The sequence below is a fragment of the Oryctolagus cuniculus genome, chromosome 1 (assembly GCF_964237555.1).
Source record: "Oryctolagus cuniculus chromosome 1, mOryCun1.1, whole genome shotgun sequence".
NCBI classification, from domain to species: Eukaryota; Metazoa; Chordata; class Mammalia; order Lagomorpha; family Leporidae; genus Oryctolagus; species Oryctolagus cuniculus.
The window spans coordinates 133,522,377-133,666,555 of NC_091432.1; the positions used below are offsets into that span (position 1 = coordinate 133,522,377).

The 144,179-nt window shown below is 38.5% G+C and overlaps 1 protein-coding gene, 1 long non-coding RNA gene and 1 pseudogene across 2 annotated transcripts; 1 reads left to right on the top strand and 2 right to left on the bottom strand.

Annotated features, from left to right (window-relative positions):
- Positions 1-17,518: 17,518 nt before the first annotated feature.
- LOC100354994 (small ubiquitin-related modifier 3 pseudogene) lies at positions 17,519-19,955 on the bottom strand (annotated as a pseudogene).
- A 28,655-nt stretch (positions 19,956-48,610) lies between these two features.
- Positions 48,611-55,961, top strand: LOC127488070 (endogenous retrovirus group K member 24 Env polyprotein-like). Its single transcript, XM_051835633.2, has 2 exons — positions 48,611-48,868; positions 54,060-55,961. Exon 2 carries the CDS (start codon positions 54,759-54,761, stop codon positions 55,500-55,502), a length of 744 nt encoding a protein of 247 aa, XP_051691593.2. The 5' UTR covers positions 48,611-48,868; positions 54,060-54,758; the 3' UTR covers positions 55,503-55,961.
- Positions 55,962-55,984: 23 nt separating this feature from the next.
- On the bottom strand, positions 55,985-103,892 carry LOC138843771 (uncharacterized). Its single transcript, XR_011378752.1, has 3 exons — positions 103,268-103,892; positions 83,953-83,991; positions 55,985-60,385 (listed from the first exon to the last, which is right to left on the bottom strand). It is a non-coding gene; the product is annotated as an uncharacterized lncRNA (long non-coding RNA).
- Positions 103,893-144,179: the final 40,287 nt, after the last annotated feature.

Genomic DNA, 144,179 nt, shown 5'->3' on the forward strand with positions numbered 1-144,179 from the left:
CCCAAATTATACATCTCTTCCCTCTCTTATTCCCACTCTTATGTTTAACAGGGATCACATTTCAGTTAATTTTCAACACTTAAGAATAACTGTGTGATAATTACAGAATTAAACCTCAACACCAAAAAGGAAACCTCCTGAAGTGAAATGGACACTATGAGAAATGGTGACTTGATCAGCATAGCTCTGACTGTTAATGGACAACTTAATACATTATCCCTCATAGTATTTTTTTTTTTGTCTGTTCTACTTAATATGACTGGTTTGTTGTTGATAGTCCTTGGGGTGCACTGATAGCTCATTTATTTGGTAGCTTTCTAGTTTATTCATGTAGGCACTCCTGTTATATATGTCCCTCTTAACACCATTTTGCTGTATCTCATACATTGCGATATGATGTACTGTCATTTCATTTGTTTCTAGGAATTTTTTGATTTCTCTTTCAATTTCTTTTTTGACTCATTGTTCATTCTGGAGCATGTTGTTCAATCTCCCGTTTGTCTCCAGGCATACAGAATGTGGTTCTAAAATTTCTGTAGACAGTCTGATGCCTACATCAGTCTGTAGTCAGTCTAAATGACCATGCGGTGAAGCTGGGTGTTTGAGCCATTTAAGCTGAAAAGTGTACAGGGTGCATGTGGGTTGCACTTCTGTCCCTACCAATCTGTAAGATGAGTATATTAGCAATAATAGTGAAATATCCTCATATTCCCTGAAAAATCATTGTGAGATGTGTGCAGGCTTACACAATATTGCATTTGTGGGGTTTCATTGTATATCCTCTTTGAATTAAATTTCTGGTTTCCTGCACTGTGCAGCCTGTCCAGCACTACTCATTTGAGGATACAGAAGTTTATACAAAACCTAGTTTCCAGGAACATGGAAGTTTTGGCACTGGGTCACAGTTCCATTTCCTTTGGAATTGAGTAGTTTTTATGATATTTGAAGAAGTGAGTTCCATGAGTAGGAATCATTTCTGACAGAATACCGCTTAACGCTCTCTGAAACAATGCCTTAAGGCTTCAGAACAGAGACGAAGAGTCACTGAAATATGAAGACCCTAGTTTTGCTTAGTCCAGTTATTGATCATACTGAGCAGAGTGAACAAGCTTTAGTTGATATTACCTTACTTCATCCTTGTTATCAAAACTAGGTAATATTGGAAGTTCTGGACTAGCATTCAAAAGAAAGTTGGGAATGGACTAGAAATGCTAGGGCCTACAAATGTTACTTTTTTAAGTGGTCTTGAGGGTGTGGTCTGGGGAGGTGCAAAACCTCTCATGTCTTGAGAGTCACTATTTATATTGCTTCCTACCACATGCCCATTACTTCATTCCACTATTGTGATTTTTGGAAATGGAAGTCTGTGAGACCTAATCTGTCAATCTGGGCTATGCTGCTGCTCCTTGTATCCTAATAGTTCTTTCTGTTAGTTCAAGGAATATTTACCAGGGTTTCTTCAGGTAAAAAAGATGAAACAAATTGTATTTCAGGAGATAAGTGGTTTGAGTAGTGTCACGTGATTTGCAGATTCTTGGCACCGTAACTTTTGGCTAGAGTTTTCTATTTTGCCACACTTAATTAAATAATACATTTATTTTATAGATGAATTTCAGAAAATGTCACAAGTTTCAAATAAGTATTGCTTTAGAAGACTGCCCTGGCCATGTTTTTCCTTTTGATCTTTATGAATCCTGTGACTTCAAAAAGCATATTGTAAACATTTTCCCACTTGCTGTCAGTCACTTCTTGAAAATCTTGAAAAATGCAGCTATAGAAAATTATTGTGAGATTTTTAGCTATTTTCTGAATAGTAAATTTACACTAAATCAGACTTCATGTTTTAAGTTTCTTAAAATATAAACAAAAAATAATATGACCACACATAACTAGAAATGTGAAACATGACCTGATTATCTCCAGAGAATTTATTTGTGTGATTCCCAAGGTTTTTGGTTTTTTTTTTTTTTTTTTTTTTTTTTTTTTTTTTTTTTTTTTTTTAGTGTAAGCAGCTTTGCTAAGATCCAATTGCTAGGCACATATCATGCTTGTAGGAGCTTTTTTCTTTTCTTTTTTTAAATTTGAATGTGTTATATATAGGAAGGTGAGACAGAAGTATTTCATCTGCTGATTCACTCTCCAGAAGGCTGCAATGGGCAAGCCTAGGACAGACTGAGGCCAGGATATAGGAGGTGCATCTAGGTCTCTCACATTGGTAGCATTTATGCAAATATTTGGGCCATCTTCCACTGCTTTTCTCATGCCATTCACAGAGAGCTGGATCAAAAGCAGAGCACCCAGAATACAAACAAATGTCTAAATGGGGTTGCTTGCAGGTGGCAACTTTACTTGCTATGTGACAGTGTCAGCCCTATGTTTCTGGAAACTTCTACATGAGATTGTGAAGTTGTATTATTTGTATTTTTCAACTTTTTCACTTATTCACCAGTATGTACCAGCATTTGATGTAGGAAAAAAATCAGAAAACAGAATGGCTTAACTAAAAGCCATTTGATTTCTAAATCTGATTCGGTGTTTTGGGATGAGCTCAACTGGGCAGTTCCTGTGATCAGCCTGGGATCAGAAATGAGGGTTTCGTCATCTGAAGAACTGATTGAGGCTGCTTCCTTAGATATAGCTTCACTTAGATGTCTGGTGGTTTGTGGCAAATCTTGGTTAGATCCTATCCTTTCAACAAGCAGGCCACACAGTTTTCTACAAGGTAACAGTATCAAATAAAGAAAACCTGAGAAGGCAGATACTTTACAAACTATCTGTTTCTATTGCATTTGGTGATATGGTATAAAGCAAACGAAATGGTGAAAACCAGGGTCATGTGAAGGGATGAATACAGGGAATCATGTTATTTGAAAACATTTCTGGAAAAGTGTACTACATCAAATATTATGTATGTTTATTCCAATTCAATTTTGGCCAAAAAATGTGAAACTGTAATTTACATGTTTTCTATAGAATTTCTGATCTATGAAAATAAGAAGTGTTCTAATGTACACAAAAATATGGAATCCAAATAGTACTTTAACATTAATAGAGTGGCCTGTGCTGTGACGTATTGGGTAAGGCCACTGCCTACAGTGCTGGCATCCCATATGGGAGCCAGTTGGAGATTCGGCTGCTCCATTTCCAATCCAACTCTCTGCTGTGGCCTGGGAAAGCACTAGAGGGTGGCCCAAGTCCTTGGGACCCTTCACTCACATGGGGGACCTGGAAGAAGCTCCTGGCTTTGAATCAGTGCAGCTCCAGCCCTTGCAGCCAATTGCAGAGTGAACCAGCAGATGGAGGACCTCTCTCTCTCTTTCTGCCTCTCTGTCTCTCTCTGTGTATCTCTTTCAAGTAAGTAACTAAATCTTTAAAAAACATTTAAAAATGTAAACTCCAAATTTTTTTAATGTAAAATTTAGTGACAACACAACTTTTATCTCTTTGATAATCTCATTTATTTGAATGATCACTTTTAAATTTTATTATTACATTATTATTTTACAAAATCTGTAGACAATTCTTTCATTAAACCAATAATAACTTCTGTTTAATTGCTACCACTTAATAGAGGTGTGTACATTTTCATATATATACATATTCATATATATATTCCTATATATTTTCATGTTTAAAGATTTATTCCTCCACAATGAAACCTATGTTTTCTCAGTTAATGTAGTTATTATTTGTGGGGAGCAACTGGGAGCAACTCGGACTAGACTAAATTACTGGAATTAAGACTTATTCTATGCATCTGCTCTCCCACAATATGGCGCTGGGAGAGGAGGAAACAGCTTCTACTCAGCTGCCTCCAGTTCAACCAATAAACAGCAGGACCTGCTCCTGATTGGAGGAGAGCAGCGTACTCGGCTTGTGGGTAGCAGAGTTGGGATTGGTGGAAGAGGACTATAAAGGAGGAGAGAGACAACATGCACCAGGAACATCTAAGGGGAACATCTATCTGAAGGAACACCTGTGCAGCCCCCGAGAGAGCCCGCCAGCGGTGTGCCACTCCCCCGCAGAAGTGGGGAAAGTGGCAGGGGGAACCGCCCTTCCACGGAGGTGGAAGGGACGGTAGCCAACCCGGGAAGGACCAGCAGCAAACCCGGGGAGGACCGAGCAGACAAAAGAACAGTGCAGGGTCCTGTGTCGTTCCTCCACGAAGACGGGGAGCGACATAATGGTGCCGTGACTCAGATAGGAAACCTAGGCAGGGTCTAGTGTTGTTCCTCCATGAAGAGGGGGAGCGACAATTATTCTTTATTCATTCTACATTTTTCCACAGTTCAATGTCAAATGATACCAGGTAAGTTTTATGTTAACTCCTTCCAGCTATGATTCTGGGCACTTCCACATATTTCCATGAGCAGAGAAAATTAATACATCACCTGTAAATTGTTTTCTGAATTATTCCTTGACTTGTTTTTAGTTGTCATTTTAGATTTTGAATGGTTCATAAATTAAAATAGAGCAATAAACATAAAGTTTATTTTCAGGAAATATACACAAGCAAGATTAATGATGAATTTGGTGTGATTATGAAACAGTCAACTAAGATCAGGCAATTTGGTTTCTGGTCTTCCTGCTGCCATAGAAAAATATGTATTTCCTACATGCTTTGAGTTGAAACTTAGAGCACAATATGCTAAATTTTGTGGGTCATAATGTGTAAAAAATTCCTTATTGTCATATAAATGTTGTAGTGGGCAGTGTTTTATTGCCACCCAGGAAATAAACATTCTCCAAGTGAAAGAATTAACTAATGCTAAAACACAAATCAGTTAACTTTATTTTTGAATTGTTGAATTAATGCAGTACTTAAGAGTTTTGAGGAGCTGAACTTGATTTATGGATAGGATCAGGAAAATGTGGAAAAAAGAATCTACATCAGGATCTTTTTATTTTTAAAGATTTATTTTTTGAAAGGCAGAACTACAGAGATTAAAAGCGATGGGGAGAGAGAGTTACCTTCCATCTACTGGTTCATTCTCCAAATGTCTGCAATGGCTATGACTAGGACAGGTCAAATCAGGAGCCTGGAACTCCATCCAGGTCTCCCACTTTGATGGAAGTGACCCCAAAACACAGGCCATCTTTCATTGCTCTTTCAGGCACATTAGCAAGGAGCTGGATGTGAAGTGGAGCTTCCAGGACTAAAATAGTCTGTTTACATGGGATGCCAGCATTGCAGGCAGAGGCTTACCTGACTGCACCACAATGATGGTGCCTACTGCAAGTTCTTAAATAAATCTTTATGCATTTCTCTCAGTCACAAATGCAGATTCTATTGCAGACTGTCCCAAGTTCTGTTTTTGGGCAAATAATTCCATTGTTTTCACTTTAATTTGGTGTAATGATATTCCAGTTCTTCAAATCTTTATCAGAATAATAGAGAAAGTCAAAAGTTATTTTCTATTGTTTGTCTTACTTGAATCTTATCTTACTTAAAAAGTATTTATGAGCTTGATAGACAAAGACCTGGAGTGAGACAGAGAGCTCCCATGCACTTATTCACTCCCTAAATAGCCGTACCAAGCAGAGGTGGAGTGGGATGGAAGCCAGGGGTGAGGAATGGAGTCTAGGTCTCTCTTGTTGGCATCACTACTGCTTCTCTATCAATTCATTTGGAGCTGGAATCTGAAGCTGGCACTGGAAATCCAACCTAGCTATGCTGAGGTAGATGTAGTGTATCTTACTGGCATCATAAACACTAAACTAAATGCCTGCCCTCTTTTTTTTTTTATAGGTCTTCCTTCCGCTGGTTCACACCCCAAATGGCTGCCACTGCCAGTGTGCTGAGCCCATCTGAAGGTGGGAGCGAGGTGCTTCTCCTGGTCTCCCATGGGGTGCAGGGCCCAAGCACTTGGGCCATCCTCCACTGCCTTCCTGGGCCACAGCAGAGAGCTGGCCTGGAAGAGGAGCAACCAGGACAGAACCGGCACCCCAACCAGACTAGAACCCAGAGTACCAGTGCCACAGGCAGAGGATTAGCCCAGTGAGCTGCTGCGCCACCTGCTCTCTTTTTTAAATTTTTTTCTCTGTCATATTTGAACTGACCATGCATGGTGCTTTCCTGGAAATTCTTCTCTGGTCATTCCCATCATAGCATCACTGATGGATCTGAAACTCCTATTTCCCTCCAGCATGGGCATTTTTCACAGCCTTTAGAGAATACATTTGAGTCCTTATTGAATGCTTCTGTGTGCTCTCCAAATGTTCAACAAGTCTAAAATGATACCATATCCTTCCTTCTTCCTTCATACCCATAGACAAGATATACAACTGTTAGTGTTTGTTTTGTGACAGAGTTGATATGTTGACCAGAAGTGTAATTCTCTCTTGTCCCTTCTCTCCTGCTCTCTCTCGGTTCCTCTCTCCAGCCTCCTCCTCTGGTCTCTTGGCTCTTGGTTCTTCCCTTCTGCTCTCTGCTGTATCTTCTCTCCTTGCTAGCTCCTCTTCTCTGTTTCACTCTTATATTCTCTTTCTCTTTTCCTTCGCCGCCCCTTCACTCCGGTCTGTAGGGTGTTCCCCAATAAACCCTTCCCCTTACTCCGGTGTGCTTTGCGACGGCTAACATTAAGATAAAACATTGGTGCCGTGACTCGGATAGCCTCATATTGGTAATGCAGCGTCCCCCAGTGCTCTGGGATCCTGGATTTTTGCCTGTCGCGAAGCACATCTCCGGAACTCTTTCCAAGCCACCGAACGCTCCGTGACCTCCATCCACACATTGGCACATCCACACATCTTCCAAATTTTGAGGTAAGATGCGGGATGAAAATTCCTCACGGCGACTGCTATTTGAGTGGTGGTCTACTGTCGGATACTCGCCTGACTACTCTCGTAAAGGTCATAGCACTGAACTCCAGCCACCACTCCTACTTCTACTTAAAGCCTTTAGCCTCTACGGACACTGTGTCCACGCAACAGTGGGTGTGAGTTACGACTCCATCTCTGTTCGCCTCTCTACAGGCTAGGCCCTGGGCTCCAGTGGGCGCTTGGGTGACGACCCCGCCTTCTGCTCCCATTCCTCTCCTAGTCAGACGGCCAGGACTTCAAGGGCGCTTGCTGTCCACCAATCTGACCTACTGAGTCGCCATGGGAAATTCCTCCTCCCGCGTTCCATCTGATTCTCCTCTTGGTTGCCTTTTAAGTAATATGGGCCCTCTCAAATTGGCCCCAGCCCTCTATGGTGGTGCATTTGACCCTGAGGGATCGGAAGTCGGAGTAGTTTGACCCTGATAATATCTTTATCACTTCCGTGAGCTTTCGGGAAAATGGAAGGGGATTCCATATGTTCAAGCCTTTTTCTATCTTCAAACTAAACCTCCCCTGTGTACTTCTGGTCTCCAAGATTCGCACTAGGGGGCGGAGGCCTGAGCAAAAAAATCCTTTCTTCTGCCCGATCCTGTTATCCTGCAGATGAACTTCCTTATTGCTCCAATCTACAGGCACCTGCTCAGCCTCCTCCTGAGGCCTCAGCAGCTGAAGTTTTGGTGCCATTATCTCCCACGCAGCAGAATCCACCATTGGCTCTGGCCCTGGCTGTGTTCTCACCTTCCCCCTCCTGCCGAATTCCAGGGGGTGGGGTCAACCTCTGCTCCCACACCACTGCAATCTCTTCCATCTTCTCTCAAGCCCCTTGTTTATCTATTCCTCAAAGCCAAAGTCTACTATCTCTGTCTAAACAGTTTGGGAATGGCCGTCTCCATTGTCTCCAACTGGTCTTTTGTCCCTCTCTTGTCCCAGTCTTACCATAAGAATAGCAAGGGAATGGCAGTCCCATCCTTTTGGGCTCCCTGCTTATTGAGAAACAAATTAGGTATCCCACTCTTCTGCTGGCTCTTTGTTTTATCATGCAGATAGGAAAATCGGGTTTCCTGCATGGATCTGGCTCACTGTAACTAATTTTTCTTTAAATTTAGAAATACCACTACTTTTGAAACTATTGCTTTATAAAATGCTGAACTTATTTTGCAATTTATTTTAACAGGTTTCCAGGTAATCAGTACTCAATGGAACAGCAATGGGTAATTAGTACTGTTTTAGATGAATGCAATTTTAATTTCAATTCAGATAAAAATATATCAGCATCCTAAGTCATTTAGGTGTAACTGCTAATTTAAATTGGGTAAAACTTTTGTATACTCAACATGTTATATTCTATAAAATACTATTTGGGTTAGTTTATAAACTGTCTATGAAAATAGTTCAACACTGTTTAAAGTAACTCAGGCTAAAATTTGATGTGTTACCTTAATCTTAATTTGTATATTTTTAACAGTTTATCTCAAAATGTAAATCAAGGAAAACATCACAAGCATACTAATCTATTTCTCTTGGATATAGAATTTAAATCTGATTCTCTGTTAAAGCAATGTGTTAAAGTAATCTGTTACATTCTCTTGATGTCTGTTAGATTCTAATTGTTTAAAAACAGCTGAATTTTTATTAAGAGCTATGGGTTATTTAAATATGTGCTTCTTTTAAAACATTTAAATAATTACCTTGTAACAATGATCAAATTATGTCATGATGTTAAAGAATCTTCAACCAGATATTTTGGATTTTGAGCCTTCTTTGACATTCTTGACAGGCATTCAAAAAATCAAAAATCAAAGTTTCAAAGAACTTGGACTCTGAAATTTCCAGTAAATTTTGGACTTTGTTTTTCCAGTTTGGACCCAACTGAAAAAATCAAAGAACTTATGTCTCATCTTGTAGAGACACCAACTAATCAGGCTATTTGGACTATATTAGAAGTACTGTCAAGATGTGAAGTGGTACTAAATTTTAAGTTTCTATAATATAAAATGCTATTAATACAAATGTCTGAGAATTAAAAAGTCTAATCATCTTGTGTTACTAGACACAATAGTTATCTTAGTAAAAAAGCCCCAGAGGCCTAAAAAGGTTAAATGCTTTGTAAAATCCTACAGATGCTTTCAAAAATACTGTGAAGTAAGCAAATGCCTCTTGTTGGTTAATGCATTTATAATTTTAAATGTGGCAACTTAAAGTCTTTCGTCACCCACAGTTTTGCATATCAGATTTGCTGCTCATAAACTAAAGCATTGTTGGTTCTGTCCTTAGCTGTCCTATAGGTTCTGATGGAATTTTTCCAGCCACATCTATTGTATTCAGTACTTTGGGATGGCTCTGTAAACAGATGAAGCCAACAATGTATTAAAGGTACCAACTGAGGTTACTAAAAACAAAAGGTAATTCAAATCAATTGGTAATTTACAAACAGAAGTTAGATTAAAAAAAACTATTAAAACTGCTATATTGGTCTATTATGTTATGCTACATGTGTATATATATTGTATGTCTACATGGGAAAATTTATTAAGGATTTTAATTGGCTTATAGATAAAAATTGCTCAATTTAAATAGCTAAAATTATTCAAAGATATATTTCAATTCATGTGACCTGAATCTCTGTATCATATGTTTTAAACTTGTTAATAGAAAGAAACTAAAAACATTTTATATGCTTGTGCTGAAATTTGCTGGTTAAACAAGCTATATCATGTTAGATATTTAAGAGATGTTTCCAAATATCTGTATTAATATTTATGGAAGGCATTGGGCCTTGTGGTAAATGTTTTCTTAAGTTGTTATCTAATGGTTAAAACTGCTTTCTAAGTTTTCATGTGATATTGCTATTGTCAGTAAGTGATCTGGGACTGGCTCCCCCACTTCTCTATTCTAAGCCTAACTTGTTCTTCCATTTCTCTGTTCTCTTCGAGGTAGGAAACTAACTCTATTATAAAGGAATCTCCAAGATGCAAAATTTGATTTTAAATCTTATAAAAGAGATGGCTAACATTTTTCTGTAATAGCATAGCCAAAATAAGAACTTAGATTTACTACACCATCAGCGAGGTAAACAGTAAACAAAAAGGACCTCCCTTTCAAAACAAAGGGAAAAAAAGTTTTAAAGTGAGAATGTAGTTTTCCTCATGGGCATTGTCTGCCTCAACATAAACTACTACAGAACATGCCTGTGACTACAGACTTCTAGTTTAGGCCACTGAAGATTAGAGATGGGACTTGAGCACCCCCTTGACTTGCATCCTCTGGTCTGCTTTAACAAAAACCAGGAGGAAAAGAAAGCTAGGCATCAGAAGCAATGGGTGGCAGGCCTGTTAATCACTGCTCTGTACAGTGATCTGCCCTCAAGGAGACCCAACAGGCCAGTCTACTGCAGCGGCTTTCAATGTGGTAAGCCTGGGCTTCAGCCAAAGGTCAGCTTGTGAAGAGCCCTGGCAGCTCTGCCAAGAGTTGGATCACTGAAAATGGACCTGCCCTGGAGTCGAAGGATGCCCAGGTCAGAGCCACAGATCTTATTGGCTCTAAGCTGAAAAGACCTTCACTCAGCCCAGCTTCCAAAGTGACCACTACAACTGAGGAAATGGCCAAGTAGGGTCAGTAACATTGCAGGCAGAGCTGTATATTTCCTGTTGGAGTTGCCACTTGCCTTTACCTTAGCCAGCTCTCCTCCCAGGCCAGTTTGGTAATGGAAGTCAACAGGGTGCCTTCCCCAAGGAGGTTCACACCTCTCGTAGGAAGTACCCTATGAAGAGATAGATAAGTCTGGGCCTCATAATTTACAAGGCTTTAAAGCCCACCTGATTATTTTCAAGTCCCTTCTGTCAGTTTCTTTTGGCCTCTCAATCAGAAAACTTAATTGTAGCTCAGATAGCACCTTTCTTAGGTTCTCTAACAACAACTCTGTCCTCTGTATCTAGCCCACTTGAGCCTCATTCCTTTGTAATCATAACCTCTATCACCAATGGTTCTACTCCAAACCTGTGTGTACTGATGGTCCTCTTCCCCACTTAATGTATGATTGTTCAGAATTTCTCTACAGACAAACCCTGCTACCTGTAAAAGCTGAGTGACCTTTCTCCCAGTCTTGGCTGGAATCAGCTTTAAGCTATATCCATCAAACTGTCCCCACAAGGGTCCAGAGACCCCCTCCATTTCCTCTCTATAAAATCCTCCTATTACCTGGTTAATGCTACTCTTAGGATCATTGGTTACTATTCTCACCCTGTCTTCTATACTACAGTGTCTAAGTGTTTACAGCAGGTGATAATGGAACAAAGGAAGGCCTTCAGCAACCAGGCAGTCAACCAAATGCTGCTACAGGGATGTACTTGGCTCCCCACCCAGGAGACAGTGGCTAGAGACATCGCCCCATGCCAGCGAAGAGTACATCATTGCCCCATGTCAGCAGGAAGTAGCTCTAAAGACAGATCATCATCCCTCTACCCCTCTTGGACTTTTAGGACTAATGTAATCCCATACAAACCTTGCTTTATAAAAAACAAAAGGGGGGAATGTTAGGAAACTGGCACAGTTGGCTGCATGGCCCAGCTACCTGAGCCAGGCTCCACCCCCATCCTAATGGGATTGGCTGCTCCTGCTTCCCTGCCCGCCCTCAGGCAAAGTTTTAAAAGGGCCTGTTCCTGCACACGTGCTCTCTCTTGGTTCCACTCTCCAGCCTCCTCCTCTGGTTTGTTGGCTCTTGGTTCTTCCCTTCTGCTCTCTGCTCTATCTACTCTCCTTGCTAGCTCCTCTCCTCTCTGTTTCACTCTTATATTCTCTTTTCTCTTTCCTTCGCCGCCCCCTCACTCTGGTCTGTAGGGTGTTCCCCAATAAACCCTTCCCCTTACTCTGGTGTCCGCTGTGCTTTGCGACGGCTAACATTAAGATATAACAAGCACTAATCCAATAATATTTTATTTACAAGGATATATAACTGGCCTATGGGCTATAGCTTGCCATCCTTTCTCTAGGTTATGAGAAGTTAAAGGAAATTGGGGAACATGGGGGTAAAATTGTTATGAGGTGATAAAGGCGATCTTGATTCTTACTTCACACCAAAGAATAATTTCCAGGTGAATAGGCACAATGAGCAAAGCAACATTTATTGAGGGGCCAGTGCTGCAGTGCATTAAACTGCTGCCTGCTGCACTGGCACCCAGTGTGGGCACTGGTCTGAGTCCCAGCTGCTCCACTTCAGATCAAGCTCCCTGCTAATGCACCTGGGAAAGCAGCAGAAGATTCCCCAAGTGCTTGGGCCTCTGCACTCACATGGGAGACCCGGAAGAAGCTCCTGGCTCCTGGCTCAGCCCCTGGTGATGTGGCCACTTGGGGAGTGAACTGGTGGGTGGATGATCTCTCTCTTTCAATAACTCTGCTTTTTAAATAAAATAAATGGATCTTTTTTAAAACGTTCACCCTTAAAAAAAAATCCAATGCTTTTCTGATGTTACTAAGGCTTTTTCCTAGGTTAGATTCCCCAAATTCTAATTCATCCGTCTCTACACTTTTATACCTTTTCCTTCATGAGTTTATTAATTCCTTCAGTACTTATTAATTGGGAAATTTACAGAAACTTCTTTCTTACTTGTTGCTCATACTGAGTTCCTACTCATGGTGATTTCTATATGTGAACTATTCTAACTGAGGTGAGGCGAAACCTCATTGTGGTTTTGATTTGCATTTCCCTGATGGATAGTGATCTGGAGCATTTTTTCAAATGTCATTTGGACATTTGAATTTTCTCTCTTGAGAAATGCGAGAGATAGCTTCAGAATTTTGAAGGGAAGGGAATTTAGGTGAAAAAAGAGGCTTTCCATAGGGAATTTCAAATAAGCAAACTATGAACTGTTTCCAGGGAAGAGATCTAATTCTTAGCAGGGCTAAAGACAGGAGTTTACCCAGTTTAAGTGGACCTGTGTGGAGAATTAGAGCCTGTTTTAAAAGTCCATTCACTGATTCTACTTTTCCTGAAGAGGAGGAATGATAGGGACTGAAAAATGCCATGAGATATGAAGAGTGGCAGATAATATTTGGTTAATTTGAGAGGTAAATTCTGCCACCAAATATAAGGAAAAGAGGACAAAAACAGATATGAATATGGTATGAATTCAGTCAGCCCAAATTTATTCAAAGATAATAAACTCTCAGAAATCAATCAACTACCACCATGCACACAGTCCAAACACATGGCAGGGGGCCCAGACCCTGGGGCTGGGATTTTTTTATATCTTAGGTGGGCTAGAGTGTGGGTTAGGGCAGTAGACAGAGGTAAAATCTATCATATATGTTCTTCAAATTTGGCTCTCCAGCTTCCAAACCTAGGGAAGAATGCAGGGGGTGGTGTGGAAAACTGTAATGTGTTAGACTGAAAAGAAAATTCTGAAAGTGAGAAAAGAATGAACTCTAAAAATTGTGATCATAATAGTATGAATAATAGGGAGAAAAAGCTGATAGAGATCAAAGTCTAGTCTCAAAATGAAACAAAGCACCCAGACCAAGTGGGATTTAAACCTGGTATGCAGGGATGGTTTAATGTGCACAATACAATCAATGTGATACACCACATTAACAGACTGCAGAAGAAAAACCATATGATTATCTCAATAGATGACGAGAAAGCATTTGATAAAATACAACACCCATTCATGATGAAAACTCTAAGCAAACTGGGTTTGGAAGGAACATTCCTCAATACAATCAAAGCAATCTATGAAAAACCCACAGCCAACATCCTATTGAATGGGGAAAAGTTGGAAGCATTTCCACTGAGATCTGGCACCAGACAGGGATGTCCACTCTCACCACTGCTATTCAATATAGTTCTGGACGTTCTAGCCAGAGCTATTAGGAAAGAAAAAGAAATTAAAGGGATACAAATTGGGAAGGAAGAACTCAAACTATCCCTCTTTGCAGATGATATGATTCTTTATTTAGGGGACCCAAAGAACTCTACTAAGAGACAATTGGAACTCATAGAAGAGTTTGGCAAAGTAGCAGGGTATAAAATCAATGCACAAAAATCAACAGCCTTTGTATACACAGACAATGCCATGGCTGATGAATGACTTCTAAGATCAATTCCATTCACAATAGCTACAAAAACAATCAAATACCTTGGAATAAACTTAACCAAGGACGTTCAAGATCTCTACAATGAAAATTACAAAACCTTAAAGAAAGAAATAGAAGAGGATACCAAGAAATGGAAAAATCTTCCATGCTCATGGAATGGAAGAATCAACATCATCAAAATGTCCATTCTCCCAAAAGCAATTTATAGATTCAGTGCAATACCAATCAAGATACCAAAGACCTTCTTCTCAGATCTGGAAAAAATGATGCTGAAATTCATATGGAGACACAGGAGACCTCGAATAGCTAAAGCAATCTTGTACAACAAAAACAAAGCTGGAGGCATCACAATACCAGATTTCAGGACATACTACAGGGCAGTTGTAATCAAAACAGCATGGTACTGGTACAGAAACAGATGGATAGACCAATGGAACAGAATTGAAACACCAGAAATCAATCCAAACAGCTACAGCCAACTCATATTTGATCAAGGATCCAAAACCAGTCCCTGGAGTAAGGACAGTCTATTCAATAAATGGTGTTGGGAAAACTGGATTTCCATGTGCAGAATCATGAAGCAAGACCCCTACCTTTCACCTTACACAAATATTCACTCAACATGGATTAAAGACTTAAATCTACGACCTGACACCATCAAATTATTAGAGAGCATTGGAAAAACCCTGCAAGATATAGGTACCGGCAATGACTTCTTGGAAAACACCCCAGAAGCACAGGCAGTCAAAGCCAAAAATAACATTTGGGATTGCATCAAATTGAGAAGTTTCTGTACTGCAAAAGAAACAGTCAGGAAAGTGAAGAGACAACCGACAGAATGGGAAAATATATGTGCAAAGTATGCAACTGATAAAGGGTTGATAACCAGAATCTACAAAGAGATAAAGAAACTCCACAAGATCAAAACAAACAACCCACTTAAGAGATGGGCCAAGGACCTCAATAGACTTTTTTCAAAGAGGAAATCCAAATGGCCAACAGACACAAGAAAAAATGTTCAAGATCACTAGCAATCAGGGAAATGCAAATCAAAACCACAATGAGGTTTCACCTCACCCCAGTTAGAATGGCTCACATTCAGAAATCTACCAACAATAGATGCTGGCAAGGATGTGGGGGAAAAGGGACACTAACCCACTGTTGGTGGGAATGCAAACTGGTTAAGCCACTATGGAAGTCAGTCTGGGGATGCCTCAGAAACCTGAATATAACCCTACCATTCAACCCAGCCATCCCACTCCTTGGAATTTACCCAAAGGAAATTAAATTGGCAAACAAACAAGCTGTCTGCACATTAATGTTTATTGCAGCTCAATTCACAATAGCTAAGACCTGGAACCAACCCAAATGCCCATCAACAGTAGACTGGATAAAGAAATTATGGGACATGCACTCGATTGAATACTATACAGCAGTCAAACACAACGAAACCCAGTCATTTGCAACAGGATGGAGGAATTTGGAAAACATCATGCTGAGTGAATTAAGCCAGTCCCAAAGGAACAAATATCATATGTTCCCCCTGATCGGCAACTACTAACTGAGCACGGAAGGGGAAACTTGTTGAAGTGATATGGACACTATGAGAAACAGTGACTTGATCAGCTCTTGTCCTGATGGTTGATGTACAATGTAATACTTTGTCCATTTTAGTATTTTTTTTTTTGTTCTAGCACCATTGGTTGAACTCTGTAATTAACACACAATTGTTCTTAGGTGTTTAAATTTTAACTGAAAAGTAATCCCAGTTAGGAATTTGGAAAACATTATGTTGAGTGAAATAAGCCAATCCCAAAGGGACAAATACCACTTGTTCTTGATAGGTGACAACTGAGCACCAAAAAGGAAACCTGTTAAAGTGAAATGAACACTATGAGAAACGATGACTTGATCATCCCTCGCCCTGACTGTTGATGAGCACCGTAATATGTTATCCCTTTTGGTATTTTTTGTTTGTTTGTTCTACTTAATACTTTTGGTTGAATACTGTAATCAATACACAATTTTTCTTAAGTGCTGAAACTTAACTGAAAAGTGATCGCTGTTAAATATAAGAGTGGGAATAAGAGAGGGAAGGATGTGCAATTCGGGACATGCTCAAGCTGACTTACCTCAAACGGTAGAGTTAGAAACATACCAGGGGATTCCAATTCAATCCCATCGAGGTGGCATGTACCAATGCCATCTCACTAGTCCCAGGGATCAATTTCTGTTCACAATTGATCGTAATGATAGGACTAAGAACCAAAGGGATCACAGAAACAAGAATAGTGTCTGCAAATACTAGCTGAGAGAATCAAAAAGGGAGAGAATGATCCAACATGGGAAGTGAGATACACAGCAGACCCATAGAATGGCAGATGTCCTAAACAGCACTCTGGCCTCAGAATCAGCCCTTAAGGCATGCGGATCCAGCTGAAATGTCCATGAGAGTATTTCAGGTATGGAAAGCCAAGACACTCTGGGGGAAAAAAAAACCTAAATGAAAGATCTGCATGAGTGAGATCCCAGTGGAAAGAATGGGTCATCAAAGAAGGAGGTACCTTTCTCTGAAGGGAGGAGAGAACTTCCACTTTGACCATGGCCTTGTCTAAATATGATCAGAGTCAGTGAACTCAGCGGGCTTCCATAGCCTTGGCAGCTCATGACAAGTGCCTAGGGTGATTACTGAGGCCATACACAAGAGTGTCAATTTGTTAAGTCAACAACAGGAGTCACTGTGCACTTACTCCTCATGTAGGATCTTTGTCCTTAGTGTGCTGTACATTGAGATTTAATGCTATAACTAGTACTCAAACAATATTTTTCACTTTATTTTTCTGTGTGGGAGCAAACTGTTGAAATCTTTACTTAATGTTTGCTAAACTGATCTCCTGTATATAAAGAGAATAGAAAATGAATCTTGATGTGAATGGAAGGGGAGAGGGAGTGTGAAAGGGGAGGGTTGCGGGTGGGAGGGACATTATGGGGGGGAAGCCATTGTAATCCATATTCTGTACCTTGGAAATTTATATTCATTAAATAAAAGTTAAAAAAAAAATCAACCAAAGCTGTCAGGACAATGACCTAAAGTCTTCCTCACTGAAAAATGAGGAGGATGAGAAGACCAGATCTTCAGTTGAAAAAGAATACCAAAAATCAAAGGGTCAAGAAAATTATCATGATAAAAATTAAATTGATTATGACTCAAGCCCTGGAACAGATGAAGGCAAAAGTAGATGAGTGACTCCTGTATAGTTACTTCATTTCTGTCTTAGACTTTAAGTTTTCATTGTTTTGGGTTGTTTTATCTTTGTCCTTTTTTGTTTTTTAATGTGGACTTCATTGAGTTGATATTTTGATAATCTTCACCTGGATCATTTGTACTGCTAAAGTTTTAATGAACTTGAAATGAGAAAAACACTTTAGTGTAATACTGTGTGTTGTGTTAAGAAATTTAATGTATGCAATTTTTTGTTGCAGCAGTCAGCCATTAGCATCAGATTTCTTTAATCAAGATATTTAATGATCATTGGATGACATGTAGAACTAAACATATTAAAAATAACAGGAAAATATGCTCTTTTTTGTAGGAACTTGCCATTCTGTACTTCATATTTCATTTGGAAATTTTTTATCTCTCATTGGTTCTTATTATAAGGATAAAAGGTGCAATTCCTGTACAATACAATCTTCATATCAAAAATATGTAGCTTAGAGAACAACCAGTCCAGACACAGAGTAAAAGAGCATGGGAACTCCAGAATAGTGGAAACTACTAGAGGCTTTGTGGCTAAGAAATTCAGTTACATGCAAGAGGGAATATATAGGATAGTCCTACAGAGTATGATATCACATAATCCAATGCTGAAGCTCTAGGCTATTTTTTTTTACCAAACTATATTTACTGTGTACAGTAGGAAAGGACAACAGTTATGTACAAATTGGTGAGTAAACACAACAGAGCCAACAAACACCCCCACTGAACCCGAACAGTGAAACAGGAAATGAGAACATCTTCAGCAAGATTTCAAGCAAGCCAGAGATGCGGACTCCTTCAGCTGACTATAAAAAAGGCAGAGAAGGCCACCGGCAGCAGTGGTCCTTCTAGGAGGACAACAGGCAGAACTATGAACATTTTAATTGGTACACATCCAAAAATACATTCACAGAACTGAAACCCCCTACTAATGCGTAAAGTCAGTTTGTGTTTGAAAAGCAGCATAGCACAGATCCATAGAGGTCCTCTCCCACGGGTTACAGAGGTCACCACCCTCGGAAGTGGCTCTCTACACAATAACAAACCAGAAAGTCATTGATACTTAACCTTACTTTTTCATATAGAGACCATAATTGTTCATCAGAGCAAATACTAGAAGAAATCTGAGACCACAATACTATTACCAAAGCAGAAAGGTGGTAATGACTTTCCTCTATGTTAATAAAAGGGAAAAAGCCAATTTTTGGTGTGCCAGGCTCTGCCCATGTACGAACCACTAGATGCTGAGTTAGCTGGGGCTGCTGGGCCTTGGACCCAAGGGGCCACACTCAGCAGGGCAGAGACCGCTTGGGCCATTTTACTAAAGGACTTGTTTGTTTTTACTTTTTAAGAAGCGTTCCAGATTTTCCCTTCCACATTACCAAACTTGACCAGGCTTCAATGTCCAGTATCGAGCATTTCAACAACCCATGCCTACAAGTGTAAGTGAGGCCTTGTCTTCCACCCCCCCAGCCGCGAGTTACAGACAGAATCAGGCGAGCCTGGCATGGGGAGCCAAGGCCCATCCTCGGGAACCCACACTCGGGCCACAGGTTTGGGAAGCAGAGGAGGGGACAAATAAAAATGAAAAACCCCCAAAACTCATTTTACCTAAACAAAGATAACAATTCTGATTGGCCCCATTTCAGTCGTGGATTCGTCCTTGCAGAGAGAGTTTGAGCCAGAGAGGAAGTCACTTCGCTGCATGTCCTTGAGTTTCTGCAGACTCCTTTGTGACTGCACAGTCTCAGGTTCACTATTCAACAGCAAACACAAGGATGGAAAACAGGCCACGCCCCGGCAAGCGGCTGGTCACGCCGCCCGTCTGCTGCTGGAACACGTCGATGGTGTCCTCGTCGTCCAGCTGCGCAGGTGTGTCCGCTTCGTTAATTGGTTGCCCATCGAACCTGAATCTAATCTGCCTCATTGACAAGCCCTGCCGCTCGCAGTGGGCCTTCATCAGCTTGCTCAGTGGGGTGTGCCTCTTGATCTTGAACTGCACCATGGAGCCGTCCTGCCTGGCCACCTTCAGGTTAATGTGGTCATTCTCGGTCTTCACGCCCTCCTTGGACTTCTCCTCCGACATGGCCGCACGTGGTCACGGCAGTAGCAGCAGCAGCGCGATTGGGGCAGTGGCTCTACGGGCCGCCGCTCTCCCAGCCCTAGACTGTTTGACACAACAGTATGAGAAGCTTGAGTGCATTGTGATTGTGATCCTGCCAAAGATTCAGAAGATAGAGTGAATATTACTGCTCAACTCTTCTTTGTATCATGTCTGCCGTGATATGAGTTGTGGATCTGGCCATCTGAGCAGGATTCTAACTTTTCCACAACAGATTGATTCTTCATGGGGGAGGGGGGCATTTCATGTGGGGATACCCAAAGCCACACAAAAGATGTGGTGTGGTGATGCCTGAGTTGAATCTGAGTGGCGGTCTTGCCAAGATTGAAAGACTTTGGGACAATATTTGTTAGCATGGAGTCCTACCTCACAAATGTCTGAGGCATTAGAATGAAGGCTGAGCTAGCACCTTCCAACTATAAAACAGACTCATTGGAGATTTCTTGATCTAAGGGCATTGGGAAGTCTGCATATAACAAGAGAACATTTGGTTTTCTCAATGATTTTACAGCTAAGAATGCTTAATCAGTTATCAGTATTTAACTGCTAGAGTTGCACATTTTAGAATCTCTCGTGCACATTTTAGAATCTTTTCTTTATGTTTCACTGTGGTGAGTTGGATTACGATGTGTCGTGTTGAGGATCTCTTTTGGTCATGTTTATTGGGGGCTCTATGTGCTTCCTGTACTTGGATATCTCTGTCCTTCTCCAAACCCGGGAAGTTTTTTGCTGGTATCTCACGAAAAAGGTCTTCTAATCCTTTCTCTTTCCATGCCTTCAGGAACTCCTAGAAATCAAATGTTGGGTTTTTTTAATAGTATCCTGTAGATTAAATTTCTGATTTCCTCTTCTTTTCTTTGATTTGACTGTATACTTTCCTGTGCTTTGTCTTCTAAGTCCAATATTCTCTCTTCTGCTTCACTTATTCTGTTTTTAAGGCTCTCAAATGTGTTTTTATTTGTTCTATTGAATTCTTTATTTCATTTTGATTTCTCTTCAATATCTCAATTTCGTGTTCTACTAAATTCCTCATTTCATTTTGATTCCTCCTTAAGATTTCATTTTCATGAGATTTTCTGTGCTGTACTATATGGATTTCTGTAGTTCATGCATTTGTTTTTGATAACTTCTAAATGTTCTTACACATTTTTGAAATCCGTATCTTGCATTTCTTCTATCTCATCATCTTCATAATCTTGTATTGGAGTGTCATGTTCATTTGGGAGCATCATGATGTCTTTCTTGTTCTTGTCCTTGGTTTTTGCATTTGTTGTTTGGAATTGTGGAGATAATTGATCTCTTCTTTTCTTTTTCTGTGGCTTTTCTCGTGATGCTATGACTCTAGATTAAACAGACTGTCTGCTTTCAGTGAATCTCTAGAGGATTGTGGTGGATGTGGCCAGAGAGCTCTGTTCAGTTCTCCAGGGTTAAGGGTGTGCCTAAGGTGACATACCCAGGTTTGGCATGGTAAATCAATCTCTCTCTCTTTCTTTTAAATCTGAAGAGAAATAATTCCATCAGCTGAGCTCTTTGCCTTGATGGCAATTAGTGCCTGAGTGCTAGCCCCAATGGGTATAATATTCATCTGCTCTGTCCCAAAGACCACATAAAGGATCTGTGTAGTCCTCAGTGTATTCTCAGATTCCCCTGCAGCGTCTTACACCAGGTAGCCAGGGCTGCCTGAGCTTTTAGTGTTCCCACTGAGACTACTCAGATCTCAGCCACACCATGAGTTCTCCCACACACCCTCAGTTTTTTTTTTCACAGTCCCAGTTCATCAGCTCCACACATTCACTAGGTCTTAGTCTCCTGTTATTACTCCCCAGCAGAGTGAGGTTTTTCTGTTTGGTTGACTGCCAGGTGCAGCCTGGAGCTGGCATAGCTGTTATGTATGTCTAAAACAGTGTCTGCTCTATTGGTTCATGGCCTTTTGTAAGGTGATAGTGAGAGAGAATCATGTCCATACCATCCCTTTTATTTTTTCTCTCCTCTAGTTAGGCTGGTGTACTTTTCCTCATGTGGCTTCAAGCCTCATTCCCTCTAGGCTCTTCCTGCTGCTTTTTTGCCAGTGCATTGGGCTACTGTGGTCTCATCTCACCTCTCTTTCCATCCCTGGTGCAGAGGCTTTCACCAGCTAGAGTCCTGAGCTGTGGGTGCCTGTGCCCTCCACATCAGTCCACCATGTCCCTCTAATTATGGAAGAGTTTTATCTGGCATTTTTTCCCTGATTCTTCGCTGAGACTACACTATCTCCACTTTTATTAATCTGTCTTCTTCTGGACTATCAGTAAGCTCCATCCCTATTCCACCATCTCGGAACCTCCTAAGTGCTTGCATATTTTCTAGAGATTCCTGATTTGCTGATTTCCAGCTTCATTGGTGTGTGGTCCAAAAAGATGCATGGTATGATTTTTATTTTTTTGAGTCTGCTGAGACTTGCTTTATGATCAACCCTAGAGAAAGTTCCATGCATTGCTGAGAATAATTTATATTCTGCACCTGTAGGATGAAAAGTTTTGTAGATATCTATTAAGTTCATTTGGTCTATTAACGTCAATTATATCTGTTGTTTCCTTGTTGATTTTCAGTCTGGTTGATCTGTTTATTGCTGAAAATGAGGTACTGAATTCCCCTGTTACTCTTGTATTAGAGTCTATGCCTCTCTTTAGATCCTTTAACATGCCTTTTAAACAGCCAGGAGCTCTGTAATTAGGTACATATGCATTTATTATAGTTTCATCTTGCTGCTGAAATGATCCCTTAATAACTACAATTTCTCTTCTTTCTCTCTTTTAACAGATTTTGTTTTAAAGTCCATTTTGTTTGATATTAGGATGGCTACCCAAGCTCTTTATTCATCTGTTGGCATGGGATATCTTTTCTCATCCTTTCCCTTTCATTTTGCATACATCTTTGTTGTTGAGATGTGTTTCTTTAGGCAGCAAATAAATGGGCTTTGTTTTTTAATTCATTCGTCTAGTCTGTGTCTTTTAACTGGAGAGTTGAAGCAATTTACATTTAAGATGTAACAATTTTGTAACAATCTAAGTAACAATTTTGCCCTGCCGTTTTTCCAAAGATATTCCTATTTTTTGCTTTGAATTTCCTTTGAACTCTAACTGGGAGAGTTTCTTCCTTTACCTTTCATAGTGATGACCATGTTTCATGTCTATTAGGAGTTCTATGCACTTCCTTTACTTGGGTGTCCCTTTCCTTCTGCAGTTATGGAATCTTAGAATCTTCTAAGTCAGATATTTTTTCTTCTGCTTCACTGATTCTGTTGTTAAGGCTATCCACTGTATTTTTAAATTGTTATACTGTATTCTTCATTTTAATACTGTATTCTTCATTTTAATTTATCTTTAAGATATTAATTTCTTGAGAGAAATTTTCTTTCATGTCATGTACAGATTCTGTAGTTCTTGCATTTGCATCTGATTACTTCTATGTAATCTTATGATCAATTTTTTGAATTCCATTTCTGGCATTTATCCAATCTCATCATCTTCTCAATATAGTATTGAAGTGTTATGTTCTTTTGGTGGCATCATATTGCCTTTCTTATTCCTGTTTGTTGAATTGGTGCATTTGTTATTTGGCATTTGTGGAGATACTTGCTTGTTTTTCTCTTTGGAGGCTTTTACCTTGTACTATGCCTCTCTATGTAAGTGGAGTGTCTGCTTTCAGGGACTATCTTCAGATGTAGCATGGGTGCGGCCAGGGAGCTCATTTCAGTTCTCCAGGGTGAAGGTTGTGTCTAAAGTGACACACACAAGATTGATGCGGTAAATCTCTTTAAAAAAAAAAAACAGAATGGAGTTTTATTCTCTTCAGCTGATCTCTTCTCCTCAAAAGAGACCAGTGCCTGTGTGCTAGCCCCTGTAGGTATAATATGCATCTACTGTGTCCCAAGGATCACACAGCAGTCCTCAGTGTAAGCTCAGATTCCCCAGAAATGCCCCTCATCAGGTAACCAGGAAACCCTGATTGAGTGGAGACACCCACAGTGACTGCCCAAAGTCCTAGCCACACCATGAATCCTCCCACACAGTTTTTTTTTTTTTTTTGTCATGGTCTCAGCACACAAGTCTCCCTGTCATGAGAGCCTAGGCCCCCTGTCTTTACTAAAGAGTCAAGTGTCTCCACTTGGCTGCTTGCTGAGCATGGACATGAGCTGGCACAGCTGTTACATATTTCCAAAATGGCACTCATTCTATTGGATTGTTACATTATGGCATTGTAAAGTGATCGAGGAGAGAAATATGTCCCTCCTTTTTTTTCCCCCTTCTGCTTTGGCACATATACTGTCCCTCATGTGGCACCATGCCATGTTCCCTCTAGGCTCTTCCTTCAGCTTTGTTGCCATTTGCTTGGGCTGCTATGGTCTGTTCTCTCCTTACTTTACAACACTGGTGCATAGGCTCTCAGCTACTAGAAAAATCAGGTGCTTCTTCCTGGTCTCCCATGCAGGCGCAGGGGCCCAAACACCTGGTCCATCCTCCACTGCACTCCCGGGCCACAGCAGAGAGCTGGACTGGAAGAGGAGCAACCGGGACTAGAACCTGGTGCCCAATCCCAAAGGTTTTGAAAATTATTTTTGATTTTCCTAGTTTTTTCCCATATTTTGTCTTCTAGATCAACTGTTCTATATTCAGCCTCACTGAGTCTTTGTTGAGATTTTCCACTATATTTTTGACGTATCAAATTCATCTAATATTTCTTTTAAAATATTTTTATTATTTATTTGAATTGCAGTGTTACAGAAAAGCAGAGACAAAGAGAAAGAGAGGTCTTCCATCTGCTGTTTCAGTCCCCAAACAGCTGCAACTGCTGCAGCTGGGCCAATTAGAAGCTAGGAGCCAGGAGCTTCTTCTGGATCACCCTCATGGGTGCAGGGGCCCAAGGACTTCAGTCATTCTCATTACTTTCCCAGGCATATTAGCTGGGAGTTGGGTTGGAAGTTGAGCAGATGGGACTCAAACCAGTGCCCATACGGGATTACAGCATTGCAGGCAGTAGCTATACATGCTATACCACTGTTCTGGCCCCTCTAATATTTCAATTTGCTTTCTTTTCACTATCTCCAACTCCCAGCAGGTTTTCTCATCCACGTCATGTATAGATTTATTCACTTCTTGTATTTGCTCCTCCGTATTTTTGAGTAAACATTTGATTATTGTTTTGCATTCCTTTTTAGGCATTTGATCAATCTCTTCATCTTCATATTCTTATATTGAAGTGGTGTCCTTTTGCAGTGTCATATTGTCTTCATTGTTCATGTTTTTTGTATACTTACATTTCTTCTTAGATATTTGTGGAAACATATTTTGGTTTTCTTCTATGAGGGTTTTTGTCTTTGAAATATGTCTCCAACTTATTCGAGTGTCAGATCCTTCAGTGGATACTCAGAAGCCTGTACTGAGTTGGGCCAGGGAACCCAAGCAAGTGCTCAAGGGTGAGTCAAGGGGCAGGTGTAAACCCGAGTTGAACATGATAGATTTTATTATCAGCAGGTGAGAGGCTATAATCCTGGTGATTGGCCTCAACCTCTCTGCCAAGGTGAAGCAACAACTATCCAGGAAGAGCCCACAGTGCCCATGTACCCCACCCACAGTCACATGTATCACAAAGAGTATGCAATGCTCAGTGTGAGCAGGTAACCCTGTGTGTTGATCCATCCAAGAACTTCAGCCTCTGAAGTCATATGCAGTGATTGCCTAAAAACCCAGCCACACTACATACCCTATTATAAAGTCAGAGAATTCCCATAGTCACAGTGAGCACTTATTCACTCTCAGCCCTGTAAGCCTCCCTGTCTACCATGACAGCTGTGGCTTTCCAACAGCTAGCTGTCTGCATAACACAGGTTTATCTGTGCTCTGACTTGGCAAGTTGAGTCCAGGTATCCTGAAAGAGTGAGGGGAGGGGAATGCTCCACATGCATAAGTGGACACCCTGCACCCCATTCCCTCCAGGAGAAACCCAAAGTAAATGGGGACCATGGATTTATCGCTATGATCAAATCCCCCAGTAGCCCCTGGGACACAGCAACCTCTACTCACTTTATTAAGATGGTGTTTCCTCCCTACTCACCACCAGGAGAGAGGGAAGGAACACAGTGTATTCTCCTTTCACAGGGTTATGTGGACACCTTGCTCCCCACTAGTGCTTCAGGCCAGACTCATGTTGAGAGGGACTCTGAGGTTCTCAGGCAGTAACACCAGTGGCATGGTCTGACAAACATTCTTCTCACCTCATTACAAGTTATTTTCTATTTTTCATGTAGATGTGATGAGCTATTTTTCACAAAAATCCATATGTACCAGCTACATTTTTATTGTTACTGTCAAATAACTGACAGTCAAGACAAGGGCTGATCAAGTCATTGCTTCTCATAGTGTCAATTTTACTTCTACATGTTTCCTTTTAGGTGCTCAGTTAGTTGTCACAGATCAGGGAGAATATATGATATTTGTCCCTTTGGGACTGGTTTATTTCACTCAGTATGTTTTCCAGATTCCTCCACTTTGTAACAAATGACCAGATTTAATTTTGTTTTTTTACTGCTGTGTAGTTATCCATAGAGTACATATCCCATAAATTCTTTATCCTGTCTTCTGTTTATGGGCATGTAGGCTGATTCCATATGATAGCTATTGTGAATTGAGTTGCAATAAACATGGAGGTGCAGTTAGCTCTTTTACTTGCTGATTTAATTTCCCTTGGGTAAATTCCAAGGAGTGGGATGTCCAAACTATCTTCCACAGTGGCTTTAAAATGGTGTATTTCTTAACATTATTCTGTTAAGTGAGTGATATTTTATGACTCAAATTCTTGCAACTTTCTTTAAATGCTTTGAACCGTACATTTATTGAATTATTTATCAGCATATACTTAGATCCACTTACCAATCTTATTGCTCATAGAGAAATTCCATTTAGTAATTTCTATATAATTTCATCTTGTCTTTTCATGCCATTTTCCTGTATCAATTTTCTCTTTAATTTTATTCTATTCACCTGCACAAATTTTTTATATCCTAATAAAAATCAATACCAAATATGTAAACAAAGAAATTTTGATTAGATATTTCATTTTAGTTTCATCCATTTACTGAAAATTCTGAAGGACTTTCTCATAGGTTTCATGTTTACAAATCTCAGAGAAATATTGTCACAAGGAACTCTGTCATTTAGAAGTAATATTGTTTTGGGGTCAACACTGTGGCATAATAGTAGGCTAAACTTCCACCTGTGGTTCAGGCATCCCAGTGCTGATTCATGTCTGAGATGTTCCTGTTCTGACCAGCTCTCTTCTATGGCCTGAGAATAAAGTAGAAGATGGCCCAAGTCTGTGAGCCCTACATTGACAAGGGAGACCTGGAAGAAGCTCCTGACTCCGGGGTTCAGATTGGCCTAGCTCCAGCCATTGCAGCCATTTGTGGAATGAACCAGAAGATGGAAGGCCTTTTGTTCTCTTCCTATTTCTGTCTGTACCTCTACATCTCAAATAAATAAATAAAATCTTTTTTAAAAAGCAGAAATATTGTTTTATCTTTCATAGATTTAGTAGACTTTAAAATAATTTTTTTAAAGGATTTATTGATCTGAAACTATATAGAGAGTGAAACAGATACAGAAAGGGAGATGTTTCAATAAAACTTAAGTAGATTCATGGAACAAAAATTAAATGTTAACATTAATTTTTTTTCTTATTTTAGATTCAGACTTTAGTATCATAGGATGAAATTATCTTTTCTAGGCAAACATATCTAGATTTAAATTTCTCCATTTTTAAATATAATTCTAAATGCAATTTAGGCTATTTTCCAATAATAACCTATGTATCAACTTGGAGTTCTGGGGCTTCTCTGAAAAAATTTCCTGATATCAATCAGAATATGATATACAAAGTATGATTTATATTTTTGTTTTAAAATCAAATTTATTATCATAAACTCTTTGGATTATGAGAAACATGCTTTATGCCTTTTTCACATGTGGAACATTATCATGAGGGCATGCTTTTTGATTAGGATGCAATCAACTCCCTGCCCATTGTAGATGTTGTTCTAGAAACTTCTGTTAGTGATTTTCAGATTTCAGTAGGTACAAGTGTCATAAAATTCATTTTTAAGAAATATATATTTATATATTTTTTTATTTTTTTTTTTTTGACAGTGAGAGAGAGAGAAAGGTCTTCCTTCTGTTGGTTCACCCCCCAAATGGCTGCTACAGGTGGCATGCTGTGCCAATCTGAAGCCAGGAGGCAGGTATTTCCTCCTGGTCTCCCATACGGGTGCAGGGCCCAAGCACTTGGGCCATCCTTCACTGCCTTCCCGGGCCACAGCAGAGAGCTGGACTGGAAGAGGAGCAACTGGGACAGAATCCGGTGCCCTAACTGGGACTATAACCCAGAGTACTGGTATGACAGGCAGAGGATTAGCCTAGTGAGCTGTGGCTCAGGCCTCTAGATTTTTTTAAAACTGTTTAGTGATGTCAAACAATGAAGGTGTTCTTGTAGTATTGAAATTCTCCAACAATCAGTGTTTTAAACTGCCCTTTCCTGTATATCTATCTGCTATGACACTTGGGGATTTTTGAAATGGCAGTTTTGACAATTTTTATTCTCTTAAATGTCAAATTATTTTGTTTTATTTGTGATATCTTCAAGTCCTGGCCCATTCTGGAAGTTTTATAGCAAATTTCATATCATAATATTCCTTTTTTTTTTGACAGGCAGAGTGGACAGTGAGAGAGAGAGACAGAGAGAAAGGTCTCCCTTTGCCGTTGGTTCACCCTCCAATGGCCACCGCAGCCAGCGTGCTGCAGCCGCGCACCACGCTGATCCGATGGCAGGAGCCACGTACTTCTGGTCTCCCATGGGGTGCAGGGCCCAAGCACTTGGGCCATCCTCCATTGCACTCCCTGGCCACAGCAGAGAGCTGGCCTGGAAGAGGGGCAACCGGGACAGAATCCTGCACCCCGACTGGGACTAGAACCCGGTGTGCCGGCGCCGCAAGGCAGAGGATTAGCCTATTGAGCCACAGCACCGGCCCATATCATAATATTCTTAAGCAACTAGGCCCTACTTTTTATTGATTTTGGTTCCAGCTGATACTTTTTTTCAATTCTCATTCTCCTTTAGTTACAAAAAGTTGAGTTTTTCATATTCTCTGACCTGTAGTTCTTCCCTATACAGCCTTATTCCCTTCACATGTATTTTCCTAGGAGACATGGTGTGTTCTACATTGAGATTTTGGACATTTTCTGAATGTTTTCATGATAACCATGGTGGAACAATAGACTTTCATCTTCCAAGTTCACATATGCTTTGAAAAATTTTGTGCTATTGGAGGCTGCATAATTGACTGTTTATATGGAAACTTTAAATACTCACATTCAAATACACATTTTTGCTTTAGAATTATTATGCTAAGGAGCATGAATTGCTACAGACTAATAGCCTGTCCATTTTCTGTATACTTTTATAAATGAAACTTTTTGACAATTTTTTGTTATTATCTTATTACCTGAAATGGATTCTATGATTTTTCTGACCAAATTACTCATATCTACTCATAAAAATCACAATTTTATATATCATATCTTTTGATAGTTATTATTTGTTTTATTGGGGTTGGAGCTGTGGCATAGTGGGTAATGCTTCTGCCTGCAATGCTGGCATCCCGTATGGGCAATGGTTCAAGACCTGACTGCTCCACTTCCAAATCAGCTCTCTGCTATGGCCTGGGAAAGCAGTCCAAAATGGCCCAAGTCCTTGGGCCCCTGCACCCATGCTGGAGACCCGGAAGAGGATCCTGACTCCTGGCCTCAGATTGGCACAGTTCCAGCTGTTGGGGCCAACTGGGGAATGAAGCAGTGGATGGAAGACTTACCTCTCCCTCTCTCGACCTCTCCTCTGGCTGTGTAACTCTGACTTTCAAATAAATAATGAATAAATATTAAAGCTATGTACAATATGCAAATCCAGTTTATGCCATTGGTTGCAAAAACTGGATTCATCTTATTTTGCTTTATTTTTTGTAGAATTCTCAACTTCCTGTCCTTTCTGGAGTGCATGCTAGCAATTGGAATGTTCGAATTACTCAGGAATCATTAACTCCTAGTGTTATCATTTTCATAATAAATCATGTCTGTTACTTTCTCTTTTGGTCTGTCTTTCATATTCTACCTATCTCTGTGACATTCTTTTATTTATTTGTTTTTTATTTTATTTGAAAGTCAGAGTTACAGAGAGAGGTAGAGCCAGAGAGAGAGAGAGAGAGAGATCTTCTATCCACTGGTTCACTCCCCAAATGACCACAATGGCCAGAGCTGAGCAGATCTGAAGCCAGGAGCCAGGAGCTTCTTCAAGGTCTCCCACATGGGCACAAGGGCCCAAGGACTTGGGGTATCTTGGGCTATTGCAGTCTCTTCTCACTTCTCTCCAAAGCTGGTGTGAAGACTCCCAGCTGCTTATTCATGCATGCCCACACCTTCCATGTAAATCCACCGTGTCCCTCTAATTTATCTGGAGTCCATATGGGATGCCAGCACTTCAGGCCATGGCTTTAATCATAGCACCGGCCCCTTGTTTTGAAGACTCATTATTAGCAGCATCAACACCTAAGACTGTTAGGAACTTTTAATTAGCTGTCTCCTGTACAACTGACAAATATACTCAATTAATATTAAGTATATACTTTGCTATGAAACTGCTATTGTTCAGTACAGATACAGGACCTGTTTTCACTAGTATTTGCAGAGGGTCCTTTACTTTTCCCACATTTACATTTTACATTTAACATATTTATTCTGAGTAACATGCATTTTTGTCTTTTATAATTGTTCTGTTAAGCTCTGACATTTAATTTGCTTTCACACCATAAACACTTAATCATATTACTAAATGCTTACATTCAGTCTTAGATTTCATTACTTCCTTTGTATTTTATCGTGTGTATTTTTGGTAAAATTTTGTATTATGTTGATATCTGTGATTCCATTTTCTACTTTTGTGGATGTTTGGAATAGCTCCCTTTTAATTTTGGTGGTTTTCACTTATAGTTATGGTAAGCATCTTTAATATATCATAGTCCATCTTTAAATTGTTTCTTAAAATTCACACTCATTTCTAATTTAGTACACCAAAGGAACATATGTGATGAATCAGTAGCCCCTGACTCATTGGAAATGTATTCTCTTTATTGCTAGTCACATACATACAAAGAGAAAATTGCTTTATTGTAGTATAAATTGAGCAAACACACACACACAAATATACATATGCACACATACATATATAATCCGCAAGATTTCAATCTATTTACCAAACATTAATGTACCAGTTTAAGATTGCTGCCATAGAATTCTCTTTCTTTAAATACTAAATTTAACCTAACAATTACTTTTCAGCAAAACGGCATAGTTCAGTTTACTCTTGCGCAAAAAAAAAAAAAAAAAAAAAAAATGCAACTACCATTACAAAGAGCAGATGAATTACTAAGTTACAGTACACAAGAAATTAGTAGGAGATGGTTTATTAATCAAATGAAACTGGAGTTGAACCTAGCTTGTGTTGAGAAATATAGAGTTTCAAACTATAAATATAAAATTGAATTTATACTTTATTTTTTTTTAACTTTTATTTAATGAATATACGTTTCCAAAGTACGAATAATGGATTACTATGGCTTCCCCCCCATACCGTCCCTCCCACCCACAACCCTCCCCTTTCCCACTCCCTCTCCCCTTCCATTCACATCAAGATTCATTTTCGATTATCTTAATATACAGAAGATCAGCTTAGTATACATTAAGTAAGGATTTCAACAGTTTGCTCCCACACAGAAACATAAAGTGAAAAATAATAGATGATTTTTTTTAATGATGATGAAATCAGATCAGACCTATTGTCATGTTTAATCCCAGTGAGAGTCAAGTTGGGAGTTGATAGTTTCTTTTCTTTTCTTTTTTTTTTTTTTTTTTTTTTTTTACAGAGGATCAGTTTAGTATGCATTAAGTAAAGATTTCAACAGTTTGCACCCCCATAAAAACACAAAGTGAAATATATTATTTGAGTACTCGTTATAGCATTAAATCTCAATAAACAGCACATTAAGGACAGAGATCCTACATGAGGAGTAAGTGCACAGTGACTCCTGTTGTTGACTTTACCAATTGACACTCCTGTCTATGGCATCAGTAATCTCCCTATGCTCCAGTCATGAGTTTCCAAGGCTATGGAAGCCCCTTGAGTTCTCCGACTCTTATCTTGTTTAGACAAGGTCATAGTCAAAGTGGAGGTTCTCTCTTCCCTTCAGAGAAAGGTATCTCCTTCTTTGAAGACCTGTTCTTTCCACTGAGATCTCACTCACAGAGATCTTTTGCCAGAGTGTCTTGGCTTTCCATGCCTGAAATACTCTCATGGGCTTTTCAGCCAGATCGGAATGCCTTAAGGGCTGATTCTGAGGCCAGAGTGCTATTTAGGGCATCTGCCATTCTATGAGTCTGCTGAGTATCTCACTTCCCATGTTGGATCACTCTCCCCTTTATTTATTCTATCGGTTAGTGTTAGCAGGTACTAGACTTGCTTATGTGCTCCCTTTGACTCTTAGTCCTTTCATTATGATCAATTGCGAACTGAAATTGATCACTTGGACTAGTGAGATGGCATTGGTACATGCCACCTTGATGGGATTAAATTGGAGTCCCCTGGTATGTTTCTAACTCTACCATTTGGGGCAAGTCAGCTTGAGCATGTCCCAAATTATATATCCCTTCCCTCTCTTATTCCTACTCTTATGTTTAACAGGGATCACATTTCAGTTAAATTTCAACACTTAAGAATAACTGTGTATTAATTACAGAATTAAATCAGTCATATTAAGTAGAACAGACAAAAAAACTACTAAGAGGGATAATGTATTAAGTTGTTCATTAACAGTCAGGGCTATGCTGATCAAGTCACCGTTTCCCATAGTGTCCCTTTCACTTCAACAAGTTTCCTTTTTGGTGTTCAGTCAGTTGTCACCGATCAGGGAGAACATATGGTATTTGTCCCTTTGGGACTGGCTTATTTCACTCAGCATGATGTGTTCCAGATTCCTCCATTTTGTTGCAAATGACTGGATTTCGTTGTTTCTTACTGCAGTATAGTATTCTAAAGAGTACATATCCCATAATTTCTTTATCCAGTCTACTGTTGATGGGCATTTAGGTTGGTTCCAGGTTTTAGCTATTGTGAATTGTGCTGCAATAAACATTAGGCTGCAGACCGCTTTTTTGTTTGCCAATTTAAATTCCTTTGGGTAAAATCCAAGGAGTGGGATGGCTGGGTCGAACGGTAGGGTTATCTTCAGGCTTCTGAGGAATCTCCAGACTGATTTCCATAGTGGCTTGACCAGTTTGCATTCCCACCAACAGTGGGTTAGTGTCCCTTTTTCCCCACATCCTCGCCAGCATCTGTTGTTGGTAGATTTCTGAATGTGAGCCATTCTAACCGGGGTGAGGTGGAACCTCATTGTGGTTTTGATTTGCATTTCTCTGATTGCTAATGACCTTGAACATTTTTTCATGTGCCTGTTGGCCATTTGGATTTCCTCTTTTGAAAAATGTCTATTGAGGTCCTTGGCCCATCTCTTAATTGGGTTGTTGGTTTTGTTTTTGTGGAGTTTCTTGATCTCTTTGTAGATTCTGGTTATTAACCCTTTATCTGTTGCATAGTTTGCAAATATTTTTTCCCATTCTGACGGTTGTCTCTTCACTCTCCTGACTGTTTATTTTGCAGTACAGAAACTTCTCAATTTGATGCAATCCCAATAGTTAATTTTGGCTTTGACTGCCTGTGCCTCCCGGGTCTTTTCCAGAAAGTCTTTGCCTGTGCCAATATCTTGAAGGGTTTCTCCAATGTTCTCTAGTAACTTGATGGTGTCAGGTCGTAGATTTAGGTCTTTAATCCATGTTGAGTGGATTTTTGTGTAAGGTGTAAGGTAGGGGTCTTGCTTCATGATTCTGCACGTGGAAATCCAATTTTCCCAGCACCATTTATTGAATAGACTGTCCTTGCTCCAGGAATTAGTTTTAGATCCTTGATCAAATATAAGTTGGCTGTAGATGTTTGGGTTGATTTCTGGTATTTCAATTCTGTTCCATTGGTCTATCCTTCTGTTTCTGTACCAGTACCATGCTGTTTTGATTACAACTGCCCTGTAGTATGTCCTGAAATCTGGTATTGTGATGCCTCCGGCTTTGTTTTTGTTGTACAAGATTGCTTTAGCTATTCGAGGTCTCTTGTGCCTCCCTATAAATTTCAGCACCAATTTTTCCAGATCTGAGAAGAAGGTCTTTGGTATCTTGATTGGTATTGCATTGAATGTATAAATTGCTTTTGGGAGAATGGACATTTTGATGATATTGATTCTTCCAATCCATGAGCATGGAAGATTTTTCCATTTCTTGGTATCCTCTTCTATTTCTTTCTTTAAGGATTTGTAATTTTCATCGTAGAGATCTTTAACGTCCTTGGTTAAGTTTATTCCAAGGTATTTGATTGTTTTTGTAGCTATTGTGAATGGGATTGATCTTAGAAGTTCTTCCTCAGCCATGGCATTGTCTGTGTATACAAAGGCTGTTGATTTTTGTGCATTGATTTTATACCCTGCTACTTTGCCAAACTCTTCTATGAGTTCCAATAGTCTCTTGGTAGAGTTCTTTGGGTCCCCTAAATAAAGAATCATATCATCTGCAAAGAGGGATAGTTTGAGTTCTTCCTTCCCAATTTGTATCCCTTTAATTTCTTTTTCTTTCCTAATAGCTCTGGCTAGAACCTCCAGAACTATATTGAATAGCAGTGGAGAGAGTGGGCATCCCTGTCTGGTGCCAGATCTCAGTGGAAATGCTTCCAACTTTTCCCCATTCAATAGGATGTTGGCTGTGGGTTTTTCATAGATTGCTTTGATTGTATTGAGGAATGTTCCTTCCAAACCCAGTTTGCTTAGAGTTTTCATCATGAACGGGTGTTGTATTTTATCAAATGCTTTCTCGGCATCTATTGAGAGAATCATATGGTTTTTCTTCTGCAGTCTGTTAATGTGGTGTATCACATTGATTGTCTTGCGCACATTAAACCATCCCTGCATACCAGGGATAAATCCCACTTGGTCTGGGTGGATGATCTTTCTGATGTGTTGTTGCATTCTATTGGCCAGAATTTTATTGAGGATTTTTGCATCTATGTTCATCAGGGATATTGGTCTGTAATTCTATTTCAGTGCTGCATCTTTTCCCGGCTTAGGAATTAAGGTGATGCTGGCTTCATAGAAAGAATTTGGGAGGATTCCCTCTTCTTCAATTGTTCTGAATAGTTTGAGAAGAATTGGAGTTAGTTCTTCTTTAAATGTCTGGTAGAATTCAGCAGTGAATCCATCTGGTCCTGGGCTTTTCTTTGTTGGGAGGGCCTTTATTACTGTTTCAATTTCTGTCTCAGTTATGGGTCTGTTTAGGTTTTCGATGTCTTCCTGGTTCAATTTAGGTAGGTTGCATGTGTCCAGGAATCTATCCATTTCTGATAGGTTTCCCTGTTTGCTGGCATACAAGTCCTTGTAGTAATTTCTGATGATTCTTTTTATTTCTGTGGTGTCTGTTGTTACATTTCCTTTTTCATCTCTGATTTTATTGATTTGGGTCTTTTCTCTTCTTTTTTTAGTTAGTTGGGCCAATGGAGTGTCAATTTTGTTTATTTTTTCAAAAAACCAGCTCCTCGTTTGGCTGATTTTTTGTAATGTTTTCTTGATTCAATCCTGTTGATTTCTTCTCTGATTTTAATTATTTCTCTTCTCCTACTAGATTTGGGTCTGGTTTGCTGCAGATTTTCTAGATCCTTGAGGTGAATTGAAAGCTCATCTATATGGTGCCTTTCCAATTTCTTGATGTAGGCACCTATTGATATAAACTTTCCTCTTAACACTGCTTTTGCTGTTTCCCATAAGTTTTGGTATGTTGTGCTGTTATCCTCATTTACTTCCAGAAAGTTTTTGATTTCTCTTTTGATTTCTTCTATGACCCATTGTTCATTCAGGAGCATGTTGTTCAATCTCCATGTGTTTGCGTATGCTCTAGGGATTCCTGAGTTGTTCATTTCCAACTTCATTCCTTTATGGTCTGAGAAGCTGCATGGTATGATTCTAATTCTTTTGAATTTGCTGAGACTTGCTTTATGGCCTAGTATGTGGTCAATCCTAGAGAAGGTTCCATGTACTGCTGAGAAGAATGTATAATCTTTAGCTGTAGGATTGAAAGTTCTGTATATATCTGTTAGATCCATTTGGGCTATAGTGTCGTTTAAATCTACTGTATCCTTGTTGATCTTCTGTCCTATTGATCTGTCTATTTCTGAGAGTGGAGTATTGAAGTCCCCCAGTACTATTGTATTGGGGTCTAAGTCTCCCTTTAAGTCCGTTAACAAATCTTTTAGATAAACCGGTGCCCTGTAGTTAGGTGCATATACATTGATAATTGTTATATCTTTCTGTTGAATTGATCCCTTAATCATTATGTAGTGTCCCTCTTTGTCTCTCTTAATGGTTTTTGTGGTAAAGTTTATGGTGTCTGATATTAAGATGGCTACGCCTGCTCTTTTTTCATTTCTGTTGGCATGGTATATCTTTTTCCAGCCTTTCACTTTCAGTCTGTATGGATCTTTGTTGGAAAGATGTGTTTCTTGTAAGCAGCAAATAGATGGGTTTTGTTTTTTAACCCAGTCAGCCAAACGGTGTCTTTTAACTGGACAGTTCAGGCCATTCACGTTCAATGTGACTAATGATAAGTGGTAACTTTGCCCTGCCATTTGCCAAAGATAAGTTCTAATATATGCTTTGAATTCCCTGTGATCTTTTGCTGTGAGCTTTCCTTCCTTGGTTTCCTTCCTTTACCTTCTTTCATATTGATGACCGTGTTTCTTTGTTTCTGTGTGTAACACATCTTTAAGCATCTTTTGCAGGGCTGGACGAGTGGCAACAAATTCTTTCAATTTCTGTTTGTTATGAAAAGTCTTTATTTCACCTTCATTCACAAATGATAGCTTTGCAGGATATAATATTCTGGGCTGGCAGTTGTTCTCTCTTAGTACCTGGGCTATATCTTGCCATTCCCTCCTAGCTTGTAGAGTTTCTGATGAGAAGTCAGCTGTGAGTCTGATTGGAGATCCTCTGAGAGTAATCTGACGTTTCTCTCTTGCACATTTTAGGATCTTTTCTTTATGTTTCACTGTGGAGAGTTTAATTACAACGTGCCGTGGTGAGGATCTCTTTTGGTCGTGTTTATTAGGGGTTCTGTGAGCTTCCTGTACTAGGATTTCTCTGTCCTTCTCCAAACCTGGGAAATTTTCTGCTAATATCTCACTAAAAAGGCCTTCTAATCCATTCTCCCCCTCCATGCCTTCAGGAACTCCTAGAACCCGAATGTTGGGTTTTTTAATAGTATCCTGAAGATTCCCGACAATATGTTTTAGATTCCTAATTTCCTCTTCTTTTCTTTGGTCTGACTGTATCCTTTCCTGTTCTCTGTCTTCTAAGTCCGATATTCTCTCTTCTGCTTCTCCCATTCTGTTTGTAAGGCTCTCTATTGTGTTTTTCATTTGATCTATTGCATTCTTCACTTCAGTCACTATCCCAGTTTCCTGTTGTACTAGTTGTTTCGTTTCATTTTGATTCCTCCTTAATATTTCATTTTCACGAGAGAGATTTTCTATCTTGTCCATTAAGGATTTCTGTAGTTCAAGAATTTGTTTTTGAGAACTTCTTAATGTTCTTATCAATTTTTTGAGATCTGCTTCTTGCATTTCTTCTATGTCATCATCCTCATAATCTTGAATTGGGGTGTCTTTTTCATTTGAGGGCTTCATGGTGACTTCCTTGTTTTTATTACCTTGGTTTTTGCATTTGTTATTTGTCATATTGGAGATATTTGGTTTCTTCACTGTGGTGCTTTTTCTTGTTATACTATGACTCTAGATTAAGTGGACTATCTGTTTTTGATGGAGCCTTAGGGCTTGAGATGGGTGTGGCCTGAGAGCTCTGTTTGGTGTGCCAAAGGTGACACTCCCAGGTTAGGCGTGGTAAACCTCTCTCTCTCTCTCTCTCTCTTTTTTTTTTTTTGATTCAACAGGGAAGTTATTCTGCACAGCTGAACAAAGTTGGAGGTAGTTAGCAGGCAAATGATATACCCACAGGAGCCAGAGATCAGAAGCTCTTTCCCAAGGACCACACAGGGAATCTGTTCGGCCCTTAGAGTGGGCTCAAATTCTCCTTCAGTCTCCCACTGGGTTGCCAAAGTTACGGAATTGTAGCGTCTCTGGAGAGTGCTCACGTGAATTCCGTGAGTTCTCTCCCCCACCGTCTCTTTTTTCACAGTCTCAGTTCAGTAGCACCATAAATTTACTAAGTCCTAATCTCCTGTTAATTCGCCCCACCCAGAGTCAGGTTTTACTGCTAGGCTCAGGGCCGGTGCAGACCTGAGGTCGCTCTGCTTATGACGTATGTCCAAGATGGCGCCTGCTCTTTGTCTTGCTCGCCCTTGAGAGGTGAGCGGAGAGAGAGAAACCCGTGTCCGTACCAGTCACCTTTTTTTTTTTCCCTCTCTCTCTCTTCCAGTTAGCTTGGTGAAGTCCCCCCCGCCCCGGGGGTCGTTCCCTCTAGTCTCCTCTCTCCGCTTGCCTGCCGGTGTCTCGGGTTATTGAGGTTCGGCTCACCTCGCGTTCCAGCGCTGGTGTGTTGAGTCTGCCGCTGATGTCCCGAACTGTGGGCTCCCACGCTCTCCACGCAGGTCTGCTCCCCTTCCAGCGCCGATGTGTGGACTCGGAGCCCTGGACTTCCCAAGTCTCCCCGCTGTTGCACTCCCCTTCGAGCACTTGCGCGCAGACCCTGCAGCTTGCGCAGCTCAGTCCCGCGGCTCGGTCCTGCGGTTCGGCTTTCGCGCGCGGTGGGCGACCTTGTTCTCCCAGTAGGTCCTCCGATTCACGCCCACTGGATCCAGAAGAGTTTTGTCTGCAATATTTTCCTGGTTCTTTTTTCTGAGGCTACCGTAACTCCCCTTTTATTAAACTAAATTTTCCCGGACTATCGGTGCGCGCCCTCACTATTCCGCCATCTTGGCTCCGCCCCCCGAATTTATACTTTATTTAAAGTATGAGGTTATACCTGTTTGTGTGCCTTAATATTGTATAGAAAATGACAAACACATAAATATCTTTAGTTAGGAAAAATGTGAATATATAATAATAGTTAATATTTATCCTATGCCAGGCAATGTTTCCAGCATTTTATGTTTTCAGAAAACAACGAGATAACTGCTATTATCTTAACTGCAAATAAAATGGAACTGTGGCATGAAGAGGTAAGTAAATCATTTGCTCATGGATGTATACTCATGAAATGGCAAAGCCTTAGGCATAGCATCATGTGAATAAAAGCTATTTTATCTTAGAATACAATGATCATTCTATGACATATACCTATTAAAATAATCCTAGCATCAAAGTATTCTTTCTGGTAAAATCTTTGAAAACTGGCAGGTGAGTATTGCTCCAAAACAGATCCTCGATTTGCATCTAGAATAACTTGTTGAATGAATAATACAATAATAATATAATAATAAATAATATATAATATAATACATACAATATTAATAATATAATATATAATATTATAAGCATATCATAGTATACTATATTATATAACATATAATATATTATAAATATTATATATAATATATTTATATTATAATCTATTATATTATTGATATAATATACACTATATTATATTATAATATATAATTATAATATACTATATTATATATTGTAACACAATATATTTTATTATATATTCTATAATAATATATTATTATATTTTATTATATATTACATTATATAATATATAATAATATAATATGATAATAATAGCAAGTTGATTTAAGTTTACTAAAAATAACTGTACTTGGGATTTATGTTAATGACTATCTTATCCTATAACTGTAATGGAGATCTATAGTCCTGACAGTTGATGTACAATGTAATATTTATCCATTTTAGTATTTTTTTTTGTTCTAGTACCATTGGTTGAACTCTGTAATTAACACACAATTATTCTTAGGTGTTTCAATTTTAACTGAAAAGTGATCCCTGTTAGGAATTTGGAAAACATTATGTTGAGTGAAATAAGCCAATCCCAAAGGGACAAATACCACTTGTTCTTGATAGGTGACAACTGAGCACCAAAAAGGAAACCTGTTAAAGTGAAATGAACACTATGAGAAACGGTGACTTGATCAACCCTCACCCTGACTGTTGATGAGCAGCTTAATATGTTATCCCTCTTAGTATTTTTTTTGTTTGTTCTACTTAATACTTTTGGTTGAATACTGTAATCAATACACAATTTTTCTTAAGTGCTGAAACTTAACTGAAAAGTGATCGCTGTTAAATATAAGAGTGGGAATAAGAGAGGGAAGAGATGTGCAATTTGGGACATGCTCAAGCTGATTTACCTCAAACGGTAGAGTTAGAAACATACCAGGGGATTCCAATTCAATCCCATCGAGGTGGCATGTACCAATGCCATCTCACTAGTCCCAGGGATCAATTTCTGTTCACAATTGATCGTAATGATAGGACTAAGAACCAAAGGGATCACATAAACAAGACTAGTGTCTGCAAATACTAGCTGAGAGAATCAAAAAGGGAGAGAATGATCCAACATGGGAAGTGAGATACACAGCAGACCCATAGAATGGCAAATGTCCTAAACAGCACTCTGGCCTCAGAATCAGCCCTTAAGCATGCAGATCCGGCTGAAATGTCCATGAGAGTATTTCAGGCATGGAAAGCCAAGACACTCTGGGGGAAAAAAAAAAAACCTAAATGAAAGATCTCTGCGAGTGAGATCCCAGTGGAAAGAATGGGTCATCAAAGAAGGAGGTACCTTTCTCTGAAGGAAGGAGAGAACTTCCACTTTGACCATGGCCTTGTCTAAATATGATCAGAGTCAGTGAACTCAGGGGGCTTCCATGGCCTTGGCAGCTCATGACAAGAGCCTAGGGTGATTACCGAGGCCATACACAATTTGTTAACTCAACAAGAGTAGTCACTGTGCACTTACTCCTCATGTAGGATCTTTGTCCTTAGTGTGCTGTACATTGAGATTTAATGCTATAACAAGTACTCAAACAGTATATTTCACTTAGTGTTTCTATGGGGGTGCAAACTGTTGAAATCTTTACTTAATGTATACTAAACTGATCTTCTGTAAAAAAAAAAAAAGATTGAAATTATCAATTCCCAACTTGACTCTCACTGGGATTAAACATGACAATAGGTCTGAACTGATTTCATCATCATTTAAAAAATCATCTATTATTTTTCACTTTATGTTTCTGTGTGGGAGCAAACTGTTGAAATCTTTACTTAATGTATGCTAAACTGATCTTCTGTATATTAAGAGAATCAAAAATGAATCTTGATGTGAATGGAAGGGGAGAGGCAGTGGGAAAGGGGAGGGTTGTGGGTGGGAGGGACGGTATGGGGGGGAAGTCATTGTAATCCATAAGCTGTACTTTGGAAATTTATATTCATTAAATAGAAGTTTTTAAAAAAAAGAAATTGCCAGTTAACAATAAGTAATTGAATGTTGAGAAAATGTCAATAACGCATAAGACTAAAATTCTTTTTGTCTAAATTTCATTCCAAGAAAGGGATGGGAGGAAAGGTAAAGGACTGTTAATCACTAGAAACATTTTCCATTTTTGAGATAAAAATCATAATTCAGATTACTTTTCAATTCTTTCACTTTAGATTTACTGGGCCATCAAATTTTATTATATCATATAAATATTGATGGCTATTGAAAAAAGATGGCACAAATATGAACTTTTGAATAAAATGTACTTTTTAAAGTATGCCTGGTGTTGATAAATCACAAAGATATAAATATACCACTGAGAACCAAAAATAAATAGAACTGTCTTATTTTGTGATTTGATGTCTGGGGGAGAGATCATTTACTTTTCCCATGGAGAATATAAACTGTGTTGTGATCTCTAATTCATTCTGTGTTTAGAAATCCCACGAGCAGGTTGTTTGCTGTAATGATTGCAAAATGAATACAAAATCCTTGGGATCATTTATCCAAAATATTCTGCTATCTTTAAAATAATATTTCTGTCATAAGACATTCCTCAGAATAACATATTTACACCTAAAAGTGCAAGTTCAAGTACTACAAATTGTTCAGGAAAACGTTGATAATTAATCAACTGTATGTTTTATATTCCAAGCTGAAACATTTTTCTCAGCTTTTGTATAATAATGTGATGCATTTTAATGTCTTGAGAATAAGACATGGGTGTATAAAGTAAAATACATTTTAATGACAGAAATACAATTCTAATTTTTGAAGCAAGAAAATCAAATTTTATATTTCTTGTTTTGCAATTTAAGCTCATAATATTGCTTATATTTAACTATTTGCATCCACACTTGTTGATTATTGAAAATTGCTACCTACCAGAATTATTTGCTACTCAATTATGTCTGATATTTTTCTTCATTTCAAAGAAAAATTCTTGATTATATTTCATGAAGAAACAAGTAAATGAAATAATTTGGTATCATTCTAAAAATTGAAGTCCAGAAGAACTTTAAAACAATTGTAGAAATATTCTATAAATATATAACCATAAATATTGTTGTTCTTATAATAGATTCACACCCACATCATATGGGAGAAACTCTTGGCTTAATATTCAAAATTTTCACATTCTTCTCCCAGTATTCCCTTTTAGTATAGTGTCTGTGGCTGAACACAAGAGATTCTTTAAAATTATAAAGAAGTGGGACTGGCACTGTGGCGCAGTAGGTTAATCCTCCATCTGTGGTGCCAGCATCCCATATGGGCACTGGTTCTAGTCCTGGCTGCTCCTCTTCCAATCCAGCTCTCTGCTATGGCCTGGAAAAGCAGTAGAAGATGGCCCATGTGCTTGGGCCCATACACTGATGTCAGAGACCAGAAAGAAGTTCCTGGCTCCTGGGTTGGATTGGTACAGCTCAGGCCGTTAGGGCCATTTGGGGAGTGAACCAACAGAAGGAAGACCTTTCTCTCTGTCTCTTCCTTTCACTGCCTGTAACTCTACCTCTCAATCTGGTGGCTCTCTTCAGATGAAGGTGCCTGTTGTCTCAGCTCATCATTTGAAACTCCACACTTAGTAAATAAAGAGGTTTTTGGAGTCACTCTGATATTTGAAAATAATGACTATCAAAAATTATTTTTGATATTCGAAATTTGTTCAAATATTTAGAAAAAGGTACTGATTTATTTCACAAATAAATGAGTATATTGAGTAAAAACAAATGAAATGTTTTAAAGAAGACAGTTACAATCCTAAGCACATGGCACGAGAAGCAGAGTTGGGGGAAAATATACCTCATTCTAAGTCAAATGCAGAAGCATAAGACATTGTCCTTTGTTCTGCATGTACAGAGAAGGGAATTATCATTTCCATACATCTGCACTCACATTGCCATTTTACTGATTTAGAGGGAGCAGTACTAGTGGGAGCAGTACAAACACCATGTTGAATACTTATGACCAAGGAATGACCTACACCTGCCCACGCAGTTAAGAAAAAATTGTATGCTGCAGGTACCCTGTGAAATGTTCTGTTTCCTAACCACATCCTAGTTAGAGAACAGCCAGTACCTCTGTAACTCTGCCAATTCTGAGAAATGTATTACATGTCTTTAGCTCATGCAGACACATTGGAAAAATGCTGCTTATTACACCAGAAAATTGAAACCCACATTGTGGTTTTGCCCCATGTAAGCCTTGCTGGACTGGGAACCAGCATCACAGTGCAGCTCCAGAACCTTTACCGTGTCCCTGGCTGGTCAGTCTGTAACTCCTCAATAAAATCTTTTTTTTTAACCTGTTTCAGTCTCTGAGTGGTGGACTCCCTGCTCTCCAATACAACTGGCAACATGCCTTGCAAAATTAATGTTCTCAAATTATCTATAACAGATAAGTGCCAAATACTTGAGTTCTCTGCCTTTCATCATAACTTACTAAACCTATTAAATGTAGTTAAGAGATAAAGTATATTTTTCAAGGTTTGGAAAGAAAAAATTTTCTTTAGACATTTTGTACACTCTTTAGTGAAAAACAGTTTAATGGAATTTGTGATATATCATCAAACTATAAGCTTACATCAATACAGTCAATGCATGAAGCTATTCTGATAGCCCATAAGGCAAAAAAATCCACAAAATCATAATTTGCAAGATGGATAGCATAAAGTTTCAGAATTATTACTTCTTGGTGAGATGTTGATTTTTAATCCCAGAACTTTGACATTTAAATAGGAAGGGCACTTAAAGTTAAGCTCATATATATTGATTTACTAAAAGATTTTTAAAGTATGTTATGTGCTATTGATATCACTTATAAGAACTATACTTTGGCAAATTTTCAATGTATTATGCCTACAATTTCCAGAGTTTGATGAGCATTTTAAGGGTAACCAATGAAAGCATTTCCAGAAGGTTAACCTTACTACTTATATAAGGATAAACAAAGAGAACAAATATTTCCATGCCTTACAATTATCTTTCAGTTATTCAGATTTGTCAGTTTCCATGAATTTTTGTTCTGCACATATTACTTGCAATTCTGATTGTTGTAATATTACCATTACCCTATCTAAATAATGGCATGTTAGACTGTCTAGCTCAGGCCAGCACTGTGGTTCAGTGGGCTAACACCCAGGACTGAAGTGTCAGCATCCCATATGAGCACCAATTCAAGTCCCAGCTGCTCCACTTTCGATCCAGCTTTCTGCTATGGCCTGGGAAGGCAGTGGGAGATGGCTCAAGTCCTTGGGCCCTTGCACCCACAAGGGAGACCTAGAAGAAGCTCCCGGCTCCTGGCTTCATATCGGTGCAGCTCCCGGAGGAGCTATCTGGGGAGTGAACCAGCAGATGGAACACTTCTTGCTCTCATTCTCTCTGCCTCTCCTCTCTCTCTGTAACTGACTTTCAAATAAATAAATAACTTTTTAAAAAATAGAATGTCTAGCTCAAATATTTTTAATTAAGAATAGATTAGCTTGTGTTAAATTCAGCAACATGAATGGTTACCATCTGTTATAAACATAAATGCTTGTATGCCATTTCCATGTATCTATTCCTTAACATAATGTTCATAAGCAAGTACATAGTACTTTTCCTTAAGCCTTGACTTTATTCTGATAATTTAAGGTAAATCCACATTTTACCAAAATAACGTTGTTGCATATTTATATCAACATTTTCATTTGAATGGTACACTTAGAACTCTGACTGAACTAGAAATGTTCCTGGATTTTTCTTATTAAAACTGGATTAGGAGGAGAAATAAAAGAATTGTAAGGAAACTGGAAGTCAAGTGTACATACTCAGAAAAACATAAAAAAAATTGTGATCATTGGAAGTTATTCAATCTTGAGCTTTCCTGTGGAAATTTGCATGTCTCTCAATGAAACTAAATATGAATCACAATAGCTATGAATTACAGATTGATAAAGCCTTGTAATTTAGCATGTTCTCTGAATATTATATACATGTAGGCATATAGAGATGGTTGCATAACTTGGAAATAATGTAATTTTTCAAGCAAATCATAAAATTAGGTACAAATTATATCATAAAATAAAGATGTATCTAATCATAAATATTCCAAGATACTTTAACTAGAGTATTTTTACTACAATTAATAATGCATTAACATAATTTCAAACTATTCTAATTATAAATTTAATCCTATAATTAAGATATTATGTGACATTTATAGCTTTTAACACAATTTCTTGACAGACACTGTGCCAAAAGTTAAAGTGTTTCACTTAAAAAAGTCCCAGTTATATAAAAAGTCTGACTATGTATGGAAAACATCTACAAAGGATGTTGCTATTGGATTAACAATGGATTCTCATCATGATGTATTATACTTTAAAATATTTTTTTAAGATTCACAATTTACCTGTATTTAAATTATATTTTTTAAAGTACAAAGTAGTAATTTCTTCATTCTCAACATATCTATATTTCAACCATTTATAAACCTTGTTAATAACTTACTAATATACTTCTTCAAATAGTATTACCTTACCATGTAGTAACCTTAATAATAAATGTGAAAAATATGATTTGTTTGGTCTTATAGCCAAATGCAAACTTCAAAGCAATATACTTGAGAGTTAGAATTTCTGTCAGCTGTGTATTGGGAATGCACTAACGCTTAGCAGTCATGCAATATTTTAAATGGTTCAGCTGGACAGATGGAGGTAATTCAGCACAGGTGGTTACAACATAACACTTACATTTTATGTTTCTAAACAACTAGACATTCTGTTATCACTTATTAACATTCAAAAATCAATACTTTAACTCATTAATTTTTTGTTTTAAATTCATTGTCATTTCAAAGCCCTTATATGAGAATGAAATTATATAGACCACTTATTTTCTTGCTTCCCTTCAGAAATACTTAAAATATAAAGGAGATCAAGTATCCTTAAAATGAAAATGTCTCCATCAAATGTCTCAAGAAAATTTTATATCATTATGTGAATATTGAATGGTCTCTGCACTTGTGAAGATGTCTTTCAATAAACAGATTGAACCTCACCTCCTCTGGGCTGGAAACACAGCTAGGATTTGGAGGTTGCAGAGCTGGAGACAGGGATGGCCTGTGGGGTCCCTGTGATGTGTTTGGACCACATCGCTCATCTCTTCCTCTCTCCTGCCACCTCTTACCTCAAAAGGGAGTGGGAAAGTAGCTCCCAGCCCCTCAGTCCCTCACAGTCCTCTGAACTGTGAAGGGAACCCAGGGTGTCTGGCACTGAGTTGAGCCACATCACCAAGTCCCAGCCTCTCCCAGCATCCCCCATGATGGGCAAGATGGTCGCCACAGTCAATCATCTTCAAATTCCTCCACATTAAGGGGTTCACGAGCTGGGGACAGCATCAGACCTTTATCCAGAGCCTGCAGGAACTGCTAGCACACTCAGCTGGCTCCCAGAAAAGTCATGGAAGGGATCGGATTACCATCATATTTGCATGAACCACAAACTGGATCCTTTAGTGCTGATACACTCAACAGTCCAGAGCTGTGCAAGCTTCTCCTTGCTCAAAGAATTCCTACTCTGAGTTGACCCCTACCAAGTGTGCAACAGAATCCAAGACGAAGACTACATTGCGTGCTATACCAAGCCTCACCAGCAGGAGGCAGCACTCAAAACAGCATCAACGTGTAAATTGTAGACATGCAAGTGGTTGAAAAGCACAACCAACTTTAGAGAGGAATTCTCCTGGGGAAAACATGACCTTTCAAAAACTACAACAAGAAAACCATCAGGTTAGGAAATATTCTATGTGTGGATCATCTTGTAATGGGTGGACAAATTTGATTTTTGCTTTGGGCAGACTCCCATAGAGAATGCATTATGGAATTTAAACCATGTCACAGCTGTGAAGAATTACACAGAATAGAGTGGTTAAATAATTTTCAAGTGACAGTTCCATAGTTTGGACAGTACATTTTAATGATTTAATAGCCTTTAATTACAAGTAAATGATCACTTTATTTGCTAGGGAGTGAGATCCTATGATGGTTTAATTTCTCCTAGATATTGTAACTAAAACTTTACATCGGCTCCTTCCATTGAGGGTATTTCAAAGAACATTTCTCTGCAGTAAAACTTGCAGAGAAATTCTCAGTAACACTTAAAAATTTTTGTCAAAAATCATAGTACTGTAAATTTTATGAAAATACTTTTATCTATCACTTAAATATGTACAAATGTACAGAAGAACAAACTGGCAAGCATGACCTGAGGAAGTGGACAGGTCCTGTCAGATGATTTTTGGCCCTGAAAGTAGCAAGTGATTAGAATACGCCATGGCAGCAGGCTTAAATAAAGACCCTTGAAAATACACCAGGCACCAGCCATCTCTCGGTACATTTGCTAGCTTGTGGTTTTCCAAGACTGAGTACACAACCTGTTCTTAGAAAATGGAGCAATTGTGCTGGTGCTGTGGTATAGCAGGTAAAGCCACTGCCTGCAGGAAAAGCAGTAGAAGATAGCCTGAGTCCTTGGGCCCCTGCATCCACATGGGAAACCAGGAAGAAGCTCCTGGCTCCTGGCTTTGGATCTGCCAGCTCCAGCCATTGTAGTCACCTGGGGAGTGAACAAGTGGGTGGATGACCTTTCCCTCTCTCTCTCTCTCTCTTTGTCTGCCTCTCCTCTCATTGTTTAACTTTGACTTTCAACTAAAATAAATAAATCTCTTTTTTTATTTGACAGAGTGGACAGTGAGAGAGAGAGACAGAGAGAAAGGTCTTCCTTTGTCATTGGTTCACCCTCCAATGGCCGCCGCAGCTGGCATGCTGTGGCCGGCACACCGCGCTGATCTGATGGCAGGAGCCAGGTGCTTCTCCTGGTCTCCCATGAGGTGCAGAGCCCAAGCACTTGGGCCATCCTCCACTGCCCTCCCTGGCCACAGCAGAGAGCTGGCCTGGAAGAGGGGCAACTGGGACAGAATCCAGTGCCCCGAGTGGGACTGGAACCCAGTGTGCTGGTGTCACAGGCGGAGGATTAGCCTATTGAGCCACGGCGCTGGCCTAAATAAATAAATCTTTTTTTTTTTTGACAGGCAGAGTGGAGAGTGAGAGAGAGAGACAGAGAGAAAGGTCTTCCTTTTGCCGTTGGTTCACCCTCCAATGGCCGCCGCGGCCGGCACCACACTGATCTGAAGCCAGGAGCCAGATGCTTCTCCTGGTCTCCCATGGGGTGCAGGGCCCAAGGACCTGGGCCATCCTCCACTGCACTCCCGGGCCATAGCAGAGAGCTGGCCTGGAAGAGGGGCAACCGGGATAGAATCCAGCACCCCGACCAGGACTAGAACCCGGTGTGCTGGTGCTGCAAGGCAGAGGATTAGCCTATTGAGCCATGGCACTGGCCAGTAAATAAATCTTTAAAAGAAAATGGAGCAATGGTGCACATTCCTTGTCCTTAATTAGGTAAAAATCTTTTCTGCAAACTGTCATCTACTCTCTGTACTTTGTTAGTCATCTTTTATTTGGTAAATTATGAATTGATATAAATTTATAGTTTGTGTATATTGATTATAGTATGTGGGGAGCCATTGCACCGCGCCCTAAAGATGGCGCCGGCTCCTTTCTCCCGGAAGGACTGGCAAGAAACAAACAACTCCTAATAAGGAGATGGCTGAGCTCCCTTCTGGCTTCTGCATTGCTGTACCAATCAATCCTTGCCACTTGGCTGCTTTTGATTGGTGTGCTGATGGCTATAAGAGGGCTGGGAGAGGGAAGGAGGTGGAAGAAGAAGCTTGTTCAAGGTTCCTGAATAAACTGCTTGAAGAAGAGTTCGGGTTGTGTCTTCCTTGCTGGTCGAGGGACGCGACAACTGGTGGCCCGTACGGGGACCATCTCGAACGCGAACTCAGAACTTCCTGCAGTCAGGGCAGCGCTGGTAAGTCCCCCAGGAAAATAAGGTGGGGATCCACGATAAAAGCGGGCAGTCCTGCGACAATAGCGGGAGGGTAGTTCTGCAATTAAAGCAGAGGAAGTTCTGCGACAAAAGCAGAAGGAGCTCTGACCCGTGGCCAGGGAAAGAGCGCAATTTTTGACGATGGGTAATTCACAGTCCCATCAAATTTTTCTGGCGCTGAATGCGCTGCTTCGAGAAAATGGTTTGAAACTTAAGCCTAGTATGTTGCATAGGTTTTTACGTAACTGTGATACCATTGCACTCTGGTATGGGGTTTCGGGAAGCCTTACTATCCCTTCATGGGACAAACTAGGCAGGGATTTGGATTTTGCATTTGAACAGGGTAATCTTGAAGGGGGAGTGAGACCAATATGGAAGTTAGTGCAATCATGCCTCGAGGAAGAGCAGTGTAGTGAAGCTATTCTGAGCGGTCAAGCTGCCTTGGAGGAGCTTCAGGAAGAGCACTCCAAGAGAGCTGCCAGTGAAAAGGGGAAAACTTTGAAGAAGAGTCAGAAAAGAACTAGGAAAAAACTGTATCCCGATCTTTCCGAGTTGTGCAGCCCCTCCTTAGTAAGTAGTACTAGTGCAGAAAGTAGCTCAGAAAGCAGCAGTGAGTCTGAAGAGTGTGGCGATAACAAAGAGTCTGATATAAAGCAAGTACGGGAATTGAATCGGCAAATGAGGAAGTTGCAACTAAAAGGAAAAAAGGAACTTAAGCATGGTACTTTCCAGGGGAACTTAGGGGAGGAGCCTGAAGCCTCTCCTCCTCAGTATGAGCCTCTATCCGTGCAAGGAAGAGGGCGGACTTTCTGTCAGGGAGTCTGGAAACAGGTTGGTGCAGAGTTGTTAAGTGCCTATCCTGTCTTCCAAGATCCACAAGGGCAGAGGTACAAGGAACCCCTCTACATAAAGATAATCAAATCAGTGGCGGAGTCAGTAAGGGCCTATGGCATCAGCGGCTCTTTCACACTGGCTCAAGTAGAAAATCTTCAAAGATACTACATGACTCCAAATGACTGGAGCGGGTTGGCTCATGCTGCATTGTCACCAGGACAATACTTAGACTTCAGAGCTTTCCTGATTGACTTTGCCAATGAACAAGCGGCAGAAAATGCAGTGGCAGGGAATCCGCATTGGGACAGAGATATGCTGCTAGGCATAGGGAGATTCGCTAACCAGCAGACAGGTTACCCACGTGCAGTGTATGAACAAGTTAACAAGATAGCCATCAAGGCTTGGAAGTCTATACCCAACAGAGGAGAGGTAGGTGGGAATTTGACAAAGATTACACAGGGACCCACCGAGCCATTTTCAGACTTTTTAGCGTGCATGGCGGAAGCTGCGGGTAGGATTTTTGGAGATCCAGATCGCGCCATGCCGCTGATAGAACAGTTGGTTTTCGAGCAGTGCGCTAAGGAATGCAGAACCGCTATAACACCATGGAAGAGCAAAGGGCTTCAGGTATGGATAAAACAATGCAGGGAAATAGGAGGGCCGCTATCCAACACTGGCCTCGTTGCAGCAGTCCTTCAAATCACGAAGGGCAATAGGGGATCAGGGAATGCTGGAGCATGTTTCAGTTGTGGAAAAATGGGACATATGAAGCGACAATGTCTACAAAGGGGAAGAGGCAAAGAACAAAGACAGGAAGGACCAGGAATTTGTCCAAAATGCAGGAAGGGAAAGCACTGGGCCAACGAATGCCGCTCGGTGAAGGACATTGATGGCAACGTCCTTGCTTCTGGCAATGGTGGGGCGCGTCCAAAAAACGGGCAGTGGGGCCCTCGTCCCCAGGGACCGCAAATATATGGGGCATTCGAGAGTCAGCATCAGGGCCCCCATCAGGACCAGCAGCAGGGGAGGCAAAGTCAGTGGCCCAGCTTCAGACATCCCAGAGACCGCAGAGAGCCACTGCAGGCTCCGCAGGCCTGGACCTCTGTGCCACCGCCAGACTCATACTGACACCAAAAATGGGAGTGCAAGCTATTGAGTCAGACTTTCAGGGACCCCTAGAGGAAGGGACAGTGGAATTGTTGTTGGGACGTTCATCCTCTACCTTGAAAGGTCTCATAATTCATCCAGGAGTCATAGATTCGGATTATACTGGCATGGTGAAAATCATGGTTGAGTCCCCTAGAGGTATAACAGCTATTAATCCAGGAGACAGGATTGCACAACTTGTAATCCTTCCTAGCAAGCATTTGCAGTTCAGTGCATCAAAGAAACAACGAGGAAGTGAAGGCTTTGGGTCCACAGGCGTAGATTGTACCTTCTTGTCTTTAGAACTAGACCAGAGACCAACCTTAAAGATAAAAATAAATGGAAAGGACATTCTTGGCCTACTAGACACAGGTGCAGACCGTAGTATCATCGCCTCCAAGGATTGGCCTCCAAAGTGGCCTAAGCAGGCATCCTCACAATCCCTTTGGGGACTGGGATATTCAGAAACTCCTGAGATGAGCACAGTAATGCTGCACTGGGAGGATGCAGAGGGGCATTCAGGCACGGTGCAACCTTATGTTTTGGATTTACCTATCTCTTTGTGGGGCCGAGACCTTTTGAAAGACATGAACTATAAATTAAGTAATGAATACTCCTGTGTTTCTCAAAAATTGATGAAGGATATGGGACACCATCCGAATTATGGGATAGGAAAATTCGTACAAGGAAGAAATGAGCCCATTGAAGTAGTAAAGAGGCCTCCTCGCCAAGGGCTGGGTTTTTCATAGGAGCCACTGAGGAAGGTATTCCCATTACTTGGAAGCATGAGGACCCAGTATGGGTTCCTCAGTGGCCTCTGTCCTCAGACAAATTGGTCGCTGCACAGCAATTGGTTCAAGAACAATTGAATTTAGGACACATTAGACCCTCTGTATCGCCTTGGAATACTCCTATTTTTGTAATAAAAAAGAAATCAGGGAAGTGGTGGTTGCTACATGACTTGAGAGCTATTAATATGCAGATGCAGGTCATGGGGCCTGTGCAACGTGGGCTGCCTCTTCTATCTACACTTCCATAGGGATGGCCCATAATAATAATAGATATTAAAGACTGCTTCTTCTCCATACCCCTACATACAAAGGATTGTGAAAGGTTTGCCTTTACCTTGCCGGCATGCAATCATGAGCAGCCTGACCAGAGGTATGAATGGGTTGTGCTTCCGCAGGGCATGGCTAACAGCCCCACGATGTGTCAGCTATTCGTGAGTCAAGCGATTGAGCCTTTACGTAAGAGATTTTCTTCCTTAAAATGCATCCATTACATGGATGACATCCTCTTAGCAGCAAAAGACGAATTCGTATTAGATGATGGCTTTGCATATTTGATTCAGTTGTTAGAAAGTAAGAAGTTATTTATTGCCCCTGAAAAGGTTCAAAAAGGAAGCATTGCAGCTTATTAGGGATCCCGCATAACTAGTACTCAAATTGTTCCTCAAAAGGTGGAATTGCGCAAAGATAGTTTAAAGACTTTAAATGATTTTCAGAGATTATTAGGAGATATAAATTGGGTTAGGGGTTATTTGAATCTTCCCAATTATGAACTTAAGCCACTTTATGTCATTTTGCGCGGTGATTCGGCGTTGGACTCACCGTGGTGCTTAACTCCGGAGGCCAGGGAGGCCCTAGAGAAGGTAGAAAAGAAATTACAGGAGGCATTCTTATGCAGAATGAATGAAAATCTGCCATTGTCATTATGCATTCTCCCAACCCTTAACCAACCTACAGGGCTAGTATGGCAGGAAGGTCCGCTTTTGTGGATACATCCAAGGAGCTCTCCAGCCAAGTCTACTGAGTATTATCCGGCAGCGGTGGCAAAGCTAGCACTGGAAGGTTTGCAACAATGTTTACAATATTTTGGAAAATTGCCGTGTGAAGTGATTGTTCCTTATGATGCCAAACAAGTCAACGTCCTATGTGCTCTTTTAGATGATTGGGCAGTGCTTTGCTGCGGGTTCCCAAGCTCTATAGACAATCATTTACCAAAAAGTCCATTGTTACAATTTTTTAAAGAACATCCGGTAGTATTTCCAAAAATTATAGCCGCTGAGCCATTACTAGGTGCTCTAAAGATATTTACGGATGAGTCAAAAACAGGCTGTGGGGTTTATATGCTAGAGGGTAATGACCCGGTATTTCATCAGTTTCAGCCAGGCTCACCTCAAGTTGTGGAATTAAAAATAGTTATTGAGGTCCTTAAGCAGTGCTCTTTTGCCTTTAATTTGTTGTCAGATTCCTTATATGTGGTGAACGCATTAAAGATATTGGAAACCACAGGACCGATTAAACCTTCTAGCCCAATTGCATCCCTATTGCAAATAGCCCAGCAGTTGCTTTGGTCACCGAAAAATCCCTTTTTCACTCAGCACATTAGAGCCCACAGGCATGCCTGGTCCCTTATGTGAAGGCAATGCACGAGTAGACCTGTGTACTAGACAGGAATTCATCTTTTTTACTACTTCTGCAGAGGCTGCTAAAGCTTTCCATCAATCTTTTCATGTCAACGCACGTGCTTTGCAGCAGAAATTTCATCTTTCCCACGCAGATGCCAGACATATTGTACTTGATTGCGCTGACTGTGCTGTTACTCATGCTCAACCTAGTGTTGGCGTAAACCCTAGAGGTTTACTGCCTGGGAGAGTATGGCAGATGGATGTGACCCATGTATCGGAATTTGGGAAATTGAAATATGTTCATGTCTCAGTGGACATGTGCTCAGGCATTCTGTATGCCTCCCCTTTCAGTGGAGAATCTACACGCCAAGGTGATTGCTCATTGTCTGGATGCATGGGCTGCCTGGGGGAAACCCCAGGTGCTAAAAACTGATAATGGCCCGGCCTATACATCTCAAACCTTTACCACCTTTTGCCAAAAAATGGAGGTTCAACTTGTCCATGGATTGCCATACAATCCTCAGGGCCAGGGCATAATATCTTTTAAAACAAAAAGGGGGAGTTGGCTATAGCCGCACCCTGAGAGAGAGAATTGCCTTAGTCTTATTTACAATTAATTTTTTAAATTTGGATGTGTATGCGCACTCAGCCACGGACAGGCATCAGCAACAAGGAAACCCAAGTAGAGGGTTGGTAAAATGGAAAGATCTCTTGACGGGCCAGTGGTGTGGCCCTGATACCGTGCTGGCATGGGCACGAGGTGCTGTTTGTGTTTTTCCACAGGATCAACATGACCCGGTGTGGGTTCCGGAGCGAGCGGTCAGGCGGGTCTGCCATGAGGAGAATCCTGCCGTTGCTTCTGATACTTCTGCCTCAAATGCAACGGACACTGGCGGAGCAGAGATGGGGGATTCTATCAGTATTCCCAAAGCCGATGCCCGTGATGTATAACGCTCAAGTGTTCCCTCGCTTTTTTGTCACCAATCTTACCTTGGGAGTCCCTTACTTGCCCATGGATACAGATTCTCAATATGCACCTGCAGGAAATTACACCTTAGAAGGCAGTTTATGTTTTTTGATTAGTAATAATATTGCTTATGAAAATAGCTCTTGCATAAAATTGTATAATCAATCTGCAGCCTGGGTAGATTTTCCAACAACCCTTGGATTGGCCAATGCTTCCTGGATATCAGGATGGTGGCCTGCCATGGAGAAGAAGGACAATGGGTCTACCATTCCTTCTCAGGCACGATGGGCCCCTCATTGCTATGGCAATCGTGGGGATGGTATCTTGCTGTGGACGGGATGTCAAGGGCCCAATAACATTTGGGCAAAGAAAGGATACTTTACATTTTCTCCCCGGATAAGTACATTTTTTAATGAAATGTTTGCAGGATACAATTGGACATATTAGAGTGTACAAATAATTCATGCAATTATACCTTTTGCTGGAATGCAACCACTTCTTCTTTGGCTGTGCTTATGAGACTTCCCAGGTACATTCCAATTCCTGTTGAAGCACCCAATAGCATGGCTTTATTTAGGACCAGGAGAGATTTTGGAGTTACTGCAGCCATTATAACCGCCATTTCCATTGCAGCTGTGGGCGCTACAACAGATGCTATAGCGCTCACAGGGACAGTTCAAGCTGCTAATACCCTGAATAATTTAACAGCCTCTGTGGCTGCTGCTTTGGATACTCAGACATCTTTAAATGCACATATAAAGGGAGGCTTGATGATTGTTAATCAATGTGTGGATTTGGTACAGGAGCAGGTGGATACTCTCTGGCAGCTTGCTCAGCTAGGATGTGAGTGGAAATTTTCAGGGTTGTGTGTGACCTCTGTTCAGTATGATAACATGACTCAGGCAGCAAACTACTCTAAACAGTTGTCTCAGATGCTCTTGCAGAATTGGTCCGCGGAATTTGACTACACCTTGAAGCAACTGCGCCTTGCCGTGGTCACCATCAACTCCATGCGTGTGGATGTCTCCTTCGCATCTGGATTGTCATCCTGGATCCGCACAGCCATCTCCAGCCTGAAGGAGTGGGCGGGACTTGGAGCTTTGACGGGGTTGCTGTTACTTGTTGTGTTATTTTGCCTGTGGTGTTTGTGCAGGATGAGGACAGCTCATCGGTGGGAATTGGCCATGATAGCTCAAGCCTTTTATGCCCTTGAGGCTGGACAATCACCACAAGTATGGCTGGCCTTCCTTGAATGCTAGGCATGGGTGCAGGGTGCGAGGCAAAGCACTGCAGAGGGAACGAGCCATTACGTTCTCTGGAAGGCAAGTCTGTCTGCATGTGGGTTGGCATCCCAGATCCCACCCCTGCAAAAAGGATGCTGTTCCAGGTGGATGCCTGGCAGTGGGGGACAGACCCCTACCTACTCCTGTAATCCTTAGATGCCTGGTTCTAAAACAAAAAGGGGGAACTGTGGAGAGCCATTGCACCGCACCCTAAAGATGGCGCTGGCTCCTTTCTCCCGGAAGGACTGGCAAGAAACAAACAACTCCTAATAAGGAGATGGCTGAGCTCCCTTCTGGCTTCCGCATTGCTGTACCAATCAATCCTTGCCACTTGGCTGCTTTTGATTGGTGTGCTGATAGCTATAAGAGGGATGGGAGAGGGAAGGAGGCGGAAGAAGCTTGTTCAAGGTTCCTGAATAAACTGCTTGAAGAAGAGTTCGGGTTGTGTCTTCCTTGCTGGCCGAGGGACGCGACAATAGTAAAGTTGTATAGACATCTATGTTTTGAATGAGATTTTTTTCTTTTCTCTACAATAAATTATTTATCTTGGCACTCAAAAATAAATATTTCAGAAAAAGTCAACAATATACATCTCTGTGTTTGGGTATTTCTTTGATTTTGTAAAATGAATTGGTACCTGATAAATATGATTGGATGAATATGATTGGAAGAAGCTCCTGGTTCCTGGCTTTGGATGGGTGTAGCTCTGGTCATTGCAACCAGTTAGGGAGTGAACCAGTGGATGGAAAACCTTTCTCTCTCTGTTTTTCTGCCTCTCCTTCTCTATCGGTGTAACTCTGACTTTCAAATAAGTAAATAGAAATCTTCAAAAAATATAGCAATACATATATTTCATTCAATACCTACAAGCCCACTTTTCTGGAGTATGCTATGCTTTTTTTGCTCGTATCTTTTTTTCATTTATTTAATGCTATTTTATTTTATATTATAATTTTTAAAAGAACACTTTTCTTTAATAAATATATATTTCAAAAGTACAACTGTTGGATTATAGCAGTTCTTCCCCCAATAACCACCTACAAACCACCCCATTTCCTACTGCCTCTCCCACCCCATTCTTCTTTAAGATTCACTTTTAGGCCGTCACCATGACTCAATAGGCTAATCCTTGGCCTGTGGAGCCGGCACCCCAGGTTCTAGTCCCGGTTGGGGTGCTGGATTCTGTCCCTGTCGCTCCTCTTCCAGTCTAGCTCTCTGCTGTGGCCCAGGAGTGCAGTGGAGGATGGCCCAAGTCCTTGGACCCTGCACTCCTGTGGAGACCAGGATAAGCACCTGGCTCCTGGCTTTGGATCAGCAAGGTGCGCTGGCCACAGTGCACTGGCTGCAGTGGCCACTGGGGGGTGAACCAATGGAAAAGGAAGACCTTTCACTCTGTCTCTCTCTCTCTCTCTCACTGTCTAACTCTGCCTGTCAAAAAAAAAAAAGAAAAGAAAAAAAGATTCATTTTTAATTATCTTTATATACAGAAGATCAACTCTATACTGAGTAAAGATTTCAACAGTTTACACCCACACAGACACACAAAGTATAAACTACTGTTTGAAGATTAGTTTTACTGTTAATTCTCATAGTACAACACATTAAGGACAGAGGTCCTACATGGGGAGCAAGTGCACAATGATTGTTGATTGTTGACTTAACAATTGACACTCTTATTTATGACATCAGTAATCACCTGAGGCTCTTGTCATGAGCTGCCAAGGCTATGGAAGCTTCTTGAATTCACAAACTCCAAACTCATTTAGACAAGGCCATAATCAAAGTGGAATTTCTCTCCTCCCTTCAAAGAAAGGTACCTCCTTCTTTGATGGCCCCTTCTTTCCACCAAGATCTCACTCACAGAGATCTTTCATTTAGGTTATTTTTTGCCAGAGTTTCTTGGCTTTCCATGCCTGAGATACTTTCATGGGCTTTTTTTTTTTTTTTCCCCATGGGCTTATTTCACTCAGCATGATGTTTTCCAGATTCCTCCATTTTGTTGCAAATGACCAGATTTCAGATCTGAATGCCTTAAGGGCTGATTCTGAGGCTAGAGTGCTGTTTAGGGGAAATGTCATTCTTTGAGTCTGCTGTGTATTTAGCTTCCCATGATGGATCATTCCCTCTGTTTTTGTTCTGTAAATTATTATTAGCAAACACTGGTTTTATTTATGTGAACCCTTTGACACTTAACCTTATCTTTATGATCAGTTATGAACTTAAACTGATCACTTTAACTAGTAAGGTAACTGCCAATTTAATTGGATTTGGAGTCCCATTGCACGTTTCTAGCTCTAATTAGGTGTAAGTCTGAGGAGCATGTGCTGAACTGCACATCTCCTCCCTCTCTTATCCCCACTCTTATTTTTAACAGGGATCAATTTTCAGTTGGGTTTTTACACCTAAGAATAATTCTGTGTTAATTAAAGAATTCAACCAATGGTATTAAGTAGAACAAAAACACTAAAAGGAATAAAATAGTTGTGGGGCTCCATGGGATGCACAGCCATGGAGCCCCCACGTCAAGGTCGGTCTGATAGCTGTTCCTTTGTCTTTATCACAAGGCGGATGTTGCTAGTTTCGGTTAGGGCAATGCTTTCCCACGGTTGGGACTTTCCAGGGGAGTTGAGAATGTTGTAAACAACAAGATGGCGCTGAGGACCGCGCGGTGAGCCTGCCTGCTGTGTGACACCTATGATCTGGATTTTGTCTGGGACCTGAACTGCTACAATAGATTCAGGTGACTGGAAATTAAAACATAGTATTTGAGAGGATGGTCAGTAAAGCCAACTAAATTAGAGATTGTTACTACATTTTTATTTCATGTCAACCCAAGGACATATAAGCACATACATATTGTAAGCATTTGGAGAGTAAAACAGGGAATGGGTTCTCTTTGAAGAGTATTAAATTATATATTTGTTCATCCATTTCTTTATTTGTGACATTTTTCATCTTTCATCCAATGAAGGACACTTAGTGTGTTTTCATTCCTTGACTATTGTCAAAATGCTACAGTAAACATGGGACACAGATATCACTATCAGGTGATGACCGATTTCATTTGCAAATGTATAATTGCTGAGTCACATGGCTGTTTTTTTTTTACTTTTTGAGGAACATTCATATTGTTTTTCATAGTGACTGTAGTAATGTACATTTTCACAAATAGTGTACATGGGTTCCTACTCCTCCATATCCCTGACTACACCTGTTGTCTCCTATACCTTTGACAATAGCCACTGTAACAGGAACAAGGAGTAATCTAACTGTGTATTTGATTTGCATTTACCTGATGTATTAGTGATATTGAGCATCTTCTGGTATACCTGTCATATTGCAAGAAAATGTTTCTGTACTTATATTTGTAGTTTGTTGAAATTTTAGCTTCCATAACAAAAGATTACAGAAGATAATTAAAATACATCATATATAAAAACCCTTGAGTATTCATTTTTGCAGAAACTGTTTTTTTTGCAGCTCAGAGAGAAATAAAATATTTTTAAACAAAGCTTATTTCTTGCTTTCTACATATTTACAGACATTTCAGTACTTGTATTGTTATTTGTCTCTAACTATATTCTGTAGTGACCAGGGAAATACTTTAGACAATTTATCCCTTTGAAATTTATTGAAGATTTTTCTTTTAAAAATTTATGACCTAGGTCAATTCCAGAGAGCAGTCTATGTATACCTATGAAACTGTGTTCTGTTGCAATGTTGAATTATATAACAATAATTTGTTTTCAGACTTTTTATAATAGTGATCAAATATATTTTCTTCCTTTGTGGTTGTTTTATCCATTACTTAAAGGAGGTATAGAAATCATTATAATAATTATTCATTAATTATATATTTCTCAGATTGTCAACTTTCACTTTGTGTATTTTGGAGCTTTGTCAATGCTTGTTAACAATTATGTTTTATTTATAATTGCCAATTATTTATCAATTTTATGTTTGCTATATTTTCCTGATGTGCTATCCTACTTCTCATCATCCAATATCATTCTCTTATTTATTTGTTTACTTTTGTTAGAGGGAGAGACAGAGAAGAGAGAGAGATCCCATTTTTTGGTTTATGCCCCAAATACCTGCACAAACAGATGTCAGGGACTTAATCTAGGTCAACTAAATTTGTGGCATAAACCAAATTATTTAAGTCATGTCTGCTGTCACCCAGCATCAGTATTTGCAGGAAAATGGAGTTGGAGCCAGACATAGATTTGAAACCTGTGCATTCCTATATGAAATGCAGTCTTTTTAACCACCTTCTTTAACTGCCAGGCTAAATGTGCACTCTGCATTTTTTGTGTTAATGTTACTTTGTCTGAGGGTAACATTGCCACCTTACTTATGACTGCTGTGTGCATAGAATATCTTTATTTGTTCCTTTTTCTTTATTTCTACTCACATTTTTGAATATCAAGCATGTCTTGAGACAGAATGGAATTGTACATTATATCCATTTTTATTGCCTATTTCTGTCCTTTGGTTTAATTTTTTCATATATATACTAATTTAGTAATGTACTTAATGAAAGATAATTTAAATACCATAAAATTTATAATTATGAAATTTATGAAACTGTAGAATTTCATGTTTTAGGATATGCCAATAATCATAATCAACCTTAGAACTGCTCATCACATCACACTGAAACTCCACACATTTCAGCTATCACCTCTAAGACTCCAATCTCCCTAGTAACCATGAATCTATTTTGTGACTATGAATTTGCTGACTCTGAATACTTCACATAAATGAGATTATACTACATATATATATATATATTACCTTTGCAACTCATTTCTTTCAGTTACTTCATGTATTGCTTATTTTCTGTATTTATCTCCCTCCTGAGCAAAGAAATAAAAAGGGTGTGTTAGGTGGCATTTTCCACCATCATTAACATTTGCTAAACAAAGAAGATACTATCAGAAACCACTGCTCCAGGAATATCTGTGCAAGCCATTAAGAGACAATGGCTCTAACATGTTTAGTAAAGAGATATCCCCAATTGCTTTCATCTGTGTTTGTATTCACTATGGTCTTTAAATTTGTTCTCACACTTTGAAATGCAGTCTTGTTAACCACCTTCTTAATATCTTTGGATGTTTTTGGAAATCTTCAGGCAAATGAAGGAATTTGGACTTATATGGAGAATTAATTAAAATATTCATCTCAATTTTGAATGATCAAAATAAACATCAGCATCATTATTAAATATTGTAGAGTTAAGGAGCATCCCTGGCATTTAACTCCCCCTGCAGAGTCCAGGGTTCTCCAAAGCCACACTCTGATGTAAATATTCTAGGTGACTCATGTAACAATTTTTGATTTCTCTTTTTATTTCTTCTATGACCCATTTGTTTATTCAGGAGAATGTTTTTCAAACTCCATGCATTTGTATATGTTTTAGAGTTTCTTGAGTTGTTGATTTCCAGCTTCATTACATTTTGGCCAGAAAAGATGAATGGTATGATTTCAATTTCTTCAAATTTCTGAGGTTTGGTTTATAATCTAGTCTACAGTTTATTTTGGAGAAAGTTACATGCCCTGATGAAAGAATGCATATTCTGCAACTATGGGATAAAAGGTTCTGTAAATATCAGTTAGGTCCATTTAGTCCATAATGTCCGTTAGCTCTATTGTTTCTTTTTTGATTTCCCATCTAGTCGATCTATCCACTGATGAAAGTGAAATGTTGAAGTCTGCCATTAGGATTGTATTGCAGTGTATGCCTCACTTTAGATCCATTAACATTACTTTTAAATAGCAAGGCACTATGACATTAGGTGCACATAGATTTACTATAGTCACATCTTCCTGTTGACTCTTTTAAAAGTTTTTTTATGTTAAAGTCTACATTCCCTAATATTCGGATGGTTACACCTGATCATTTCTGCTTTCCATGAGCAAGGAATATATTTTTCCTTCCTACATTTTAAATCTATGTGTATTTTTGTTGGTAAGGTGTTATTTCTTTTAGACAGAAAATGGATTAGTCTTGTATTTTTTAATCCATTCAGCCAGTCTGTATCTTTTAATTGGAAGATTTAGGGCATTTACATTCAAGGATACAATTGATAAAGAATGAGTTGGGATGTTATTTTCCCTGAATATTCCTATGATTTACTATGGATTTCTTTTCTATTTCTGCTGGGATATTTTCTGCTTTCACATTATTCTGAAATGATTATCATCTTTCTTTCTGTGCTTCTGTGTGTAGCATACCCTTAAGCATCTTTTGTAAGGCTGGATGACTGGTGAAAAAAATTTTTTTTTGCTAAAAGAAGTCTTTATCTCATGTTCATCAATGAATGAGAGCTTTACAGTTTACAGTATTCTGTGTTGAGAGATTTATTTTTTCTTTTAGACAGATTATTTCTCTCCATTCTTTCCTAGATTGTATAGTTTCTGATGAGGAACCAGCTGTGAGTCTAATTGGAGATTATCTGAGGGTATTCTGGTGTTTCTCTAGTGCACATTTTAGAAACCTTTCATTATGTTTTATTGTTGAATGCTTCACTACAATGTGTCAAGGTGAAAATACATTCTGGTAATGTTTAAAAGGAGTTCAATATGCTTCTTGTATTTGGATGTCTGTTTGTTTCCCTAAATTAGGGATGTTTTCTGTCATTATTTCACTGGCTAAGTCTTCTAATCCATTCTCTATTTCTACCCACTTGCAAACTTTTAAGACACATTTTTGGGTTATTTGAGAATTTCCCATAAATCTCCAACACTCTTTTTAATTTTACTAATTTCTTCTTTTTTGGTTCTGACTGAAAAATTATCAGAATATTTTGTCTTCTAGTTAAGATGTTGCTTCTTCTGCCATGCCAATTCTGTTATTAAGACTTTCCATTGTATTTTTATTTGACTTATTGAATTATTTCTTCCCAATATTTCATTTTGATTTCTCTTCAAAATATCAAATTCATGGGAAATTTTTTCATTAATGCCATGTATGGATTTATTTAACTCTTCTCAATGCTTCTGAGTAATCCTATGATTAATCTTTTGAGTTATGTTTCTGGCATTTCATCCATCTTTTCACATTCTAATCTGAAGTGTTGTTGCTTTCCATTGGGGGACCTTTTTTCTTCATTTTCCTTGTTTGAATTTCTTCATTTATTGTAGGTATTTGTTGAAATATTGTTGATTTTTTCCCTCTGATATAATTTATTCTTTAAATATGCTTCTGTGCCGTAGTAGAATGTCCACTCTATCAGTGAATACCCAGATGTGTGTGATGAGGGTGGCCAGGGAGCTCTAGTCAGTGCTCCAAGGTTATCATTGCCTGGGTGTTTGCCTATAGTGGTTACAATATTCATCCTCGTTGCCATATGAACCACACAAAGGACCTGTGTAGTCCTCAGTGTGAGTACAGATTCCATTGCAATGACCTGTCCCAGGCATTCAGGGAGCTCTACATGCATGGATTCTCTCACAGTGATTGCCCAGAAATCCAGCTATACCCTGTGTTGTCTCTTGCAGTCACATAATTCCCACAGTCTCAGCAAATAAGGCTCCTTCAGTTACAGGGTGCAAAGGATCTTTTCCATCTGCTAGCCTGTGCTGTCCACAGAGGCAGAGACATTCTCAGAGCCAACTACATATGGGTGTTCCACCTAGGCAGTTTGAGCCCCAGAGACTTCGATATGTTTAGAGGTTGGTGGTATCTCACAGTCCTACATGGATGCCCAGCCTCCTGTCAGTCCTCCCAGCCAGAGTCAAAGTCAGTGGGGAATGCATATTTTTCCCTCTGGTAAAATCCCTTGCTCACATAGGTACATAATAGCAACCATGTGCAGCCCCTACTTGTTTCACAATGATGCTTTGTGCCTGGGAATTGACAGGTATGGTCATCCAAACTATTGCCACTGCTACTGCTAACAAAATGGAACCGTGTCCAAGCCAGTTGCTGGGCTGCACACAAGATATCCTGCAGCTGCTATTTCTGTCTAGTATGGGGCCAACCCTCTCTCAGCCAGTTGCTGGATGCCCTGGTTTGGGGAAAGAGAAACATGCCCCATTTTTCTGTAGGGTTAGCTGGTACACTAACGTGCTTTGTGCTCTAGGCCAGGCAGACTTTGGAGCAAGGAAAGCCTGGTGAGTAACACTGAATGAGGACATAAAATAAAACACTGAAGCGAGCATTGTGGTGAAGAAGTTTAATATGACAAAGTGGCCCACATTCCATATCAAAGTTCAAGTTTGAGTATCAGCTACTGCAATTTCAGCCCAGCTTCCTTACAAAGCCTGGCCATTATAGTTATTTTTCTGTCAGTTTCATTAAAGTTATAACCTGACTAAAAGGCGATAAGAAAACTCATAAGAGAATGCCACTTTGGGATTTTGATGATCTGTTGAATGGATTCATTTCCATTAAGTGTTTCTCTCCAGATTTTATAGTTCCCAAAATGTTGGGATGCACACATTTACACCCAATGTATCTTTGTCAAAGTAGCTAACAACAATCCCTGGAACAAGAACATTCTCTTCAACTAATGGAGCTGGGAAAACTGGATCTACCTATACAGAAATATTAAACAAGACCCCTACCTTACCCCTAACACTGAAATCCACTCAAAACTTATGAAATACATAAGTCTATGTCTAGATATCATTTAATTATTAAATAACATTGGTAAAACACTGCAAGATCTGGGACTAGGCAATGACTTTTAGGAAAAGACCCAAAAACACAAGAAATCAATGCCAATATTGACAAGTGCAGAAATTTCTGCACTGTAGAAGAAAAACTCATCAAAGTAAAGAGGCAATTGACAGAATGGGAGAATTTGTTCACAATCTATGCAACTGATAAAAGATTAATATCCACAATATATAAAGAGTTCAAAAAACTCAACTACAACAGAACTAACAGTCCAGTTAAGAAATGGGCAAGCAGGCGCCACGGCTCACTAGGCTAATCCTACACTTGCGGCACTGGCACCCCAGGTTCTAGTCCCAGTCGGGGCACCGGATTCTGTCCTGGTTGCTCCTCTTCCAGTCCAGCCCTCTGCTGTGGCCCAAGAGTGCAGTGAAGGATGGCCCAAGTCCTTGGGCCCTGCACCCACATGGGAGACCAGGTGGAAGCACCTGGCTCCTGGCTTCGGATCAGCACAGAATGCTGGCCGTAGCAGCCAGTTGAGGGGTGAACCAATGGAAAAAGGAAGGCCTTTCTCTGTGTCTCTCTCTCTCTCACTGTCTAACTGCTTTTCAAAAAAAAAAAAAAAGAAAAAAAAGAAAGAAATGGGAAAAGGACATGGACAGGCATTTTTCAAGACAGGAAATTCAAATGGCCAACATACACATGAATAAATGCTCAGGATGATTAGCTATCAGGGAGATGCAAATTGAAACCACAATGAGGTTTCACCTCACCCATTAGAATTTCTGTCATACAGAAATCAACTAATAATAAATGCTGAAGAGGGTGTGGTGAAAAAGGTATATTAACCCACTATTGGTGGGAATTTAAATGTGTGCAGCCACTATGTAAGACAGTATTGAGATACCTCAGAAACCTGCATATAGACCTAAAATGACCCAGGAATCACACTCCTGGGATTTTACTCAAAAAATGAAATTAAACTATGAAAGTGTTATCTGTAGGCCCATGTTCATTACAGCTCAATGCACAATAGCTAAGATGTAGGATGAACCCAGATGTCCATTAACTGATGATTGTAAAAAGAAATTATTGTATATGTACACTGTGGAATTGTACTCAGCAAAGGAAAATGGAATCTTGTCCTTTGCAACAAAATGGATGCAACTGGAAACCATTATACTTAGTGAAATAAGCCAAAGACATATACCATATGTTTTCCCCAATCTGTAGTAACTAATAGAATACTTAAAATATAATGTTTTGGAGTAAATATGGCATTTTGAGATTCAATGATGGTTTGCATCCTTTATCTCTTCCGGTGAGGACAGTGCTTTTTTTCAAACACCTGGCACAGCTTTGAAAAATTTAAATTTTCTTGGGGAAAAATTAATGTATCTGAAAGGCTGGCCTGGACTATGAAGATGTTTTTTCCTGGTGGTGTTTTTCTTAGTGTCAGACCTGAATAATAGTTATCCTCATGATTGGGAAAGCCCTGGTGGGGATGGATGTGTTCTCAAGACTGCCTTAGTGGATATCATGTGGGCTTTTCCTCCTGAGAATCAGTTCTGTCATTCATTGAGTCTTACTATATGACAGATGTTGTCAGCCTGGACAATCTCACCCTGTGAAGCAGGTAATTTAATTCCCAGGTTGCAGAGGAAGAGAAGGAAGTCAGTGAGGTACAGTCATTTGCAGAGCTTGGATTATCACTGGTTTGTGTGTTCCTAAAGCCAGTGAGTTTTGATCCCTGTCCCCTTCCCTGATGGGAGCCACAGCTGATTTTCCCATTTTAAATGTACCATTTGATTAAAGTTTCTGGTCAGTTAGAAGATGTGCTGTGTGAAAGAACAGAAAAACATCAGTGTGACATCCCCTGGGCAGCACGAAAACATCCATTAAGGGGGCCCCATGGGGAAGGGAAAGCATGGGATGCAGTGCCTATGACAGGGTCTCCAGGCAGCTTTCCTATGCTTAAGTCCTCCTGTTCCCATGTTGGAATCAGTAGGAGCACTGGCTCACATTTCTCATCTGTTTATTTTGCTAAATCCAATTTTATCCAGCTTGAGCTGTGTTTCCAGGGAATTCGGCCTAGCCTAGGGTTCCATTTTCTTTTGTGACTGGGAACACGTGGAAGACTGAATTTACTTTCTGACAAAGGTCACATTTCCAGCCTCAGCTCTAGCTCCTGCAGCACCAGGACCCAGGTCTAGCCCAGGTTGGTGGGCACATCTTCTCTCTAAACTGTCATTGTGCCCCTCTGCCTATCAGTAACATTCTCAGAAGCATCTGCCTGCCATCTCCTCTTTGTTGTGAATCTTCCCTGGAGATAATAACCCATTTACTACTCTTCTGTCAGAATGAGGCGGCACAGCTCAGGAATGCAGGTGCCAGAAGTGTCAGGGACCCCAACCAGGCTCTTCAACCCTTTCTGGCTTTGCTCAGATGTAGTGCTGCCTGACTCTCTGGACTGCTATGGGAGGATGTACTGCCCAATGAACTTTCACTTTTCCATTCTCCCATAGCTTGCAGTTTTCTTCCTCCTAAATAGAAATCAGGATGTGAAGTTTTTTGACAAAATGGAGTTCACTGTCATATTCTTCCTTTCCTCCTGAACAGCAAGGCTGGGGATGCCCACATTGGTGGACAGCTATTCCCACTGATGTCTCAAGAGAGTGCTCTCTAAAGGCCCTCTTTCTGGACCAAGAGTTTTTACATGATGTTTGCAAAGTACCTGGAGATGCACATGCTCCTGGACACCAGGACATCTGTACATGCTGGCCAGCAGCCATTTCAAGCATTTGATTTTTAAAAAATTTTTTGACAAGGCCGGCGCCGTGGCTCAATAGGCTAATCCTCCACCTTGCGGCGCCGGCACACCGGGTTCTAGTCCCGGTCAGGGCGCCGGATTCTGTCCCGGTTGCCCCTCTTCCAGGCCAGCTCTCTGCTATGGCCAGGGAGTGCAGTGGAGGATGGCCCAGGTGCTTGGGCCCTGCACCCCATGGGAGACCAGGAAAAGCACCTGGATCCTGGCTCCTGCCATCGGATCAGCGCGGTGCGCCGGCTGCAGCGGCGGCCATTGGAGGGTGAACCAATGGCAAAGGAAGACCTTTCTCTCTGTCTCTCTCTCTCACTGTCCACTCTGCCTGTCAAAAATAAAAAAATAAATAAAAATAAAAAAAAATTAAAAAAAAATTTTTTGACAGGCAGTTAGACAGTGAGAGAGAGAGAGAGAGAGAGAGAGAGAGAGAGAGAAAGGTCTCCTTTTCTCTGTTGGTTCACCCCCCAAGTGGCCATTAGGGCTGGTGCATTGTGGCCGGCACGCTGTGCTGATCTGAAGCCAGGAGCCAGGTGTTTCCTCCTGGTCTCCCATGTGGGTGCAGGGCCCAAGGATTTGGGCCATCCTCCACTGCACTCACAGGCCACAGCGGAGAGCTGGACTGGAAGAGGAGCAACCAGGACAGAATCCGGTACCCCAACCAGGACTAGAACCTGGGGTGCCAGTGCCGCAGGTGGAGGACTAGCCTAGTGAGCCACAGTGCCAGCCCTCAAGCATTTGATTATTTCCCTGGTGATCTCCTAGGCTTGGCATTTTGGGTTCTCTACCATTTTTTTTCTCACTTAAATGAGCTGAGACTATATTTGCAGAATCAACTTATGGGAAAGGAGGGAGATTTGTTGTAACCCTTGGAATAAAAGGGAGGTGAGGAGCTGCACTCAGGGAAACCTCCCTCCCTCTTGCAAGCGAGTGCTCCTGAGCCCAGAGAAGGTACCATATGCATACTGCACAGATGCCAGTTCTACCATGGGCTTCCTTGGGTCTCCTCCCCATCATAGAGGGACTTTCTTATTGGTTGTTGTTTCTCTTCCATTCAGGAATTCCAACAGTTTTCTACATTGGGAGTCCTCAGCTCTTAGGGCCCCATCTCCTGTGGCTACAGTGATCTAATTCATACAGTTTAAAGGACAATGTTTCAGCTGACATTTTGGGTTGTGTGTCCCTTCTTTTATTCCACAGAACTGCTTTCTCTTTACTCATAGTCACACAGAGTGTATCCTGGGTAGTACACATTTCACACAAGGAGGAGAACTAAGTCTTCTTTCTCTACCCCTTGCCTCTTTCCTCATGTAAACACCATATGGTTTCATGTGCCACCTTCCAGTGTTTTCTTGCTTATATATATACAAAACAGGAAGTTTTGAATATTTTCTTATTCTTTATAGTTTAGTCTGTTTTGTAGATGTATTTTTGTGGTCAGTGTTAATTTTAACCAGAGAGAAAAGATATCTACAAATGCAAAGAAAGAAAGAAAGAAAGAATAAATACAGAAGACAATAGCAGCTTGAAAGGAACGCTATGACATTTCTGTATTAGAATGTGAAGATGAAGAATTTGAGGAAATGCTAGAAATTGAATTAAAATAATGATTCATCTGATTACTCAGAAGGAATCAGAAGCAAATTCAGGAACTAAAGCAAACCAAACGTGAAATGAATGAAAAATTTTCACATGAAAATGAGATTTTAAAGCAAAATCAAAATGAAATACTAGAAATGAAGAATTCAACAAATGAAATAAAAGATGCAGAGGATAGTCCTTATAACAGTGTAGGAGAGTCAGAAGAAATAATATCTGAGCTAGAAGACAAATCGCTGGAAATTCTTTAATCAGACCAAAAACAGGAAGAGGAAATCAGAAAACTAAAAAACACTGTTGGAGATCAACAGGATATCATCAAATGACCCAACATAAAGGTCTTAATAGTTCTTGAAGCCATGGTAAGAGAGAATGGATTAGAAAGCTTTCTTAGTTAAATAATACCATAAAACTTTTCCAATTTGGAGAATGAAAGGGACATCCAAATACAGGAAGCACATAGAACTCCCAATAGACATGAGCAGAAAAGATCTTCGCCAAGACACATGGTAGTCAACTCTCTACAATAAAACACAAAGAAAAAGGTTATAAAATGTGATTGAGAGAAATGCCAGATTACCTTCAGAGGATCTGCAATTAGACTCAAAGTGGACTTTTCACCAGAAAAGGAGAGAATGGTGAGAAATATTCCAATTCTTACGAGAAAAACCCTGTCAACCCAGAATACTCTACCTTGCAAAATTCTCATTTAAGAATGAAGGTGAAATAAAGACCTTCCATAACAAACAGAAATTGGAGAATTTGTCACCATCTATCCAGCCTTACAAAAGATGCTTAAGGATGTGCTACACACAGAAACACAAAAGGGGCTGGGGCTATGGTGCAGCATGTTAAAGCCCTGGCTGGAAGTGCTGGCATCCCATATGGACACCAGTTCTCATCCTGGCTGCTCTTCTTCTGATCCAGCTCTCTGTGATGGCCTGGGAAAACAGTAGAAGATGGCCGAAGTCCTTGGGCCTCTGTACCCATGTGGGAGACCCAGAAGAAGCTCCTGGCTCCTGGCTCCTGGTTTTGGATCAGCACAGCTCCAGCTGTTGCAGCCATCTGGGGAGTGAACCAGTGGATTGAAGACTCTCTCTCTCTTTCTGCCTCTCCTCTCTCTGTGTAACTCTGATTTTCAAATAAAATAAATAAATATTTAAAAACGGTGTGATGTAAGGACACTTTGATGTCATAATTTATTGGGATGGAACAAGCAACTATTGTGATATCATAAGCTAACATTGCAATGTCATAATCAATTGTGATGACAGAAACACCATTGTGAAGCCTCAAGATGATGAAAGAAAACTGTGATCACAACTCAAATCAGGTCTCCATGACACTCTTCACAGGGTGGTAGAAGACCTTAGTGGAGGTGGCAAGGGTGATGTCAGAGCCCATTTAGTGAGGGTTGCTTTCCGGGTCTTAGGTGGGTGCTCTTCCATGCAGTGCTTTGTGTCTTTCTCCATTGCTGCTGGATTCAGGGATATTTGGGGATGCTCCTCCATAAACCAGGCTTTGCAGATACTTCTTTTGAAGCACAGAGAACTAAATTAGTCTCTGCACATTTCCGCTGCTTCTAAAATGTGATGTAATAAATGATGCGATTAAATATACTTGATGCAATGAATAGAATAATCACTCATGCAATTGTATTTTAAACATACATAATATTAAGCCAAATAACCTTGTTAGGGTAAAGTCTATTGTTTTAATATGTCAACAGGTATATTATTTTTAAATTTATAGCTTGGGAGACAAATACATATGAACACAGAGAGCACCATTTGCTGGTTCTCTCATCAATTGCTCATACTGGTCAGAGGTGGACCAGGACTAAACTGAGAGCTTAGAATTCAATGCAGGTCTCCTCCATGGTTGCAAGTACCCAGTTTCTAACCATCATCTGCCACTTCCCAAGATAGAATGTTATTTTAAATGTGATTCACACTCAAATTTTCTAGAACATTACTGTTATGTTCCTTAAAATGCACTCATTTATAAATTGCCCAAAAATGTAACATCACTCCCCTGGTAACTTATTAAAAATATATGACATCACAATGGTGGTTTATCACATTCCAATTGATTATTATATCACCAGGGTTTTATGTCATCACAATTGTTTACGACACAACAATAGTAGCTTAGGGCATCACAATATTTTAGAGCATCACAATAGATTTTGATTTCACAATAGATTTTATGACATCATAGCTGGTTTATAACATCACAATTTATGCAACATCACAATGGTTTATACAGAATAACAATTGCTTATGATATCACAAACTGATTATGGCTTCATATTGGTAGATGTATGACATCACAATGGTTTTATGAGTTAACTGATTAGGAAAGCAAATTGTAAGTGTATGATATAACAGTGTGGTTGATTAGGAAATTACAAGAATTTTTCTGAAAACAATTTGTTAAGACATAACAATGATAGCTTTATGTCATTTACAACATGTTGTGATTATTACCTCACAATGGTCGTTTTATGACATCACAATGATTTTTATTGCTTCAATATTTCATCATGACTATACAATGACCTATGACATCACTATTACATATTTATTGCAGCTCAACATCAGTATCTGACATCAAAATAGTTTTGACAATATCAGAATCGATTATAGCATCAATATTGTAGCTTCTGACATCACAATTGTTCATGTCTTCACAATACTTGCTTATGACATAGTAATTGACTGAGATCATGTTAACCAATATTGCAATGGCATAACGTACCATTGTGTTGTCATAAATGTTCCATTGTTATGTCATAATCAATTGTGATGTCATAAAATGCCAAAAATTCAACTAGGATATGATAAACTACCATTGTGATGTAATTATTTATATTGAAGTCTTAAAAGCCACTGTGATGTTATCAGCCTATCATTCTGACATTATAATCAATTCTATTGTCAATAAAACATTATGATGTTATAAAGCTACCATTGTGATGCCAGTCAGTTCTGTACTCATAGAAACCATTGTGAAGTCAGAAATCTACTTTTTAAAAGTTATAATCAAGTATGATGTGGTAAACTGTCATTGTGATATGATAATCAATTGTAATATTACAAAAACCACTGTTTTGCTATAAATCAATATTATGATGCAATAAACTGGCAATTGTTTTGTCACTAACCAACCATTGTGATGTCATAATCAACTATGAAGTTAAAAATATCATTGAAATCATAAACCTAGCATTGTGATGTCATAACCATGATTCCATAGACCACCATTGTGATGTCATATTAAATTGTGATGTCATGAAAGCCACTGTCATGACAATATTGTGATTTATACCATGATACATATATAATTGTGATTTCATAAAGATGCAAATGTTGTTAATTGAACTTTGAAGCCATAAATGCCATTGTGACATCATGAATATGCCATTGTGATGTAATAATTGTGACATCATAAACTATCATTGTGATGTTATAAACTTCCACTGTGATGCCATAAAACTATTATGGTGTTATAACCAGTTATGTTATAAAAATGTGAAATCAAAATCTATTGTGAATCTCTAAACTTTGTGATGCCCTATGCTACCATTGTTTTCTCATAAACAATTGTGATGACCTAGAAACCCTGTTGATATAATAATCAAATGAAATGTGAGAAACTACCATTGTGATATCTTAAATTTTTGAAAAGTTACCAGGGGTGTGATGTTACATTTTTGGGGAATTTGCATATGAGCATAAATTCTAAGGAACATAACAACAGCAATGTTCCAGAAAAAAAAAGATTTTGATTTCACAATGACTTCTATGATATCATAATTTAATATAACACCATATTAACAGCTTATGGTTTCACAATGGAAGTTAATAACATCACAATGGTGTATTATGATATCACAATTGATTATTACATCAGAAAGGTACATCTGTAATGTCACAATGGCTTTATGGCTTCAAAATTTAATTAACAACAACAGAGTAACTGCTTTATGAAATTTCAATTTTATAATTATCACAGTATAAATCTCAATATTGGTATATGGTGGTTTTCATAACATCACAATTGAATATGTCATCACAGTGGTGGTGTATGGAATCATGATTGTGACATCACAATGCTAGGTTTATGATGTCACAAGGGTATTTATGACTTGACAGTTGCGTGACATAACAATTGTTGGTATATTGCATCATCATATTGTTTTATAGTAAAACAATGGTTTTCATATATTGTCATATCACAATGTCAATTAACCAAATCACATTTGACTGTGAGTTCCAAAAGGTAGATTTGTGATGTCACAATGGTTTGTATGAGTTCACAACTATAACATCACATGGTTGCTTTATAACATCACAATGTTTTATTGACATCAGAATTGATTGTAACATCACAATGATAGGCTCATAACCTCACAGTGTCTTTTAAGACTTCAATATTGATCACAGCATCAAATGGTTGGGTTATGACATCACAATGATTATTTATAATATAGTAGTGGAGTTTCATGACATTTTATGACAGCACAATTGATTATGACATAACAATGGTAGCTTTATGACAACACAATGATATGTTATGTCATTGCAATATTTGTTTATGACATCACAATAGAATTATATTACAATTGATTACAACATGATAATGGTGGTTTATGACATCATGATTGATATAACATCATAATGGCTTATATGGTTTAAACTGCTTATGATATCACAATGGTGGTTTATGGCATCACAAACTGATTATGAATTCATATTGGTGTAAGTATAACATTATGTTTTTCATGAATTAATTGATATGACATTACATTGGTATGTGCATGATATAACTGATTATCACATCCTAGTTTGATTAGGAAATTACAAGGATTTTAATAAATTACAATTGATTATGACATAACAATATTTGCTTTCTGTCATTTTTAACATGGTTGATCATGTCATATTAACGACTTCAAAATAATTTTCATTATATCACAGTTGATTATAGCATCATATTGGTTGTTATATATCACAATAGAGGCTTATGATAGCAAAATATTGCTTCATGGGGCTGGTGCTGTGGTGTAGCAGGTGAAGCTTCCTGCTGAAGTGATGGTCTCCTATATAGGCACCGGTTCGAATCCCAGCTGCTCCACTTCTGATCCAGCTCTCTACTGTGGCCTGGGAAAGCAGTAGAAGATGGACCAAATCCTTGGACCCCCTACACTCATGTGGGAGACCCAGAAGACTCCTGGCTCCTGGCTTTAGATTGGCACAATTCTGGCCATTGTGGCTATCTGTGGAGTGAAACAGCAGATGGAAGATCTCTGTCCCTCTGCTTCTCTTTCCATGTGTAACTCTCAATTTCAAATAAATAAAATTCTAAAAAAAATTGGTTCATGACTTTACTATTCATGACATCACAATGGCAATTCATGTCCACATAGTGGTCATTTATGACCTGCCAATTGATTGTTACCTCACAATGATAGTTTTGTGCCATCAGAATGATTTTCATGGCTTTCATATCTCATCATGACTATACAATGTTTGGCTTATGACATCACAATTGCATATTTGTTGCAGCACAACATTAGCATATGATATCAAAATGGTTTTCATATTATCAGAATTATTGATTATAACAATATTGTGGTTTTTGACCTCATAATGCTGATTCATGATATAGTAATTGATTAAAACATCATAATTATAGGTTTATGACATCACAATGATTTTTATGGATTCAAAACTGAATAAAACATCATAATGGTTAGCGTATAGGATCACAATTATGATGTCCCAATTATTACAATGACTTCAAAATTGGTTATGACATCTCAATAGTAGTTTTATGAGAAACAATGGTTCATTATGATATCACTAGTGTTGTTAATGACATTGCAATTGATCATGTCACAATGGTAGTTTTATGACACCAGCATTTTTGGCTTATATCATTATAAGTATTTTATGACATCGCAATTGATTATGATATAACAAAGGTATATTATTGCAGTACAATATTTTATGCAATCATGATACTGATCTATGACATAATTGTTTTATGACTCACTATTCATTATGGTATCACAAAGTTGGCTTATGACATCTTAATTGGCTAAGGTGGCAGAACATTGGATTCATGATGTCACAATGGCTTTTATGAATTGACAGTTGATTATTACATCATAGTGGTTGATTTATGATATAACACTGATAGTTTTTCAAATACTGATTAATTATAGTATCACTAGTATAGTATCACTAGTATGATGACATCACAATTGATTGTAACATTTGTAATTTTATAAAATCACAGATTTTACAATGTAACAATAGAGTAAAACATGATAATTACTATGACATCAAAGTGGAAAATAACATACTAATGGTTAGTAACATGAAAATTTATGACATCAGAGTGTTCATGGCATCACAATATTGGTTTATAACAGAATAGATTTTTGGTCTCATAATTGATTGATTCTTATATTGCATGGAAGTTCATAATATCATAATTGATTATGATGTCACAATGGTAAGTTTATTGTGACCAATTTCTTCAATGACTTCACAATTGATTATGAGACATCATTTGTATTTTATTAAGATCACAATGATATTTATAATACCACAATAGTTGTTCATGACATCACAATTCATTATTATATCACAGTGGTAGGTTTATGACACCCCAAAGGTTTTTACAATTCCTTATTGATTATGACATCACAATAGTAGACTTATAGTTATGTTTTTTCATCACAATTGATTATGATTCTATAATGACATATTTATAATGTCAGTGTTTTTTATGATTTCACAGTTGTTTTTGACATCACAATGAGTTTTATCTCAGTTGGTTATGACATAACAAGGATTTTCAAATTCACAATTGATTAATAAATAAGAATGGTAGCTTTATTTTATGTCATCATAATATTGGTTTATGAAATCACAATAGGTTTTATGACATCACAATGGAATATAATAGTGGCTTATAACATCAAAATTGATTGACATTCAAATCTACTATAAAAGGTAAGATTTTGATAAACCAATAGTTTTTGACTTCACAATTGATTTTGAAGTCAGCATGATTTTATGTCACCACAATAGTTTTGGACTTCACAATGGTGTTTATGACATCACAATTGATTATGACATTGCAATGTTAGCTTATGATATCACAATAGTTGCTTGTTCCATCCCAATAATGACATCAAAGGGTCCTTACATCACACTGTTTTTTTTTAAGATTTATTTATTTTATTTGAAAATCCGAGTTACACAGAGAGGAGAGGTAGGGAGAGAGTCTTCCATCCACTAGTTCACTCCTCAGTGAACTATGCCAATCCAAAGCAAGGAGCTAGGAGATTCTTCCCAGTCTTCCGCATGGGTGCAGGGGCCCAAGGACTTGGACCATCTTCTACTGCTATCCCAGGCCATAGCAGAGAGCTGGATCAGAAGAGGAGCAGCCAGGACTAGAACAGGTGCCTATATGGGATGTGGTGCTTCAGGCCAGGGCTTTAACCTGCTGTGCCACAGCGCCAGCCCCCATCACACATTATTGTGATGGAACAATGGTAGTTTTATGATATCAAAATGGATTTTTGTGACATCACAAAGATTTTGAGATAACAATTATTTTTAAGATGATATCACAATTGAATTAAAAATCATAATAGTGATTTATGAGGTGAAAACTGATAATGCATAATAAGGGTTGCTTTATGACAGCAATATGGTTCTCTGACATCACAACTATAAAATCATAATGGTGATTTATGACATAATAATAGATTATGTTGTAGCAATTTTAATGAGTACACAATTGTGACATCACAATTCACATACATGACATCACAATGGATAATTATTGTTTTATGTAATCACAATGTTGTGACATCAAAATTTTGAATGACATGATATTGTTTTTATGTTATAATGTTGGTGTTTGAAATTGAAATGGCTTTTACGACAACATAACTGCTTATAACTTCCTATTGGTAGTTTATAACATCATAATTCATTATGACATCACAATTATAGGTTCATGGTGCAACATTTGACTTATAACTTCACAATTGATTATGAAAGGACAATTGTAGCTTTATGACAACATGTGATGGTTTATCACATCTGAATTGATTATGACATCACAAAATATTTTTTTCACTATATCACAATTGATGATGGCAGTAATGGCAGCTTATAATGTCACCATGGTTTTTTATATTATCAGAATTGATTTTGACTTCTGAATTGTTTTCATGACATCACAGTCCATAACATCATAATGGCAGCTTTATGACATCACAATGGAAGTCTATGACATCCTAATTGAGTATGCCATCACAACTTCTTGTGATTTCAGAACTGTTGTTTGATGTTTTCATAATAATTTTATAACTTTGTAATTATGACAGCATAATGGTTGGTACACCATTATAGTACTTTTTGTCATCAGAACATTTGCATAACATCACACTGGTTTCCTGACATCATATTGATTATTAATCATAATGCTGGTTTATGAATTCACCATTGATTATGCCATACAATGTTGGTTTATGACATAGCAATGTTAGTATATGTTATTATAATTGATTATGATATCTAATAATAAATTTATGACCTCACAGTTGTTTTATGGATTCACAATTATGATAGCACAGTAACAGGTTTTTGATATAACAATGGTTAATGACATCACAGATGACTATGACACCACAAGGAAATGTATGACATCACAATTGATTATTACTTGAAAGTGTAGCTTTATAACAGCACAGTGGCTTTCATATTATCACAATATGGTTTGTGACATCACAAAGTTGATATGATACCATGATTTACTATGACATCATAATTATAATTTTTGACATAAAGATTGATTATAATGACTCAATATTATGTTTATGATGTCACAATACTTTGGGAGACTTCACAGGGATTATGATTTATATCATAATCATGGTTTATTACATCCCAATTGAATATGATACAAGAAGGTTTTTTGCATCACAATTGATTGAGAAATAACAATGACATCTTATGATATCACAATGTTTTATGATATAATATATATTAAAATCACAGTGGTTTTTGAAATAAAAATTACATCATAATAAGTTTTATGATAACATGATTATTGGTTTACCACATCACAACTGTACACAATACATAATAATACCACAATGCTGTTATTTGATATCTCAACAGCTTTCATGTAATCATGAATGACTATAAATTCATACTGGTAGTTTTATGACAATACAACTGATTATGGCATCACAATGGTGGTTTATACATCACAATTGATTATAATGTCACAATTGTGGGTTTATTATGTCACAGTAGACTTACGAATTTGCAGTTGATTGCGACATAATTGCAGTAGGTTTATGACATCAAAATGGTTGGTGAATGGTGTCAAAATATCAATTTGTGAAATCACAATGGATTTTATGACATAACAATCGCAATGGTGGCTTATATCACAATTATGACTTTATAATGACAGATATATGATATCACATGACTGTTCATGTGTTTTCATTTGATTATAACATCATAATGGTGGGTTTTCAGTGTAACAATGGTTGGTTTATCATATCCCTGTTGATTATGACCTCACAATTGATTATGGCATGATTATGTCATAATTGATTGGATACAGTAGCTTTATACCAACACAAAATATTGTTTATGACATTACAATAGATTTATGATATCACAATTATTCTCATCATAATGTATGACATGCCGTATGCCTTTGTTTTTCCTTCCTTGTACCCACTTCCAGTAGTGGCTAAGCCTGTCTCATCTGGGTTCTCAGTAGTAGAATTAGAGTCACTGTTTACAAATCTATTCTTAGAGATCACATTGGCAGCTTGAAATTAGCTTTGGGTGAGAATATTTACAATAAGGAAATGGCCCAGTGCTATATCCCAAGGATTTCCCTCCTCCTATGGAACAGCTTTATAAGCATTACACTGCTCTGGTCCTTGCTCCTATTTCACTCAAAGGCAATATTGTTTCTTCCCACAAAGAATATATACCATCTTATCTCTGATATTTAGTCAAAAGCTGGTTTAAAGTTCAATTTCTAAACTAGGAATTGAGAAGTCATTTCTGTCTGTCTCCCAGGTTCAGAGCCTCTGAAGATTAAACATTCCTGATGAAATTTTCAACTCCTTTCTTTGCTCTCATGCTAGTACCCTTTAGCATGATCTTTAGGAAAGAAACTCAGTTGAAGACAGTGAGTTCTCCAAGCACAATGCCCAGGAGATGGAGGAAACACTGGTTTTATTGGAAGAAATGTTTCTCCTTCTGATTTCAGAAAAAAGAGGTTTCCTTTCAGGTGTGTCTTTCTCTTTCAGGCTAAACTTTTAGTTCAGAGTCAATCCAACCAGTGCAGAGGCCACAGAGGCATGGAACACAAGTTCCTGGTAATGGCTTTGTCACCCTAACAGAAATAAAGCAATGGGAGTAAGAGACATGGCTGTGCCAATTCACAGATGCCTTGAAAGAAAAATAGGAAAAAAGGGGGATGAATTTACAATGTTTAGGCCATTTTATCTTTTTCAAAATTTTCTTTCTTCTTTATTGCTATTTCTTTTCATTTTATACCATTTTTTGAACTATACAAATTTCATGTATTTCATTTATGCAGATTAAGGAATGTAGTCATACTTCCCTTCTTCCCACCTATGCTCCAACCATTCTTCCTCCTCCCTCTCACATTCCCACTCCTAATTTTTACCAAAATCTACGTTAAGTTTACTTAATTATAGTAAGGTAATTATAATTACTTAATTATAGTAAGGTAATTATAGTAAGTAAAAAAGTTCATCAAATATTATGAAGATTAAACATTGTTCCTCAACAGAAGAAACAAGGGTTGTAAACAATCATTCAATCTCAAAATGTCAATTTCACTCCTATACATTACCCTTTAGATACTCAGGTAATTTGATCTTGGAAAATATGTGATATTTGTCTTTTGGGAAATAGCTTATTTCACCAAGTATAATGGTTTCCAGGTGCATCCATTTTTTTTTGCAAACCACATTTCAATGTTTTTTTTTTTAATTTTTTACAGCTGAGTAGTACTCCATAGTGCATATAGACCATAATTTCTTTAATCATTAGTTGATGGACATCTGGGTTGGCCCCATATGCTAGCTATTGTAAATTGATCTGCAATGAACATGTGGGTAAAGATAATTCTTTCATATACTGATTTCTTTTGAGTTGGGTAAATTCCCAGGAGTGGGATTCCTGGATAGTACAATGTATGTCTATATTCAGATTTCTGAAATATCTCCATACTGTCTTCCTCAGGGGTTATCCCAGTTTACATTCCCACTAACAGTTTTTCAAGGTACATTTTTCCCCACATCCTTGCCAGCATTTATCTTGGTGATTTCTATATGTGGGCCTTTCTAACAGGAGTGAGATGAAACCTCATTGTGGTTTGGAGTTGCATTTTCTTGATGGCTCAGGATCCTGAGCATTTTTGCATTTGTCTGTTGGCCATTTGAATTTCCCCTCTTGAAAAATGCTTGTTCAATCATTTGCCAACTTCATAACTGGATTGTTTGTTTTGTATTTTTATAGATTTTCTTGAGTTCTTTATAGATTCTGGATATCAATCCTTTATCAGATGTGTAGCTTGCAAATATTTTATCCCATTCTGACAGTTGCCTCTTCACTTTGTTGTTTCTTTTGCAGTGTGGAATCTTCTCAGCTTCACTGAATCTCATTTCTAAATTTTGACTTTGATTGCCTATGATTCTGGGGTCTTTACCAAGAAGTCTTTGCCTATGCCAATGTCCAACAGTTTCCCCAATATATACTAGTGATTTGATGGTATCTGGTCGTATATTTAAGTCTTCGATTCATTTTCAGGCTGTTTTGTGTGTGTGTGTGTGTGTGTGTGTGTAAGGTTTGATTTAGGGTATGCATTTCATACTTCTACAAGCAGAGATCCTGTTTTCCCAGCCACATTTTACTGATGAGATTGTGCTTGCTCCAGGGATTAATTTTAACTCCTTTATAAGAAATAAGTTCCTTGTAGATGTGTGGACTGACTTCTGGAGCTTCTATTCTCTTCCATTGTTCTACATGTCTATGTTTGTGCCAGTACCAGGTTGTTCTGATTATAACTTTCCTGTAGTATATCTTGAAATCTGGTATTGTAATTGATGCCTCTCACTTTGTTTCTTTTGTATAAGATTGGTTTAATTTGTCAGGGTCTTTAGCACCATTTTTCTAGGTCTGCAAAGAATTTTGTTGATAATCTATAAACTGAATCTGTAAATTGCATTGAATCTATAAATTGCTTTTGCAGGTTTGGACATTTTGATGATATTGATTCTATTAATTCTTCCAATCCATGAACATAGAAGTATTTTTCTCCATTTTTAACATCTTCTCCTATTCCTTTCTTCAATGTTTTGTAACTCTCATCATAGAGATATTTGAAATTTTTGGTGAAATTTATTCCAAGGTATTTAATTCTGTAGCTATTTTGAGTGCGGCTGATCTTTTTTTTTTTTTTCACAGGCAGAGTGGACAGTGAGAGAGAGAGAGAGAGAGAAAGGTCTTCCTTTGCCGTTGGTTCACCCTCCAATGGCCGCCGTGGTCTGAGTGCTGCGGCCGGCGCACCGCGCTGATCCAAAGCCAGGAGCCAGGTGCTTCTCCTGGTCTCCCATGCGGCTGCAGGGCCCAAGCACTTGGGCCATCCTCCACTGCACTCCCTGGCCACAGCAGAGAGCTGGCCTGGAAGAGGGACAACCGGGACAGAATCTGGCGCCCCGACTGGGACTAGAACCTGGTGTGCCAGCGCCGCTAGGCGGAGGATTAGACTATTGAGTCGCGGCGCCATTGAGTGGGACTGATCTTAAAAGTTCTTTATCAGCCATGGCATTGTCTATGAATACAAAGGCTATCAATTTTGGGGCATTAATTTTATATCCTACCAGTTTACCTTACCCCTTTATGAGTTCCAATAGTCTCAGAGGAGCCTTTTAGTTCCCCTATATATTATTACATGCCATCCACAAGTACAGATAATTTGACTTGCTCCTTTCTGATTTTTATCCGTTTGATTTATTTTTCTTGCCCGTGGCTCTGGCTCAGGCATCCAGGCTCTGCATACAATCCTGTCATCTGCAAATAGGAATAGTTTGAATTCCTCCTTTCCAATCTGTATACTTTTGACTCTTTTTATTACCTAATGGTTTTGGCTAAATCTTCCAGGAATATATTGAATAGCAATGTTGCGAGTGGGCATCCTTGTTTGGCTCTGGATCTTAGGGGGAATGCTTCCAATTTTTGGTTTTATTCTCTGATGGCTTTTTAAAAATATCCCACTGTGGCTTAGTGGAATGTCCACAGTTTCAGTGAATATCAAGAGGTGTGTGCTGCATGTGGCCAAGGAGCTCTGGTCAGTGTTCCAGTGAGGGTTGAGTGTCCAGGTTAATATACACATTTAGCATGGTAGATCTGCTTTTGTTAACAGAAAGGGGGGACTGTAACCCCTGTAAGTGTGATCACACCTTCACCTCCTCTGTTCAAGGAGATCGGTGCCTGGGTTTTAGCTTCCAGCAGGTGTAACAGTCATTGGTGCCACCATACAAACTGCAAAAATGATTTGTGCAGCCCTCAATGAGCATAGATTCCACTGCAATGATCCATCCCAGGCAACAGGGAGCTCTGAATGTGTGGATCCACACACAGCAATTGCCCAGAAATCCAGTTACACCCTGTATCCTCTGATGCAGCCAGAGTCCTCACCATCCCAGAACACAACGCTTCCACAGTCAATGTGTGCAGAGGTTCTGCACTGCTATGCCAGCCTATTTATCATAGACACATAACACATGTAGTCCAATGTCACCTTGAAAATATGTTTTGGAGCCAATCCCTCTTCCTCAGCCCAGCTCCTGAAAGGGCATCCTAGAGAGCTGTTAGTCAAGAAATTGTTAATCAGATTCACTGTCCTATCAAACTATATTAAAATATAGTTCTGTTCAATGGCTGGTTTTTTAACCCATCTCAAAACTCAATGAAATGTAATGGCAAACATTAACTCAACCAATTTGGAGGTCAAAGCTAAAGAAAGGAAGTTTAACAATGTTGTCATTGTTATGGGGAAATTTAAGGTCTGGGCATTCAATAAACCCATAGTATAATAAGGCTCTTTCAATGGGTATGGAAAACTACTAGGGGCACTGGGTGGATGAGAGTTAGAAGTGGCCAATGCTAACACTTATGGCCAGGTGAACAGGAAGATGGCCTCACTCAACTATGATGCCTGTTGAACCACACAAATCTGGCCTACCTGGGGGAAGATGGGAGGTAAATTTGTTAATCTCTGAAAAAAACCACTTCAACTTGGAGTATCAGAGCACATGAGAATTTAGAGGGAAAGGCCGGGCATTCATTGCGCAGGCCCTTGTGGTATCACTTCCATCTTACTGTGATTCCTTTTTTTTTTTTTTTTTGACAGGCAGAGTGGACAGTGAGAAAGAGAGACAGAGAGAAAGGTCTTCCTTTGCCGTTGGTTCACCCTCCAATGGCCGCCGCGGCCGGCGCGCTGCGGCCGGCGCACCGTGCTGATCCGATGGCAGGAGCCAGGAGCCAGGTGCTTTTCCTGGTCTCCCATGGGGTGCAGGGCCCAAGCACTTGGGCCATCCTCCACTGCACTCCCTGGCCACAGCAGAGAGCTGGCCTGGAAGAGGGGCAACTGGGACAGAATCCGGCGCTCCCACTGGGACTAGAACCCGGTGTGCCGGCACCGCAAGGCGGAGGATTAGCCTAGTGAGCTGCGGTGCCGGCCTTACTGTGATTCCTTTTTATGAACTCCCTTCAAGCTCCAAATCCTGACTCAAGAAAACCAAGTTCATCATGTTCATCTTGATTGGTACCCAGATGAATCAGTTTCCCTCAAGGAGACCAGAAAAGTGAGTTCAAGAGGGATTGAGTTTGAGTTCCCGGACTCCTTTGCTTGTATGTGTCCTAACAATCCACAAGGCATGCCTTTGCTCCCGATGTGCAGATGGCCTCAGTGGCAATGGACTGTGCATCTGTGAGAATGGCATCCAAGTCTCCCAACCTCAGTTCTGCGCTGATCCCAGTAAACATGATGGGCCTTGCTGCGACCAAAATTAGCGGTGCTTCAGAACTTCCTTTCCCTGGATCCTTCTCCTGCTTCAGTGAGCTAAGAGTGTATACGCACACACACACACACACACACACACACACATATACATATACACATATATATATTTACTAAAATTAGGGCTTTATGATAGAGTAAAATGAACAGATTGCAACGTGCCATGGAGTCAGGAAAACCTAAATCTAAATCCCCATTCTACAACTTACTGGCTGTGTGACCTTAGAAGAAGTCTCCCATTTCTCCATCTAGAAAATGAAGGTAGCATCAGTACAATTGTTCCTTGGTTTGGGGAATTGGTTCAGGGTCCCCCTGATGACAGCAGACCTATTGATACTCAATTCCCTTGTTTGGAAGGGTCTAGCAATCGCACACATCCAATACACATACTCCCATATACTTTAAAACAGCTCTAGATTATTTATAATACTTCACACAGAGTAAATGCTCTATAAACAGTTGTTATGCTCTAAAATGCATGAAACATTGGCAAAAGAGATATTTTTTTTCTGTTCTTGGATGGGATTCAGTTAGATTATGATCTAGAGCATGCACCTGGCAAGTAGTCCATAAGAAAACCACTCAACTCTATCTCTACTGACTCCACACACCTGTCACTGACATGTCACTGTTCCCCTCACTTGCCTTGTTTCATCCTTACAGCTGTCTCAAAATGGAATGGAAGGCATGGCACAGCAAGGCAGGGCTGATGAACACTATTCTGCTGTTCATTTGCTCAGGACAAGATTTCTCAGAGAGGAGTGTTTGGACTAACAGTTAAGATGCCCACATTAGAGAGCTTTGGCTCAATTTCCATCTTTGTGCTAATAAAATCCCTGGGGGCAACAGGTGATGGTTTGAACACTTGAGTCCTTCCCACCTACATGGGAGACTTGGACTGAGTTCCTGGACCTTGATTCCAGCCAGACACAAGCCCAGCTTCAGCCATGTGGACACTTGAGGATTGAACCAACTGATGAAAAACTCTCCCAGGGTCTCTGTCTCCATGTACCACCACCCCAGATAAATTAATTTTGAAAAAAATTCTGAGAAAATTTAGTCATTTTTTCTAAGCCTGATGATGTTGACATTTTATGCCCAGGCTGTGGGTAGGGCTGTTATTGAACTTCTAGCTCTACCCCTAGTTATCCCAGGCCTATGGCTGATCATGATCTCATCAGGGGTCTTTTCCCTAGCAAACTGGGCCCTGACCTACCTAAAAATTATGAAGATTCTCTGCTTTAAATCCAGCAGTGATCTTCCAGCACCTTCATTGTGTGTATCTTCTCCATCCTGGACATTTCCCAAACATCCATGCAAATTCTTTTCCCATCAAATCCTTTCTGGAGATTATCCCCAGAGTCCTTCCTGTCTGATGCTGCAAAAATCCAAATCTGTGCCCCCTCCCCTTGACAAATTATGTTTCTTCCTTTCCACTCCTATAGGCATAGGACTTAGTCTGACGAGCTGGTTAGCAGCTAAAGGTTGTGATGGTATTAGGAGTACGGGCATACAGTTAATATAATTATCTTCTGTGTCTTCACACAGTAGCTCACAGATAAAGACTTGGAAGGCCCAGGTTCAAGTCCCCACTGGGGAACTCAACAGCAAATTAAGCAGTTTTCTTCACCTCCCTGGGACTCAGTTTCTTCATCTGGAAGACAGGTGTTATGCAAGTCCTTACCTTCTGGGACTAGTGACTGTCAATTAAATGGTGCATGTGAATGGCTGACCCAGTGCCTTCAATTAAGTTGGGTCCCAAATATTACCACTGATTATCAATATGACCAAAAACAGAGTGAACACGTGAGATACTCATTAGGGTCCTGCTAGTATGAAAAGGAACTTCTGTTCATTTCATAATGTCCTCATGAACAGCTGAACACTCTCACCACAAAGTAGTAGAGAATTGAGTTCATTGATCCTTTTGACCACATCACAGCCTACCCCCATTCCTTTGTTCTACATATTTACATACATAAAGTAACCCTGAGACCAAGTTCTTCTCCTGGTTAGGACAGTCCAATCTTGTCATAGGCTGTCCCAGACCCTCAGAGAAAAACTTGAACCATAGTAGCGTAAAAGCAAACAAATAAAAACTAAATCATAGTGGGCCTACAGAATTTAGCAGGGCTAGAGAAGGCTGCTGCCTGAGAAGTGATCAGATCCAGAGGAAGGGATACCAGCATCATTAGCACTGTGGCCATGGGAAAGAATAGATGGCTGATAAGGATCCCATTCCTCATCCATTCCACCTGTTCCCATCTCACCTCAGGATATGAGCAACAGGTGTGTTTTATGAGACTAAGAGATTAGAGACAAGCAAAATGGAAAAAAAATTGAAATTATTACTGATTCTTTGAATCTTAATGCAATTTCTCACCATTAATGATTTAATGTTGACTTTTTTTAAAAGATCCAAATTATTTTCTACTCTTTGAAAAATTTATTTCTCCCCATGATGATGAGTACTGCCCATGTGTGTTCTAATCTTGTTCACAATGAACCTCTTGTGCATCCCTTCCAGGACTTTTGGTTGTTGGCCCTCTGATTTCTGTGCACATGCGGATTATCAGAAAGACAGAGCTTGCATGGAAGGTGATGGACACTAGCATGCATCTGAGACCTTCTATTTGTCACTACGGGTACTACACCCAGAGGGAGCTCAGGCCTGCTCAAGGGTGTCAGAGTATGAGGTGTCCAGACCCTCCCCCTACAGGTGCAGACAACAGTGCTACCCCTTCTCCCTCTGATCCTTCAGAAATAAGGGACTGCACTTCTGACGGTGTCAATGGATGCCAAGTCTTGAATGGTCAGCAGTGTTGGGGCTTTTCAAGGATTTACATTGACCAAAGCAGATGATCTGTTTGGAATTCTTTTCAAGGAGATCCTCATGAGAGGTTACAGGCTAGTTACCAGGAATATCAGAAAGATTAAAAGGAACTAGGACTGCTGATAAAGGACAAGATGTGGTACTACCACAGCCACCTATCATTGCTAAAAACTTAGGAGAGATTGAAGCATCACCCCTCCAGGAAAAGTCTTAATATCAATGTGTGTTTATAAACAGTTGGGGGTGACATGTTTTAATAGACCATAGTGGATGTTTCTCAGGGAGTAACATCAGGTGATGATTCAGGGATGGGGGTTCTGTATCAAGGAAAACTATTTTAGTTGTAACAGAGAATCCAATTATTGTGCACAACAGGTGGGAATTTAAAAACAATATAGCAGTTCACCAAAGAAATTAAAAATAAAATTACCATATTATTCAACATACTGGATACATGGATATTTCCAAAAGTTCACTGAATATCAAATTAAAATTTAAGTTCATTTTCATGGAAAATTTTGAAATCCATGAGAATCAGAGATCATCCAAGTTCATAAAATTGTGTATTAAAAAAGTTTGTATGGATTTCAAGATGTTTCACCAAAATAAATATATTTTAATTCAGCTACTCAATAAGTAACTTGAAGTATCCTCATATAGTAAAATGAATGGATAGCAAGGACTCAGAACAAAGATGTATACATGAAATAGGATGGTCACAGAATGACAGATATGGTGTGACTCCTCTTCTATGAGATCCCTAAAGCAGTCAAATTCATAAAGACAGAAAGCATGGGGCAGAAGTCACCAGAGACAGGGGTGCAAAGAGCAATAGAGAGTTAATGTTCATTGAGTACCAAATTTTAATTAGGTATGAGGAAAAATGTTCTAGAGATGGATAAAGGTGATGGCTGTATAATAGTATGAGTGTAGTTAATGCCACTGAAGTGCATATTTCATTTCTGTGGTGTCTGTTGTTACGTTTCCTTTTTCATCTCTGATTTTATTGATTTGGGTCTTTTCTCTTCTTTTTTTAGTTAGTTGGGCCAATGGGGTGTCAATTTTGTTTATTTTTTCAAAAAACCAGCTTCTCGCTTGGCTGATTTTTTGTAATGTTTTTTTGGATTCAATCCTGTTAATTTCTTCTCTGGTTTTAATTATTTCTCTTCTCCTACTAGATTTGGGTTTGGTTTGCTGCAGTTTTTCTAGGTTCTTGAGGTGCGCTGAAAGCTCATTTATTTGGTACCTTTCCAATTTCTTGATATAGGCACCTATTGCTATAAATTTGCCTCTCAATACTGCTTTTGCTGTATCCCATAAGTTTTGATATGTTGTGTTGTTGTCTTCATTTACTTCCAGAAAGTTTTTGATTTCTCTTTTGATTTCTTGAATGACCCAGTGTTCATTCAGGAGCATGTTGTTCAGTCTCCATGTGTTTGCATACTTTCTGGGGTTTCCTGAGTTGCTAATTTCCAGCTTCATCCCGCTGTGGTCTGAGAAGCTGCATGGTATGATTCTAATTCTTTTAAATTTGCTGAGACTTGCTTTATGGCCTAGTATGTGGTCAATCCTAGAGAAGGTTCCATGCGCTGCTGAGAAGAATGTGAAGTCTGTAGATGTAGGGTTGAAAGTTCTGTAGATATCTGTTAGATCCATTTGGGCAATAGTGTCAATTAAATCTGCTGTTTCCTTGTTGATCTTCTGTCCGGATGATCTGTCTATTTCTGAGAGTGGAGTATTGAAGTCCCCCAGTACTATTGTATTGGAATCTAAATCTCCCTTTAAGTCCCTTAACATATCTTTTAAATAGACCGGTGCCCTGTAATTAGGTGCATATACATTTATAATAGTTACATCTTCCTGTTGAATTGAACCCTTAATCATTATATAGTGACCCTCTTTGTCTCTCTTAACAGTTTTTGTATTAAAGTTTATTTTGTCTGATATTAATATGGCTACACCTGCTTTTTTTTGGTTTCTGTTGGCATGGAATATCTTTTTCCAACCTTTCACTTTCAGTCTGCATGCCTCTTTGTTAGAGAGATGTGTTTCTTGTAGGCAACAAATAGTTGGGTTGTGTTCTGTGAGCCAGTCAGCTAAACGGTGTCTTTTAACTGAAGAATTCAGACCATTAATGTTCAATGTGACTATTGATACGTAGTGACTTTGCCCTGCCATTTTCCAGGAAATATTTTCTAGTATATGCTTTGAGCTTCCCATGCTCTTTTACTGGTAGGTGTTCTTCCTTTCCCTTCTTTCATATTGATGGCCGTGTTTCTGTGTTTCTGAGTGTAGCACATCTTTAAGTATCTTTTGCAGGGCCGGACGAGTGGCCACAAAGTCTTTCAATTTCTGTTTGCTATGAAAGGTCTTTATTTCACCTTCATTCACAAATGAGAGCTTGGCAGCATATAATATTCTGGGCTGGCAATTTTTCTCTCTTAGCACCTGTGCTATGTCTCGCCATTCCCTCCTAGCTTGTAGGGTTTCTGATGAGAAGTCAGCTGTGAGTCTGATTGGAGATCCTCTGAGAGTAATCTGACGTTTCTCTCTTGCACATTTTAGGATCTTTTCTTTATGTTTCACTGTGGTAAGTTTAATTACCACGTGTCGTGGTGAGGATCTCTTTTGGTCATGTTTATTGGGGGTTCTATGAGCTTCCTGTACTAGGATATCTCTGTCCTTCTCCAAACTTGGAAAGTTCTCTGCTAGTATCTCACTGAAAAGGCCTTCCAATCCTTTCTCTCTCTCCATGCCTTCAGGAACTCCTAGAACTCGAATGTTGGTTTTTTTAATAGTATCCTGTAGATTCCCAACAATATTTTTTAGGTTTCTAATTTCCTCTTCTTTTCTTTGGTTTGACTGTATGTTTTCCTGTGCTCTATCTTCTAAGTCCGATATTCTCTCTTCTGCTTCACCCATTCTGTTTTTAAGGCTCTCTAATGTGTTTGTCATTTGATCTATTGAGCTCTTCATTTCATTTTGATTTCTCTTCACTATAACACTTTCCTGTTCTACTAGTTTCTGAGTTTCATTTTGACTCTTCCTTAAAATTTCGTTTTCACGAGAGAGATTTTCAATCTTGTCCATTAAGGATTTCTGTAGTTCAAGGATTTGCTTTTGAAAACTTCTAAATGTTCTTATCATAAATTTTTTGAAATCCGTATCTTGCATTTCTTCTATCTCATCATCTTCATACTCTTGGCTTGGGGTGTTTTGCTTATTTGGAGGCATCATAGTGTCATCGTTGATCTTGCTCCCTCTATTTCTGTGTTTGTTACTTGGCATAGTTAATTCTTCTTGCGTCACTGTGCGTTTTCTTTTTTTTCTTTTTTTTTTTTTTATACTGTGTCCGTGTTAAGTGGACTGCCTGCTGTTGGAGGAGCCTTGGAGGCTTGAGATGGGTGCGGCCTGAGAGCTCTGCCTGGTTCTTCCAGGTTAAGGGTGTGCAAAGGTGACACCCTCAGGTTATGTGTGGTAAATCTCTCTCTTTTTATTTATTTATTTATTTTATTTATTCAGGGGGTAAGTAACACCGCAGGGCAGGGCTGTGCAGAATTGATGGTATTTAGCTTCCAGTCTTTGGCTCCTCTGGACTCCCACTGGGTTGCCTAGGCTACTGAATTGTAGTGACTCAGTTCCTTAGCTCTCCCCCATTGATATGTAAATCCAGAGAGCAGGCCTGCTCTTTGTCTCTTGTGAATTCTTCTAGCCTTGCAGCCTTGTAACCTTTGCAAGGTTAGGGGGAAGAGAAACCCGAAGCTTTTTTTTTTTCCTTCTTTCCGGTAGTGAGTTTGCTGCACTTTCTGGCCCCCTCTAGATTCTGACCCCCGTTTCCCCACCAATGTCTCGGGTTATTGAGCTCACCTCCCCTTCCAGCGCCGATGTGTGGACTCGGAGCCCTGAGCGTCCCAAGTCTCCCCGCTGTTGTCTGTGTGGCATGCACTCCCCTTGGAGCACTGGGGCTTCTGCGGCTCGGTCCCGCGACTTGGCTTCCGCGCGGTGGGCGACCTTGTTCTCCCAGTAGGTCCTCCGATTCACGATTCCCGTGCAATTTTTTCCTGGTTCTTTTTTCTGCGGCTACCGTAACTCCCCTTTTATTAAACTAAATTTTCCCGGACTATCGGTGCGCGCCCTCACTATTCCGCCATCTTCTGAAGTGCATATTTCAAATGATAAATTTCATCATCTGTATTTTAGAATTGTTTCAAAGAGGGAAAAAAGGAAAGCTTAAGACAAATTTGTCAAAAAGGAAAAGGAAACTTTTGGCTCACAACTCTGAAGTCCATGTGTGGACCTAACTGTAGAAGCAGCATGATCCAGCTTTCAAAATCAAATATGGGATCTATGTCTTGACCTTACATTGCCTAAGGAACCTTGGGAGAAGGGCAACCCCCAACACTGTCAGACCTGCACCACTGCCACACTCAGTTAAGCAGAAAAGACTCATTCTCCTTGTTAGCTCAAACAGGATGCTATCATATCCCTCCCCATTACTTGAAGTGCCAATAGCCCTCATTACACAATTACAGAAATCAGCCACTCTGGCAAGAGTGTAGAATGCAGTGATAGGCTCAGACTCAGGCCCTGTGCCCAAACCTTGGCTGGGGGAACCAGCCACATTTTACTATAGAGACTATGAGGGTGGGAGATGATGTCCCTTAGGGCAAATGGAGATGCAGTTTCCAGAAGGAGAGAGAACAGAGGCATAGTTATCCATTCATTCACTCCATCATCTATTCAACATTTCTTAGTGTTTTGTGGCTCAGTCATTGGGCTTAATGTGGAGATGAAAGATGAGTATAGCCAGGGCCTCAGCTATCCCTGGAGAAACATAATCTTCTACAGGATGACAAAAATATGGGGGTCCTTCAAAAACTTCAGAGGGCTGGCATTTGGTATAGTGGTTAAGACACTGATTGAGATGCCCACATGCCATGCCAGAGTGTCTAAGTTCAAGTACTGACTCTCCACAAGCAGCAGCAGAGGTTATGGTATAATTGGTTGGGAGACCTGAGTTGAGTTTCTTGTTCTGCTTTTAGCCTGGCCCAGTTCCAGATGCTGTGGGCATTTGAGCAGTGAACCAATATTTAAAGATCAGTTCAGTAGCAATCTCTCTCTCTTTCAAAAAAAATAAATTATTTTAAAGTCATGGTAAAATGGTACTATATGATTTGCTCCTCTGAGTTGCCAGATTGCATTTGAGAAAATGGCAAGAATGCCTTTATGCCTGTTGGTTTTCCAGGGCTGCCATCACAAAGCACCATACTCTGGATGGCTTCTTACAAGACACGTGAATTGTCCTCCAGATCTGGAGTCTGCAGGTCTGAGATCATGCTCAGCCAGGCTGGCTGTTTCTGAGAACTCTGGAGGGCAATATGCTCCAGGCCTCTCTCCTAGTGCCAGGTGGGATACTGGCAATCCATGGTGTCCTTGGTTTGTAGACACATCCCTCTGATCTCTGCCTTCACTTGCACTTCAATTGCATTCTGACTGCCTGTGTCTGCCTACAAATCCATTTCATATGGATGTCATCCATATCAGATTGTGACTCACCCTGGTCTAGTATAACCTCACCCTGATAACATAATGACCTTCCTACAAAATAGCAGAGTACTACAGGTCATAATTTCAACACAGAGCTTGAGGGTGAGGGGGGCACAATTCAGCCCTGACAGTGACTTTCTCTTGACTGATTTATCATCCTTGTTTCACACAAGTTTGAAAAAAGGAAATCGAGGAAGAGAAGCATCTCCTTATGTTGCTAGACATGAAACAGAATCTACCATGTCTAGAATTGCCCTAAGCTGACTTGAAAACTTCTAAACATTCTAAATAGGCATGAAGTCTAATTACCATGACTATTACCTAAAAAAGCAGGGATAGGCATTAAGATGTCTATCAAGACAGCTGCATCCTATATCAGAGTGCCTTAATCCCATTCCCAGCTTGATCTCCTCACTACAGCTTTCTTTGGATGCAAATCCTGGGACACGGCAGTTGATGGCACAAATACTTGGGTCATGGCCACCTACACTGGAGAAACAGATGGAATCCCTGGCTCCTAGCTTTGGATCAGCCCATTCCTGGCTGTTCCACCTATTTTGAAAATGAACCAGGGCATAGGGGAGCTCTGTCTTTTGTCTCCTTTCTCTCCTCTCTCTCTCCCTCTCCCTTCCTGCCTTCTCTTCTTCCTCTCTCTCTCCCTCTCAGGTAAATAAATAACAAACAACTTTAAAAATTAAAAAAGGCAAACCATGTTAGGGCTAAATAGACAAAGAAATTGTCAGGGAGAGTTGAAGGTACTTCCCCAATACCAGGGCAACAGTAGTCTTCATCACATAAGCATCGCAGGGTGCCAGCAAATCTGTAAACCTTAGGATATCAGTGATTTACCAATGTTTGTTAAGGTTGGGTCTTTCATGTTCACTTTTTTGTTTATTTTTTTGAAATGCAGGGTTACAGAGAGGCAGAGGCAGGGAGAGAGAGGAGAGAGAGGGGAGAGAGGGGAGAGAGGGGAGAGAGGGGAGGGGGGAGAGGAGATTTTAGACAACAAATCATAAGAAAAACTTAAACACATAGTGCTCCCACAATCACCATTTGTACGTTGACAGGTATTTTCCAACTTGTCTTTCATTTCCTTTTCTTCATATTGTTATAATTACCCACACTTTTATTGCCTCCTAGATGGCACTCAGCACAAACATTTGACTATTTTGTCACATCATTATCATAATTAATAGCTGCATAAGCAGGGCTACTCCACCTTCTTATTTAGTTTGTGTGAAACACAAAATGTCCTATATATGCAGAGAAGGGTTTTTGAAAGGTTGCTTTCATCATGCTCATCAAAGCACACATCCTGCCTGGTGAGGATGAACCTTCACAGTGGGAGTGGCACTTTTTGTTGCATGAAGATGCTGCCCACCTGTAGAAATATTTGCTTTTGAGCTGTCCAGGTGCAGGTGATTCCTTTGTGAAATTCCTCTACTAAGAGATGGGGCTTTCTCAGGTGAACAAAATGTGTTCAGCTGGCAACAGACTTGTGTATGGATTTCCCTCAAATAGATACCCATATGTGTTTATCAGTTCTTTCTTAGGAAGAGAGATCAGCATTTCCAATGTAATGCTTCCTGGATTGTAAGTTATCTTGTAAACTGTCTTCATAGGTCTCTCTGGAGTAAAGAATTTATTTTTTATTTTTTTTTTGACAGGCAGAGTGGACAGTAAGAGAGAGAGAAAGAGAGAAAGGTCTTCCATTTGCCGTTGGTTCACCCTTCAATGGCCTCCGCGGTTGGCGCACCGCGCTGATCCAATGGCAGGAGCCAGGTGCTTCTCCTGGTCTCCCATGGGGTGCAGGGCCCAAGTACTTGGGCCATCCTCCACTGCACTCCCTGGCTACAGCAGAGAGCTGGCCTGGAAGAGGGGCAACTGGGTGGAGTAAAGAATTTTAAAAAAGAAAGTACCAAGGAACTATAAGATTGGATGATGTATTGTGGAATATGAAGACTAACAGCAATGAATTCTGAATTATAAAAATCAAAAGATATTAATGTTCTCTAGGAGGACTGAACAGCTATGATTTCCTCACTCACTTTTCAGGGCCTTTTGGGGAAAAGGGGTGCAAGGTGCTTGTATTCAGTAATCCCGTCTAACTTTGTTCTTGGTATCCCAGAAGGAGTGAGTACAAGAAAGGGTTTTAAGGAAATGAGATTGAACAAGGACCTGTAATTCCTTAGTTGCAAAACTTGGAAATTTCATCCATAAATGAGTTATATAACCTTTTCATCACCTATTTAAATAAAACTTGAGAGAAAAAGAAAGCTGGGTTTATCCTAGTGAAAGTAGTGGATAAAATTCCCCTACCCCCATGGGAACTCCCTAAGCAGAATGGGAGTAGTTCATCCAACGTTTGTTCCATGGTTTGCAGGAACCAACAAATGGTCGCTGATAAATTTCAGAATTCTCAGTTGAATTAGGATTTCAAACAAATAACAATGTTTTGGCACAATTAATTCCCAAATATTGCAATGAAGAACACAATAAAAGGTATTCATTGTTTATCTGAAACTAAAATTTATCAGTGTGTCCTGTATTTTTAATTGATAAATCATGTGAGAATAAAAAATAATTTCCTTATAGTTAAGTAAGGGGGCACAAAACAAGCAGATAAGAACCGGTCATTGGGGGGTGCTGCTATTGTGGCACAGCAGCTAAAGCTCCATCTGAAAGGCTGGCACCAGTTCACATCCTGGTTGCTCTGTTTTTTTTTTTTTTCCCCAAAACCTGGCATTCTTCTCTCTTCTTCTCTCTTCTTCTCTCTTCTTCTCTCTTCTTTCCTCCTCCTCCTCCCCCTCCCCCTCCCCCTCTTCTTCTTCTTCTTCCTCTTCCTCTTCCTCTTCTTCTTCTTCTTCTTCTTCTTGACAGGCAGAGTGAACAGTGAGAGAGACAGAGAGAAAGGTCTTCCTTTGCCGTTGGTTCACCCCTCAATGGTCGCTGCGGCTGGTGCACGACGACCAGTGCACCGCGCTGATCTGAAGCCAAGACCCAGGTGCTTCTCCTGGTCTCCCATGCGGGTGCAGGGCCCAAGCACTTGGGCCATCCTGCACTGCCTTCCCGGGCCACAGCAGAGAACTGGACAGGAAGAGGAGAAACTGGGACAGAATCTGGCGCCCCAACCAGGACTAGAACCTGGTGTGCGGGTGCCCCAGGCAGAGGATTAGCCTATTGAGCTGCGGCGCTGGCCCTGGTTGCTCTTACTCTGGTCCAGTTCCCAGCTAATGGCCTGGGAAAAGCAGTGGAGAATTACTCAAGTGTTTGCAGACTTGCTACTCATGTGGGAGACCCAGAAGACGATCCTGGCTCATGGCTTCTGCATGGCTCAGCACCAGACATTACAGTCATTTGTGGTGCAAACCAGTGGAGGAAGGTCTCTCTCCACCCCGCCTCTGTGTGTGTGTGTGTGTGTGTGTGTGTGTGGTGCGTCTCCCTCTCTGTGTGTAACTCTGCATTCCAAAGAAATGAATAAATCTTCATAAAAAGATATCTGTCTTGGCAGCACTCAGGATCTGAGAGTTACTCCTACTATCCTTCAGCCATAATATTGCAGTTATTACCTGAGACTGAGCTTATTTTTTCAGGATGTCCAGATAGGAAGCAAACCACATCTTCTGTCTTGGTTTTATCAGGTGACCCTTAAATTCCCTGTGTCCTGTGTCTGGATCTGTGTCTGCCATGAGAGGTGTAAAGGTGATGGGCTCCTGTGCTAAGAAAATGCAGCAGCAGGAAGTCCTCTGCAAAAGTACAGGTGATAAAGGCGAAATCCAGAGGGAAAATGATCCTCTTAGCCGAGAGGCCTGAAAAGTGCTCCTCTGCAGGTCATTTGCTCCAGAAAATGTTTTCTGAAACAAATGTGGCTTGTTTACCTTGTAGGTCGCACACTTTCTTCAGGCTGAATGGGGACATCTTTTATTAATACCTGCAGTGTGCCAAATCATTCTGACATCTTTTTTGATAGTCTACCTACATAACCTCTGCCTGGGGCCTATCTGGACACCCTGTCTGAGTTGGGTACCTGGGTACCCAACATAACCTGTGTCTACTTCCATCTTTGGGGCCCTATGTGTACACATGAATATGAACTCCTTCCGTGTACCAGACACATAGCCATGCAAACACATGTGCTTCTGTGAACATCTTTGTGTAACAGGTGCATATCTAAGTGTACTTATTCAGGTGTGGGAATGTTTGTATGCCAGACACACATTCATGCAGGCCCATGTGCAGGTATGAGCACCTCCAGTGTGCCTGGTGTAATTTTTGCATGCAGCTGTGTCTCTGTGTGAGCACCTTACAGGTATCTGGCACACATCCAGGAATGCACATGTGCTTGTTTGGATGTCTTTGTGTACAACGCACACATTTGTCTCTGCATGTTCAGGTGTGAGCACTTTTATGTACTAGGCACACATCTGTTTACCCAACACTTTTACTCACAGCAGACTCCCAACATCATTCTCAGTGTAATGCCACTACTCTGCCTATTTTCTAGATAAGAAAAAAACAGAGTGTTAGCCTAAGATCCCTCAACTGTAGAGGGAGGAATATGATCCCTAACTGTTCAACCACTTAAGCCTTAACAGTTGAGCCCCAGTGTAGACTATCTCACTGTAGACTACCCCACACACAATCACATAACTAATGAAATCCAACAACACTTCAGAAAGATCATTCACCTAGACCAAGTGGGAAATGTCCATGCTATGCAGGGATGGTTCAACATTCGCAAATGATAAATGTGATAACATCACATTCACAAAATGATAAACAAAAATATAGATTATCTCAAAAGATACAGATAAAGCATTTGATAAAATACAATACTCTTTCATGATAAAAACTTTTATAAAACTGGATATGCAAGGAACATTCCTCAACACAATCAAGGCAATTTATGAGAAACTCATAGCCAACATCTTATTGAATGGGGAAAAGTTGTAAGCATTCCCACTAAGTCCAAAACCAGACAAGCATCACCATTCCTGTTCAATATAGTCCTGTATGCATTAGCCAAGGCCATTATACAAGAAAAAGAAATCAAAGGAACAAAAATTGGAAAAGAGAAAATAAAGTATTCCTATTTGCAGATGACACGAGTGTATATACCAGAGATCCAAAAGACTGCACTAAGAGACTACTGAAACTCATAAAAAGATTTTCATAAAGTGGCAGGATATAAAACTAACACAGAAAAGCAATAGCCTTTGTATACACAAACAATGCATTGGCTGAGAAGGAGTTTTTAAGATCAATTCCATTCACAATAGCTATAAGGAATTAAATATGTTGGAATAAGTTTATCCAAGGATGTCAAAGATCTCTACAGTGAAAATTGCAAATCACTAAATAAGGAAATAGGAGATATAAAAGTTGAAAAATGTTCAATTTTCACAGATTGGAAGAATTAATATCATCAAAATGTTCATGCTACCGAAAGCAATTTACAGATTTGATGCAATCCCAATCAAAATACCAATGGCATTCTTCTCAGACCTAGAGAAAAAGATGATGAAATTCATATGGAAACACAAGAGATCCCAAGTAGCTAAATTAATATTATATAATAAAATCAAAGCTGGAAGCATTACAATATCAGATTTCAAGGCATATTACAGTGCAACTATAAGAACAAAAACCTGGTACTGGCACAAAATCAGACGTGTAGAGCAATGGAGCAGAATAGAAACTCCAGTTATCAATCCACACATTTACAACCAACTTATCCTTGACACAGGAGCTAAAATGAATTCCTGGAACAGGGACAGTCTCTTCAAAAATGGTGCTGGGAGAACTGGGTTTCTACATGCAGAGATATAAAACAAGACCTCCACCTTATACCTTACACAATAATCCACTCAAAATGTATCAAAAGCCTAAATCTATGATCCAGTGCCATCCAATTACTAAAGAACATTGGGGAAACTCTGTAACACATTGGCATAGGTAAAGTAGTTTTGAAAAAAAAAAAAACACCATGGAAGCACAGGAAATCAAATACAAAATTGTCAAATGGGATTACATTCAGCTGAGAAGTTTCTGCACAGCAAAAGACACACTCACCAAAGTGAAGAGACAATTGACATGATGGGAGAAAATGTTCGCAAACTATGCAGATGATAAATGGTTGATAAACAAAATCTATAAAGAGCTACAGAAATTTAACAACAACAAAACAAACATTCCAATTAAGAAATGGGTGAAGGACTTGAACTGGCATTTTTCGAGAGGTAATTCAAATGGCCATCAGATACTGGAAAAAAAGGCTCAAAGGGAGTGCACTGTGGCAAACAGGTAAAGCCACTGTCTACAGTGCTGGCATCCCCCATAGTGCCAGTTTGAGTCCTGACTGCTCCACTTCCAATCCAGCTCTCTGCTATGGCCTGGGAAAGTTGTAGAAGATGACCCAAATTCTTGGGCCCCTACACCTGTGTGAGAAGAAGCTCCTGGCTCCTGGCTTCAGATTGGCCCAGCTCTGAGTGTTGCAGCCATTTGGGGAGTGAACTAATGGATGGAAGCTCGCTCTCTCTCTCCCTCTCTCTCTCTTCCTCTCTATATCTCTCTTTTTCTCTTCCTCTCTGTAACTCTGCCTTTCAAATAAATTGATGCATTTTTTAAAAAAAGAAAAAAAGAAAGCAATTAGCAATTAGGGACATGCAAATAAAACCACAATGCAATTTCACTTCACTCTAGTTAAAATGGCTCTCACACAGAAATCTATAAACAACAAATGCTGGTGAGGATGCAGCATTAAAAAATGTAAACTAACCCAGTGTTCATGGGAAGGTAAAGTGGTCCAGCCACTGTGGAAGGCAGTATGTATATACTTCAGAAATCTGAATATAAATCTACCATATGATGAGGCCATCCCTGTCCTGGGAATTTACCCAAAACAAAATTAATCAGCATATGAAAGTGTTATCTGTACCTACATGTTAATTGCAGCTCAATTCATAATAGCTAAGACATGGAATCAACCTAAATGTCCATCAGCTGTTGATTGAATAAAGAAATTATGGTATAAAGTACAATGCAGATGTAAAAAAAAAAGAAATCCTGTCTTTAGCAACAAAGCAGATACAACTGGAAGTCATTATACTTCATGAAATAAGCCAGTGCCAAAAAGACAGATACAATGTGTTTTCTCTGACCTGTGGTAACTAATACAGTACCTATAATGTAATCCACTAGAGTAAAATGGTTATTTTGAGATTTGCTGATTGTTTACAGCCTTCATCTCTTCTGTTGAGGAACAAAGCCCTCGTCTCTTCTGTTGAGGAACAATTTTTTTTCTTTACACCAATTGTTGAACTCGTTATTTAATGTAGGATTAAACTTATGAGTATAAAGTAAACTTAAAATGGATCCTGTAAAAATTATGAGTGGGAACAGCAGAGGTAGGAAGGATAAGGGTTGGGATATTGGTGTGACAGAGGATAATGTGGGGTGTATCACTATCTTTCTAAACCTGCATATGAAATGCATGAAACCTTGGTAACATAAATAAGATTTTTTTTAAATACAAAAAATCTGCAGGCTTTTTTGGTGAAGGTCCTTGTGGAGCAGATGAACAACAAGACTCCACAAGGGACTCCACCAAGGTCAGCAAGAGACTGATCACAGGCTCTGCATAGCAGAAGCTTTCAGAGACCTGCTGACCACAAAGGTTCCCAGGAACAATAGACACTGATGGCAGGGGAAGGTGGAAATAGTTCTGCTTCCCAGGAAAATGCCTCTAGGACTTCCAAACTGAATTCAACGAGGGATGGTGATAGTTGTAATGGCAAAGAAAAAGGAAAGGGTTCAGGTAACTCCCAAGGATCCAAGGACAAGCCATTAGGGAACTGGGGATGGTGAAGAGAGATATCTTCCATCTGCTGGTTCATTCCCCAAATGACTACAATGTTCCAGGGATGGGCCAGGCCAAAGCAATTAACCAGGAGTTCCTACAGGCACACTAGTAGGGAGCTGGATTGTGAGTGGAGAAGCCACAGCTCAAACTCCCATATGAGATCCCAGTACTGCAGATGGTGGCTTAACCAACTGTGCCATAGTGCTGGCCTCATAGAACTACATTTTTAACTCCCTTTCCTCATAGCAAATGCTGGCAAGCCCCAGGGGCTCCATTCTGGGCTAACTAGTAGCCCACAGCAAGGCTGTTCCAATGATGAAGTGGGCCCAGATCCCTTAAACTAACCATACTTTTCCTAACAATGATGCTTTGAATAGATGTGTACAGTGTCTGTTCACTTTTCAAAGTCAACATGCCCAAAGTCTTCAGGACTTCCCATCAGAAACAGCAAAACCAGTCTGCAGCTCATCCTGTAATACTTGGGCTTCGGATGATCCTGAGGTTTTCTCTTTTTATAGATTTACTAGTTGTGACTTATTTAAAAATTTGGAAAAAAATAAAAATAACAATTATCCAATACACAATCTCACTGAACTTTAGAGCTCAAAAACACAACACACTGTAAAGGATCAGTTTTTGTCCTTGTAATCATGTGGCTGATGGGGAGCGGCCCTTGCTGTCATTTGCCGGGCACTATAGGAGAGTATCATAGCACAGACTGCTATCCTAAGAACAAAATTAAAAATTTTATGTATGGCTCCTACTGAATACATATCACTTTTTTCACCATAATAAAGTGGAAAAATCCTTAAGCATCATAAGGTGAGAGTTGTCTGCACTGCATTTATATAACTTTCCCTAAACTTCTTAGTCCTCCAAACCAAGTCAGTGGAAGTATCACACCATTCATCTTGAAAACATTCTCCCTGTATTGTAAAGATTTTGGCTCATCTGTAGCCCTTATTTCACCAATGTTACTGATTTCCTACCACCCTAAGTAATCTTAACCACCTTATTAAATTTTTGTTTTGATTTAAGCTTTCCTTTCTATAGTAATGTCAATAAAACAACCTTTTAGCCCAACATCCAAACCTAGAAATCATATATAAGTATGCCGTTCTCTAACACAAATTCACTCAGTAAGTTTTACGAGATGTTTCTAATATATTGTGAAGGAAGTCAGGATCTCAACTTCTCTAATGTTACCTGACTGATCCAAGATACCATTACTCTCTCTTGCAGAACTTCTACTGTCACCTTTCTGTGTCTTAGCATTTACTGTTTCTATCCTACTGTCCAGTCTCAAGAACAAGTGATCTCTTCAAAACATAAGTGACAAACAAAAACACTAATCTTTTAATTTTTTAAATTTTCATTTGCTTATTTGAAAAATAAATTATATTTTTGATTTTAAAAAAGTAAAATGTAAGCATCATATATATTATAAACAATGAGGATTTCAAAATTTTTGTGGATAATGAAACTAAAAGGTAAGTTTATTTTGGTGCTAGAAAACTGGAAACATGTATAGAATGATTTTTCAAATATTCATGGAATGTGTAGTTTTAAAAAAACTATACATTTATTTCAAGGTTTTGCACAGAATATAATATATTTGCAGGCACCGTAGCCATTTTGCAGACATGTAAACAGTAGCTGATATGTTGTGATTGCCTGCTCTTACAAGCTGTAAAGAATTTGTCTCTAATGTTTGAAGCATTGATTTACCAATCACAACAGATGTGCTTCAGGCACAAGAATGGAAATACATGTACCTGTGATGGCTACAGTCACATAGGAATGATGACACTGGAGGTGGCCAGGCTCTGCACATATAGGGGTTGGAAATTTATGAGGGAATAAATAGGCTGCAGAAAAATCTATGCTTAGAGGAAATTTATAACCTTATATGAATGTTAGAATAAAAAACTAAAAATCATTGTAGCTTCCTAATCAAGAATTAAAAAGAAAAAGGAAATTGAAGGCATATAGAAGAAAGGCATTCAAAATGATAATAACAGATATAAGTGATATGTTTTTGAGTACCACAAACCAGGATATATTTTTTAAATGTTAACAAAATTAACATACAAGTAAAAGTAATTATTAATACAAATGGAAAAGTAACACTAATATCAAATTTTAAGAATTAAAAATAATTCTTTATAGATAATTTATCCTTCTCAAGATGCTAGAAGAAATGTGTGATAGTCTTAGGAGTAAAATTTGAATAGAAGTCAAAATTCATTATATATTGAAAACCAAATTCCCAACAACACAAATATAACATGAACTAGGAAAACTCCTACTTAGAACGAACAAATTTATTCGTAACTTGAAAACTAGCAACCAACCAATAAAAAAGTTATAGAAGAAAAATTTCAAATCTAGAATTACAAAATATTCCAAATATTAAGAAAGAAATAAACAACCTACATTTCCCACACATATTCATAATGGAAATAAGCAGAGATTATTTTAAAATTTCTTTTGGAAAGCCAGCATAACATTGATGAGGATGCAAGTTGACCAGAACTTGAAATACACATGAAGTATTAGTTTAATAAAGGAAATCACATGTGAAAACATAATTAATAACAAGTAAGATATAATAAAAATTTCAAGAGCTGTTAACTTTGGTAAACAAGCCATGTAAATTCTCCAGATAGTTGATAAATTTAAGAAAATTGCATGATCATTTAGATGAAATATTGAAAATTATTGTAATAATTCAACATCTAGTTAAAAAGAAAACCTGCTAGCAGTATAGTAAAGCAATGGTTTCCTTGCTAATCAAGATTCTTTAAAAGATCCTATAACAACAGAATACAGGGTCACTGAAACCTTTTTTCCTGGAAGTAACCTAGGGCAGGCTGCCTCCACTATCTCCAACTTCTTATCAGAAAAGTAGTCGGGTGGAAAAAAAAACAACAACAAAGATCAATTTCTAGGCAATATATGGTCAATATATTGGAGATATTAAAATAGATTGTCCATAAAATCTAAAAACAAATACAACTGCTGAATAAATTTATCAGATTGCTGGAAAGATTAATATATAAAATCCAATAGATCACCAAGAACCAGCAAGAAACAAGTAGAAAACAGGAAAGATCAACAGGCAGAGTAGAAAACAGATATTGACAGAAGAAAGGGGAAAAAAAGGATTAAATGTGATATCTTTAAGCATTTTAAATCAATATTTAAAAAGTAACACAAACGATGAGCAAAAATACGAGGGAAAAGAAAGGCCCATAAGCCAACAGACAAAATTCTAGCTCACCTGAAGCAGGTCACCGCAAGCTCCAGAAAGAATCCGCCGGGAGGACGGGGGACACGGGGCGACACAGCAGTGGCAGCAGGCAGGTGAGAGGCCCTCCTGCAGCAGGGAGGAGGGCCCAGGAGGAGCAGTTTCCCACCTCACCCAGGCCTCCACTCCTGCTGTTTCCATCCACACAACCCGAGCTTAGGGCGTCCCAGCTATGGAGGATGCTGATTGGCTGCGTCGTTTGTGACGTGTCATGCAAACTGTCCAATCAGGGAGGTGACATCCAGGCGTCTTGACGCCATAGTCGTCTGTCCTACAGTTCTGCGCGTGCGCCAGGTCCTAGGAGACGGCGCGGCTGCCGCGAGGCTCCCAAGCCAATCGGAATCCGCCGCTTTCCACCTTCACTGACGGTGTGGGGCTGGAGGGCAACGACGCTGGACACCTAGGAAGCTGACCACCACCACATGGTGAGTGTGTGGGCCCGGGTGTCCAGAGAGGGGAAAGTGGAGCCCCTGGAGCTGCTGAAAGGCCAGGAAGACGCGGGCCTCCCAGAGGTCATCTCTGGGATCTGCGGGCACCATACTGCCGCAGGTACAGCACTTTCCTACCTCTGACCCTGGGTTGGGGGAGACTGGCGCCGGAGACCCCGACACCCTGGGCCTTCCCTGCTCGCAGCGACTTCGCATCCCTGGAGCCATCCCTGGGCAGCTGTGTAGCGGCAGCCCCGCGTCTCCCTAGGTGTGCAGTGGGGCCTGAGCTGTCACTAGGGAGACTGTGGGTTCTGTGTATGGGGTTCATGCAGGCCTGGAGCTGTCCTAATGCGGCCCTCGGTCCCTCCTTCCTTCCCTGTGAGGACTTGATTCCCCCCAGTTTTCTAAATACGTGTGCAGCAGGGTCTTGTCCAGGATGCTGACCTCTTTGCTTAGCTGTTCCTAGAGGGGTCTCACTCTGTTTTCTGTTTCCAGTAACCTAGTAACATAAATTAGGTAAGATAAAAAGAGAAGTGTTGTTTGACTCTGAGTTTTTATCCAGGTTTTAGAGAGGCAGGAGGGCCTGTAATTTGACACTTGGGTATCATCTTAGCACTTACAGGCTCCCTTGACAGACTGTCATCTGTATTAACACTTTCAAAATAGAAGTTTTGGCTACTTAAATTTATGAGTGTTTTAAAATTTTGTTCCAAGAAAGCGTTTCCAATCCTGAAGATTTGTCTAGTTTACTGTTATTTTGAATTTATGTCTTCATATAGGAGCCTATTTCTTTTTGTTTGTTTTAATTGTTTCAAGATTGCTGGAGTGTAATTGACAGCATTTGTGTATATTCAAGATACGAAACCTGATGTTTTATATGTGAGGGGATTTTCAAAAGTTATGGAAAATTCAAATTATCTTCTAATCTTATTTTTTCATAAAAATTTTGGAACCCTCTTGTACATATACAAGAGTCATTATTAAATGCTCAGGATAAGATAACATATCCATCACCTTACATTGTTACATTTTTAAATACATAAGATATTAGCAAGTTGTGATTATGTAATAGAGTATTCTTTAAAATACTGTGTTGAATATTTTAAATACTATGTTTAAGATCTTGAATTAATTTATCTCATAACTGCAAATGTTTTCCCATTTCCTTTGCTCTGATCCCCTGACAACCACCCTTCTTTTCTGTGATTGTGTTTTTCTTAGATTCTATATACAGTTGGGATTGTGTGGCATTTGTCTTTTAGGGCTGCAACAGCTGTAGCTGGGCCTATCTAAATCCAGGATCCAGGAGCTTCTTCAGGTCTCCCACCTGGGTGCAGAGGCCCAAGCACTTGGACCATCTTCCACTGCCTTCCCAGGCCATTATTCAGAGAGCTTGATCAGAAGAGGGGCAGCTGGGATTTGAACTAGCACCCATGCTGGTGCTGCAGCCAGAGGCTTAATCTACTACACCACAGCCTAGTGCCCTTTCTCATAAGTAAATCGATCTTTACAAAAAAGAAAAATGAAACTTTCTCATGAAAACAAAAAACAGCTAATGCCTTACCCTGGGCTGGCATTGTGGCACAGCATGTTAAGCTTCTGCTTTCAATACAGCATCCTTATCAGAGTGCCAATTCAAATCCCAGATGCTCTGCTTTTGATCCAGTTTTCTGCTGATGTACCTTGGAAAGTAGCAGACTATGGCTTGTGTATTTTAGTAATTGCCACTGATGTGGAAGACTTTGTTGGAATTCTGCTCCTGTCTCCAGGCTGGCCCAGCCCTAGCTATTACTGTGATTCGGGGAATGAATAACTGTGTGGAAGCTCTCTCTCCCTCTCTCTCTCTCTCTCTCTCTCTGTGTGTGTGTGTGTTTTCCTCCCTTTCAAATAATAATTATTTGAAAAAAGCAAAAGACCACCCATCTGCTTCCCCAGAGTTACACTTCATCCTGAAATAGGCATATGTGCTCATAATTACTGTGCATGTTTAATTTTACTGAATAGGTATAACTAACTTGTATTAGTTATTTATTGCTGTGTAACAGTCTTCTCCAAAACATAGCAGCTGTTTGCCACCCTGCACTGTTCCTGAGAGTCAGGGATGGATGAGTGGCTGCGATGTTTGAATGGTTGAGTCTAGCCCTGTGTCTACAGAGATCACTTCTATTTACTAACTTACTGGCTGGCAGAAATGCTCCATTCCTCATGTGATCAGCAGCACAACTGCCTGTTAATTAGAACAGGGCACTGGGTCATCCCAAAGCAAGTCATCTCAGAGACAGTGCAACTGAGCATCAGAGACAGAAGCTGTCATTTTATTAAATCAAATCTTGAAGTGACAGCCATCACTTTTGCCATAATCTGTTGGCTGCACTGGACAAATATTTTGCATGTGGGAAGGAACCAGAAAACCTAAACACCAGCAAGGAGGGTTCTTTGGGAGTCATTGTGTAGCTGTTGATTTTGTTATTAAAATTAAATTTTCTAAACATATGTTTCTATGAATGCAAGATCATTTGTTTTCATTGCTGTGTCGTATCCTGTTGTATGAATAGACCTAGATTAGGTATTCTGTCTGCCTTGACTGATTTGAGAGTGGTTTCTAATATTTGCAGTTCTAAATAGTATTGCAATGAACAGATTTGTGTTGTGAAAGGAATCTTCTAGAATTGAAAATTTTAAGCATTTTAGTATGCCAGTTTTCAGCATTACAACTGTCAAATTTTACTTCAGAAAAGCTAGATCAACAAAATTATATATGAATTTCAGTTCCTTCAAACTATTACCATAATTACATTTATCCCTATGCTTTGCCAATCTATGTATGATAGAGTGTCCTATTTCAGGTGGTATTTTCAAGATCACGTATCTTGGAATATGTTTATGGTGTGCTGATCTTGTTCTCTGAGGATGAGAGTTTTTGTTAGTCTCATGTATGATTTTCTACTTTTTTTTACTGGTATGTATGGGTTCCTTGGGATATTAATCTTTCCATGTTGTATCTCCTAACTACTGTGATTTTTCTGTTTATCTGTTTTTGGTGTTTTTACTTACTTCTTTTAAATTTAGTATAATCAATCCCATCTTTCTCTCATGACTTTTATTGAGTGCCTGAAGAAATTGTCTGAATCTGAGAAAATATAGATATGCTTTATTTCACCTTCATTCACAAATGAGAGCTTTGCAGGATATAATATTCTGGGCTGGCAGTTTTTCTCTTAGTACCTGGTCTATATCTCGCCATTCCCTCCTAGCTTGTAGGGTTTCTGATGAGAAGTCAGCTGTGAGTCTGATTGGAGATCCTCTGAGAGTAATCTGACGTTTATCTCTTGTACATTTTAGGATCTATTCTTTATGTTTCACTGTGGAGAGTTTAATTACAACGTGTCGTGGTGAGGATCTCTTTTGGTCGTGTTTATTAGGGTTTCTGTGAGCTTCCTGTACTAGGATTTCTCTGTCCTTCTCCAAACCTGGGAAATTTTCTGCTAATATCTCACTAAAAAGGCCTTCTAATCCTTTCTCCCTCTCCATGCCTTCAGGAACTCCTAGAACCCAAATGTTGTTTTTTTTTTTTAAATAGTATCCTGCAGATTCCGGACAATATGTTTTAGATTTCTAATTTCCTCTTCTTTTCTTTGGTCTGACTGTATCCTTTACTGTTCTCTGTCTTCTAAGTCCGATATTCTCTCTTCTGCTTCACCCATTCTGTTTGTAAGGATCTCTAATGTGTTTTTCATTTGATCTATTGCATTCTTCACTTCATTATGATTTCTCATCACTATCACAGTTTCCTGTTGTACTAGTTGTTTCGTTTCATTTTGATTCCTCCTTAATATTTCATTTTCACGAGAGAGATTTTCTATCTTGTCCATTAAGGATTTCTGTAGTTCAAGAATTTGTTTTTGAGAACTTCTTAATGTTCTTATCAATTTTTTGAGATCTGCTTCTTGCATTTCTTCTATCTATTCATCTTCATAATCTTGAATTGGGGTGTCTTTTTCATTTGGGGGTGTCATAGTGACTTCCTTGTTTTTATTACCTCGGTTTTTGCGTTTGTTATTTGGCATATTGGAGATATTTGGTTTCTTCACTGTGGTGCTTTTTCTTGTTATACTATGACTCTAGATTAAGTGGACTGTCTGTTTTTGAGGGAGCCTTAGAGGCTTGAGATGGGTGTGGCCTGAGAGCTCTGTTTGGTGTGCCAAAGGTGACACTCCCAGGTTAGGCATGGTAGATGTCTCTCTCTCTCTTTCTTTCTTTTTTTGATTCAACAGGGAAGTAATTCCACACAGCTGAACGAAGTTGGAGGTAGTTAGCAGGCAAATGATATACCCACAGGAGCCAGAGATCAGAAGCTCTTTCCCAAGGACCACACAGGGAATCTGTTCTGCCCTCAGAGTGGGCTCAAAGTCTCCTTCAGTCTCCCACTGGGTTGCCAAAGTTATGGAATTGTAGCGTCTCGGGAGAGTACTCACGTGAATTCTGTGAGTTCTCTCCCCCACCGTCTCTTTTTTCACAGTCTCAGTTCAGTAGCACCACAAATTCACTAGGTCCTAATCGCCTGTTAATTCGCCCCACCCAGAGTCAGGTTTTTCTGCTAGGCTCAGGGCCCGTGCAGACCTGAGGTCGCTCTGCTTATGACGTATGTCCAAGATGGTGCCTGCTCTTTGTCTTGCTCACCTTTGAGAGGTGAGCCGAGAGAGAGGAACCCATGTCCGTATTGGTCACTTTTTTTTTCTCTCTCTCTCTTCTAGTTAGCCTGGTGAACTATTCCCCCCGGGGTCGTTCCCTCTAGTCTCCTCTTCGCTTGCCTGCCAGTGTCTCGGGCTATTGAGGTTCGGCTCACCTGGCGTTCCAGCGCTGGTGTGTTGAGTCTGCTGCTGGTGTCCTGAACTGTGGGCTCCCATGCTCTCCATGCAGGTCCAATGTGAATCATTAGTTCTGGAAGAGTTTCTTCTGCTGTTTCTTCCCCTACTCTTCCTTTAACCTGCAGTATCTCCACTTTTATTAAACTATCTCTCCCCGGACTATCAGTGTGCTCCCTTCCTATTCTGCCATCTTGCCGCTCACTGGCTCCATCTTCTTTTATGTCCTACTGGAATGGTTTGTAATGTTATTTTCCAAAAAGATTTTCTCATAAATTTCTTGTGAGGTATCTCATAGTTCTTATTGTTACTATAAGTGGGATTATATTAAATTGCATTTTCTAGCTGATTATTTGTTGTATAGGCATATAATTGTTTTGTATATTAACCTTATTTGTATATTAATCTGCAAATAATATACTTTTTATAATTTCTAATCTTTGTATCATATATTCTTTTTGTAAAGCTTCTTTTGAGGCAATATTGTATAAAAATTATGGTAGTGGTCATTTTTGTCTGTGTCTTTCCTTTAAAGCGAAAATGGGAGGCTTTCAAAAAGTTCATGTAAAGTGCATGCTATGCAAATATTATTCATGGATTTCAAGAAATGTTAGCACCAGAGCAACAGAGGATTAGCTTATTGAGCTGTGGCACCAGCCAGTCATAGTTCTAAAATGAGAAAAAGTTAATAAAAATAAAGTTATAGAAATCATGAATTATTTATGTATTAATGGTACCAATGTATTAATGGTACCAATGATTATAACAACTGATATTCTGAATGTCAGAATAAATATAGTAGAAGGATTAATTTACATGAAGGTGGATTGAATGATCTGCTGAGATGTCAGTTTAAAAGAGTAAATTAAAAAATCCTCCAAAACTGAAACTTGCATCAGGAAAAAAAGTGAGTGACTAGATGATGTTTCTAGAGCAGGGATCAAAGAACTCTGAAAATTCTGTGGCATAAAATGATTTGTTTCTATGTTGAAAGCATTCTCATGATATCCTCAGTGTCTGGATAATTCGGGATGAATTAATTTTTCCCTTTACACACCCATCTGCTACCCAATTGGGAACTTGGATTTGAACTGGAGTAGATGCATCAAGGTCAGCTTTTTAATCCTCTGCTCACTACTCCTGAGTCTGGAGAGTTTTGATGCTTGTTTTCTGCGGCAGAAATATTTCTACATGCTCCCTCCATTCCTTTCCTGTATCTGTGCTCAATTGAGCAGTGATCTCCCCCTCAGTATCACCTTAGCTTGTGGTCCTATCTCATTATGTGTGTGCACTTGTATCTATCCCTTCTATGCATCTTCCATATTTATTTCATAGCCTTTCTGGAAAAAGAAAAACACCAAACAGCAATGCAATAAACTATTAGGACTTGATTATGCCTGATCATGACACAAGATAATCTACTGTTACAAAATAAAGGCAGCCAATAGAACTGTTTGATTTATATGTCAGCAATTCAGAAGTTGTAAAATACATAATTTTGGAAAACAAAAACTTTGGGGAAAATTTTTTCACCTATATCTGAAAATGAACCGTGACATAAATTATTACAGTTGTATAACTCTGATGATTTTGTTCCCAAATTTACTATGAGAATAATTAAAATTATACAGAAATAAAGAAATACAAAACACTGTAGTATGCTGTCATAGTACACAGTATATTCCTAGGAAATATGCTAAACTATATGAATTTACTGTTTGATGGAGATCCTCAGTTTGATTATGGAGAGAGAGAGAGAGAGAGAGAGAGAGAAGATATTTTTCATCTATAGATTCACTCCCCAGATAGTGGCAATGATTGGAGCTGGGCTAATCTGAAGCCAGGAGCCAGGAGCTTCTTCTGGGTCTTCCACATGGATGGTAGGGGGCTCAGGGACTTGGGTCATCTTCTGCTGCTTTCCAAGGCACATTAGCAGGCAGCTGGATCAGAAATGAAGCACTCAGACTCAAAACAGCACCCACATGTGGTGCCCAAATCACAAGGAGCAGCTTTATGCAGTATAACATAATGCTGGCCCCAAGATCCTCATTTTTAACTTTTCCACAAAGCAAATTAACTTCAAAGATGACTTGGGTGTTTAAATGAAAAATACACTTAACAATGTAGCTTAATTTCTCTTAGACTTTTTAATAAGAATATCATTAATGAAAGTTTGAAGTTATTGATAAAACAGTTTAATGAAAACACCCAGCTTTTAAAAAAAATCTGAATTGTAATGCATAAAATCTGCCCATGAATAATTTTATAGTTGTCCACTTACCATTTCATCTCATTTCTAAAAATATTATAGATATGTAAGTTTTTTGATGAACTTGAAGTTACCATGCTAAAATTAAATGAGCATAAAATGCAAATCTGTACTTAAATTCTTTGACATTTCTTTTTTTTAATAGAAAACTTTTATTTAATAAATATAAATTTCAAAAATACAATTTTTGGACTATAGCAGTTCTTTCCCCCCATAACCACCCTCCCACCCACAAACCATCCCATTTCCTACTCCTTCCCTCATTCCATTCTTCATTAAGATTCATTTTCAATTATTTTTATATACAGAAGATCAACTTAGTATATACTAAGTAAAGATTTCAACAGTGTGCACCCACACAGACACACAAAGTATAAAGTACTGTTTGAAGACTATTTTTACCATTAATTCTCATAGTACAACATATTAAGGACTGAGATCCTACATGGGGAGTAAGTGCACAGTGACTCCCATTGTTGATTTAACAATTGACACTCAGTAATCACCCGAGGCTCTTGTCATGAGCTGCCAAGGCTATGGAAGCCTCCTGAGTTCACCAACTCCGATCTTATTTAGACAAGGCCATAGTCAAGGTGGAAGTTCTATCCTTCCTTCAGAGAAAGCTACCTCCTTCTTTGATGGCCCATTCTTTCCACTGGGATCTCACAGAGATTTTTCATGTAGGACATTTCTTAACACTAGTGCAACCCATAGTATAAGATTCAACTCTTTCCAAGGGTTGACATTTTATATTCATAAGTGGGAATTGGCTCTCAGAAGAGGTTTTGGCTGTTTAATGAATATAAATTTGTAGAATGAACACCACCATTTCAGGCTCCAGTGTTCAGAAGTCCTAGAAATTCTAGGCATGCTTACAGGGTCTGGTTTTTCCAGTTCTCTCAGTTATTAAGTTGATAGTTATGCCATGTCAAAAATTGTCAAATGGTGAAACTTTGGTATTTTTACAAGGCTAAAAATTCTAGGAGTTTAGTAACTTCATGAAATTTATTTTTCCTCTAAATAGATTGGAAATATGTAGTCCTATGCATGTATTATCTGAAATGAGTCTCTCTCTCTCTCTCTCTCTCTCTCTCTCTCTCTCTCTTTAATTTCCAAGATAACAGGGCAATGCACTCCATTACTTTTGCTATACTCTATTATCTGCTCATTAAAGAAAGAGTGAAGAATGTCAGTATTACTGTTATGACACTGTTTTATGCAATTTATTTGTCATCAGAGAAGTTAAAAAACCACTCTGAAGGTTTCCAATGATTTAAGACATGCAAAACACTTTATTAACTTATATTTATGTTTTCTTTATCTAGTTTTTAGCTGATCTTAACTCAAGTGTATATCATTATACTTGTGCTTTCAAGGAGAAACAATGTCTCTAATTGCTCTACTTTGGATAGTCTCTATAAAAGGGATGCAAATGTTTTGAAGGATTATTTCAGAAGCAAGTGATAAATGAGTATGTAAGGGAATGGTATGAAATCTTCTCTTTTGTAAAACTGCTTGCTCTCCATGAGGTGAGCTATCTTAGTTCCAGCTAAAGGGCAGTGGTCAGAGGCCAGGTTCTACTCCAGTGTGACACAGCTGTTAGCATTATTACAACCTGCGTTGTTTCTAGAGTGTGAGACCCTCTCTCTGGTGCAATTCGGGACATGCTCAAGCTGACTTACCTCAAACGGTAGAGTTAGAAACATACCAGGGGATTCCAATTCAATACCATCAAGATGGTATGTACCAATGCCATCTCACTAGTCCCAGTGATCAATTTCTGTTCACAATTGATCATAATGATAGGGCTAAGAGCCAAAGGGAGCACATAAACAAGACTAGTGTCTGCAAATACTAGCTGATAGAATAAAAAAGGGAGAGAACGATCCAACATGGGAAGTGAGATACACAGCAGACCCATAGAATGGCAAATGTCCTCAACAGCACTCTGGCCTCAGAATCAGCCCTTAAGGCACGTGGATCTGGCTGAAAAGCCCATGAGAGTATTTCAGGCATGGAAATCCAAAACACTCTGGCAAAAAAAAAAAATAAATAAAATAAAAATAAAACAACCCTAAATGAAAGATCTCCGTGAGTGAGATCCCAGTGAAAAGAACAGGTCATCAAAGAAGGAGGTACCTTTCTCTGAAGGGAGGAGAGAACTCCACTTTGACTACAACCGTGTCTAAATATGATCAGAGTTGGTGAACTCAAAAGGCTTCCATAGCCTTGGCAGCTCATGACAAGAGCCTAGGGTGATTACTGATGCCATAAACAAGAGTGTCAATTTGTTAAGTCAACAACAGAAGTCACTGTGCACTTACTCCTCATGTAGGATCTCTGTCCTTAATGTGCTGTACGTTGTGATTTAATGCTATAACTAGTACTGAAACAGTATTTTTCACTTTGTGTTTCTATGTGGGTGCAAAGTGTTGTAATCTTTACTTAGTATATGCTAAACTGATCTTCTGTATATAAAGAGAATTGAAAATGAATCTTGATGTGAATGGAAGGGGAGAGGGAGTGGGAAAGGGGAGGGTTGTGGGTGGGAGGGAAGTTATGGGGGGGAGGAAAACCATTGTAATCCATAAGCTGTACTTTGGAAATTTATATTCATTTAATAAAAGTTAAAAAAAACACAAATACTTGGACACCTACATTTACATGGGAGTCCCAAAAGAAGCTTCTGGCTCATGGCATCAGATTGGCCAGTCTCAGGGCATTATGAACATTTGGTGAGTGAATCAGGGCATGGAAGATATTCTCTCCCTCTCTCTCTCTCTCTTTTTCTCAACTCTGCCTTTCAATTAAATACATCTCTAAAAAGCAAAAAATGTACAGAATTTAACAACTGCAGATGTGATGATTTGATTCTTTTTAGTCATAAAGTACAACCTTAGAACATGTAAGTTAAAACTCACTCTGAATACTAGGTGATACAAAAACATCATAGGATTCATAGATTACTGCATAACATATATACACAAGGGCACATTGAGAGTATCCCATATGAGATGCCAGAATGCAGGTGCCCCGTTAAGCATTATTATAATAAATTAAATCACATATGAAAACATAAATCTTTTTTTAAGATTTATTTATTTATTTAGAATGCAAAGTTACAGAGAGCCAGAGGCAGAGAGGGAGAGGCAGAGAAGGAGGGAGAGAGAGGAAGAGAGAGGGAGAGAGGCATAGAGGGAGAGGGAGAGGGTGAGACAAAGAGAGAGAGAGAGAGAGAGAGAGCGCGTGTCTTCCTTCCACTAATTCACTCCCCAGATGGTCACAACGTCCAAAACTGTACTGAACCAAAGCCAGGAGACAGGAGCATCTTCTGAGTCTCTCACATGCATGCAGGGGCCCAAGGAGATGGGCTATCTTCTATTGCTTTCCCAGACCATAGCAGAGAGCTAGATCAGAAGTGGAGCAGCCAACACTTGAACCAGGCAGACGGCCAAGAATTCCTGGCTGTGGACCCTGTGAGTAAGGACACTGGGGACCATTTCCAGGCTGTGCAACACTAGCCAGTTAAGGATTACAATGGACTTTGCCCTCACTTTGGGATCTATCTTGTTGAGGAAGACTCTCCTCTCCAGTTTGCTCCTGTACTTCCCCAGCCCTGTACCTTCTTTCACCATTCTTATCCTCCTCTGAACATCCCAGAGCCAGAAGTCACTGGTGTGGTATAGCTGACTGCGTGCACAGCTATCACATTCCCTGTGAATTCCAGGCCCTGCCCCAGGAAGGCAGAGCAAGTGAGGCTGCCCATGCTAGCTGTACCCCTACACTGAGCACCTGGGCAGGGGTGTGGGTTTTTCTCAATATTCAAGGAACTCTCTCTGATCCCTGGGGGCATGGGGGGCCACTAGGATGACACTCACTGGACCAGCTTCCACTGTTTTCCCAGGTGCATTAGCAGGGAGCTGTATCAAAAGTAGAGGAGCTAGGATTCAAACGAGCAATCCTATGGGATGCTGGCACAACAGGTGGCAGCTTTACCAACATGCTACATTGCCGACCCAGAATTTGGGACATTTAAATCAGAAATTTCATCGAGTGGAAGTATATTTTGATCATCCATTCTCTCATAGACACTTGGCACTGTTTACCCATAAACCCAGAGTGCCCAACTTTACTATTTGGATTGCTGTCTGTACTGAGATGCATCCACTGACAGATGTTTCCTCCTTGTGTAATTTGATTGCGCTTATAAACAAAGCAAAAGAAACTTACCAGTACTATTCGCAGACATGAAATTTATTATAGAATAAACAGTACATAAACCTTCACCTGCAGGAGTCTATAGCTTCTTACTGTTTCATGCTGTAAATTTTCAAAACATCAAAAAGACATCAAGGATAAAATGAGGAATAAAAAGACTCAAGAATACTTAGTAGTACTCTAGTGTCAATGATGTTAACATTTTAATTGCATGCCCTATTCCAATGAAGTTCTTTCAAATTCTGACCCAAGCACATGGATCCCCATTAGCACTTTCATATACACTTAGAATCAGGAGTCCTATGTTAAAAGTGCTATTCTAACTCAGACCTCATTTGACAACATAAGACATGGGAATCTACAAGATGTACACTGATTTGTCATAGCAAAGGGGAAAGAAAGCCATGTCAAAGCACTGTAAATGAGGAAAACTTGTTCATTTTGATTTCAGATAATAAACTTTATAGATGTTTTCATGGATAATCCACACTTATATAATTATCTTTACTTTTTATACATTTCACTTTTTAAATGAGGGTAAAATGGTGTCACTAAGCTTTTTGAATGGCATTACACAGTCTATTAACCAACCCTGTATGGATGTATTACATACACACTCATTTCTGCAAGGTGGGTAAATGAAGGTATTTAAGTAGCAAATAGTTTGAATCAGGATTTCTAATACTCAATAAAACACTTTAGAAGAAATGTTTGCTTAAACTTTATTTTTTGATAGGCAAATAAGATAACACTGAAAAGCAGAAGAGTACTCTGAACTTCTCTCCACTCTCACATTGTTCTAAACTCTCCATTCTGGGTCTAAAACAAAGTTGCATCAAAATTTGTTGTCAAAACCCATAAATGCTCAGAATAGAAATCAATGATGCACAAGGATTTAATTAGAAATACTGATAATTTTTAAAAAGGAAATAAAATATGGGGTGGGGCAAGAGGCAGTATGGTTAAAGTAGTCTTAGATTAGCCCTGTATCTGATTGACATTCACATTCACATTCACAAATAGGCATACATGAGGACAAAGCTCTAAAAAAGAAAACTTAAATTGAAAATGAATCTTAGTGGAGAATGAGACTGGGAATGGGAAAGGGTGGAGGAGGAGGGGTGGGAGTGTGCGTGGGAGGGCAGGTGTGGTGGGAAAAATCACTTTATCCTAAAGTGGTACTTACGAAATGTATGAAGCTTGTATTCCTTGAATAAAAAACTTCTTTGGGAAAACCAAAACCTTAAATCTACAATTATTTATTTTCTTATATGTAATTTTCTATGATTTGTATCTTAAGACAAAATATTTTATAGGCATACATTCATTATATTACATGTGTGATGCTGTATTATTAATTATTGCTTAGGGTTCTCACCATATTCAGAATTTTTGGATCTCCTTTGAATAGCTGTTATAATTAGAAACATCACTACAAGTTCCACACTTACTTTTTTCCTCATCATTCATGGTTCCTTGTTTTTTTTAATACCTTAGATTTTATTACAGCTTCCAAAGTTTTTATTTTATTCTTAATTTTTTGCTTAACATTATCTGAAAGGCAGAGAGAGAAGAGAGACCAAGATCTCCTATCAGCTGTTTCACTCCCACAAATATCCTTAATAGCCAAGAATGAATGATACTGAAGTGAGGAACTTAGAACTATTTGGTCTTCCATGTGGTTAACAAAGATCCAGGCTCCTGAGTCATAACCTGCTGCTTCCAAGGGTGTACATTAGCATGGAATATGATAGAAAGCAATGGAGCTGGAACTCAAACCATGTACTCCAATATGGCTCACACATATCCAAAGTGGCATATTAACTGCTGTGTCAATCACCTGCTCAAAATTCTTTAAAAATTATATTGGACTAACTTTTGAGGTTACTCAAGAGAAAATTTATAATTGAAATTGCAAATGATAAGTAAAAGAGACAATTTGTGTGCTTTGAGTGATGAATACCAAGGGTTTAGTATATTATAACATCAAACTGGATTGGAAATGGAGCAGTCAAGGCTCAATCTGGCAAACTGGCACCCATATGGGATGCTGAAGTTGCAGGTGGTGGCTTAACTTGCTGTGCCATAGTGATGGCCCCATGATTTGGGGTCTTAAGACTAAAATGTAATATACATCCAAGATAAAAACTTGTGGTAAGATGAAGATTTTACTTCTCATTTTGAATGATATTCATACATACAAATATAAATTTTATCAAAATTATCTGAAGCCTCTTCAGCAAATATTTGTAAAGATAAATTCCCCAATGTGTGTTAATATAAGAGAGCACTTCATAAAGTTTATTGAAAGGGAATAGAAAGATAAATTTCTTGAAGTGCCTGCTACCCCTGATGGCTCCAGCTTGGCCTAGTGATTGCTGTTGAAAGCATTTTGGAAAGAGAACTAGTAGATGAGAGATATCTTCCCATCTTTCTCTCTCTCAAATAAATCAATATAAAGAAAATTATACAGTGCACATTCCTTAAAATTAAGAGTTTACGTCTCCCTGTTTAGAATGTTAGGGTCAGTGAGACTGACTCAGAGCCTAGAAATCTGCATTTTGTCCAATACTCCATGTAGTTCTTTTGTATAATTGAAAATAGTATCATCTTAAGAAGTCACTGGTTAGGGACCATAATTCTGATTTCACAGTCCTAAATCAACTTTCACTTCATGAATAAAACCTGTATCATTCTACTCAAAAACACTTAGCAATTCTTTCACCTCCCAAAGTCTCTAAACTCACAAGATATCACCATTCTTTTCATATTCTTTCAAACTACATAAACGGCTTTTTAAAATTTATTGTTAACTAATTTTTGAAAAGTAAATTTAACACTCCACAAATACCATTTTTTTAAATTGTCCACATATTTCAAAGTGCACATTAATTTTTAAACTTCTATTCTCAACATTTAGGCGCAGTAGCTTATAACTATCAGGTTAAAACAAACTTGGAATATGCAACTCATTGCCAGTTGAATAAGTCTTCATTTTTGTTGTTGGCGGTGTTAATTTGTTTTTATTTGAAACTAAAATTGAAGTAAAACTTGATTATTTAAAATGCTGAACAAAGCAAATCAAAGTTTAAATTCTTATCTGAACTAAATATTAATCATAACTGCTAATTCTCAGCCATTTTTATGCATGAAAGTAGAGGACATGGAATTTTGTAAAGGTTGGTAGACTTTCCTTGCTGTGACAAAAAAGTTCTACTGAAGAACTTTGCTGGTGTTGCTTCATATGTGAAAAAAAGCTCTATATGTGAGAATTTGTTTTTAAATTTGAGAAGTAAAACATTGAGAAATTGTATCACATTAAGTAAAAAATTCAGGTTATGGAAAATGATGTTTTCCTTCATTTCAAAACATTCTTTATTAATAATAGATTTGAAAGAAGTGGCTTAATATTTTGAGTGATTGAAATCAGAAAATGCTTGCTTCAGTCTCTTTATGAAAAAAAATTTTAAATTATTTCTTTATATAAACAGCAAAAGAAGGTTAGTTTTTATTATGCAGTTTGTTTTACTGTAAAGTGGTTCATCTGTTGAAAAAAGACTTAAAAATGATTTTTGTGATATAAGCAACAAAAGAAAGTTTTTATTATGCAGTTTCTTTTGCTATAAAGTGGTTGGTCTGTTTTTCCTCAATGTGAACAAGTAAAAGAAGTTTTCCCACTTGCTGGACATGCTTTAGTATGAGAAATCAGCCATGAGTATTGGCTGCAAGGTTTTGGAAACTTGGATCTCAGAGTCACTTGGGGATTCTAAAGTGTTCCAAAATCCACTGCTTCCCAGGTACATTAGCAGTGGGCTGTATCATAAGTGGAGCAGCCAGTATTCAGACTGGCACTCCTATAACAGATTCCTGAGTCCTAAATACTGTACCACAATGCCCATAATTTTATAAAAGAAATATGTAATAGGAATTCTAGAGTAATAATGAGTATTGCAGCCAAAATACCACTTCTTTCATTGTTTGGAATTGCATTAAATCTTTGGTGGATTTTTCTAAGAGCCAAATAAAATGTCATTGATTTTTAAAATATTAGTCTTGGGATTTGTTTGTATGAGATCCTCACTGAAACAGTTCAGACCCTCTGTTTCCCCTTATTCTTACATCCTATGTCACACGACCAGCCCTGTAGGCATTTCATTTGCTTTATGCAAGTGCAACCTGTTAGAGCTGTCCAATATATCCCCACATTCCTTGCCTCTGTTGGCCATGTTACCTCTGAGGCAAGTACATCAATATTTCATAATCTTCCACGATAGAAAGATGCAGGCTCCCAATGGATTTGCTGGAAAATTCTATAAAATAGGGAAATCTGTACCAGCTTTTTAATATTTCTCCAGAAAATCATCAGAATACATGGTCTGAGGCTAGCATTCCACTACCACGAAACTAAACAGCAAGAGTATAGCAAAAGAAATTACAGACCAATATCTCCTAAGAGCATACAGGCAGATATACTTAACATAATATTCTTAATTGAATCCAAAATGAATGAAAATTGTGATACTTCATATACATCTGTATTGCAGATATTCAAGATGTCAAAAATTAAAAGGTTTAATTTGATCCACCAATTACATCAACAGACCAAAGAGAAACATAACTCAGTCAATTCAATAGATCAGTAAATAAATCCAATAGATCAACAGAAAAAAAAGACTTGAAGAAAATGTAACACACCACTGATTTTGAAATAAATGAATATTGTCAGAAACTAGAATAGGGGAGTAATTTTTTCCTTGATTGATAAAAAAATATATACTAACATTTCATTTGAAATCAGATCATGGTGGGAAACCCTAAATTTTACCACTGAGAACAGGAGCAGGGCAAACATGTCCCTTCTCATTACTGCTTTTCAGCACACTGCTAGAAGTTTGCTGATGTATAAGATAAAATTAAAAGGTATAAAGCTTGAAGAAGAAAATGGTATTTGTACAGAGAGGACATAAGTACTTATATCAGCAAATGCAAAGAGACCGAAAAAATTATTCTTTGAACCATACCAAGATTGCATAGGCTTGTGATCAGTTACTTTCCTATGTATCTGCAATAAACTGTCTCTATTTTCTATTTTAAATAAAAGCACATTACCATTTACATAACACCCTAAACATATATACTGATAGAATTCTACAAATTATGTAAATATCAGTAGACCATAACAAAATATGTAAAGCATTTGTATGAGGAAAATTATAAACATTTATGGAAAGATATCAAGTAATTAAGTATTTGGAGATGCAGTCCATGGTAATGTGTAAGAACACCCAGTATCATTAAGATTATCAGTCCTTTCCCACTAGACATTTAGTTGAAGACAATCTCAATCATAATAATTTCAATTTATTTTGTGAATTTAACCAAAATCTGACTCTAAAGTTAATGTGGAAAATCAAAAGTCCCAGAATAGCCAACTCAACGTGAAAGACAAGAACAAATTGGGAGGATCAGCATTGTACAACTTCAATAAATGCTAGAAAGTTAACCAAGAAAGTACAGTATTGGTGAAATAATAGGTAGACACAAAATGCACAAGAGTCAGAAATAGCCCAAATATGGATAGCAGATATTGGAACAATGACAACCTTTCAACAAATAGTGCTACAAAAATTAGACATTTAACATGATGTAATACAAACCACATATTTCATAAAAATTAACTTAAATAGGCAGAATTATTAACCTACCAGAAAATAATAAAAGAGAATATATGCTGCTGAGCTTTTGATACACCACTGAAGGCATGATCTGACATAAATGCTAACTGGACTTTATTTAAAGTGAAAAATCTCTTTGAAAGAGAAAGGGAAAAGGAAGGAGGTCCAAAACTTGGAGACAGTATTCACAAAATATGTACTTGATAAAGGAATATATGTATTATCCAATATGCATATGAAAATTTTAACTAAATAAGAATATAGAAAAGTGGGCTTAAAACAGTCACGTGAAAATGAAAGATCGAGTTGATCCACTGATGTGGAGATGCAAATCTTTCTGAAGACTGTATCATGCATGACCATTCCCCCTTGAGACTGAGGCCCAGTGACACCACTGAGAATGCCAAAGCCAAAATCCAAGACAAAGAGGACGTCCCATCTGACCAGTGCATCTCATATTTACAGGCAAACAACTTGAGAACTTCCACACTGTCAGACTACATCATCCATAAAGATTCCATCTTGCAAGGCAGTATCATTGAGATCTCCTTATGCCAGCTTGTCAAAGTGTTACACTCATCCACACCCCAGTGCTGTCAATTGTGTCAAGGATAAATGCAGCCATACTCAACCTCTTCCCCAGGATGAAGGTCAAATATGGCTCTTCCTCCACAGGCCAACCTGCTGCCCAAGTCCCATGGTCCCAAGGTCTCAATAAAATTTCCATTTTTATTGAAAAGTCCATACTGAATGAATGTTATGTACACATAGCATTTTTTACAAAGGAAAAATCTTTCAAAATAAAAAGTGAATGCTTATGAATTAGGTATTTTATGTGGTTATTATGAGCATACCCTGCATAGTATAGTATGAGCAATAATATATATGAGTTTTTGATGGAAAATATTTCACTACATTGAAGAAAACATTTGCCATACCTTGAATCAAGGAATGATCAAGCCACTCTAGAAAATAACTTTTTTTTTAATTTGACAGATAGAGTTAGCAGTAAGAGAGACAGAGAAAACTCTTCCTTCTGTTGGTTCACCCCCCAAATGGCCACTACGGCCAGAGCTATGCGGATCTGAAGCCAGGAGCCAGGTGCTTCTTCCTGGTCTCTCATATGGGTGCAGGGGCCCAAGCACTTGGGCCATCCTCCACTGCCTTCCTGGGCCACAGCAGAGAGCTGGACTGGAAGAGGAGCAACTGGACTAGAACCCGGCACCCTTATGGGGTATCGGTGCCACAAGCAGAGGATTAACCAAGTGAGCCATTGTGCCGGCCTCCTAGAAAATAACTTTAAAGGGAACATCCTAGAATCTAGAACTACATTTTATAAAATTTCTAAAACAAAGGCTAATTTATATTCTATAAATTATATTAAAAAGTAGATATGATGGGATTTGGTGAAAACATTAATTGCAACTAAATTGAAGTGAATGTAAAACTATAAAAAAATGAATGTATAAAAAGCAACATTAGCTGGTGCCGCGGGTCAATAGGCTAATCCTCCGCCTTGCGGCGCCAGCACACCGGGTTCTAGTCCCGGCCGGGGCGCCAGATTCTGTCCTGGTTGCCCCTCTTCCAGGCCAGCTCTCTGCTGTGGCCAGGGAGTGCAGTGGAGGATGGCCCAAGTGCTTGGGCCCTGCACTCTGTGGGAGACCAGGAGAAGCACCTGGCTCCTGCCATCGGATCAGCGCGGTGCGCCGGCTGCAGCGTGCCAGCCGAGGCGGCCATTGGAGGGTGAACCAACAGCAAAGGAAGACATTTCTCTCTGTCTCTCTCTCTCTCACTGTCCACTCTGCCTGTCAAAAAAAAGAAAAAAAGCAGCATTATACCTACTGGAATAGTTTAATGATAAAGTATAGAGAATAGTATTGGAAATTTTTATTGCTAACTTTGAGTCATAAAAATGAAAGAAGGCAAAAGTTACCTTAGATCAGAAATTTACAAATATTTGAGTGCGCTGATGACATCACAATGAAAATGGAAACCATGACTGCCACAGGTTCACAGTATCACTATTCTTTTACTAAGATTTTAGTGATATACACAGGTTACAGGAATAGACTTTATAAAAAGCAAAACAAGCATAAAAAGATGCATATGTTATGGAATCAGATGCAATGTGATTACTGCAAGTACCAAGAAGTGCTTTTTGAAAGGAACAATGGTAGTATAAAAGCAGACATAGGGAATTTTCTAAGTATGCACATTAATATTGGAAAATACGAAAACATCTCAGAAACATAAAAAAAAAAGACCATGCCAGATTTTACAACATACAAAGAATAATTTAAATGTCTGGAGTTATACTACAGAAGCTTTAAAATCAAAGGCAAGCTCAGAGTTCCATAAACATCCAGAAAGTGTTACCTGGATAGAGTGAATGAACACGCTAGACAAACTTCTCCATGAAGCTGAGCAAACGCCAATTGCCAGGAAACCTACAGGATTCTTAGTTGATGACTGCACAATCAAAATGCTAGCCAAGCAATCCACAGTTTCATGGCTCTGGGTTGGCCTAGATTAAGATATTGCATATATGCACTAGTAATAGATATAATATAAACAAAGTGAGGATTTAAAAGGACATGCAGTTATGAAAAACTGTTATTACTTGAGAAAAAAGTTAATAATTGGGAGGGGAAATAATGAAAAGAGTAGATATAGGCAAATTGGCTGAAAACTACACAATCACAATTACATTACAAATGAATATAAAAGAAAATATTTCTAGAGTTTTAGCAATCAAAGATCATGCCACATATTACAAAGCTGAAGATGCAAAATGGCAGGTTGATTGGGTCACTGTTTTGGATTCCCTTTTCCCATATTGGAGTACCTGGGTTTAGTACCATCTGTTCAGAAATAATGATCCACCTTATTGCTAATATACTTTGGAGGCACTAAGTACTTAATTTCCTGCCTTCCATATGAGAGACCCATGTGGCATTCTGGTTACTGGCTTTGGACTGTCTCAGTACCAGCAGTTATGGAACTTAGGTGGGCAAACAAGTGGATGGAATACTACTCTCTCTCTGTTCTAATCTCTCATTTTTACACTCTGCCCTTAAAATTCTATTTTTATATTTCATTACTTATAACAGCTCAGGGAAACCGTTTGGAATTTGTCTTTTTTGTATTTGCTTATTTCAATATTGTAAGGGTTTCCAGTTGCATCCATTTTTTTGCAAAAGACAAGATGCCATTCTTTTTTATGTCTGAGTAATATTCCAACAAATAAATATTGAGAGTACAAAAATATAATGTATATGAGTAAAATTGATATTTTGAGAATATATTCCTTTTTTTTTTCACAGGCAGAGTTAGACAGTGAGAGAGAGCCAGAGAGAAAGATCTTCCTCTTCCATTGGTTCACCCTCCAAATGGCCGCCATGGCTGGTGCTGCACCGATCTGAAGCCAGGAGCCAGGTGCTTCTTTCTGGTCTCCCATGTGGGTGCAGGGCCCAAGTACTTGGGCCATCCTCCACTGCCTTCCCAGGCCACAGCAGAGAGCTGGACTGGAAGAGGAGCAAATGGGACTAGAACCCGGAGTGCTGGCACCGCAGGATTAGCATAGTGAGCCACAGCACCGGCCTGAGAATATATTCTTTTTTACAGCCTTTATCTCTACTGCTGTGGAACATTTTTTTGAGAATTTATTCTTCTTTACAGCCTTTTTCTCTACTGTTGTGGAACAGATTATTTTTTTTTTGTCTTACTATCTGTTGAAGTCTTTACTCAATGGAGAGTTAATGTAACTAGCATAATATAAACTAAAAATATGTCATTGTAAAATTAAAATAAAGAATAAGAAATGAAGGAGGAAGGAGGGTGCGAATGTGGGCAGTAGGGAGGATTAAGGTGCGAAATATCACTATGCTCTTAAAGTCATTTGTCCGCCTTATTTAAATAAACATAATAATAAGCTAAAACAAGATCAATAACATAGATATTTTAAAAACTTTTTTCCATTATCCAGAACTATCACACATTTTCAAAATTAAAAGGTAAACAAAGTCTCATAAAAATCAACAAAATCTGCAAAATATGTTATCTGGAAAGAGTGAATGACCAGGTCTTGCCTAAATTTTATCTGAACAATTGCATTCATAAAAGTTGTAAAATAGGGTTACATAATTTCAGGGAGTTTATGACATATTATAAGGAAAAAGCCAACATAGATGTTTGGGAGCCTCACAGTACCAGGATTAGCTTAAACTAGATATTTTGATACACAAAAGTGGTTATAATTTCAAAGGCAGAAACAAAATGGTAAGTGGATGAAAATGCTGATATACATGTTGTGATTACTGTGAAAAATAAGTGATTTGTTAAACAGCAACATTTGAGTAACAAGCCAGTTTTAGATAAAGTGCTGAAAAGTAGTCAATTATAACTACATTATATATAGGAAGCATAAATCAAAGATATGTTATGAAATCAAGGACATATGATGAAATAAAAAACATTTATAATTACTGAGGATAAATTAATAATTTGGAGGAATCATAATTGTAAGAAAAAGATATAGAAGAGATGTAAGTGTGAAATAGGCCAATAAACTACCCTTTAAAAATAAAATAAAAAAAATTGAGGAACACTAAACCAAAGATCTTATTACGTACCACAATGATATTAAAGAAGAATATATCTAGAATTATTGAGATTTTCCAAAATTAAAGATAAATGAAGATTCTCAAAAAACTCAGAAAAAAATAAAAAATTATATGGAAAGAATGACCAGATGAGCCTTAGATGTCTCTGAAAATATTTTGATGGAGTTGATGAACTCATAATTAAAATAACCATAAAGATGGCCATACTTTCACAGTGTTAGTATTGGCCTACTATGCAGTATAAAAGAGACATATAAGTATTTGTTATAAATTGAACTACAAAAACAAGGAATAAATATAGATGTATAGTAAAATATATTATTATTACAATAAGAAAAGCTGATTATCTGTATTAAAATAGTGACATGTAGATTTAAGAGAAAAAAATAGGTTATTACAATAAAAATTAATAAACATTTACCATGAAATGTAAATAAAACAAATAGCTGCTAGAATAAAATGATAACCACATCTAGAGACAATCTATTGACACTCTAAAAAAATGTCAAAGTTAATCTCACAGTTTCAGAAACATTCACAATTGCTGAGAAATATGATATGCTAAAGGGGGTAATGACCATATTTACCTAAAATATATTTGAAAACTATATATGAATGTTCCCAGAACTTACACAACTTTGTGCCAATTAACATTTCATAATGAAAAGTGAAGCAATATGGCCTGAGGTTCACATACCCACATTTGCATAGAAACAATTTAAGGAGGTGATAGTTAAAAACTGAAGCACAAAAATATTAAATAAGGAAGTAGATGTTATGAAGTCAAAAATACAATGAGAAAATGGATAAATTCACAAAACTAATAGATCAATAAGTAGATATAAGGGAACTGGCTGGAGGAATCTGGAACACATCATGCTGAGTGAAGTAAGCCAGTCCCAAAGGGACAAATACCATATGTTCTCCCTGATCGGTGACAACTGACTCAACACCAAAAAGGAAACCTCCTGAAGTGAAATGGACACTATGAGAAATGGTGACTTGATCAGCATAGCTCTGACTGCTAATGGACAACTTAATACATTATCCCTCATAGTATTTTTTTTGTCTGTTCTACTTAATATGACTGGTTTAATTCTGTAATTACCACACAGTTATTCTTAAGTGTTGAAAATTAACTGAAATGTGATCCCTGTTAAACATAAGAGTGGGAATAAGAGAGGGAAGAGATGTATAATTTGGGACATGCTCGGGCTGACTTGCCCCAATTGGTAGAGTTGGAAACATACCAGGGGATTCCAATTCAATCCCATCAAGGTGGCATGTGCCAATGCCATCTCACTACTCCAAGTGATCAATTTCAGTTCACAATTGATCATAATGAAAGGACTAAGAGTCAAAGGGAGCACATAAACAAGTCTAGTATCTGCTAACACCAACCGATAGAATAAATAAAGGGGAGAGTGATCCAACATGGGAAGTGAGATACTCAGCAGACTCATAGAATGGCGGATGTCCTAAATAGCACTCTGGCCTCAGAATCAGCCCTAAAGGCACTCGGATCTGGCTGAAAAGCCCATGAGAGTATTTCAGGCATGGAAAGCCAAGACACTCTGGCAAAAAGATCTCTGTGAGTGAGATCCCAGTGGAAAGAACAGGTCTTCAAAGAGGGAGGTGCCTTTCTCTGAAGGGAGGAGAGAACCTCCACTTTGACTATGACCGTGTCTAAACAAGATAAGAATCGGAGAACTCAAGGGGCTTCCATAGCCTTGGAAACTCATAACTGGTGCATAGGGAGATTACTGATGCCATAAACAGGAGTGTCAATTGGTAAAGTCAACAACAGGAGTCACTGTGCACTTACTCCTCATGTAGGATCTCGGTCCTTAACATGCTGTACACTGAGGCTTAATGCTATAACGAGTACTCAAACAGTATATTTCACTTTGTGTTTCTATGGGGGTGCAAACGACTGAAATCTTTACTTAATGTACACTAAACTGATCTTCTGTAAAAAAAAAAAAAAAAAAAAAAAAAAAGAAAGAAATTTTCAATTCCCAACTTGACTCTCACTGGGATTAAACATGACAATAGGTCTGATCTGATTTCATCATCATTTTAAAAAAAATCATCTATTATTTTTCACTTTATGTTTCTGTGTGGGAGCAAACTGTTGAAATACTTACTTAAGGTATACTAAGCTGATCTTCTGTATATTAAGATAATCGAAAATGAATCTTGATGTGAATGGAAGGGGAGAGGGAGTGGGAAAGGGGAGGGTTGTTGGTGGGAGGGACGGTATGGGGGGGGAAGCCATTGTAACCCATGAGTCGTACTTTGGAAATTTATATTCATTAAATAAAAGATAAAAAAAAAAAGGGAACTGGCTGGAAACAATATAACTACAATTACCTTATAAGGGAAAGTGAAGGAAAAAATTTCTATGAAATGTTAAATCAAAGACCAAACCAGTTAGTATAATAATCTTAAAGAAGCCAGTATGTGGATCTATTCTGTTGAAACTTTCATACATTGCTGGCAAATATATTCTCCTAGAAATTCAGATAAGTTAAAAATTATATAGAAAGTGTGAAATACCAGGCAGGCCTAAGATGCCTCAGGAATATAAGTACATGGTGGTCGTCAGAACAACAAAAAGAAATTTGATGGAATGCATCAGTGGCATCATGAAATTGCTCAATTTCCATAAGGTACACTATCAACTTCCACATACTTTGTTTCTCAGAATTGTGCGGAGGCAGTCTCATGTTCTTTTTCTAATTTATTATTGTTTTTCTTTGAAGCTTTAATCACCAACTTTTGGAATTTTCCAAACAGTAAATTCAGGCCCTTTTAGATTCATGAGTATTATTTTAAATTGTATGATGTTTTTCTTATGTCAGGTATTCAAATCTTTCTGTATTTTTTAAAACATAAATTTGTAGCTACTTTTTCGGTGTCCTCTAAATAGACTTAGATTTAATTTTTATTACTACAATATTGTTCATTTCTATATTCATGAATCATAATTTGTTGATTATTATAAGTCAACACATTAGTATAACTTTCATTTTATTTTTGAATTTATTATAATAACCATCATGTTTTATATTTATTAATACCATGGCTTATGCCAATCTTAGGACAAGTTACCTGTGGCCAACTTGGTGTACTTTATTTTTCTAATGTCATTAGCTTTCTCTAAATTATACCACTTATATTACAGTGTTCAAGATTAACATTGCACAGAATCATCTAGCATCAGTGTCATCTTTCTCCTTTGCAGGTCATATAGATGTTATGGTTGTGGACTCTTGGATCTCTACATTGACCTTTGATTTTGGAAACTATATAACAAATTTTTATTTGTGTAATATTTAAAATATATTCTGTTAATGTTTTTAAAATATTCTTGATTTAAGCTCTTCCAACTGTATTTTTTGTAATTATGTAAGTCTCTTTATCACAAAATTCATGAATACTTTGTCACTTATGCTCTTGCTACAAGAGTATTCACTTCCACTTAACATCAAAATGCATGTATAGTCCTGTACTTGTCTTCTGAGTCAGTGTGCTCATGTTGAAATTATGAAATTGCCCATATTTCTTTCAGTTGTCTAACTCCTTCCATGATTGCTGCTTTGGAAAATTGTGCAACAATGGAGATTTTGAGATGTTCAAGTTAGTGTGTGTGTGTGTGTATATATATACATATATATATATAATCTAGATTATAAAAATTATAAAAATGCCTGGATCAAGGTACTCATATGTTAGCCAAAATATTAGCGCTTTAGACAGCATGATCTCTTCTTGCTTTGAATTCCTGAAATTTTCATGATTATTTTTAATTTAACTCTAAGAGTTTTATTCATCTATACCCTCTACATAAGATTGTGACATTGATTACTGATTCTACAAAGTTCATGTTTACAATCTATAAGCAAAAGTTAAATGCCAGGCCGGAGCTGTGGCACAGTAGGTTATTCCTCCCCCTGAGGCAACGACATCCCATATGGGTGCAGGTTCTAGTCCCGGCTGCTCCACTTCCAGTCCAGCTCTCTGCTGTGGCCTGGGAAAGCAATGGAAGATGGCCCAAGCCCTTGGGCCCCTGCATCCAAGTGGGAGACTGGAAAGAAGCACCTGGCTCCTAGCTTCTGATTGGTGCAGTTCTGCCATTGCAGCCATTTGAGGAGTGAACCAATGGAAGGAAGACCTTTCTCTCTGTCTATCCCTCTGTCTGTAACTTTACCTCTCAAACAGGTGGATTAAATCTTTTAAAAAATTAAATGCCTTCTGTAAAGTGTCTATTTCTTTATTTCATCATATAATTCATTACTGACACCTGAGTAGGTAGTTCATATACTAGTGTATGACAGCCCTAGCTCAAAGAAAGTATATTTATCATGGTTTGCTTTATCATTTTTTGGTCATCAACTTGCAGTAAATGCTGGAAGTCATCCTAACAACTGTCCGGTTTTCAGGATTTGAGCACATTCTTGGTCCAGAATCATCATTCTCATCAGCAGCAGATACATGCTTCAGTTTTTCTAGACATTCTTGGAATTGTTAATTAACATCTACTTTTGGGAACTTTTCAAAATTCATTTCCATATTGTGCTGTAATTTTTAGTTTATTCTAGATACATTTTTTACCAAATATGTATGTATATGTTTGTCTTTTATAATGGCTCACCATAAAATATTCATTATTACTAAGGGCAATCAAAGCAGAGTTTTAGCTAGCCCTGTATATCAGTTATATTTTTATTTTGTCTTTCATTGTATTACTTTTTTTTTGTTTTGACAGACAGAGTGGACAGTCAGAGAGAGAGACAGAGAGAAAGGTCTTCCTTTTGCCTGTTGGTTTACCCTCCAATGGCCGCCGCGGCCGGCGCACCATGCTGATCTGAAGGCAGGAGCCAGGTGCTTCTCCTGGTCTCCCATGCGGCTGCAGGGCCCAAGCACTTGGGCCATCCTCCACTGCACTCCCTGACCACAGCAGAGAGCTGGCCTGGAAGAGGGGCAACCGGGACAGAATCCGGCGCCCCGACCGGGACTAGAACCCGGTGTGCCGGCGCCGCTAGGCAGAGGATTAGCCTGTTGAGCCACGGCACCAGCCCCATTGTATTACTTTAACTTGCTTATATCAGCACTATCCACGTGCATGCCATTCTTACACTGTGAACCTATGGTCCTTTATTGAGACATTCACATTGTGTTGTCATGAATCCACTCAAAACTGTTCAGGTTGTCCTAGAAACTTCCATCTTCATGGTCTGTCATATAATTTTGAGGCAGTACAATCTTGACACCCATATGGGATGCCAGCACTGTGGGCAGTGGCTTTACCTGCTATGTCCAAGTACTGGCCCCTATTAACACTTTTGAGGACACATATTTACCTCAAACATTACCTTATTTTCAGATACTCAAAATTGGTCATTCGCTTTAAAGTGCCCATACCTTAAATTGAGGCACTCTTACCTTAGCTTCAAGATTATTTATTTAAACTGGATAAGACTTTCTGGATTCAAGCACCTGGAATTTTCTGATATTTTTCAGTGTAGGTGTATGTCTATTTTTATCTATATCCATTACATCTGCTTGTGACCCTGTTTCTGCTTCTATTAAATTTTCCATTAGTAGACCAGTCAAAACACAATGAATACATAAATATACATATTCCTCTATTTTTCATGTATTTGAGTTTGCTACTACCACCTGAGTACATGGAAAATAATCTAATTCCTGCCAATTCTAGCACAAGAAACTTCAGGTAACCTTGGCTTGCCTGATTGTTGTTAAAGTATCATCTGTGTAAATTCTGGAAATGGCTACGCAAATTTTATGTTCATAGTATCTAAGCACATTATAGGGCTAGTTCTTAGACTTTATGTACTTTAATGTCATGGAATTTGAATTCAACTTTTCACTTTGGAAATTTAGGTTAATTTTGTTGGATCTTTGAATTAATTCCAGTTATTTTTCTTGTGGATTTGCAATTTGCTTTTTTTTTTTTTACAAGGACATACTTTGTGTTTATTTTATAATCATAAGCTTAACCATAGGCCAATCCCAGCCATGTGAATATGTGGCCATGATTATTTAAATTATCATTGTGAGATCATCATCACTCCTAAAATTCTATAGTTGTCCTGGAAACTTTCCAGTACACAGTGTCTCAGAGTCATCTTAATCAGGGGTTATCATTCTCTCTCCTCAAGGTAATACACACATGTATATATGTCTGTAAAAATAATATATATAATATATGTATTTATTAATTTTTATAGTACTCTGAATCATTGAATATTCAGTATTTTGATGATTCGAATTTTCTTCTACGGATCTAGATACTAGTACATTTTATGACAATTTGACAATTATGGAAGGGCAAGGATCTTGACCTCATTTTTAATCCTACAGTTTAATTTCTGATTTATTTAATTTTAGAGATTGTTAGGTGAACACAAGCACGGTGTGAGCTACAACATATTTCATTTACATTCCTGTAATGACAAGGGATTGCATTATTAAGAGACAATGAACTATACCATTCTGATGATAAGTAAGTTACACAAATTTTGAATATGTAGCTCTAGATATAAACATATTCACTTTCATGTTTACTGGTTACAGGCATAATTTTGTTTTATTTGCAAACATTTTTTCTTATTTTCTATTTTTAATTTATATGAAATTGACTATTTACAAAAATCCCTTATGTATGTGCTTGTCACATTTTTATTATTTTCAAATAACTGAATTCACAGTAATGTAATTATAATTTATATTGTTAACAAGTATACATCTTTTGCATATGTTGTTTTGTCTTTGAGTTTATCCTTCTCTCCTGTGTATATGAAAAGTAATTCAATGGAAGCCTATACTAGGACTAAACCTATTGGTATGTTGCTTGGCTTTTAACATTGAAAGGCTATCAGCATTCTCAAAACTTTGTTAATTTTCTTGGCCAGTTTTATTTTATGGCTCATCAAAAGCACTTCTAGCCCATATTATTATTCTGCCTTTCCAGATTATATAGTTTTAATTTTTATTGGTTTATGTGAGTGTAAGTAAAACATTGGTTATTTTTTTTAACTTTTATTTAATGAATATAGATTTCCAAAGTGCAGGTTATGGATTACATTGGCTTCCCTCCCCCCAATGACTTCCCTCCCACCCGCAACCCTCCCCTTTCCCGCTCTCTCCCCTTCCATTCATATCGATATATGCAAAGTACAGCTATCAATGTCATTATTTTTCATTTATTTTTATATAATAGTATAGTGTTTTCATTCTCATTGTTTTTGTTCATTTTTCAAGTTAAGTGCATATTTAATAGGGTTACTAACCCAGTTCTCTTGTATATCTTGTCATGCTAATTACTTCAGTATTATTGATCACTGCTTCTTCCAGTAACTAGAATATAGGTTATATAAAAACATGTGCATTCCTAAAATGTGCATTGTTTTAGTTATTTTGTCTTTTAATTGATTATTGTGACCTGCTTATATCATCAACATCCTATTATAAACCAGGTCTCCTACTATATTTAGGCTATATATTTTTTTGGTAATTCTTTTGCATCTATTTCATGTCCCAATATTTTCAAATCCTTCTTGACCAACCATTCGCAATTTGCAGGCAAATTTTATGGTCTTCCAGAGGACTCCAAATTTTTGAACTTTGTATGTGTATCTGTAAATAGAAATATCTTTCCTTGAGATTTGCGTGATAATTTCCAAGATCTTTGTGTTATTTTCATTCATCTATCCTTATTTCCCATGTGAAATGTACTTTAACAGATTCCCTTATATTTGCTTATCATTTGTTTCCTCTCCTACAAAATAACAGTTCTACTAACAGTAATCAGAATATAATTTATACTCTAGTATTAGAAATATTTTAATCTTTGCTCTGGATTTGAATTTATGAATATTGTGCAATTATATCATCAAATAATAGTATGTACCAGTGCTAGCACTGTGAGTATTTTGGCTAAATTTATTCACGTTTTCATTGGGTTGTCAATTCCTTCAAAATTCTGAAAGTAATTGTGGGGAGCAATCCGGACTAGACTAAGTTACTGGAATTAAGACTTATTCTGTGCATCTGCTCTCCCACAATATGGCGCTGGGAGAGAAGAAAACAGCTTCTATGCAGCTGCCTCCAGTTCAACCAATAAACTGTAGGACTTGCTCCTGATTGGAGGAGAGCAGTGTACTCGGCGTGTGGGCAGCCGAGTTGGGATTGGTGGAAGAGGACTATAAAGGAGGAGAGAGACGGCATGCACCAGGAACATCTAAGGGGAACATCTAAGGGGAACACCTGTGCAGCCCCCGAGAGAGCCGGCCGGCGGTGTGCCGCTCCCCTGCGGAAGTGGGGAATGTGGCCAGGGGGAACCGCCCTTCCACGGAGGTGGAAGGGATAGTAGCCAACCCGGGAAGAACCAGCAGCAAACCCGGGGAGGGCCGAGCAGACGAAAGAACAGCGCAGGGTCCTGTGTCGTTCCTCCATGAAGAGGGGGAGCGACAGTAATGATAATTTTTTGTATTCAAAATTTCTCAGAGCCATCTAGGTCTGAGATACTATTTTACTCTTTCAAGGACTTTTTTTTTTACTCTGTATGGATTTTTTTGAGGTTATATATCCCATTGATGTTGAAATTTGTAATAGTTTATTTCTAGATGCAGGACTTGTTCCTTTAAGATCACTTTGTATGGAACATGATATTTTGTGGAATTTAGTTCCTGCAAATTTTATATGATTTTTACATGTCATATTAATGGAAACTTAATCATTATATTTGCTCATATTTTCTTTGACCTCACTCATTTTCCAGAAAAATACAGTATTCACTCTCAATTGCATTATTTTTATCATTACATTTTCATCTCTTTTTCTTTTGCCTTTGAATTCAATGCTATTGTCTATATATAATTTCAGTTTCTTAGTCTGTCTTGTTCCTAGCATCATGAGTCTGCACACATCTTGATTGGCTTTTTCCTTGACAGCTACTTAAATAGTCTATGAATCTTTCCCATATACAGTATCTGAATGATTATACTCCAATATTCTTTGTCATGGTTTGAGATTCACATATTTTTTTCCAATTTTGGAGTTTGGGCAAACTTCAAATTTATTACTTGCATTGAAACAGTTTTATTCTAGTGAGAGGACTTTCCCATTAGAATTTTTCTGTAATGTGACATTTTTCTCTTGATTTAAGTCCTGTAATATGTAATATATTGGATCTGTTAAACCTGAATAATTGAACATAACATTGAAAACCAAAAACAAAAAAGAAAAAGACTTTTCATTAAATTCCCTTGCATTTACTTGGCATTTAGCAATTACTACTACAAAGCTACTCAGTTCTGTACAAAGTAATCACAATTTATACAGTGATACAAGTGGCATTTTTTTGTTTATTACTTTCATCAGTGCAAATCATAAGTGCCCTAGCATAAACAGAAAGTAAGACTACTCGTTATTGGCTTTTATTCTTTCTGCAGAGTGTGAATACTTTATATCATTTTAATTTTTTATTTATATAAGTTGAAAATTATTTATTTCATTTATGCAGTTTTAAGAAAATAATATTTTCCACAGTTTCCTCTTTCCTGCCCATTCTCTGACATCTCCCCTGTTTCCTTTATTATTTTTACCTCTTAATTTTTACAATGACTCATTTTCAGTTTGTATTGCACAAGCTTAAATTAACCTCCACTAAATACAGAGTTCAACAAGTAGTAAATAGAAAGACCACTGTTCCTCAAGAGTATAGACAAGGGCTGTAAACAATAATCAAATTTCAAGATGTTAATTTTGCTCATATACATAACTGTTTTTAATCACAAATGAGGGAAATCATATTTGTCTTTTTGGACCTGGCATATATTTCATTAATCGTAGTGGTTTCTAATTGTATCCATTTGATTGCAAAGACAAGATTCCATTTTCTGAATGGTAGAGTAGCATTCCACTGTGTGTGTGTATGTATATGTATATGTGTATGTGTGTGTGTGTGTGCATATATATATATATATATGTATAAATATAAAACGTTTAATCCAGTCTTCAGTTTATGGTTATTAGGATTGATTCCATATCTTAGCTATTGTGAATTGAGCTAAAATAAACATGGGGCTACAAATAAGTCTTTCATACGTTGATTTTATTTCATTTAGGTAAATTCTCAAGAATAAGAAGGCTACATCATGTGGTAGATATATTTTTAGATTTCTATGGAATCTTCATTCAGTATTCCATAGTGATTGTATTAGTTTACATTCCCACCAACTTTGTATAAGGGTACTTTTTCTCCCACATCCTTACCAGCATTTATTGGTCATTACTTTTATGTTTGGATGGTAACCATTCTAATAAGTGTCAGGTGAAACCTCATATTGGTTTTGTTTCCATTTCCCTGATGTGTAATGATCTTGAACAACTTTTCATGTGTCTGTTGGGCATTTGAATTTTGTCCTTAAAAATGACTATTTATGTCCTATGCCCATTTATTAACTGGATTGCTTTGCTCTTGTTGAGTTTATTGAGTTCTTTATATATACTAATGGGAACCTTTTACCCATTGAATAGCTTTCAAACATTTTCTCCCATTCTAATAATGTCCTCTTTATTTTGTTGATGGTTTCCTTTAGGCTCCTAGGCTTGATGTAATACCATTTATCTATTTTTGCTTAGATTGCCTATGTTTCTGGGGTCTTTTCTAAGAAGTCCCTGAAAATGCCAAGAATTTGCAGAGTTTTCCTCTAGTAATTTGATGGAATCAGGTTATGAATTTAGATTTTTGATACATTTTGAGTGATTTCTTTATAAGGTGTAAGGTAAGCGTCTTGTTTCATAGTTTGGCCATGAGGAGATCCAGTTTCCCAACATCATTTATTGAAGAGACTGTCATTTCTTCAGGAACTGATTTTAGCTCATTTGTCAAAGATCAGTTGATTGTGTATGTATGGAATGATTTCTAGAGTTTCTATCATGTTGCATTGCTCTATATGTCTATTTTTCTGTCAGTACCAGGCTGATTATAGCTGTCATTATTATGTCTGGCATTGTGTTGTATTGTTTTTGTTATATAAGATTGCTTTACCAGTGTGATTTGTTTTGTGTTTCCATATGAATTTTAGCTTCAATTTTTCTAGAAGACTGTTATTTTTATTTTATTTAACTTATACAAGTATCGTGTATTTCATATATACAGATTTAGGAACATAGTGATACTTTCTGCCCTATGCTCCCTCTTGTCCATGCTCCAACTTTTCTCCCTCTTCCATCTCCCATTAACACTCAGTTTTTACAAAGAACTACTATCAGTTTACTTAATGATTGCAAAATTAACTCTACACTAAGTGAAATAGCTCAACAAAAAGTATGAAGAAAATAAACACAGATCCGCTACCCAAGAGACAAGGGCTGTAAGCAATCATTGAATCTCAAAATTTCAATTTCACTCCAATATATTATATTTTGGGAACTGTATTAGTTATCTCACATCATGGAAAACATAAGGTATCTATCTTTCTGGAAATGGTTTATTTCACTAAGTAAAATGGTTTCCAGTTACATCTATATTGTTGTAAAAGACAGGATTTCATTTTTATTCAGCTGAGTAGTACTGCACAAGTTATATATTTATTCTTTAATTTCTATATCTTTTCATGAGTTGATGAACTGGACACCTACATTGATTCCACATCTTAGCTATTGTGAATTTTGCTGCAATGAACATGGAAGTACCGATGACTCATATGCTGATTGCATTTGATTTCCCAAGAGTGGGATGGCTGGATCATAGGGTAGGTCTATGTTCAGATTTGTGAGGTATCTCCACACTATCTTCCACAGTGGCTGGAAGAGTTTACATTCCTACTAACAGTGCATTACAGTAACTTTGTCACTATATCCACACAAGCATGTGTTGTATGTTGATTTCTGTATGAGAGTCAATCTAACAGGAGTGAGGTAAAACTGAATTTCAGTTTTGATTTTCATTTTCCTGATGAATAGTGATCAAGAGCATTTTTCAAGTGTCTGTTGGATGATTTTTCCAATTTTTACTATCTTCTGTTTCTTTAATGTTTTATAATTTTCAATGTAGAGATCTTTGATATCTTTGGTTAAATTTATATAAATATTTTAAATTCTTTTTGGAGCCATTATGAATGGAGCTGATCTTAAAAGTTCTTTCTCAGGCATGGCTTTGTCTGTTTATACAAAGGCTATTGATTTTTTTGTGCTGATTTTACATCCTGTGACTTTATCAAACTCTCTTGTGAATTCCAATAATCTCTCAATGGAGTCTTTTGGATCCTCTCTATATATAGAATCATGTCATCTGCAAATAGGGATCGTTTGACTTCCTCCTTTCCAATATGTATCACTTTGATTTTTTTTCTTATCTAATGGTTCTGGTTAAATGTCCAAGGATGATGTTAAATAGCAATGGTGAGAGTGGTTATCCTTGTCTGGTTCCATATTTTAGGGGTTATACTTTCCTTTCAATAGGATGCAGGCTGTGGGTTTGTAGTAAATTGCCTTGATTGTGTTGAGGGGTATTCCTTCTATACCCAAATTGTTGAAGATTTTCATCATAAAAGAATTTTGTGTTTTATCAAATGCTTTCTCTGCATCTATTCAGATAGTCATGTGTGTTTTGTTTTTCAGTTTGTTAATGTGTTATATCACATTTATTGATTTGCAAATTTTGAACCATCCCAGCATACCAGGGATAAATCCCACTTGATCCAGGTGAACAATTTTTCTGATGTATTGATAGTTAAGGTGATGCTGGGTGCAAAAAAGGAGTTTGGGAGGATCCCCACCATTTCCATTGCTTTGAATTGTTTGAGAGTAAATAGAATTTCTTCTTCTTTAAATGTTTTGTAGAATCCAGCAGTGAAACAATTGCATCTCTCTGTGTAGCCTATCATTAAGTATCATTTGTAAGGCTGGATGAGTGTTGACAATTTTTCACTTTGTGTTTATTTTGGAAGTTATTTCACCTTCATTTATAAATGAGAGTTTTGCTGGGCACAGTATTAATCGATGACAGTTTTTTTTTCTCTTAGGACTTAGACTATGTCACTCCATGTTTCCTGGCCTCCAGAGTTTCGTATGGAAAATCAGCGGTCCATACAATTAGAGATCCTCTAAATGTAATCTTGTGTTTCTATAATTATTTCTTTATGTTTACTCATCAAAGTTTGACTATAATGTGTTGTGGGAAGTATCTTTTCTAATCATGTATATTGTATTTCTATGTGATTCCTGTACTTGGATGTCCCTTTCCTTCTCCAAACTTGGAGATTTTCTACATCATTTCACTGAATAGGACTTTTAATCCTTTGTCTACATCCACATCTTCAGGAATTCCTGAGGCCTGTGTACTAGCTCAATTGATAGTAACTCATAAATCTTGAAAACATTTTTCTTTTTTTTTTGTCTGACAGATATTTCCTAGGATTTGTCTAATAGCTGAAATATTCTTTTACCTACCTCATCAAGTCTATTGATAAGGCTTTCCACTGTAGTTTTTATTTAATGTATAGAATTCTTCATTTCTAATATTTCAGTTTGATTTATTTTAACTGTATCTCCCAGCAAAACTTTTCATCCATGTCATGAATGGGTTTCTTTAACTCATGAATTTGTTTCTCACTTTTATTAGACATATGATGATTCTTTAGAATCCTTTTTGAATATGTCTTCAATCTCTTCATTTTCATATTCTAACATTGAATTGTTATATTCCTTTGGAGGAGTCATATTGTCTTTCTATTTCATGTTTCTCATATTTCTACATTTACTTTTAGGCACTTTGGAACCAATTGTTGACTTTCTCCTCTTATGATTTTCATCTTTGAATTATTCCACTGTGGCTCAGTACAATAGCTTCTCCTTCTGCTCCCTCAGTCAATAAAACAGTCTTAGATTAGCCATTAAAACAGTCTTAGAAGATTCACCAGGTTATCGGAGACTGCATACTCCCAGAGTTCCCAGAATACAAAAGAATGTAAATGTGGCAAGATTTCGAATATCTAGAAATGACTCTATAAGTGGTATTGTCCCCATAGTTTAATCACAGAAAAGCTTTGAAGGATTTAATAGAAGACAAGCATTCACTGGAAGGAGGTAGTTAAAAGTTAGTTGCCTTGTTGTTGGGCTTACAGCAGCTGGGTTATCAAACCTTGTGAATACTGGAAGTTGGGACTGAATAACCTGGACTCTAATCACAAGTAACAGTGTACTGAACATCAAGACAATGAGTTTTATTAGTGTCTGCAGCATAGAAAATGGAATACTACCCTTTCCGTGGATGAACCGTTCAGCAGTAGTACATAACAATGGCAAAGTGTACCCCTGGGCAACGAACACATCATGTGCATAGCAAATTTCCACCACTTTTATTCCTTTTTCTTTACACAGTGTTGTAGTAGCCACTAAAAACACTTTCAGAAAAATTGGAGTTCACACTATAGAATTATCTAGTCCTTTTGATTTGGTATATGACAAAAATACAGCTAGAAAAAAGATAGGTGACAAAAATTCTGCTCTTCCTATAACACCTGTTACTATTTCTGTGTGTATTGATTGCACTGTGAAAAGTAGAGCAGCAATCACACTACTTTTGTTGTCTAGAAATTGCTTGCAGACTTTAAGAAATATCACACTGACCGTAGCATGAAAAATCATATTTAGGAGATGATATGTCATTGGTTTTAGTTCACTAAGCAGATAATTTAAGGGAGATATTACACTGTTAAGGGACAGTAAGACTTGTGGCTTCTCTCCTCAGACATAGGATTTCCCCAGAAATCATTCCGAAATAATGTTTTTAGGGGTATAGATGGATGTAGGTCTTTATTATCCAGGATTCTGAAACATCAAAAACAAAACCACAAAAGAGGTGTGTTTTGCTTGGGGCCAGAGAGCTGAGAGGTGTGATCCAGAGTGGTGCAAGAGTCCAGGGTGACAGCAAGTTGGGCACGGTAGAGCTCTATTGTCAGTAGAGGGATTACCATCATGTTGGTTGTGTGATCACTGCTTCACTTCCTCTCTGCCAAGGTGATCAATGCCCTAGTCAAGCTCACAGTTTCTACAAACCCCATCCATGTAGGCACATGATTTGCACAAAGGATATGTGTGGTCCTCAGTGAGTGCAAAATCTCTCTGCAGTGGCCTATCACAAATGCTCATGGAACCCTGATCCTCTAAAGACAGGCACAGTGGGTTCCCAGAGACACAGCAGCGCCTCTTATTCTATCATGCATTCACGGAATTCCCATCTACAGTTTGTTGATAGCCCACAGTCACATGGAGCAGAAGATCTGTTCTTATCCTCACCAGTCTGCTCATCCATTAGGAGAGCCAAGGTGTTCCCAGGGCTTGCTGTAATGTTCTGCCTTGGATGTTTGAGTATGGTCACCCATGATAGGGTGAGGGAAGAGGAGCACCTCACAGTCGTAATCAGCATTCTGCCTCCTGTCAACCCTCCAGGCCATACTCAATGTCACTGGGATGATGGATTTATCCCTCAGATAAAATCCCTTTGTTAATGCACTTGAGCCATGCAGCCTGCACCCTCCTTATCAAGAAGATGCCTCTCCACCAGTAGTCACTGAGAGCCTTTGTACAGGGGAACAGGAAGTGGGAAATGTAATCTGCCTTCACAGATTAGGTGAGCACCATGCCACCGACTGACACTCCAGGCCAGACTTAAAGTCAGTATCAACTGCAAGGTTCTCCCTCAGAATCAGCAGTGACAAGTGTTGCTGCAGTCTCTTCTAACTTCTCTCTAAGGAGATGGTATCTCCTCCTGATGCTGATTCTGAAGCTGGTAGAATAGTGAAAGAGGCACCTTGGTTACTATTTTTATTGAAAGGTTATCAACTCAATGGAAATCTGTAAGTTTCCCTGGCCACATTCATGGACAGAAGTTTTCAGTTGTTTTTCTAATATGTTCTTTCATCCACTCAAGTTCATTTTCTTTTACTGTTTTCTGGGTTGAAATGAGACTCAATTTAACATTGGTTTTGAAATATGCTACAGTGTCTTTCTAGATATTGTTGTCTTCATTTTAAGGTTTTCTCATATGGAATAAAATTTGTCAGTTTAGGCAGATGTCCTAAACAGCACTCTGGCCTCAAAATCAGCCCTTAAGGCATTCGGATCTGGCTGAAGAGCCCATGAGAGTATTTCAGGCATGGGAAGCCAAGACACTCTGGGGGGAAAAAAAATTTTTAAATGAAAGATCGGAGTCGGTGAACTCAAAAGACCTCCATAGCCTTGGCAACTCATGACAAGAGCCTAGGGAGATTACTGATGCCATAAACAAGAGTGTCAATTTGTTAAGTCAACAACAGGAGTCACTCTGCACTTACTCCTCATGTAGGATCTCTGTCCTTAATGTGTTTTTCAATGTGAATTAATGCTATAACTAGTACTGAAGCAGTATTTTACACTTTGTGTTTCTGTGTGGGTGCAAACTGTTGAAATCTTTAGTTAATATATACTAAATTGATCCTCTGTATATAAAGATAATTGAAAATGAATCTTGATGCGAATGGAATGGGAGAGGGAGCGGGAGATGGGAGGGTTGTGGGTGGGAGGGAAGTTATGGGGGGAAAAAGCCATTGTAATCCATAAGCTGTAATTTGGAAATTTATATTTATTAAATAAAAGTTAAAAATAAATATTTTGAAAAAAAATTTGTCAGTTTAAAATCTTGAAGTTTTATAATAATTCTTTAGTTTTAATTGAGTATTTTTGAGAGATGTCTTTATATCAGCTTGTTATTCTTTTATAGCTACTACCAAATTATTGAGTTCTAATGACAGTAATCACAATATATAGTGTATATCAAAATTTTAAGTGTTTTAGTGTGTCTTCTCCTAAATATTATCATCAATATACCAGTATGTGCCAATCTAGCACTGTGAATATGTGGCCATTGTATTTGGTTTTCTCCAAAGGAGATAATGAACTCACTGACTGCTCTGTGCTTTGCCCTGGAATCATTCACAAGTAGTTTCTCATAGATCTCTATGTTTGGTGTAGCGATTTATCCTATAAAGCTCATATATTTTTTATACCTTAAAGATATTTATAGGACACTAACTTGGCCACTGATTTTGAAAACATCCATGATCTACACCTACACACTTGTATCCTATATTTAAAATTCCCTGGTTAAGTGCATGATCTTTTCTGTATTTAAGTTAATGTTATTTTTACAGGTAATTTTAATGGATTACTCATATCTGATCATTTACTTATAGCTACTTAACAACTGTTATTGTTATTTATTTACTTCTACTTTATAGTAATCGACATATTCTAACAATCCACATTTAATATTTTATATTTCAAAATATCACTCTAACATGTATAATATATTTTTGAATGATGCTATTTCCTGTTTGGAAAGCTTCATGTATTTAAAGTTATAAATATTCATTTTATTGTACTTTCCAGAAGTTCAATTTAAAAACTATTATTGCTATACATTTTCAAAATATACAAAAGAGTCTGTGCTTACAATACTTCTATGAATAAAAGGGACTGTAGCTGTGATGTGAGAAATTAAGAGTGTACTCTTGAAATAAATATTAGTAAAATTAAGAGAAATAAGGGATATTATCACTTATCTATATACAACTTGCTGTTTTAGCACAACCTGGTGGTGGTAAATTATAGGTAATTATAAATATCAGAAAAATCACTACAATTTTCCAGTTACTTTACATCCATTAAAAGTACAGTAATATCAATTTAAATTCAAAAATCCAAATATAGATTGAGAGCAAGTAGAGAATAACATATATTTTTTCAAAAAAATTCATTTCCAAAAAAAGCCAAGAGCAAAAGCAAAATTACACAGTTACAGTATATTTAATTTATATACAGTGTTCTCTAAGTAAATATCAGAAAGTAAAATAAATACTTAACTTTCTATCCCCTCATCAAATTATTTCAAAGAATCGAATATTGGCACTCTAATGAATTAAAGTATAAAAATATCCTTTAGGACTGAATACTCCCAAGAGCATACACAACACTTTATGTCATTTCCTCAGCATCTTTCTAACACTCATTTTATCTGACTCATCAACAAGTTTGTGAAGTCAAATAAGAAAATTCTATAAAAGCTTCTCATTTTTTTTTTTTTTTTTTTTTTTTTTTTTTTTGACAGGCAGAGTGGACAGTGAGAGAGAGAGACAGAGAGAGAAAGGTCTTCCTTTGCCGTTGGTTCACCCTCCAATGGCCGCCGCTGCAGCCGGCGCACCGTGCTGATCCTGGCAGGAGCCAGGAGCCAGGTGCTTTTTCCTGGTCTCCCATGGGGTGCAGGGCCCAAGCACCTGGGCCATCCTCCACTGCACTCCCTGGCCATAGCAGAGAGCTGGCCTGGAAGAGGGGCAACCGGGACAGAATCCGGCGCCCCAACCGGGACTAGAACCCGGTGTGCCGGCGCCGCTAGGAAAGCTTCTCATTTTGATATTGAGTTTTTAGTCTTCATAGCATAATATGTGTATTGGTACAACTGGATGGAATTTCTTATAAGGGTTGAGTCTCCAAACAGTACCAAAGTTTTAAAAGAAAGGCTTGTAAATCAGATTATTCTGGTTTAAAATATTAGCAATGACTTGTTTTTAGAAACAAAACCAAATAGAATTTGATATTATTACTTATGCTTCTCCTCTCTTTTACTCTTCTACAACTTTTCCTCCTATATTAAGTTGTAAGTACTTGAGAACATACTAAACTTAACTTCCCAGAATATCTTGGAAAGTACAATTTGAATGTAAGTATAAAATCA

Bases quoted from the DNA above. Each gene is read 5' to 3' on its own strand.
- LOC127488070 (XM_051835633.2), top strand. From the start codon at position 54,759: ATGAGACTTCCCAGGTACATTCCAATTCCTGTTGAAGCACCCAATAGC.